General features: G+C 45.3%; 1 protein-coding gene across 1 annotated transcript; it reads right to left on the reverse strand.

The window, feature by feature from the left end:
- Positions 1-38802: 38802 nt before the first annotated feature.
- LOC116957395 (uncharacterized) lies at positions 38803-92248 on the reverse strand. The gene is made up of 9 exons (XM_076055860.1): positions 90633-92248; positions 66788-67099; positions 57943-58281; positions 56322-56690; positions 54522-54890; positions 45237-45302; positions 44579-44659; positions 42383-42450; positions 38803-41290 (listed from the first exon to the last, which is right to left on the reverse strand). The coding sequence occupies exons 1-9, from the start codon at positions 90706-90708 to the stop codon at positions 41138-41140; spliced, it is 1833 nt and encodes a 610-aa protein (XP_075911975.1). The 5' UTR covers positions 90709-92248; the 3' UTR covers positions 38803-41137.
- Positions 92249-137726: the final 45478 nt, after the last annotated feature.

Raw genomic sequence — 137726 nt, forward strand, 5'->3', positions numbered from 1 at the left:
TTAAATAGCTTCTCATACACCTTGTAGGCACTAAGTACAATAAGATTATAACAATATATTTATATACAATTTGATCTATTTGGAACCCTAATATCCAGACAATAATTACCTCTCATAGTATGCTTGTTTATGCCAATATGACTGTATTGTACACAAGTCAATCTTCTGTTATGCACAGGGCCAAGTAAGATTACAATATATATTCTTATTAACTTTGGTGAGTGTTCTGGCAGTCTATAATGTAGACTGTAGCCTGATTCTGAACATTATTGAGTGTACTGGCAGTCTATAATGCAGACTGTAGCCTGATCTTTAAGCTGGTCAGTGTATTGGCAGTCTATAATGTAGACTGTAGCAATGGTTATTAAACTGAGTGAGTGTACTAACCAGACTACAAGAAAAACCTGCATGCATAATGTGCATGAATAATTACGTTGATTACCATATGAATACCCCAACCGGCAATGGATACCCATTGTGATTTATATGCAATAATTAATCCCCCCCCGCTCCCACCTCTTCGCACAAGAGGGCTTATAAGTGACGTCATCACATCTATCCCTCTATTTAAGGAACGAACCAGGAGGATTTCTCCACAAATATGGCTGTCGCCTGATGAAGCTAGTTGTAATTACTGTCAAAACGTCGTACTCAGATTGGAAATATTGTGGACTTGCTCTCCAACACACCGGTCTGCTGTACTAGTAACGAATTGCCATGTTCTTTTTACGTTACAAACACCTTACTAATTCTCTGTCGGGTGGTGGCGGATTTAAAGACACATAATTACGTGATCTAACCCCAAAAAACCTATATTATGTACATACATATTGCCCATAGACTCACCGCTGCCCATAGAGTCAACACTGCCCATAGACTCACCGCTGCCCATAGACTCAACACTACCCATAGACTGAACACTGCCCATAGATTTCGATTTAAAGCTTTCGTGACTGCAAGGATTCATCTTCTTTTGTTCTTTCGGTAAAGTCACGTAGAATGAGAATAAAATAATAAATTGATCAAATAAAATAACACAATAATATTCTCACGGCGTTTCGGCCACAACACAAGCGGCCTTCACCACTGCCCATAGACTCAACACTGCCCATAGACACAACAATACCCATAGACTCAACACTGCCCAAAGACTCAACAGTGCACTTGCGATGAGAACAGTTGTCTACGTACAGTCGGAAAGACGTACATTGTATGTGCGTGCAACCTCCCCATCAACCAACAGCCAACGATGGAGCGAGAGACTTGGGGGGCTGAATAGTTGGCACGTGGTAATTTCTCCTCAGGAGGGATTCAATTAATTATTATTATTATGATTAAACTTCACAAGTCAGTTTAACACGGAGTCTTTCGCGACCAATAGTATCCATTATAGAGGGTTTTTTGGGGTTAGATCGCGTAAATATAAATGTGTCGTTATATCTGGCACTACCAGACACAGCCAAAGCCGTCCTGTGAGACTCAATTGATGATTTATATCCCGGTGAGGTTCTTCAAATCGTGGGGCCGAGTGGTGGAGATGCGGCTCCACGTGTGGCCTTGCGATCTCTCTCCAGGTGGTCGTAGACGATCTCCTTTTGGCGCAGCTCCTCGTACTGAGTCAAACGGAGACATCGCCCCACCCTGGTCAGTGACAGCCGTTAGGACACCTGCCGATTTCAAAACAACTCACAGACAGACACCGCCTTGTTGGGAAAGACACAACTCAGAAGATCCCACTGGGGATTGGTCTTCCACTAAGCTGCTCATGGTCCACCCTCAACCGCATCCACTGCCCAAACCATGGCGGTAGATGCGGGTAGCTGGTGATGCACAAATGGAAATGAAAAACTATCCAGTGGTAGTGGTGTGACTCTGGTCATCCAGAACAGAGACTATACAATGTGTAATGATGCAACTCCCAGATTAACAAATATAAAGAAGACATCAGCGCGATGATTCACTACTCTGCTTGCTCCTGACATCTGAGATTGACCACCTGAATGTGCAATTGTAGTCATTGCTCTGCATCCACATCAGCACCCACACGACAACAAGCAGACGGAGACCCATAAACTCATCACCACACAGAGACCCATAAACTCATCACCACACAGCGACACATAGACTCATCACAACACAGAGACCCATAGACTCATCATAACACAGAGACCCATAAACTCATCACCACACAGAGACCCATAGACTCATCAGCACACAGAGACCCATAGACTCATCACCACACAGAGATCGATAGACTCATCACCACACAGAGACCCATAGACTCATCAGCACACAGGGACCCATAGATTCGTCATCACACAGGGACCCATAGACTCATCACCACACAGAGACCCATAAACTCATCACCACACAGCGACACATAGACTCATCACAACACAGAGACCTATAAACTCATCACCACACAGCGACACATAGACTCATCACAACACAGAGACCCATAAACTCATCACCACACAGCGACACATAGACTCATCACAACACAGAGACCCATAAACTCATCACCACACAGAGTCCCATAAACTCATCACCACACAGAGTCCCATAGCCTCATCACCACACAGAGATCGATAGACTCATCACCACACAGAGACCCATAGACTCATCAGCACACAGAGACCCATAAACTCATCACCACACAGCGACACATAGACTCATCACAACACAGATACCCATAAACTCATCACCACACAGAGACCCATAGACTCATCACCACACAGAGATCGATAGACTCATCACCACACAGAGACCCATAGACTCATCATCACACAGAGACCCATAGACTCGTCATCACACAGAGACCCATAGACGCTGCACGCTAACAGGTCTCCTCCTCTCCCCCTATAAACAATACACCCACACATCACGGGTTACAGGACGGGTGAAAGATCCGGTCTTCTTCCCTACAAATGCCGAGCGCACGTGGACACCTCCTCAACTTCACCATATACACCTTCTAGGGACCGAGTCTTTGAGCTGCAGTGAACCGATGATGATGCCAATGAGACGTTCTCACGATTGATATATGGCTGTTCACAATTGCACCCAATACACAATAAAACCCCAACGTGGTTGCACGATGACGTCACCATATATGGGTTCATCTTCTTTGGCTATTTCGGTAAAGTTACGTAGAATGAGGATAAAATAATAATAATAAGAACCAAAGAAGATGAATCTTTGCAGTCACGAAAGCTTTAAATCGAAAAAAATCATATAGGGGTTGTTGTTGCTTTCCCAGGCCTACTGTAGTCCACGTGGTGCTTGGTCGACAGAAATTGCGGGCACTCAGATCGCATGGTAGCGGTCGTCATTTAAGTTGTTAAAGAGCTTCACGGACCGAATCCAGAGGCCTCCTGGATTATTACAGAGGGTGCAATGACAGCAGCAATGCCACTACGACTGCTGCTACTGCGACTGCTATGAATATTGCTACTACTGCTGCTACCATGACTGCTGCTACTCCTACTACGTGCTGCCTGCTTCACAGTGAACGTTAAAGATTCCCCTGACGTCATTCAGGAAGAGTAGGCAATTGCGTGCCAACGTCAGGGTCCACATTTGGCACGAAAAAATGAAAATGGCACCGCATATTGCCGAGCTGGCATGTGTTATAACATATTGCAAACATTACTTCCTACTGGCAGAGTAATTCCCCAAGTAACTATTCCAAAGAAGAGTCTCCCTGTCTGCAGAGTCCTTCCAGGTTTAATCAAAATTAGCTCGACCTTAACGTCATGTCAAATCGCACTCTTGGTGCGAGTATTTAATCAATTTCTGCACGTCATTTGGCATTCTGTTCATGCTAGAAAACACGCCAAATGTGTGATAGAAACAATTAGAATGACACTTTTCAGATTTTTGGAAGTTCTCACCTCACTGATGCCAACTATTTCCAAATTAACTTTTACAATTTTTGTGACCATCTACACCTATTAAAATAAAGACCTACCTTCATGTTCATGGACGTCTCCAACGTGCTTTTTTTACCATACACTACACTATACACTACAAGGCACACTACTTGATAAACTACAGGACTATATACCGCACCACTCTACTAAATTGAAAACTAATTTCTTTATAACTAATTCGTGTTGTTGTCTTCTGGGTTCTTTCGGTAAAGTCACGTAGAATGAGAATAATACAATAAAACAAAATAAGACAATAACATTCTCACGACGTTTCGGCCACAACACAAGTAGCCTTCCTCAGGTGAAAAAAACAGGACTGTCCGGAAGACAGCGCTTGAGTGAACACTGCCAAGCATGGACAGCGTCTTTTAAGCTGTGTGGGAGGAACAGAGCACCTTGACAAAGGAGTTAACATATAAATTAGCATGTAACTGGGGGATTAGCATGATGTTGTTGTGAGGGATTAGCAGCAGTTTACATATCAACAGTCAACAGTAAATTAGCATGTAACTGGGGGATTAGCATGATGCTAGTATGAGGGATTAACACCACGGAGAACGACGAGCTTGTGTTCAGACGGACGAGTCCATCTATATTCGGAACGGAGGAGATAGATGGACTCGTCCGTCTGTTAACTCCTTTGTGAAGGCGCTCTCTTCCTCCCACACAGCTTAAAAGACGCTGTCCATGCTTGGCAGTGTTCACTCAAGCGCTGTCTTCCGGACAGTCCTGTATCTTCACCTGAGGAAGGCTACTTGTGTTGTGGCCGAAACGTCACGAAATATTTAAATCGATAAATCTTGTTGTTGTGTTTAGTTTGTTGTCCTTCCCCCAAACTTAAGATTTGCGCGCTTGGCTATCTACGGTGCAAAATAAGTTAGTAGTAGTTTAGTACGCATTCAGCATCGAGGAAGAGGCGTCTTATTATCTCGTGATTCTTCAGAGCCCTTAATCGTGAATCTGACGATGTCAGAATTCAAAGTGTCAACCAGACGGTGATTGTGTCATGACAAAGTGTCAAGCTGACTGTGATTGTCTCATCATCACAAAGTGTCAACCAGACTGTAATTGTGTCGTCATCACAAAGTGTCTACGAGACTGGCATTGTGTCGTCATCACAAAGTGGCAACCACTGTGATTGTGTCGTCATCACAAAGTGTCTAACAGCCTACGTGTTAAACAGACCCACCTCGTTTTCAGGAGTAGAGACGTCGTGGGTGGATCTCCGTCCTTTGCCTGCTTCACACAGAACACAATCACAGATTGTACTGGAACCGCAGAGACAAAGATCCCCCCGTGTAGCCTGGACAGACTGTTGGGACAAGTCCTGTTAGTGAACACCTATCGAGGCCGGCAAGACACACGAGGGGGAGGGTGGCCAGCATCACGTCCGGCCGCCTTGGTCTCCCCAGTAGCGATGTTTACATCGTCACTGGTGTGTTGGCCGTGAGCGGGAATCGAACTTGGGTAACCGGTTTCATAGCGCAGCATAGCACTGACCGCTACACATATACACACACCCACATTCAGCCCAGGAATAAAATAACGTGACTCAGACACAATTTCGTCACGTTGCTATTGAAGCGACTGATCGAACTCAACATTTTTTTATTCAGCGCCTTAATTAGGGGAACCAATGCTATCGCTGGGTAAATAATTCCAGTGGCTGCCTCCGAGCAACATCATTCGCACCTCAAGTGCGGTTTGTTTTGTGCCAGTGTTAAAATGAGAAGTTCTATTCCGACGCAAGAGACGTTAAAATAACCCATTCCGAAGCTATCAACAGAAGGTGGGTACAGGATTAACTGCATGTGTGGAAAATGATATGTTGGGCAAACAGGACGAATGATCAGCACGAGACTAAAAGAACACCAGAAAAATATTAAAAACACCATTGGAACCTCCTTTGCCGGTAGAATATGGTAATTGATTTTACCCTTTTATCTGGCATCAAAACTGACACCTTTTTTACAAGGAGTCATGTTTGCACTGACCACAATACCTGCGGTCGGAATGCAAACAAAAAACATAACTCTGATAATGTATGCACTGTGCTTGAAATTGATTGGTCCACACCAGAGACAGCTTTCCTTAGAGCCTAGTCTCACATGGTGTTGGACTAGATGACGCCAAAAGGCGCACAACTCAAAGACAATGCACCATCAGAGTATGAGAGCTCGGGGTAAGCATTTGCACTATTGGAACCTCCTTTACCAGTAGCAAAATATGGTCCAACAATATGGACCAAAAAAAACCACTTATGGATAGTGTGGGATCTTACAGTGCCCGTCACGATACGCGCCCAAGAATTTTGGTTCATTTGTGGCCTGAGCTGCTGTCCTGGTCATGCTTGACGTCAGTGGCACGTGATGTTGAGCCAGGTGCTGGGTCCTAGAAAGTGCATTGGCAAAGGGCTGTTAAGTTATTCCTGAATGTTTATGGCAGGTTCGTGTCAATGAGTGTTAGCGACGGTAGCACGGCCTACGTTACATTTTTCCATCTCCGAATTGTGACGATATCATTTGTCCACTTTGGCACGGTATTCACCAACTTCAAATGTTCTTATGTAATAGGAAAAATACGTAAATGGATGTTGTGAGTGATTTATATTTTATGAATTTACATCAAGTCGGATGAATGTATATTTTGTATCGGTGAATAAATTAAGAACCGTACGTTTGATTTCAGAATTTATTTTCAGCTTTTCGCTCCTTAGCCTCTGACAAAGAAATGTTAACTCCCTCGCCTGGTGTACAGGAGGTCGTGGGTTTGACCCGGACGATGCCTGCTGCTGTATATTTGGAGTCTTGTTGTCTCTTTCTCTTCCACGTGGTCCCGAGGATTTTTTCCTGGTCCTCCGTTTGTTTCCCCTCCACATTTCAAATCAACGTCACACGTTCAGAGTATTTGGCTACTGCTATACATCCCCACGTGATGATAGTGATGATAATAAGCCCAATTTGTTGTGCAGTTTACTTTAAAAAGTAAGTTTAGTTTATCTATCCACTCCTCCTCCCCCCACCCACCTCCTCCTTACCCCCTCCTCCGCCGCTGCCTCCTCTCTTCATCCCCTCACCCCTTCCCATCCTCTTCCCACCCCCCTCCTCTCTTCCGCCCCCCACCCCTTCCCGTCCTCGCCCCACCCCCTTCCTTCCCTCATCCTCCCACCCCCTTCCCTCCGCCACCGAATCCTCCCCTACTCCCCCTACCCCCTCCCCTTCTGCGACCGCCTCCCCTCCTCCCCTCCCACCCCACCCCTTCTTCTACCCCCCTCCTCCCACCCCCTCCGCTCCCATCCCCACCTTTTCATGACATACATCGCCACTGTTCCACTCACGTGTGAAATGGCAAATGAGGAGGGCGATCACCACCGCCGCCACCACCGCCGCCACCACTGCCACCACCACCTCCTGCCGCATCTCCGCCGTGACATGAGCAGCAGCAGCCACGCCGGAGGTCACGTGACATGACGACGTGTTTGTCGTCATTTCTACAACGGCACAGATGCGAAGAATCTCGCCGCGGTCAGGACACCATTCAGGTTGCTCTACTGCGTGAAGCAGCGGGCAGTGCCTGCGGATGTTGAAGCGTGCATACCCCTGTGTCCGGTGACTCCCAGTGGCTCCCAGTGCTCACCCCCACATCGCACCACCGAAAAATACGCAGTGAAGCAGCGGCCGTCCGGGAGTGCCAAAAACATTCTCAACCCCTCAGAACCTTCCGATACGTCGGAGACATAAACCAAACGCCGCCTGTTCAGGCCTAAAATCATGCCCACACCCCCCTTCTGGATCACAGCAGCAGCCTCACTCCACGCACAAATACAAATTAAAGCGAGAGATGGAAGCGAGAGTCAAGGCCTGTGGCCGATTCTAGATTTGAAGCTTTCGTGACTGCAAGGATCCATACTCTTTGGTTCTATTCGGTAAAGTCACGTAGGTAAAAAATAAAACAACAAAAATCACGATGTTTCGGCCACAACTCAAGCGGCCTTCATCAGGTGAAGGGACCAGCCTGTCTCGAAGACTGCGCTTGAGTGACCGATGTCAAAAATCAACATCTCGTACTGGGGGGTCCCACCGTCGAACCTCTCCGGTTTCAAAGTTCCATACCGCCAATGATCGACCATCGACCGAATCAGGACCGGAGGCCGTGTGGCCAATGCGGCCACCCGATGCCACAAATGGCGAATCAAATATTTGGCGGCCTGCAAATGCGCGGCCACCAATCCCAAACCATAGACCAGCATCGTAAACCCTCCACTACGACTGCTGCTGCTGTCGTCTTCACTCCTTTAAAGGAGGAATGGACGAGATCCACTCTGCTTATGAACAGACAACTGAGTGGGTAACATCTAAACATCACATCTTTAATCTGCTGCTATGAATCCATACGAAAGAAGAATTGTGTCTTGTAAATGATGAATTTCGATTAAAACGTACAGAGTGAAGGCTATGGTAACAGAAAACTAGTTGATCCCACGGTTCTTGCACATAATAACCTATTGTCACTTTAAATTACTTTGGTAAAAACATTGAGTGGGGACCTCTGTACTCAAGTATGTCAACACAGGTTAAGAATATGTTTGCATCCTGTTCAATGCACGGTCAGGCTCAAGTGTTGGCACGACGGCCATTCCACGAGTGTTCTGTATGAATCAAGCCTCACGTGTCTCCTGTGCAGCTTATTTTTCTATGTTTACTGTGACCTCAACAAACACCCACCCCACCCCCGCCCCATTTCCCTCACAACCACATCAGACACGTTCGGTGGATTCAGAGAGAGAGATATATCTGCATTTGGAAAATACACACAGGGTTAAGGCCACAGTGGGTCTCAACCGGGGTCTCACTCGGACCACTGGGCAGTTACATGGCAAAGTCGCCAGGTCTGCACGACGAGGAAAGCCGTGAGGGCTAGTACTGTTCAGGTAGAAGTGAAGATGTAATGGAAGGAGGGCAGAGGAAAGAAACATTCTCAAGAGTATTCGATAACTTCTGCCACCAGGTCAGGTGTCACGAGGAGAGAACCCCAGCACAACGAAGATATTGGTGGATGAAATGAAATCAAACAAAATGGAAGAGTCCACAGATGGTGAGTCCCAACCAAGAACATACCTATTGGGAACAGTTCATCACCAGTTTCCCAATTGTTCACACACGATGACGGCAAGACAGAGGACGAGGAGCCTGCCAGGTTGCCGCCCGAGAGCTCATACCTGGTCCTGGCCGCTATGCCTGCCAAGACGTGCTATGACGAGGACTGGAAGGTGTTCGACCCAAAGGCCTTCATCAAAAACCTTCCCCTGCTGTCTGAGGAGCAGCTAGTCCATCAGCCGGCGTGCCCACTCAAGACGCACAGCACCCCAAAATACTTGCTCATCCTCGACCTAGATAAAACCCTGGTGCATTGCAGCCACATTCATCTGTAAGACACAACCCTCATATTCCCTGTTCTATTTAAGTATGGCAACTGCCTGGTGTACATTTGCCTGCATCCATACTACTTTTGGGAGTTTTTGGAGAGGATGTGTAAACATTTAGAGATTATTCTCTTCACTGCATCTATAAAAAGTGTATGCTGACAAACCGCTCAATATTTTGTATCCAGCCAAGAAACCAGTGAGCCACCAGCTATTCAGAGAGCATGGCCTGTACGTACCAGGAAACTACACCAATGACCTCAACATCCTTGGGAGTGACCTCTCCAAGACCATCATCATTAGCAATGCTCCACAAGCGTTTTTCTTACCAGCTGCCCAATGGGATCCCCATTGTTACCCGTGGAGAAATTGTTTTCTCTGAACACGTTTTTCCGGGAAGGCATCTCCTGCCACTCACGCGTCACTACGATGACTCGCTGCAGGCCTTGCAAAAGTGGGAGGATGATGCTGATGATGATAAGACTTCTGTTTCACGATGTGTCCCTACACATCCGACAATTCCACGCACCCACTGTAGGACCGTCGTCCTCTGTCGCCGTGGGTGACACTGTATCTCCCGTGGTCTTGCCTACGAACGACAACAAGAACACGCAAAATGCAATCGCCGCATTACACCACTATACATAACACTATACAATGCTATAGACTACACTATACAGCACACACTACAATACACTACGATATCGTACACTACACAGGACACGATACACTACACTACTAAACACTACACTTTTATACTAAATTGCTAAATAAATTATTTACAAGTGCTTGTTGTTGTGTTTAGATTATTGTCATTTCCCCGCACCTCCGATTAGCATAGTTGGCTATGTACGGTGGTGCCAATGAAGTTCAACATACACACAATACAGTTAAATACACAATAAATACTACATTATACACTACACTATGCACTACGCTACACACTACACTATAGACTGCTATACACTACATTACAATACACTACAATACACTACACTACTACGCACTCCACACTACACTATACACTACACACTACGCTACACACTACACTATACACTGCTATACACTACACTACTATAAACTACACACTACACTCTACAAGTATGTACACAGTGACAGCCACCGTGAACGCGACGTGGACATTTTCGTAACCATCACCCCTCCTTCCTCCTCCTCCTCTCTCTACTCTATCTCCTCTCTGTCTCTCCCAGGATGCTGGTGGGGTGGTCTAAACGACAGTGACTGTGGGCGGCATGCATACTGCCGGTTTCCGACACTTTACACTACACTACTATACATTACACAATACACTATACACGACTATACACAACACTATACACTTGATTGTTTGATTAAGGTAGTCTATCGCATCCTACAATGACTTCCATTACTTCTTGTGGGTTATCTGATGGCTGTATATTCCGATGCGGGATGCACATAGTCTGCCATAGACAGAGCCCACAAAGGCCTGTCCCTTTGAAGTTGGTGCAGCCATGGTCACATGTCTCCTCTGCCGCTTCAACAGGTGACGTTCGGCCCTTTATTCCTCAGCTAACTTCACTCGTTGATGGCAGTGACTGCGCCAGGTTGAATGGTCAGCAGCAACAGCTTCAATGGAGGCAGGGTCTATCCCACAATCTTTTAGTGAGGTTTTCAACTGAACCTTAAGCCGTTTTTTTTGCCCCACCTGCAGAGCGATGGCCCAGTTTTAGCTGTCCGTACTGCATATTTCGCGACAGGCGGTCCTCCGGCATTCGGATTCAATGGCCGAGCCATCTGAGCTGCTGATGTGTGATGGTCACCTCAATGCTCCTGCAGCTGGTTTTCTGTAGAATCATAGAATGTGGAAAACGGTCCTGCCAGGTCACTTTCAAAATGTGTTGGAGGCATTTTCTATTAAAGGAATCACGTTGTTTTAGCTGTCAGCTGTAAACTGTCCACGTTTCATATCCATTGAGGAGTGTAGAAACACATTTCTTGGTATTACTGCAACTTTTGTGTGTAGGTGGATGTTACAGTTGTTGAAAACCCTCCTCCGGAGTCGTCCAAAGGAGGATGAGGTCTGCTTGATCTGGTGCTGGATGTCCTGGTCGATGTTTGAGTCTTCCGAGAGGATGCTTCTTAGGTAATTTAAAGTGTGGAACGATGGCAAGTGGGAAATCTGAGATGGAGAATGCTGGTGGTTCAGGTGGGGGCTCAGATAATCATTGACATATCACCTCTGTTTTTGTGATGTTAACAGATAGCCCCATTCTTCTGTATGCTCTCACAGCTGCCATGAGGGTGGCTTGCAGAGCTTCTGGGGTATGTGCCACAAGAGTGCAATCAACCGCATACTGGAGCTCAAGTACATGTTCAGACATAAGCTTTGTGGCTGATTGAAGCCTCTTGATGTTGAAGAGGTTCCCATTCAACCCGAAGTCCAGGGTCACCCCAATCTACCTTTACATGTCCTTGTGCAGAACTGTTGTGACACATAGGAGGAAGACATTAAATTAGACCGGCACAGGCACACAACCTTGCCTCACATCAGTGCCTACCCCAAAGGGTTCAAACTCCTGACCGCCAAACTGTCACGCTGGTCATCATCCCCTCTTGGAACTAATTTAAGGAAGTTTGCAAACTTCTCAGGGCAGCCATACTGCAGAAGGACCTTCCATAGAAGTTCGTTGTGTGCTGTGTCGAAGGCTTTAGAGAGGTCAACAAAAAGCCTTGAACAGTTCTTGCTTCTAAATTTTGATTTAAAGCTTTCGTGACTGCAGTAATTCATATTCTTAGTTTTTTCGGTAAAGTCACGTTGAAGAGAAACAACAAAATAATAAAATATATATAAAACAATAAAAAAAAATCTCACGACGTATCGACCATAACTCAAACGGTCGTCTTCAGGTGTGTTGGTTCGCATAAATTTATTTTTAAACGGCGCATTTATTTATTTACCATGGAAGTCGAAATAGATGGCAAGATACCTTTTTTGGATGTCCTAATTAAAAAGAGACCTGATGGTTCAATGAGCCACTCTGTCTACAGGAAAGCTACCCATACGGATGCTTATATGAAACCGGATTCCCACCACCATCCATCACAGAAGAATTCTCTCATCAAGACTCTGTATCATAGAGCCCAATGCATATCCGACCAGGAACACATAAGCAGTGAACTCAAGCACGTACACCAAGCTCTTAGGGCTAATGGTTACTCCGACTATACAATCCGCAAAGCTATCACTCAAACCATGAAGAAGAACCCTCTTGAGGAGCCTTTCAAAACCATCACTTTACCCTACATTGCTGGGATCACAAAAAAGATCTCCAAAATCTTGAATAAACACAAGATCCAGGTCCGTTTCAACACATTACATAAAATCCGTGATCTGGTTCCGTCTGTAAAAGATGTGATTCCGGACATACAATACCCTGGTGTCTACAAACTAAGTTGCCTCTGTGGTAGTAGTTACATTGGAGAAACCAAACGCCATGTCTCGGACCGCATTCGTGAACACAAAGCAGACCTTAAACACGGTAGGACCAACACCTCGGCCATGGCAGATCATTGTTCTAATTCAGTAGGCTCACATGCCATTGACTTTTCCAAGACAGAGGTTCTTTGTAAGCCATCTGGCTTCCATGAGAGATTCGTTCATGAGGCTATCCACATATACAAGCACAGAGACAATTTCAACCGAGAAGATGGATTCTATCTTAGCAATCATTGGAAAGATTTGATAAACCATTTCAGGTCTTAATTGATTGTTCACGCTTACAGTGGCTTTCAGACAGCATACATTATAAAAAAAATTCGTCTCCCCCCTCCTCTTTTCAGAATATAGATGGACTAGTCCTGGGTAAACTGCCAAATTGTTGCGCGTGGCGCTAACGTTTTTTATAAATAAATAAATGCGCCGTTTAAAAATAAATGTATGCGAACCAACACACCTGAAGACGACCGTTTGAGTTATGGTCGAAACGTCGTGAGAATTTTTTTTATTGTTTTATATATATTTTATTATTTTGTTGTTTCTCTTCAACGTGACTTTACCGAAAAAACTAAGAATATAGTTCTTGCTTCTGTTCACGGGACTTTTCCTGCATTTGGCGTGCAGTGAAAATCATGTCCACCGTGATTTTGTTCTTTCTGAAACTGCACTGTTACTCTGGTAGCAAATTTTCAGTGAAGGTGTCAATGAATCTGCAGAGCATGTCGTTCATCAGGACTTTGCCAGCAACTTGCAGGGAGGGATATGCCCTTGCTGTTGCCGCAGAGGGATTTGTCCCCCTTATTTTTGTATATAGCGACAATGTTTAGATCCTGCCATTAATGGGAGATGCCCTTTTGCCTCCATATCTCAGAAATGAATAGGCGAACTGTTTCAGGATCTCAGCAGGGAGGGAATCAGATCCAGGGGTGTTGTTGTTCTTAAGTGTCGTGATGGCGGCGCAAACTTCAGAATAGGTCGGTTGGAGATCAAGGCTCTAGATGGTGGGCAGTGTTGGGAGCTCCTCCAGGACTGAGTAGTCAACTGGGTTTGGCTGGCTTAAGAGGACTCCAAAGTGTTCACCCCACCTGTTGGCTATCTTAATGTTGTCCTTTATGAGAGAGGACCCATCTGCACTTCTGAGGGGACAAAGAGAGAAACTTGTTGGGCTGTGGGTGGTCTTCAATGCATCATAAAGTTGTTCATGTTATATTCATCCCTGTAAGATTACATTTCCTGTGCTATGGAGATCCACCACTCATTTTGAAGGTGTCATAGAGCACTCTGCACCTTCCTCCTTTGCTCCTGCTATTGATTTTTTGAATGGCCTCAGAAGTGGGGTTGTTAATTGTTGCTTCATGCGCTCTGTGCACGCTGTCAAGTAAGGTGGAGACATATGTTAAATTGTCGTCGACCCAGTCCTGGTGTTTATTGATGCTGTAGCCGATGGAGTGAGCTGCTGACTCAGTGATTAACTTAAGGAGGACCATTTGTCGGCAATCAAACCCTCTGCACTCAGGAGAGTCTCAATGATCTCTATATGCTGTTCCGTGCCTCTGTTTCCTGAAGTCGAGCACAATGCAGCTAATTTTTGGTGGGCTTATTGAGGCACACGGCTATACGATCCTTCATTCTGAGCTTGGCAAAGATCATCCGATGAGCCATGCAGTACTCTGCTCCTATTATGGCGAGTGTAATGAGGACGTCCCTGACATCAGAGCGTCTGACAATCATATAATCTATGAGGTGCAAGTGCTTCGACCGTGGGTGCATTCAGAAAGTTTTGTAACTGTTTTTTATTTGGAACATGGTATTGGTGATGGTGAGTTATTTTTCAGCATGAAGGCTTAACAGTCTCAATCCATTTATATTAGCATAACCGACGTCATGATGTCCCATCACTTCACTTTATATCTAACAATCTCTCCCCACTCTTGTGCTGAAGTCACCCAATAACAGGATTTTATCATGTTTTGGGACTATGCAGATGGCCTCATCCAGCATCTGGTAGAAGCGGTTATTTGCTTCATCTTATGATGGTAAAGTCTGTGCATAAGCACTGAAGAGAGTGGCATGCTGCTTTTCAATGAGGGGAATGCGGAGAAATGTAAGCCTTTAGCTTCTGCCAGTTGGTGTTTCTGTGAGATTTGGCAGGAGGCAGTTCTTCATGGCAATGCCCACACATGCAGATGTTTCCCTTCTGGCGGGGATCCCTTCCAGAAGAATGTGTAGCCCTCTCCTTCCTCCATGAGCGACCCTTCCCCCAGGAGTCTGGTCTCACTCAGAGCAGCGATGTCGATGTTATGTCACTTCAGCTCTGCTGCAGTCCTTCGTTCTGGCCTGTCGGTGCCATGGCTAGAGTCCAAGGTTCCTTATGTTCCATGTTGCAAGTCGTAAAGGGACATATTTCTTACTCTTTGGTTTTATTCGGTAAAGTCACGTAGATAAAATGAAACAAAAGAAAATAAAATAATTAAATCACGACGTTTCGGAGGCAACACTAGCCTCTGTCTTCAGGTGGAAAAGTCAACGCAGAATATCTGTGTTAGGAGCACAGTTCAGAGACTACCTTGGATTATTTACAGGTTAAGGGAGGGGGGAGGAGTCAGTAAGGGGGCGTGGGTGGGTGGGAGGGCTGGGCTAAGCAGCCTTTTGATAGAATGCTGCGGGTAACACCCACTTCTCAAAACTCACATCAAAGGGCCCCCCGATGTGGGCTCACATCAAAGGGTTCCCCGGTGCGAACTCACATCAAAGGGCTCACATCAAAGGGCCCCTCGATGTGAGCTCACATCAAAGGGCTCCCCGATGCAAGCTCTCTGTGAACGCGATCAAAGGGCACTATGATATGCAACCACTGAGGATTGGCTGTACATAAAATTGAAAGGCAGCTAACGTTTGACTTGATTTAAAACATCTTTCCAGTGATTACTCAATTTGAAACCATCCTCTCGGTTGAAGTTGTGTCTATGTTTGTAAATCTGGATGGCCTCGTGGACAAATCTCTGATAATAGCCTGTAGGTTTGCAGAGCACCTTTGTGTCGGAGAAGACAATATCATGATCACCCACAGCGTTGTAACAATGATCAGCTACAGCAGAAGAATTCGTTCTGCCGTGATTTTGTACTTTTGCCCACTGACAAAGAAATGATCACTGTATAATTTTAATGGTAGATTTATTTAAACAGTGAGAGACAGAACAACAACAAAAAATACGGAAAAACGCATGTTAAAAATGTTCTAAATTGATTTGAATTTTAATGAGGGAAATAAGTATTTGACCCCTCTGCTAAAAATGACTTAGTACTTAGTGGCAAAACCCTTGTTGGCAATTACAGAGATCAGACGTTTCTTGTAGTTGGCCACCAGGTTTGCACACATCTCAGGAGGGATTTTGTCCCACTCCTCTTTGCAGATCTTCTCCAAGTTATTAAGGTTTCGAGGCTGACATTTGGCAACTCGAACCCTCAGCTCCCTCCACAGATTTTCTATGAGATTAAGGTCTGGAGCCTGGTTAGGCCAGTCCAGGACCTTAATGTGCTTCTTCTTGAGCCCCTACTTTGTTGCCTTGGCCGTGTGTTTTGGGTCATTGTCATGCTGGAATACCCATTCGCGACGCATTTTCAATGTCTTGGCTGAGGGAAGGAGGTTCTCACCAAAGATTTGACGGTACATGGCCCCGCCCATCGTCCCTTTGATGCAGTGAAGTTGTCCTGTCCCCTTAGCAGAAAAACACCCCCAAAGCATAATGTTTCCACCTCCATGTTTGACGTTGGGGATGGTGTTCTTGGGGTCAAAGGCAGCATTCCTCCTCCTCCAAACACGGCGAGTTGAGTTGATTCCATTTTGGTATCATCTGACCACAACACTTTCACCCAGTTGTCCTCTGAATCATTCAGATGTTCATTGGCAAACTTCAGACGGGCATGTATATGTGCTTTCTTGAGCAGGGGGACCTTGCGGGCGCTGCAGGATTTCAGTCCTTCACGGCGTAGTGTGTTACCAATTGTTTTCTTGGTGACTATGGTCCCAGCTGCCTTGAGATCATTGACAAGATCCTCCCGTGTAGTTCTGCGCTGATTCCTCATCGTTCTCATGATCATTGCAACTCCACGAGGTGAGATCTTGCATGGAGCCCCAGGCCGAGGGAGATTGACAGGTATTTTGTGTTTCTTCCATTTGCGAATAATCGCACCAACTGTTGTCACCTTCTCACCAAACTACTTGGCAATGGTCGTGTAGCCCATTCCAGCCTTGTGTAGGTCTACAATCTTGTCCCTGACATCCTTGGAGAGCTCTTTGTTCTTGGCCATGGTGGAGAGTTTGGAATGTGATTGATTGATTGCTTCTGTGGACAGGTGTCTTTTATACAGGTAACAAGCTGAGATTAGGAGCACTCCCTTTAAGAGTGTGCTCCTAATCTTAGCTCATTACCTGTATTAAATACACCTGGGAGCCAGAGATCTTTCTGAATGAGAGGGGGTCAAGTACTTATTTCCCTCATTAAAATGCAAATCAATTTATAACATTTTTGACATGCGTTTTTATGGATTTTCTTGTTATTCTGTCTCTCACTGTTCAAATAAACCTACCATTAAAATTATAGACTAATCATTTCTTTGTCAGTGGAAAAAAGTACAACATCAGCAGGGGATCAAATACTTTTTTCCCTCACTGTAGGGGTCTGCCGGGAGCAGGGGCCTGGTTAGGAGCTTCCGGATCATTCAGTCCTGCCCCCGTCACCAAGGACTCCATCGCCAGTAGACTTTCATGGTGCAGGAAATCTTAGATGGAACTTATAAAGAGCAGTAACGGATACATGTGCGCTGAAATTACGTAGAGTAAGATTGGGGATGCGCTTATCCCAACATCACTTCTACGTTCTGGGAGAATTAACTCCAGTGCAAAGGAGAAATTTCAAGATGACCAGCACCTCCCCACGGCTGCAGGGGGCTGCCGGAGCTCCAGTCTATCGGAGAACCGCCTGTCATGCGCCACCAGCACGTTGCTTTTATTTCGGGCTGAGCTCCCCTAGGCTTTGTCTTCCCGGACTTACCCACAAGGCAGTGGGGCAGTGGTTTGCCAATGCCAGGGAATGTCCATATAACCTGGACCTGCACACCGCACCTCTGGGGACCACTGCAGCTCAGAAGAGGACCTTAATTTGTCTGGAAACTTTCCCTAGACCTGTTCGATTAGGGAGACCTACCAAGAGTATAGGACTCCAGGTGACATAGCTCTGAAGGTTATTGTAACACACAAAGCCACCACCATGATAAGATTATGATCCTTCGGTGGGGACTATTCACTACACTACTATACACTACAATATACACTACTATACACTACACCACTATACTAAATTGATAACTAATTTACTTACAACTGCTTGTTGTTGCTTTGTTTGTTGTCCTTCCCCCGCACCTCCAATGAGCATGATTGGCTACGTACGGTAGTGCAAAAAAAAGTTCAACATGCATACATACTGTACATACATACGGAGTCACTTTAATACCTGCCTCTTATTTACACTGCATGTTGTGCACGTTACCACTGCTAGACAAAATAAGACATCATCCTTTAGCTGATAATTCAAATAAATAAATAAACAACCCGTGAATGGCTTTATCAGCCATGAGGATGAGAATCACGCTCACGATTTGTTTGTAACAGCGCACGTCCAAACAGCATGCGGGTAACAGGGGCACCGCGTTAACACTGGCACTGTATTAATACGGGCATCACGTAAACATGGGCACGTTAACAACTCGCCGCCACTGTGACGCTAGGGTCGGGGTTGAACCCACGACCTCCTGCATGCCAGGCGAGGTAGTTAACATATCCTAGCCACCGTGGCACCCATTGTACTTGCAGATAAATGAATTCTCATTAAATTTGCTGATTGTGAGGTTGCGATTATTGTTTTCGCAGACATGGATGATGCAAATGTTCCACATAAGGAGGGAATACTGTACACACTCACAAGACTTGATATCCAATTTAAAAGAAATGCAAAAATCCCCTTTCTATGGGACACACAAAGGTAGCACAGCAAAGTTTTTTTCTCAAGGAAGTATAAAAAAAATTCCAACAAATATTCAAGACAGTCTGTTTATCCGCAGCTCCCAGTGGCTCGACGTGTCGCAGAAGTGCTCACCATCCACCGCTGTCAGAAGCAAATCTCCGATTTTCCGCCAATTCAAGAGATTGAAATATGTATGGACTGCGATTCATTGGATAATCATCCACACAAATAGACCAGCTCCCAAGGATACGTATATATACACCAACTCCCACCTACCGCTTGCACGGCCATCTGTCGTCACTGTAGTTGTCGTTGTTGTGGTGGTTGTTGTGGTTGTGGCTGAAGTGGTCTTGCCTGTGAAACGAAATCATTGCGTGAGGCAAATCCCCGTAGATGACGACGCCAATCTACTTCCGAGGTTACCGACGCAGCCCTCTTCATCCACCCTCGGGTGATGCGCCACGCAGCATTCTTGCGTCGCGGTGACAAGTGGCGCTCTGCCCAAAGCTGGAATTCAGCCAAATGAGGTAACGCGTCTTTTTTCAATTGCGATGGGAGTTGTGCACTCGTCTGTGGCCGCACTGAGATGATCGGCTCGCCGCCCTTGAGAATGCACTTCAAACGCAGCTCAGTCGATGAACGCACGCGCATGTGTGCATTTGTCTATATGCGAGATGAAAAATATCTAATTGGATCGATGTGATCTTAGACAGATTCATATAGCGCCTTAGTGCAAGGCGCTTTGCAACAACTACACAATTAACAGTGGTGGAGATAATAAACAGTTGGGGTTGTTGTTAAAAGTGGTGACATAGTTATGGCGGTGGGAGAGGTTAAGGAGGGGTAGGGGTAGTGATAGGGATTGGGGTAGTGATATGGGTAGGGGTTGTGATAGGGGTAGTAAAAGGGGTAGTGATAGGTGTAGTGACAGGGGTAGTGAAAGGGGTTGTGATAGGTGTAGTGATAGGGGTAGTGAAAGGGGTTGTGATAGGTGTTGTGATCGGGGTAGTGAAAGGGGATGGGGTAGTGATAGGGATAGTGATTGAGCTTGTAAATGTTTCAATGCAGAGACCCCATAGAGTACAGTTGCAGTAATGGAGCATTGTGGATATACGACTATGTTACGTTTGTGCAATTTAGCAGAAGAAGCGAAGCAGAAGTGGTGTTGGTGTGAATAATCGATGTCTGTAATGGCCTCTTTCCGTTTTTGTTTCCCTCTTCGTTTAGAATCAACATCATGCATTTAGATTTGGCTGCGCCTATCAGAATCTCTAGGTAGACTGCAGCAGGAGAAATCCAATGAGCTACGAAGCTCTTCATCACCGATGTTCAGTATCGGCACTGGGTCAGCAAAGTTACAACAGCAAACACAATAGACAAACAACTAATGATAGGAGTGTAACATAGAAAGAACGGTACGTACTATGAATTCCCACGTGATAAGCCACTTCTTTGAGCTGTCATTTGTGATAGCCAGGTTGCTTCTGAAAGAGCGCTACATAGCTCAGTGGGCCATACCCTGGTGAGATAAAAATAGTGAAATAAAATGCCACGTGTTCTCCTCTGGGTAAATGAGAATTCTGCATGTGTGAATCAAAAGTTCACGCAACTCACGTTCGGTGACTTCCAGCGTCACGGTTTCCACGCTGTTCCCGTACACGTATCCGTGAGTCCAAAAATGCCTGCACTCGTAAACTCCGCTATCGCTGGGGCTGACGTCGGTAAGGATGAGCGATGCATCATGAGGTTGCGACCAAGCCAGGCGGGCCCGGCCCCGGTATGCCGCTTGGGTGACAACTCTCTTCGTCCGGTCACGCTTCAGTATTTGCTGTGAGTCAAATCGGGCCTTGATCTTGAACCACATTATTATTTGGAAGATGCAGAGCGGAGAGCGGGCATGGCACGGCAGGGTCACGGTCTCGCCCGCAATCGAGCGGAGTGGAGCAGCCTTCTGGCTCTGAATCTCACAACCTGGGACAGAGACAAAGATTCCCCACGCTCACACAGCTTAAAGGTCGTGATCTGAACGTGGCTTTTTCACTCCAGCGCTGTCCTACCAGACAGTCTCGTCCCTTCACCTGATGAGGGCCGCTTGTGTTGTGGCCGAAACGTCGTGAGAATATTATTGTGTTATTTTATTTTATCAATGTATTATTTTATTCTCATTCTACGTGACTTTACCGAAAGAACCAAAGAAGATGAATCATTGCAGTCACGAAAGCTTTAAATCGATAAAAACCTACTTTATTCGTAAATCACCGTGCATTTTTCAGAATTTAATTTCTACTACTTTGTTTCCATTTTGCCACACTTTACTTGGGGACTCTTAACGATTGGTTTTCTTTTTTATTTAAAGCTTTCATGACTGCAGGGATTCATATTCTTGGTTCTTTCGGTAAAGTCATGTAGAAGGGAAACAATAAATAACAAAAATACAAAACAATAAAATTCTCACGACGTTTCGACTGCAACACAAGCAATCACCATCAAGTGTGAAAACTACAGCAAGAAAATGTTTTCTATGCTTTTAGTTGGCGTGGTACCTCAACGAACCCTCTGACATGGTTAGAAAGGTTGGGGTCTCCTGAACTCTGAACTCTGAGGAGCTCCGCATGTCAGCCGAGCGACATCCTCTACAAATAAAAAATCCTCTGCAACCTCACCCGGACCAGCGTGATGAAGGCTGGAAGCAATATCCTTCAGTAATCAAAATGTGTATTCATACCGGAGGAATCCGATTAACTCTTTGTCGATCCTGACCCTGATGCCTAGCTGTATATTTGGAGTTTTTGTGTGTGTCTCTCTCTCCATGGTTGCATGGATTTTTTCTCCAGGTCTTCCAGTTTTTCCCTCCACATCAACATCACACGTTTCGATTATTTGGCTGTTATACATTTCCACACAATAAGCCACTAAGCTGAGCTGCTCTAATTTGTGGCCAGATCTATTCTGAAAAAAAGCTAATAGTTCCGTGGGCTTCAACTGGTAATATAAAAATTGTTTAGTTTAATAGGTTATAGAATCTCGATTTAAAGCTTTCGTGACTGCAATGATTCATCTTCTTTGGTTCTTTCGGTAAAGTCACGTAGAATGAGAATAAAATAATTAATTGATAAAATAAAATAACACAATAATATTCTCACGACGTTTCGGCCACAACAAAAGCGGCCTTCATCAGGTGAAGGGACGAGACTGTCTGGTAGGACAGCGCTGGAGTGAAAGAGCCACGTTCAGATCACGACCTTTAAGCTGTGTGAGAGGAAACAAAGCGCCTTGACAAAGGAATTAGCATATAATTTAGCATTGAAATGGCTGAGTGATTAGCTTGTGACTGGTCACAGAAATAGCTATGTTAAAAGTTAAAGTATACACATCCGCAGAGGCACCCCTTGACAAAGGAATTAGCATAGAATTTAGCATTGAAATAGCTGAGTGATTAGCTTGTAACTGGTCACAGAAATAGCTACGTTAAAGTCAGAGCATACACATTCACCGAGGCACTTAGTACAAATCAAACAGGAGAATTTAGCATTGAAATAACTAGGCGATTTTAGCATTTAAATAACTGAGTGATTAGCTAGTGAATGGTCACAGAAATGACTATGTTAAAGTCAAGGCCTACACATCTGAGCTATTCACAATACTATATAGTGAACCAATAAAAAACTAAAATATAAATTACCTTAATGCTATCAATAAACTCTATATTCTCCAATCAGCTAAGCTACCAACAATAAGTCGTTATATATCACAATGCTATATGGCGAAAAAATGGGTGGATTCTTACCCTCAACTTTAGCACCACGGATAGCTACGGGCCCCGTTCAGACGGACGAGTTCATCCATGGTCGGAACAGAGGAGGGAGAGAGAGACAGCTGCGAGGCGCTATTATACTCCATGTTGTAAACCATACCATTAACCGTGGTGTGAGAGGTATTAAGAGTCAATGCTGGCGAAAGAGCTGCGGTCTGAAGGTCATTGTAAAATACAATAAATTAAGAACAGAAATGATTTAAAACATCTTTCCAATGGTTACTAAGCCAAAATCCATCTTCTCGGTTGAAATTGTCTCTGTGTTTGTATATGTGAATGGCCTCATGAACGAATCTCTCATGGTAGCCGGTTGGTTTGCAAAGAACCTCCGTCTTGGAGAAGTCAATGTCATGTGAGCCCACTGAATTATAACAGTGATCTGCCACGGCAGAGGAGTTCGTCCTACCGTGTTTCAAGTCTGCTTTATGTTCGCGGATGCGGTCCGAGATATGTCGTTTGGTTTCTCCAATGTAGCTACTACCACAGAGGCACTTTAGTTTGTAAACGCCCGGGTTTACAAACTAAAGTGCCTCTGTGGTAGTAGCTACATTGGAGAAACCAAACGACATATCTCGGACCGCATCCGCGAACATAAAGCAGACTTGAAACACGGTAGGACGAACTCCTCTGCCGTGGCAGATCAGTGTTATAATTCAGTGGGCTCACATGACATTGACTTCTCCAAGACGGAGGTTCTTTGCAAACCAACCGGCTACCATGAGAGATTCGTTCATGAGGCCATTCACATATACAAACACAGAGACAATTTCAACCGAGAAGATGGATTTTGGCTTAGTAACCATTGGAAAGATGTTTTAAATCATTTCTGTTCTTAATTAATTGTATTTTACGATGACCTTCAGACCGCAGCTCTTTCGCCAGCATTGACTCTTAATACCTCTCACACCACGGTTAAAGGTATGGTTTACAACGTGGAGTATAATAGCGCCTCGCAGCTGTCTCTCTCCCCCTCCTGTGTTCCGACCATGGATGAACTCGTCCGTCTGAACGGGGCCCGTAGCTCTCCGTGGTGCTAAAGTTGAGGGTAAGAATCCACCCATTTTTTCGCCATATAGCATTGTGATATATAACGACTTATTGTTGGTAGCTTAGCTGATTGGAGAATATAGAGTTTATTGATAACATTAAGGTAATTTATATTTTAGTTTTTTATTGGTTCACTATATAGTACTGTGAATAGCTCAGATGTGTAGGCCTTGACTTTAACATAGTCATTTCTGTGACCAGTCACTAGCTAATCACTCAGTTGTTTCAATGCTAAAATCGCCTAGTTATTTCAATGCTAAATTCTCCTGTTTGATTTGTACTAAGTGCCTCGGTGAATGTGTATGCTCTGACTTTAACGTAGCTATTTCTGTGACCAGTTACAAGCTAATCACTCAGCTATTTCAATGCTAAATTCTATGCTAATTCCTTTGTCAAGGGGTGCCTCTGCAGATGTGTATACTTTAACTTAGCTATTTCAATGCTAAATTCTATGCTAATTCCTTTATCAAGGGGTGCCTCTGCAGATGTGTATGCTTTAACTTTTAACATAGCTATTTCTGTGACCAGTCACAAGCTAATCACTCAGCCATTTCAATGCTAAATTATATGCTAATTCCTTGTCCTACCAGACAGTCTCGTCCCTTCACCTGATGAAGGCCGCTTGTGTTGTGGCTGAAACGTCGTGAGAATATTATTGTGTTATTTTATTTTATCAATTTATTATTTTATTCTCATTCTACGTGACTTTACCGAAAGAACAAAAGAAGAGGTTATAGAATCGTTTATTCTGCAGTATGAACCCTAAGAGCGAAAAATATATTTTTTCACAGATGTCCAGTAGGGCATGGGGTAATCAGAACGTTACAACAAACAATACAAAAACACAATCGGAGTGGAAAGTATATGATAGGTAAACAAATCACTTAAAATCTTGAAATAAAACTAAACAATTGTTTTTAAATCTTAACAGGTAAAGCCCTCTGAGCTTTTAGCTTCTCTTTCAGAAGTGACCTGGCCACAAATTATACCTCAACCAAGTGGCTTATCATCATCACGTGGACATGTATTCGTATGAATCTATCTCAAGGTGTGATATTGATTCTAAATGTGGAGGAAAAACCCTGAGGAATCGGAGCAAAATTCACGCGACCACGAGGAGAGAGACTCCCAATATAGTGCAGTCGGAAAATAAACAACTACAGAAAATCCTTCGCCATCTGCGTTGGATCGGTTCCTGGAAAATTCCACGGTAGGCCAAACCGCGGTTTGTAAAGTATGGGGGCCTACAGGAAACAGGGGTTAGGAGAACACAGCCATGGCGATAATCATAGATTAACTAAGCTGCCTGTTTAGTGACTAAACACCCAATAAAATAGGGTACTTTACACGAGAAAATAACAAAACATAAATAAGCATTGCATTAACTTTAGGTAACCGTTAATATTAACAATGATGATAACAATAAGATAATGGGGGGAAGGGCTGGTTAGCAGGTCCAGTACATCTTGAATGACGTCACGCAATACAATTATGTCATGCCGTGATTCAATGACGCGTTGCACACGTCACGTGCTTGGCCGTGGATACTCTAATTTTCAGGGCCCAGGTAATAAATTGGTATACAGATGATAAATTGGTAGACAGAGAATAAGTTGGTATACAGATGATACATTGGTATGCAGATAATAGACCATGCCTACATGAAACCGCGGTTGGCAAGTCCACGATTGCCCAGGGAGTCGTGTACATCAAGCCTGTACCTCACAACAACAACGTCGTCATCAACGACCACCACTACCCTCACGCACGTCCATCTCGAGACTCCTTCAATTGACCGCTGGTGGGTTTACGCGAGCGAGAAGTCGGAGGTGAAGGAGGTTTCAGTGGGTGGCTGTGGGGGCAATGTTTTTCACCCGCTGAGAGATGTGGAAAATATTTATTTTTTTATCTGGGTGTAACACCTGGCTATAAAGCGTGAAGTCGCAATGCAATGGCCTCAAATATTAATTGAGCTTTTAAATAAAACATAACCAAAAACACCATACGTCAACACGTTTGGTTTTGTCAACCGACCGCCAAATTAAGGCCTCCCCAGGGCACGCGTGTCGTAGCTTGACAAACTCATCTCTTTAGAAAGGCTTGTTGTGTTTAGTTTGTTGTCTAACATACGTACACTACACTATACACTACAATACACACTGCACTACAATACACACCACATTCTACACTATACACTACTATAAACTACTCTACTATACACTGCACTACACCACGATACTAAATTTAAAATGTATTTCTTTAGAACTGCTCTTGTTGTTGCTGTTGTGTTTAGTTGGTTGTCATTTCCCCGCACCTCCGATTAGCACGGTTGGTTACGTACGGTGGATAGGAGATGTTAACTGCCTCGCCAGATATGCAGGAGGTCGTGGGTTCAATCGCGAACCTGACGATCCTGCTGTATATTTCTAGTTTCTCTCTCCCCGCGGTCGTGTGGATTTTTCCCCAGGTCCTCCGGTTTTTCCCTCCACATTCAGAATCAACGTCACGTGTTTTACAGTATTTGGCTGCTATACATTTCAACAAGATAAGCCACTTCCTTGAGCTGTTATCCTTTGTGAAAGCCAAGTCGCTTCTGAAAAAAAGAGCTACACAGTTTAGTGGAGCCTTACTGGTAACATATAAAAAATAGTTTGCAGTTCAGTTTAGATCCAAAAGTGCATATCTGCACGCGTTTTTTGCACACTTTTCAACTTTTGATCGCAAGATTTTTTGTGTTAAGTGCAGCAGATACCTGCATCAGATATAACATTCGGTCCACATTAACCTCTCGCCCTGCGGTAAACCTGAATGGAAAACTCCCGGAACAACCTTCGTCATAGGGTAGACTAACATAACTAAACTCACCACATTCGTTCGTGTGTGTGGGTGGGAGGCCTGAAAAGTGGGGAGTGGTCGTCTACCACATAGCGCCCTGTGCTTCGAACGTGTCGACCCGGGTCAGATTCCTGCTCATGGCTAACATCAGCAGTGACAATTATCTGAACCGGTCCTGGGGCTCTCCAAAGTCGACTCAGGTTCAAATGAGTATCTGTTGCGGTTTGTAAACATTTCCACTAAGGAGACAAAGGCGGCCGGGCGTGGTGTTGGCCACTCACCCCCTCGTGTTCCGTGCTGGCCTTAAACGGTGCTCGCTTAACAGCACTTGCCCCATACAGTCTGTTACAGGCAATATGGGGGATCTCTGTCTTTGTCTTTGGCCTAAATTTGTTTATACTAAATTAGGCTCTTGCATTCACTATGATAATTTGCATTCCAAAGTGCCTTTCACCTGCAGGTCACAAGGCATTGTACGAAACAAAGATCCCCTGTGTAAACTTAACAGACTGTTGGGGCAAGTGCTGTTTGTAGTGAGTAGCAGCACCGATGAAGACTGGAAGGGCGCACGAGGGGGTTGGTGGTCAGAACAACGCTTGGCCGCATTTGTATCCCCAGTGGCAGTGTTTACTACAAACTGCACCAGGTACTCATTTGAGGCTGAGTCGACCTGGTGGAGGCCCAGAACTGGTTCAGATAATCGTCACTGATGGTGTTGGCCATGGGTGGTTATCAAACTTATCTCTCTGCCGGGTTCGTGGCACAGCACAAAACGCTGTGCCACTGTTCCGCATACAAAACTCACAAACACACACACATACATACACACTCACACATAAACACACAAACACACACATACACACACTCATACACTCTCACTCACATACACACATACACACACACATGCAACAACAACAATAACCGCCATTTGCCACTAAGTGGTGGTGACATGACCACGACGCTTGTGCCAGGCTATGTGCACGCTGAGCCCACGTGTAGTGTCGAACGCCCGCTGGCAGGAGGTCACGGGGCAGACCCAGTTGCCACGGGTTGACTGACAGATGACTGGCTGATGCACCACCTGTGCCCCCTACTGTGCCAACCTGCTGTGCTTTAGCTGCCCGGTGCTCCGCTCGTTCTTGTGAGCATCGCTCCTCCGCCCTCCGTTGTTGTTGGAGGGCGACTGCCTCCAACTGCCCAGTAGCCTCCTTCACGTGCCTCCTCCAAAGAGGCTGATCTTGACACTGCTGGTAGCAGTCATCAGCAAGTCCAATCAGCTCCACATCCTCCTGTACCACATCACTACATATCTTCTCTAGCCCGTGCCGCGCCCGTGTAGCCCCCTCAATCCATCCGAACAAAAGCTGTTTATGTATTTGGTGGCTGTGCATGCGGGCTACATGACCCAGCCAACGCCGCCTTGCCTGCCGGAGGAGCTCACCGATGGGACTTTGTCCAGATCTTTCGAGGGAATGTGAGCTCCTCACACAACCCAGGATAGATTATAGGCAGGCCAGCGTAAATGTTTGTAACCGTCAAAGATGTTCCATTAGGGGGGTCCATGTTTTGCAAGCGTAGAGAAGGGAGGGAATAACCGTGGCCGAGAAGACTTGAAGCTTCCTGCGGAGCGACAGACCAGGTAGCTTCCACACACCATTACGCAACCAATGAAAAAAGATAATGCCGCTCGACTGATTCGGAGTGAGGCCTCTGCTGTCAAACCGGTGCCGGTCATGAGTACACTGCCCAGGTATGGTAAACTCTGCACTCTCTCCACAACTGCCCTATCACCAATTGGGAGTTGTGGGGGTGGAGTGTCCGATGGTACAAAATACCCAGGCAGGTTCTTCGTTTTGGTGGGGCTGATGGTAAATTCCCACCTCTTTAGCAGTAAACTCCAGGTACAGCAGCAGCAATTCCAACTCCTCATCTGAGTAACAATGATCAGATCATCGGCATATGTACAATAGTTGAGCAATAAGGATCCATCCCTTGACCATACTTCCCATTGTATCTGTACCAGATGGAAATTCTTCTAATACAGCTATTGAAGGCTTCACGAACTACGTGGTAAAAATAGATGTTAAATAATGTGTGAGCCAGAGTACATCACTGTCGCACCCCAAAGTGAACAGGGAATGGCTCCGACTGCGGACCACATTTTTTCTCGGGCCCGCTCACCATCATGAAGGTCCTTAATGATTGTGAGCAGCGGGTCAGGGACTCCGAAAGCACGAAAAACAACCCAGAGCCCAGGCCTACTGATGGCATCATAGGCCTTGACCAGGTCAATAAAGCAGAGATGTAGGTCTTGTTGGAATTCCTTACACCTCTGCTGTAGCAGACGGACAGAAAATATGGCATCTGTGCAGGACCGCCCTTTCCTGAAACCACATTTAGGTTCCGCAAGCCTCTCCTCAGCGTGACTGGCAAGGCGATGTTGAACAATCCTAGCCAGGATCTTTCCCGGCACACTGAGTAGTTAGATGCCCATGTAGTTGTTACATTCTGTGCGGTCCCCCTTGTTGAAGAGTGGGACCACCAGGGCATCCTTCCAATTCTGCAGAACCTGTCCAGTGATCCAGACTGTTGTTATTGTCATGTAGGGAAGTCTGTGCAAAAACGCTACCCTCCCTCAGCATATCGCTTGGGAGATCATCTCTTCCCGGTGCTTTTCCTGTTCTCAGGCTCTAGATCACCTTCAATCATTCCTCAACAGATGGCACCTCAGCCAGAAACTCATAGGGGGTGACTTCTTCTGCCAATATGTGAGGCAGCCTCAGCAGAGTCATCCCCACTTTGTCCCACGTTGTTTCCCATGCTGATGGATTTCCCCTACCCCAGGACCTCACAGAAATGCACAGCAAATCTGCAAACCTGTTCCTGGGGGTCAGACATTGGATCACCATTCTTTCCCCTAATGATGGTAATAGGTGAAATGCTGCAGGTTATTTTTTATGGAGTTAAAGAGCGATTTGTGATCACGGGCCAATGAGGCAGACTCCATCTCCTCAGCAACCCGGGACCACCAACCATCCTTGCAGTGCCTCACGGCTCTCTGAACCTCTGAGCGAAGGCTGCGGTAAGCCTCCTCATTCTCTGACGTGGGATGCTGTAGACGATGAGATTGGGGCTGTCGCTTTTTCTCAGCCAGCCTGAACACCACCTCTGTCAGCCAGGGTCCCTGGGGAGGTCTGGACCGTGTACCCAAATAAGCCATTGCAGTTGCATGAGCCACAAGCCTAAACCTCGCCCATTTCCCCTTGACATCAGAAGGATGGAATTCTCGCTTGCAACTTTCATCAGCTAGCTGAGACCATGCCACTATGGGTTTGAATGGGGTCCTGGGTGTACACCCACCATCGGAGTGGAAGAATAGCAGGCGCATCTTACAGATGACAAGTCGATGGTTAGTGGGCAGATCAGCTCTATGGTAGGTCCTAGTGTCAAGGAGATGGGCCCGCATCTGCTCTTCCATCACTATGTAGTCCAGCAGATGTTCTTGCTTGGACCAGGCATGCATGCATGATTTTGTGTAGATGCGCCGATGGCAGAACAGCGTGTTGGTAATTACAAGCCCAAGGGCTGCACAAAAGTCGAGCAGCCTCCTACCGTTGTTATTGAGCTGATCTGACCCATGTCTTCCAATAACTCCAGACCAGGTGCTAGCATCATGATCAACTCGGGCATTAAAGTCACCCAACAAGATGACTCTATCCCGAGGGGCCACTTTAGCCAGCACCTGTGACAAGAGGTCATAGAAGGCATCTGACTCATCCTCCTTGCCTGCATCCCTCCGCGGATGTTCGGTAAGAGCATAAGTAACCACGACCACCACCCCTCATCTCTGGTTGATGGGAAGGCGAGCCCAAAGTAGCCTGGGGCTTACAGCTTCCCACACCTCACCACCACGCTCCCCCGCCCCCTTCATTATTTTGTTCAGAAGAAGAGCCACTCCCTGTTGCTTGGCAGTCTCCTGCCCCGAGTAGAGGACTGTCCACCCCTCATGGTGGCAGGAGCCAGAGCTGGTCCACCGGACCTCCTGAATACCACAGAGATCCAGGCAGTACAAGTCCAGTTTTCAACAGAGGAGTGGCCGCCTCTCCTCTGCAGTGAGCATTCGAACATTCCACATCCGTAGCGGCTTTGTGTTGTTTATGGAGGAGCCCCGAGGGTAAGGATTCAGTCTCCTGGCTCCGTCAAATGGGGTTTGGCCAATAAACTTCATAGACGCCTGTCCCGCCAGGGCCTCCAGCACAATCTTAATACATTTTTGTTACTCATAGGTTAGTGGTAATTAATTGAAGTTAGAGGGGTTACCAGCCCCTCGCACCCATTCAGAGCCCCCATTTGGCCGCTGTCGTGGCTACAAACGCCATGAAGGGAATGGTCAATCTAAATTGGCCCTCCCCCCACGGGTCTGCCCACCACAACGTTGCCGTCCAGCACCACAAGGAGGTAGAGGGTTGTTTTTGCCGGACTCACATGCACACACACAAGCACATACAAGCACACACACATCAAATAATACCCAATACCCGCCATTCCCCACGAAGTGATGGTGACGTCACCACGATGTCCGTGCCAGTCCAGGTGCACTTTGAGGCCCCATGAAGTGTCAAAGGCTCGTTGACAGGAGGTCTCGGGACAGACCCAGGTGCCATAGGTTGGCTGACTGGTACATGCACCAGCTGTACCCCCTACTGTGCCAGCTTGCTGCATTTTATCCGCCCGGCACTCCGCTCATTGTTCCTCTGGAGGGTGACTGCCTCCAACTTCCCAGTAGCGTCCTTCACGAGCCTCCTCCACAGAGGCCGATCTTGACACCGCTGGTACCGGTCATCAGCAAGTCCACTCAGCTCCACATTCTCTTGTACCACATCATTCCATCTCTTCTCTAGCTTGCGCTGCGCCTGTTTAGCACCCTATAACCGACTGAACAAAAACTATATTCTTAGCTCTTTCGGTAAAGTCACGTTAAAGGAAAACAATAAAATAATAAAATATATATAAAACAATAAAAATTCTCACGATGTAGCGTTATGGTCGAAACGTCATCAGAATTTTTATTGTTTTATATATATTTTATTGTTTCCCTTTAACGTGACTTTACCGAAAGAGCTAAGTATATGAATTACTGCAGTCACGAAAGCTTTAAATCAAAATTGAACAAAAACTGTTTAGGCATGCGGTGGCTGGGCATGCGGGCAACATAACCCAGCCAACGCAGCCATTCCTGCCAGAGGAACTCACCAATGGGACTTTGTCAAGATCTTTCAAGGATTTGTGAGGTCCTTAAACAATCCAGTCTGCTTAAACTCAGGATGGATCGTAGGGAGGCCAGCCTAAATGTTTCTAACCAGCGAAGATGTTCCATTAGGGGAGTCCACGTTTCGCATGAATAGAGAAGGGAGGGCATGACCGTGGTCGAGAAGATCCAAAGCTTCGTGCAGAGCATTGGTCCGATCCCGACCCTGAGGACTGCTGTATATTTGCAGTCTGCGTGTTTCTCTCCCCGTGGTGGTCCCATGTATTTTTCTCTGTGTCCTCCGATTTTCCCCTCCACATTTATAATCAACGTCAAACGTTTAGGGTATTTTGGCTGCTATGAAACATTTCAATGTGATGATGATGATGATGAAAAGCCACTTCGTTTGGCTATCATTTGTGATCACCAGGTCACTTCTGAAAAATAACTACATAGCCCTGTGGGCTTTACCTGGGAAAATACACATTATGTTTAGTAGTAGTTTTAGGGAAGTGGACAAGAGGTTTAGCAGCCCATCAGCAGCCGATCCCTTTTAACAGTGAATAATCTTTTAGCGTTGCTACCTTGAAAAGTACAAGTGTCAATGTGTCTGTATATATGTGTCTGTATGTACAGTATGTCTATGTACGTATGTCTATGTGTATGTATGTATGTCTGTATGCATTTACATGTGTATCTATGTATGTGTACGTATGTGTCTCTGTGTATGGGTATCTGTATGTATGGACGTGTGTCTCTGTATGCACGTACATGCGTTTCTATACATCTGTATGTGCGTGTGTCTATGTATCTGTATGTAGTATGTACGTGTCTTTCTGCTGTACGTGCGTGTCTATGTGTCTGTATGCACGTGTCTGTGTCTGCATATGCGTGTCTATGTGTCTGTATGTGCGTGTGTCTATGTGTATGTACGTGCGTGTGTCTATGTGTCTGTGTATGCGTGTGTCTATGTGTATGTGTGTAGCCAGTACCTTGTTGTGCCAGCGTGAGCAGCGGTAGAGCGAACAGCACCAACCAGTCCATCGAGATCCACCACCTCCACAACACAGCCAACCGGCCAAATTCAACACCAATACTGGCCCAAAGGTCCGTGACATTCGCTCGTCTTGCCCAGAATCGGTTGAATTCTAATCATCGCGTTTAATTTATATTGAACGATGGCAGCAATACAAATAAACACCAACGTTTCGTGAGCTCATCTGGCCACGACGAGAGAGCTTCAGGAGTGAGTTCGTGCAGTTCCACTATTAGAAACAGCGCAGAGCACAGAGATAGAGATGACTGTTACCAACACGCTCCACCCAGTCCACGAGAACTTCCGGGCTCAATCAACCACAGAGACCATCAGAGAGGGAGAGTGCAAGTTAGAGAGTGAGGGTCAGAGAGAGAGCGTGCAGGTCAGAGAGGGAGCGTGAGGGTCCGAGAATGAGGGTCAGAGAGTGAGGGTCAGAGAGGGAGGGTCAGAGAGGGAGAGTGAGGGTCAGAGGGAGCGTGCTATGGGGGCATATACGACTGGGCAACGGCCATTGCTAAACCCTGCATGTGTACAGCCTCATGTCGGCAGAATGGGAGCCCCTCCCAGGAAGCACACCTCCCACATATTAACACAAACAAAGAAAAATATTCCCCCATAGCCTCGATAGACTGCAAGTGCTGTTAGTGAGCACCTATGAATACCAGCATGGTGCACGAGGGGGTGGGTGGCCAACACCACGAGGGTTCGCCTTTGTCTCCCCAGCGGCGATGTGTACAAACCACACTAGGTACTCATTTGAGGCTGAGTCGACCAGTGACGGTTCAGATGATCGTCACTGGTGTTGGCCATGAGCAGGAATCGAACTCGGGTCACTGGCTACGGAGCATTTGGTGCCACAGTTGCGAAGCCGCTCCGTCGGAGCCGTGCCTGCAACTGTGATGCCGCATCAGCGAAGCCGTCCTGCCGACGCCGTGGCCGCGACGCCGCCACCTCCGAGCGACGGGACCAACGCTGCTCTTCCCTCACTACCCGCCACATGAACACACACACCCCCACATAGAGCCCCCACATAGAGCCCCCACATGAACACACACACACACCCCCACATAGAGACCCGAGGGGAGGTCACCTGGCCGACAGGTTTTCGCCCAGAAGCCCTCTCATGGGACCTAACATCACGGTTTCCTGCGACCAGGGAATTGGGCGACCTCCCCCGAGGCTAACTCGCACCGCGGCGCCGTGACTTGGGTTGTAATCACGTGGTCACGACGGGGCTGCTGAGCCACCGCGGATAGAAATCACCCAAAACACACACGGGTCAGCAGGCAGGTAGGGGGGTACAGAGTCACGAAAGGCGGGAAAAACAGGGCCGGTCCTCTGATTGGTAGGACAGATGCGCTTGTTTAGAGTCCGGGGAGAGTGACGGGAAATCCGAGTCATCTGATTGGACGGGAGGCCAGTGGATCAGCGGAGATTTATCTTTGATGTAGAGGACAATAAAAGGAGTAGAGAAGGTAGGGAGAGGGAGTTCGTGTTCTACTCAAGCCAGGCTCGGGGCCGTCGACTTCCCAGCCACTCGAACGTCCGTGTGACGAGTCGAAGTGCAGCGAAGATCCGACCCAGCAGCTCCGTACGAATCGAACCGTGAGTACCCGAGAGTGATATATTGAGGCCATTGTGAGATTGTCTTAGGAGAATTATTTGAAAGAGGCGATACAGATCGGATCTTAGACCATCGGGAGATAGATTAGACCTACCCTGCTGACTCAAACTGACTCGGGTAATTTAGCCTCGGACTCGCTGAGAATAAACTGTTGGTGATCAATAAACCTTGTCGAGTGGTTTCTGCGAGGGTGGAATGGATGCATGTTGGTGTGCGTCGTTGTACCCTGTGTTTGTGCGTGAGTGTGTGTTTATCCACGTGTTTGCGCTCGCCCATGTGTGTAGCTCGTGGTTAGCGTGTGCATGTGGTGAGCGGTGGCGGACTCGTACAGGAGCACGTGAGATTACTCATACGCCCTTGTGTTTAACGTGTGCGTGAGGCAAACAGGCGGCTTACACGCGAGATTATTCGTGCGGCCTTTTGTTTAGCATGTGTGTGGGGTGAACGGGCGGCGTACCTGTGAGATTGTTCATACAGACCTTTAAATAAATCTCTGAGACAACCCCCCCAATCGGCTGCACGTGTGCGAGTGACGTCCCTGCCCTCTGACCCCCGACCCCGCGTCCCGCGCGCCCGATTGGTGCGTGGCACGGGAGAGGAGCGACGTCGGATTTCGGGTGAGGGGGTGTGAGTGAGTGTGCGCAGAGATTGTGTAAATTGATCCTAGGTGGCTAAGCGCCAGCCACGAATCATGCCCCGAGGGGCCGCTGCGAAGGGGGGGGGGGAGTCGGTGAGCAGTAACCCTCCCCAGGACACGGAAGAGGGGAGCAGTGGATCCCACGTGAGCGAGGAGCCGGGGGTCAGCCTCCCCGACAAGCACCGTGCACTAACCACTACCCTACCCTGTGTCTTAACTTTTGGGCCACCCTGTCTAACACAATTAACCTATGTGTCTTGACTTTTGGGCCACTATAGTACAGTAGTGTATTGTAGTTTATAGTGTAATGTGTAGTAGCCTTGTGTATAGTGTAGTATTTCGTGGCGTAGTTTATTGTAGTGCAGTGTATAGTAGTGTCATGTGTAGTATATAATGTATTTTGTAGCGTAGTATATAGTGTAGTGTGCAATGTATAGTGTAATGTGCATTTTATAGTATCGTGTATGTTGAACTTCTCGTCGATGATGATGATGATGATGCGGGGGTGGTGGTGCTCTTCTCGGTCCGAGGAACCAGCGGTCTGCTTGCCAGACACAGTCGCCATCGTTAAGACCACCTCAGCAGCTTCCTGGGAAAGACATTGAGGACATACGGAGAGGAGGAGGAGTAAGGAGGGGTGGTGGTTATGAAATGTCCAAGTGGGTTTAACGGTGGCTGTCACCGTGCACATACGTGTATACTGTAATGTACAGTGTGGTGTATAGCAGTGTATAGTTGTGTGATGTGCAGTATATAGTGTAGTGTGTAGCGTAGTGTATCGTGTAGTATGCAGTGCATAGTGTAGTGTGTATTGTATAGTATAGTGTATGTTGAACTTATTTCGCACCCTGCATAGCCAACCGTGATTATCGGAGGTTTTGAGGGAAAGAGAGCAAACTAAACACAACAACAAACAGTTATTATAAAATACTTTAATTTCTTCTGAAAACTGTCAGTCCTCGACTTACAAACACAGTTCCTTCCTCAGAGCTAGGTAAGGCCCACTAGAGCAATATAGCTATTTTTCAGAAGCAACCTCGCCACACATGATAGCCAAATTAAGTGCCTTATCATGTGTAAATGTATAGCAGCCAAATACTCGAAGCACATGTTTGTAAATCTGGAGGGAAAACCGGAGGACCCGGAGAAAAATCCACGTAACCCCAGGGAGAACATTCATAATCTATATATGCTGGCGTCAGGGTCAGGATCGCATCCACGACCTCCTATAAACCAGGCGTGGTAGTTTTCATATCACCACCGCAAAATGTTAACTTTTAAGAACAGCATCACTATAACACTCAACGACTTTTGATCAAATCACCCGGACTTGAAATGCACCCGATCTGGTCGGACCTCCAAAGCCAAGCAGATCTGAGCTGAGACAGTGCCTGTCAGAGGGCCCCCAACAACAGCCGCTCTGATTGAGTACAGGGACTCATCTGCTTTCGAACATTCAGAAATTGGAACACACCTGTCCATATGTCCAGTTGCCTGTTTGAGTCGTGAGTTCAATCGAGGCGCAATAGATGGTGCTAGTGGCATCTACATTTGCAGGACGTGAAGAACCATTGGCATCTACATTTGCAGAACGTGAAGAACCAGTGGCATCTGCAGAACGTGAATAACCAATGACATCTACATATGAAAAACCTGAACGACCAGTGGCATGCATATTAAACACGGATAATGGATTTAGAAGTTGTATAATCTCCTGTAGATGTAGTTCTCCCTGGTTCTTCGAGTTCTGCAGATGTAGATGCCACTGCTTCTTCACCTTCTGCAGATGCCACTGGTTTTTCAGCTTCTGCAGATTTACATACCACTGCTTATTCATATTCTGCAAATGTAGATGCCACTTGTTCTTCCTGTTCTGCATATGTAGATGCCACTGGTTCTTTATGTTCTATATACAGTTCATCTGTAGAAAGAGGATGATCATGGCCAGGAAGAACCGAGGCACAGTGTGCGCGGGTCACATCTATATCTACATCAGCCACACGGAAGAAGACTAATACATTAGCATCAGCCATGATCTATGCACTACTGGCTGATTATCCATACTTCACCACGCTGGTTACGGCCACCACTGACACCATTGGCCTTTGACAAAACACACGGGGCTGCTGCTCTTCATCACGAGATCGGCGAGTTTACAGAACCATGCAGAACTAAAGACAAAAAGTGGTTTATAAAACAATGGCACCTACCATATTGTTAATTATTTTCATCCAGTCTGCAATATTCTACAATGTCAATTTTTGCGTTTCATATGTCTCCACCTGTCACCTGTGTAGTGGTTCACACGAGGGAGGAAGAGATATCTTTGGTGGCAACACGTTTATTTCACAATAAGCCCTAAAACACGAAGGGGTATAACTGTCCCTTCACCAGCTATCCGAGGAAGGCATCTCCCCCGGGCTAGCTAACCCTAGCGAACCCTAGCTAACCTTAGCTAACCCTAGATAACCCTAGCTAACCCGAGCTAACCCTAGCTAACCTTAGCTAACCCTAGCTAACCCTAGCTAACCCTCGCTAACCTTAGCTAACCCTAGCTAACCCGAGCTAACCCTAGCTAACCCTAGCTAACCTTAGCTAACCCTAGCTAACCCTAGCTAACCCTCGCTAACCCTAGCTAACCCTAGCTAACCCTAGCTAACCTGAGCTAACCTTAGCTAACCCTACCTAACCCTAGCTCACACGGGGTGGCTATCCCGGACCGGACCTTGGCTCGGGTCCAGGTCCTGTAGTTGGGCAGGTCTTCTCCGGGTGACGGCTTCCATCATCAGTCTTGCAACAGCCCCTCGACCTGTTCAGGGGTTCGGCTTAGATTGGCAGTCCCGGGGCTTCCTCCGCCCCTAGCCACACCTTCCTTCTCGAGCCTTCGAGAGGGACCTGGTCCTGGTCCCGTGGTCCTCCCAGCCCCCTCCTTGGGCCCCTTGGCCGGTACCTCCGGTCACCAGGCCTCCTGGGTTCACCTGGAGCGCCATGGCTCCAGGTGAACCCCTGCGCCATCCCTGGCACTCTCGCCCCCTAACTGCCAGAGGCTGGCACTGCATGTGGCTGGTGTGAGCGGCGCGCATCGTGCCTCACACAGGGCGGCTTATACCTCATGCAGTGGCTTCCACCGATGCCACTACATGTGTACTTGTAGACACGTATCTCTACATGTCAGAACACGTAATTTTGGATAGCATTCTAATACAAAATACATTATTAGGTGGGGTGTTGAAACCAATCCTCGTCCCATTACCGCCAGATCTTCTCCATCGCTCGCCTTTAACTCAACAGATTTCAAAAACAGAGACAGGGTAGCCGCAGCAGGCAGAGGCAGCACATACTGTAGAGTGGCGCCTTGTGTAGAGCAGAGGGAGCGGGCAGGTGCGGGGATCCAGCCCAAGACTCTAACCTCACCAAGACTGCTGCCAGCTGAAGCTTGAGTGCTGGCCTCCCAGCTGAAATTCAGTGGAGAAGATGCGCCGTGCAGACATGGAATCGGTAGACTGTGTGTGCGTCAGGATTGCATAAGGCCATAGGCGTGAGTGAAGTTCTGATTGTGTACGCCTTATGCGTGTGGCTTTGTGGTTCTATTTCTCTGGCGTGTGTGGCCCCATTTGAGGTGCTACTCACATCTCCCTTTTTGTGTTTGTCATTGTTTGTATTCACTGAATAAAGTAAAACACGTAATCTTACACTCAAAATCAAGTTTAAGGTGAAGTAAGAAATTGGAATACACTGAATCGCGGCTATGACAAAATCGGACATGAGTATAACATGTATTTTTACGTGTAGAAATTTCCTTTTTTACCCAGCTATTTAACACCACAGTCTGATCGACTATATGAACCGAATATAAAAAACACGCAAAAATCAAACATCAATACCGTGTTGTATTATCTGTGAACCGCATATTACAACCAGAATACACTGGGAGCCTTTTAAGATTGACATCTATGGAAGCCTTTAACATTAAAGTCTATAGGTAGTCTATAATATTGGCGTCTATGGAAGCCTTAAATATTTAAGTCTATGGGATCCTTTGCCAATGAAGTCCACGGGAGCCTTTAACATTGAAGTCTGGGAGACCGGATGGTGCTCCCATCACTATGGTGCGTGGGTGGGGATGGGATGGTCGGGAACGGGAGGGAGGGATTTTGGAATCGGAGCTCTGCTCGGTGGGACGTTATCACACCCAAGTTCACATGTCGCTCGCATGTTTATTTTATTTGGCAGTAACGCAATCTGAATGCAGATTCGCATCATCACCCCGCAAATAAATTCTCTCTCATCAAGCCACTAAAACAGTGTCAGATGGTGAAAGTCTGAGGAGCGAGATTAAACATGTTACAGAAGCGCTACGATTAAATGGCTACATTAATGCTTACATTTACAGGGCATTGAATGACAAAGCAAGATCAAACAAAAATACTGCTGAAAGCGATGTTATTAAAACCATTAAAATACCATATATTGCGGAATTAACTGACAAACTAGCCAGAGTTTTGGAAAAAACATAAAATAAGAGCAAGATTTGGCATGGTAGATAAAATTCTAAAACTAGTATCTTGTATTCTTGGTTCTTTTGGTAAAGTCACATAGAAGAGAAACAATAAAATAATAAAAATATAAAACAAGAAATTCTCATGACGTTTCAACTGCAACACAAGCAATCATCATCAGGTGCGAAAACCACAGCAAGAAGATTTTTGGAAAAAGTGGCGTTTTTTAACGTTAGCACCACGGGGAGTGATTTGGCAGTTATTCAGATGGACGAGTCCATCTATGTTCGGAAAAGAGCAGGGGGGAGACGAAAATAATGGATGCGGTCTAAAAGCCACCGTAAGCGTGAACAATCAATTAAGACCCGAAATAGCTTATCAAATCCTTCCAATGATTGCTAAGCCAGAATCCATCTTCTCGGTTGAAATTGTATCTATGTTTGTATATGTGGATAGCCTCATAAACGAATCTCTCATGGTAGCCAGATGGCTTGCAGAGAACCTCTGTCTTGGAGAAGTCAATGTCATGTGAGCCCACTGAATTATAACAGTAATCTGCCACGGCCGAGGTGTTGGTCCTACCGTGTTTAAGGTCTGCTTTGTGTTCACGAATACGGTCCGAGACATGTCGTTTGGTTTCTCCAATGTAACTGCTACCACAGAGGCAACTTAGTTTGTAGATGCCCGGGTACTGTATGTCTGGAACCACATATTTTACAGACGGGAGCAGATCACGGATTTTATCTACTGTGTTGAATCAGACCTTGATATTGTGTTTATTCAGGATTTTTGAGATATTCTTTGTGACCCCCACAATGTAGGGTAAGGTGATGGTTTTGAATGGCTCCTCAAGAGGATCCTTTTTCATGGTTGGAGTGATGGCTTTGCGGATTGTGTAGTCGGAGTAACCATTAGCCTTGAGAGCTTGGTGTGCGTGCTTTAGTTCACTGGCAATGTCTTCCTGGTCGGAGATGCATTGGGCTCTATGGTATAAAGTCTTGATGAGGGAATTCTTCTGGGATGGATGGTGGTCGGAATCCGGTTTTAAGTAAGCATCCGTATGGGTAGCTTTCCTGTAGACAGAGTTGCACATTGAACCATCAGGTTTCCTTTTGATTAGGACATCCAAAAAGCGTAGCTTACCATATTTTTCGACTTCCATGGTAAATCTGATGGCTGGGTGTATGGAATTGATGTCGTCGAGGAATTGGTCTAGAGCAGGCCGGCCATGTGACCAGATGATAAAAGTGTCATCCACGTACCTCTCCCAAAATAGTATAACAGTTGAGTAGATATATTTTTTTTGTTTTAATAGCACGTGGTGTTCCCAGCTGTGTAGGTCTCGTGAGTCCAAATATTTCCCCCCTTCACGTTCCACCCGAACACCCTCCATTCTGCGATTGCCATCGTGTTAGCCGGGGCTCACGCGTGGTTGAGTTGTGATGAAGACAAAAGTTAAAAGGATAGAGACTCGGCCAATGTATGCGGAAGATGTGATGAGTGGAGATGTGGTGAGTCGACACAGAAACGCCGAGAAGTGCGCTAGGAGTGGCCTGTAACGGTGGAGTAGATCACACGCTCCGAATAGTCATCATCGATGATGATGCGGCGGTGGTGGTGATCTTCTCGGTTCATAGAACTGGCGGTTTGCTTGCCGGCCACAGTCACCATCGTGTAGACCACCTCAGCAGCATCCTGGGAGACACAGAGAGGAGAGACGGAGAGGAGGATGAGGAGGGAGAAGGGGAAGTGGTTTTGAAATGTCCACGTAAATTTAACGGCGGCCGTCACTATGTACGTACGTGTATAGTGTAGTGAATAGCAGTGGATAGTATTACTGTGTAGCGTAGTGTATAGTGTAGTGTATAGTGTAGTGTATCGTAGTATAGTGTATAGCAGTTTATAGTGTCTGGTGTAGTGTTTAGTGTAGTATTTAGTGTGTATTGTAGTCTATATTAGTGTAATTTACGTATATTGAACTCCATTCGCATGACCGTGCGGTGCCAACCATGCCAGTCAGAGGTGCGGGGGAAGGACAACAAACTAATAACAAAAAGCAATATATGGAGTGATGCATTTGTATTCCACATACTGTGCACGTTATGCATGCAATGTTCGAATATAGTTTGGGAATAATAAATTTGCTTAGTTCAGTGGTTCCAAACCTTTAGTTCAGCCTTGCACCCATTTGGTTCGCAATTGTAAAAAAGACATGTTTTCATTAACATAGCCACTTCCGTGCCCTCGTCTAGGAGGCCACTCTCCTCTTATCTTACAGTTACATGCTAATTTCTCACATTAGCATCACTAGCCCCGGCCACTTCTTTATCACCCTTGAGCTACACCCATTTCAAACCTTTTAAAAACAGTCTACCTCAGCAGCAGACCATGCTTTCCCACCTAATGATGGACACGTGTTGCGCCCGTAACGTCGTGATTTATTTAATTTTATACCTACGTGACTTTAACGAAATAACCAAAGAGTATGGATTCCTGCAGTCACGAAAGCTTCAAATCAAGATTAAAGGGTTTAATTAAACAAAGTAGTGGTACTTATGTACCCCTTGTCTTAATTTGTGTTTTGATTATTTACTTCTAAAACAATCTGGCCATGTCTCGCACCCACAGAAGCCTAGGTTAAGAAGAAAAAACACTGCTATACATTATTCGGCTGCTTTGGGAGAGTGTTTTTCCTATGAGAGATGGCATTGCCCATTATCACTGAGCCAGTGAGGCCAAGTCATGTCTGTTTCAGGGAAATTAGAATGGTGCGTGCTTTAAACTCACATCTATGTTGGCCTTTGAGCGAGTGTGCTTGGCCAGGCAGTTGGAAGCACAGCCCAGCAGCTTCTTCCCTTTACAGAGAAAACAAAAATAAAAACTGATAGTTTACAGTTTAACACGTCGCAGCCTTTCGCGACCAATATTATCCATGATAGAGGTTTGTTTGGGTTACATTGGGCAAGTATGAGTGTGTCATTAAACCCACCACCACCTGACACAACCAATTATTAAGGGGTTTGTCACGTAAACAAAACAGGTCAATTCGTTATTAGTACAGCACACCAGTTGTGTGTTCGAGAGTAAACCCACGACAACATTTACAATTATAATACCGTGACGTTTCGCCAGTATTTACGTCAACTAATATCATCAGGCAGACAGGCAGAGTTGTGTTATCAGCTACATTGAACTCTACACAGAGTCTTTACACTGAGCCTTCTTGTGGCTGCTAGCCATCGGACAAAGACTATGGTCATCGCATCATCGTGTGGCGCTTTCAGTTGCTATATAGATTACACTATACACTATAGATACACTACACTCTACACTATACTACTATACACTGCTATACACTACACTATGCACTACATTATACACTACTATACACTACACTATGCACTACACTATACACATCTATACACCACTATACACAACACTATACACGACAATATACATTACTATACACTGTACTATACACTCCACTTTTGGTTGGCCAAAAAACAAAGATGGTGGTCACCGCATCTTCGCGCAGCACTTTCAGATGCGCTGCTTCTGCGACCGTCTGGAGTGCTCTTCCTTCCGATACTAGGAAGCCACTGTACACTGCACTATACACGACTATACGCTACACTATACAGTTTCATTTTCAATTTTTCAGTTTCATTTATTTGGTATAGCCCTGTGAGCCATTCGGCTCTTGAATCGGGTGCAACCGCAACAAACAAAAAAAACATGAACAAGAAAACATCGTAAAGTGACTATGTGACTGTGCAAACAGAAATTCCAGGAAAAAACAGCAACATATTCCTGAAAAAGCACCGTGCACGAACGATGTGTGCAAAAATCCCAGTGGGATGCAAGTCAAACAACAACAACCACAAGACAACTTAGATTTAGGCCATCAGTCTAACTCCGTACTACAACAAACAAACGTGGCCAAACAAAAACACTTTTCGAAATCACCAAAAAAAGCCATAAATGCAATGTAACAGTGATCAAAGGGACTGTGACCGAATTTTTAACAATAAACTACATAAATAACATGTAACACCAAACCCTAGAGCCATAGCTGGCTGAATTAGTCACTCCACAACAACAAAAGCATCAGTTGGAGTATTACATTTTTCAATGCACCTTTAAGATCAGCACACTAAATCAAAATACAGATAATACTTTGCAGCGGTCTTCCGGAGCGAAACATTTTATTTTATTTTAGGCCACTGAATAGCAGTGGCAACTAGGGGTGTACAACTCCCCGAGAGTAGTTTCGAGTGAAGATCTCATAGGTAGTGATTCAAGTTGCAGTTTATTGGCAATATCATTCCAGACCCTGGGGGCATCAATAGCAAAGGCCCTTCCTCCAGTTTTTGTACGGCAATAGGGAATGTGAAGCTGGTAAATGAGCGAAGACCTGAGGTCAAATTTGTTCTTTGAAACAGAGAGGAAATCCAGCAGGTAGTCTGCGGATTTTTTTGTAAGTACATACACCACACTACACACTACAAACATACGCATGAACTTTTATATTCCAGGTGGTGGTGATGAGATTGTAAGGGCAGACCTTGCAGATTCGGAGTCAACTTGGCAGCAAATGGGCGCTCACGATGGCTAGGAGATGTTAACTACCTCGCCCTGTTATGCAGGAGGTCGTGGGTTCGATCCCGACCCTGACGATGCCTGCTGCTGTATATTTGGAGTCTGCGTCTCCATCTCTCTGCAGTGGTCGCCTTGATTTTTCTCCGGGTCCTCCGGTTTTTTTTCCCTCCACACTTAGAAACGAGCGTTTAGTGCGTTTGGCTGCTGCTATACATTTTCACGTGATGACGATGATACCAGCCACGTCCTTGAGCAGCTGTCATTTGTGATAACCGGCTCGCATCTGGAAAAAGCTACATAGCTCAGTAGTTGGCCAAACACCTGGTAAAATAAAAAAAAATAGGTTATAATTTACAAGTTTAATTTGTAGGAGTTCAGACTTACGTGCGAAGTACAACAGGACAATCAGCGCCACGCCGGCAGAGACCAGCACCGCAGAGATGATGTGTAAAGTGAGGTCGTGAACTGCAGCGAGAAGACGGACGGATAGACAGACTCACAATAGATACACCGCTAGCCACAGCCTCAACATACAGGGACTCCTCTATATTCCATTTAGGAACTTTAAGAGATACGTACAAACCTGTCCGTATGTCCTGTTGCAGCTGCTCACGATGGTATTGCCTGTTACAAGTTGATTTGTGAAGAGAGCAACTGTGCAGACATCTCTTGGTAAAACATTCAAGAGAGTGGAGAGGAAACACGAGCACCAAAGGGTAGTAACATCTACATCTACAGAACGTGAAGAACCAGTGGCATCTACATCTACAGGAGATTATACATCTCATAAAGCCATTCCACGTGTTGAGTGTACATGTCGTACAACATGTTTGGAATCGACCGGAGTACAGTTTGACTGAGGAACACTTACGAACAGACCTCTGGAACCTAACTCGTTCGTAAGAAGAGGAGTCTCTGTCTAGCTCTTTTTCAGAAGCGACCTGGCCATCACAAACGATAGCTCAACAAAGTGGCTGATATCATCATCCCGTGGGAATGTATTGGACGCGCTGTATCAATTCTGGTCTGTCGGTGTGAATACCTCGAGTGAGACTTCCTCCTCCTCTACTCGGGGTGGCTGAGGCAGCGGCACTTTCAGTGGTCTTGTCTGGGAACAAAACGACACGGACGTGTTAGAGAATGGCGCCAGTGAATGATTCCCCACACACACACACATCACACACACATCCTACACATACACTACATACGCTACACACACCACACACACAGCACACACACACCACACGCAAACACCACACACAAACACACCCACACACAATCAATACACACACACAACACAACTAATTCTCAAGTAATTTCACTGGACCTCCGTTTCCACACTTAAAAGGCGTTGTCTTTGTCGTGCCTCCACTCAAACTCGACTCTGTGCCTCGAGTGAGCTGACTCGAAGTCACGGTTAGAAACTAAAATTCAACTATTATTTTAATTTTACCAGGTAAAGCCCCACTACTGAGTTGCTATGTATCTCTTTTTTAGCAGTGTCCTGGCTATCACAAACGATAGCTCAACGAAGTGGCTGGTATCATCAGCAGCATCACGTGGAAATGTATAGCAGCCAAATACTCTAACCGAGTGATGTTGATTATAAATGTGGATGGAAAAATAAACTGTGACCACCGCCAGAGGGCACTGGCGTTGCAGTTCGAGGTCAAATGCCGCTCAAGCTTAAGGCTTGAACGGTGAACGCGACCAACGTGTGAAGTGAAGATAACAACTAAACATATAATTGTTTTAATCCAAAGATTATGGAATCCTCTTCCCTCAGTCCGTGAGTGACTCTACTGAGTCTGCTTCACTTTGTAAAGTCACCGTCTAAAAAACTCATCGATGTGTACCTGCGGGCTTTCCCTGTAACTTAAGCTTTTTAAAAATCCAATTCTTGTCATCTTATTGGATTGCTCTGCAATCACACTGGTCTACAATTTTTTAGACGTCGTCTGCTTCAGGGATGAAATGTGCTGTTTATTATGGATTTTGATGTACTGAATTCAAATATGACAATTAAAACAACTGATTGGCTACTTCTTCTTCGTGGTTCTTTCGGTAAGGTAACGTAGAAGGGAAATAATAAAATAATGAAAATAAAACATAATAAAATAAAATTCTCACGACGTTTCAGCCACAACACAAGTAGCCATCCTCAGGTGAAGAAACAGAACTCTCGGAAAGACAGCTCTCCAATGAACACTGCTAAGCTTGGCAGCGTATTTCAAGTTGGGTGGGAGGAGCAGAGCGCCTTGACAAAGGAGTTTACATATCAACAGAATAATTTAGCATTGAAGTAGCTGTGTTAATGTGAGAGATTAGCAGAATGTTAAAGTCAGAAAGTAGCATTTAACTGGGGGATTAACATGATGTTAGTGTGAGGAATTAGCATGTAACTGGTCACGGAAGTAGCTATGTTAAAGTTAGAGTTTACATATCAACAGAGGCATTTAGTATATTAAAACTGCAACTACCCAACTATCATACAATAAACCGATGTGAAATAATAAATATAAACTACATCAATATGATCAATGTACTCAATATATTCTCCACTAAGCTGAGCTACTAACAGACGCCAAAAGGCACACAGCTCAAAGACAATGCACTATCAAAGTAATGAGGGCTCGGGGTGAGCATCTACATCATTAGACCTCCTTTGCCAGTACCAAAATGTAATAGCTGTACGCCTTTTGGCGTCATCTGGTCGAGCACCAATTGGGTCGAGGCTCAAAAGAAAGCCGTCCCTTGGTGTGGACCAATCAGTTTCAAGGACAATGCATATATTATCATAGTATGTTTTTTGTTTGCATTTTTACTGCAGGTATTGTGCTTAATGCAGACATGAATCCTAGTAAAAAGGTTTCAGTTTTGTTGCCAGAAAAAAGGGGATAAATCCTATTGTTACATTTTGGTACTGGCAAAGGAGGTCTAATGATGTAGATGCTCACCCCGAGCCCTCATTACTATGATAGTGCATTGTCTTTGAGCAGTACACCTTTTGGCGTCATCTGATCGAGCACCAATTGGGTCGAGGCTCAAAAGAAAGCCGTCCCTTGGTGTGGATCAATCAGTTTCAAGGACAATGAATATATTATCATAGTATGTTTTTTGTTTGCATTTTGACTGCAGGTATTGTGGTTAATGCAGACATGAATCCTCGTAAAAAGATTTCAGTTTTGTTTCCAGAAAAAAGGGGAAAACCCCTATTATTACATTTTGGTACTGGCAAAGGAGGTCTAATGATGTAGAAGGATAACAATAAGTAATTTTACATTACACTTATATGTCGCAAAAATTATTATAATATGCCTCCAACTAATATTTTTATTATAAGCTGCCATAGACAGACCCCAACATTTAATTATACACTGCGTTACTATACACTACCCTATACCTTAGATTATAATAATATTAAACTTGTAATATTACACTATGTATTGTTTTACCAACCCTACTGTATACCACACTGCTGTATATTCACTATACAATTACGATACTATATATTACCAAATTACTTGTATTAAACATTACACCGAAAAGTACTAAGAGATTTGCAGGATGTTAAGGTGAGAAATTAGCATGTAACTGGGAGATTAACATGTTAATGTGAGGAATTAGCATGTAACTGGCCACGGAAGTGACTATGTTAAAGTCAGAGTTTACATATCAATATAGGCATTTATTATATGAACGCTAAAGAACTGCAACTACCCAACTATCATACAATAAACCGATGTGAAAGAACTAAATATAAACTACATCAATATAATAAATGTACTCAATATATTCTCCAATGAATTGAGCTATTAACATTAAGTAACTGGGTATACACTACACTATATAATGACTACCATATAGTGAACCGATACAAAATTAAATATAAACTACATCAATATCATCAATATGCTCAATATACTCTCCAATAAGCTGAGCTACGAACAATAAGTCATTATACATTACACTTCTATGTTGCAAAAATTATTATAAAATGCCTCCAACTAATCTTTTTTCTTACATCTCACGACTATACCCCGTATTATAAACTGCCATAGACAGACCCCAACATTTAATTATACACTGCGTTACTATACACTACCCTATACTTTAGACTATAATAATATTAGACTTGCAATATTGCACTATGTATTATTTTATCAACCCTACTGTATACCACACTGCTGTATATTCACTATACAATTACGAAACTATATATTACCTTATAAATTATATTAAACATTACACTAAATTTTGATTTAAAGCTTTCGTGACTGCAGTAATTCATATTCTTAGCTCTATCGGTAAAGTCACGTTGAAGGGAAACAATAAAATAATAAAATATATGTAAGCCATCTGGCTACCATGAGAGATTCGTTCATGAGGCTATCCACATACACAAGCACAGAGACAATTTCAACCGAGAAGATGGATTCTGGCTTAGCAATCATTGGAAAGATTTGATTAACCATTTCAGGTCTTAATTGATTGTTCACGCTTATAGTGGCTTTCAGACAGCATACATTAATTTTTCGTCTCCCCCCTCCTCTTTTCAGAACATAGATGGACTAGTCCTTCTAAATAAACTGCCAAATCGCTGCGCGTGACGCTAACGTTTTTTTCAGAAAGAAATAAATACACCGTTTAAAAATAAATAAATTTATGCAAACCGACACACCTGATGACGACCATTTGTGTTATGGTCGAAACGTCGTGAGAATTTTTATTGTTTTATATATTTTATTATTTTATTGTATCCCTTCAACGTGACTTTACCGAAAGAGCTAAGAATATAAACATTACACTGTTATACTATTTATTATTATACAATATGCTATAAACCATACCATTGACCGTCGTGTGAAAGGTACTAAGAGGCAATGCCAGCGAATGGCCTGTGGTCTGAAAGTCACCGTAAAACATAATCAATCAAGAACCGAAATGGTTTATCACATCTTTCCAATTATTACTGAGCCAGAATCCATCTTCTCAGTTGAAATTGTCTCTGTGTTTGTATATGTGGATGGCCTCATGAACGAATCTCTCATGGTAGCCGGATGGCTTGCAGAGAACCTCCGTCTTGGAGAAGTCAATGTCATGTGAGCTCACTGAATTATAACAGTGATCTGCCATGGCTGAGGTGTTCGTCCTATCGTGTTTCAGGTCTGCTTTGTGTTCATGGATACGGTCGGAGACATGTCGTTTGGTTTCTCCAATGTAACTGCTACTGTTCCCAAGATATTAAGTGTTTACATTTTACATCTATGTATATTGTGTAGATAGTCGAGTTTTATTTGTAAATTGTAAACCTAGGTCTAATCATGTGTTTATGGTTTCTTTAAATAATAACAAGTCACCTGTCCTGTTCATGTAACACTTAAAAAAATCATCAAAATGGTTATATACATAAAATGTATTATGAAACAAAAGGCAAAAAACTATCGTGTATATGTACGTACATAGTTTAGTCCTTATTCAGTGTCTACTCGGTGCTTCTTGGTTGTCTCTTGTATTCATTAAATAGAGCATCTCTTGTCACTGTCCAGCAAGTCTGCAAGCATTGATTGGGCTCCATTTGCCCTGATAGCGTTTCTCCATTGTTGCAATGTCCTGGTGAAGTCACTCGAAAGTGGACCTTTCGTGCCTTGAGCAGGTTCTCCGCCAATTCCTTGTAGTTGTCTGCCTTGCTGTTTCCGAGAAAATTTGTTGCACGAACTGGAAGGCTTTCCATGCCGTCTTTTCCTTGCCACGCAGTGCACTGCCAAATGCATAATCTCAAAGAAGTTCACGAATCTGAGGACCAACAAAGACACCTTCCTTTATCTTAGCTTCACTTAACCTTGGAAATTTTCCACGGAGGTACTTGAAAGCTGCTTGTGTTTTGTCCATGGCTTTTACAAAGTTCTTCATCAGACCCAGCTTGATGTATAAGGGTGGTAACAAAATCTCCCTTGATTCAACAAATGGTGGATGCTAAACACCTTTCCTCCCAGGCTCCAATAACTGTCAGAGTGGCCAATCTATCTTGATGTAGTGGGAATTTCTCGCACGACTATCCCATTATATTCTTGGTTCTTTCGGTAAAGCTACGTAGAAGGGAAATCATAAAATAAAATTATCATGACGTTTCGGCCACAATGCAAGCAGCCGTCCTCAGGTGAAGAAAAGAGCTGTCGGAAAGACAGCGTCCTAATGAACACTGCTAAGCTTGGCAGCGTATTTTAAGCTGGGTGAGAGGAGGAGAGCGCCTTGACAAAGGAGTTTACATAATGTAAATGCGATTGGTATTACCTTAGAGTCGCGGCATCTCTTCAGAAAGGTGAGATACTCGATTAGCTGAGCCTTCTTATCCCGGAGTTTTTTTAAGGAACTCCACATAACTTTGAGATCCTTCAACAAACAGGCTCAGCTAATCGAGTCTCTCACCTTTCTGAAGAGATGCCGCGACTCTAAGGCAATACCAATCGCATTTACACTAACCTCTGATGCTGTAACTTCTCATAATGCGAAACGAATTCTGTTTAGAACTAGCTTAGCTCTTATCTCAGAGAAAACCCGACTTATGCGCACGGAACTAGATCAGTTAGACAAGACACTCTACAAATCACACTTATCATTGACGGCACCAATGTCCTCATTGGATTTGGATCATGTAGACAATGACTGCTGCTTCAGCTGCGACTATGTCGACCAAATGTAAGGAAAACTTGATTTCCAAATTTAACCTCCTTTCCAACAAGAGACCAGACCCACACACCGAAAAGCTAGACGTTAACAAAGTCGTAATTACTCGCAGTAACAGTTCTATTTCCGATGGTCTGAAATCCGTTTTAGCTAAAGGGCTAAACTTTGCAGTCACACCTAGACACATACCAGTTAATGATATCATTGCCCAAGTAGACGTGGCTCTCAAAGGCCTGGGTCACATCGCTGCAGACGTAGCAAGATCTGAAATTGCTGCAACCCTCAAAAACGCTAAGATGCCAGCTAGCAACATCAGCAAAGATGAGCGTTTTTAATTATCTCAATTAAAAAAGAGGGATGACATTGTCACCCTCTCAGCCAACAAGGGCAATGCCACTGTCATCATGGATAAAATATAATATAACAACAAAATTCAAGAACTACTCAACGATGGCAGCTATACAAAAATAAAAAGAGACCCCACCAACAGCCTCGTTATATAAACCAACAAATCATTTCTGATTCAACCACATTCATTGATCAAACCAAACAGTTATCGTTGAAACCTTCTGCTGCCAGGCCACCAAGATTATATAGCTTATCAAAGATATATTAAGAAGATACACCCCTTCGTCCCATCGTCTCTACTATCAACTCCCCCCTAAAAACTGGCTAGTTTTTTGTCTGAAATCCTGCGGCCTTTCACTGGAAAAAAACACCCTTGCGGTACTAAACTCTATTCACCTGGTAGCAACAATCAAGGGTATTTCCCTGTCCCCAGATGACCTGCTTGTCAGTTTTGATGTGGTTTCCTTATTCACCAAAGTTCCTGTACCTGACACCATCGCAATCATTGAAGACTTGGTTCATCAATGACTGAACACTGAGGTACCCCCCCAACCTGGTTAGACACTGCTTAACCAATACATACTTCACCTGGAATGGAACTTTCTACAAACAAACTGAGGGCACCCCAATGGGCTCCCCCCTATCTCCGGTTGTAGTCAACATTTTCATGGAGAAATTTGAGAATGACGCCATCCAAACTGCCACTCTACGCCCAACCTTATGGAAGAGGTATGTGGATGACACATTTGTCATCTGGCCACATGGCCGGCCTGCTCTAGACCAATTCCTCGACCACATCAATTCCATACACCCAGCCATCAGATTTACCTTGGAAGTCGAAAAAGATGGCAAGCTACCCTTATTGGATGTCCTAATAAAAAAGAGACCTAATTGTTTAATGAGCCATTCTGTCTTTAGGAAAGCTACCAATACGAATGCTTACCTCAAACCGGATTCCCACTACCATCCATCCCAGAAGAATTCCCTCATCAAGACTCTACACCATAGAGCCCAATGCATCTCCAAACAAGAACATGTTACCAGTGAACTCAAGCACGTACACCAAGCTCTCAATGCTAATGGTTACTTCGACTACACAATCTGCAAAGCCATCACTCCAACAATGAAGAAGGATCCTCTTGAGGAGTCATTCAAAACCATCACCTTACCCTACATTGCGGGGGTCACAAAAATATCTCCAAAATCCTGAATAAACACAAGTACCAGGTCCGATTCAACACAGTACATAAATCTGTGAACTGGTCCTGTCTGTAAAAGATGTGATTCCAGACATACAGTACCCTGGCGTCTACAAACTAAGCTGCCTCTGTGGTAGCAGTTACATTGGAGAAACCAAACGGCATGTCTCGGACTGCATCCGTGAACACAAGCAAACCTGAAACACGGTAGTACCAACACCTCAGCCGTGGCAGACCATTGTTATAATTCAGTGGGCTCACATGACATTGACGTCTCCAAGACGGAGGTTCTCTGCAAGTCATCCACATATACAAACACAATTTCAACCAAGAAGATGGATTCTGGCTCAGCAATCATTGGAAGGACGTGATAAACCATTTCGGTTCTTGATTGATTGTGTTCACGTTTACGGTGACTTTCAGATCGCATGGCTGATGAGACAGCTTTGTGGATTGTACGGTCAGAATATCCATTCATCCTGAGAGTTTGGTGTACGTGCTCCAGCTCACTGGCTAGGTGATGCTGGTCGGAAATGCAATGGGCGCTATGGTGTAGTGTTTTGATGAGGGAATTCTTCTGGGCTGGGTGGTGGTGGGATTCAGGCTTTAGATAGACATCCGTGTGGGTGGCTTTCCTGTAGACAGTGTCCCAACGAGCCATTAGGTCTCTTCTCGGTCAAAACATCCAGGAATGGTAGCTTGCCATCCTTTTCCACTTCCATGGTGAATTTGAAAGATGGGTGTATGGAATTGATGTGGTTGAGACATTGGTTCAGTGCTGGCAGGCCATGTGGCCAGATGACGAACGTGTTATCTACGTATCTCTACCACAAGGAAGGACGTAGGGTGGATGTCTGGATGGCATGTCTCAAATTTCTCTATGAAAACATTCGCTACCACTGGCAATAAGGGAGAACCCATTGGGGTACCCTCATTTTATTTGAAGAATGTACCATTCCAGGTGAATTAAGTGTTGGTAAGGCAGTGCCTTACCAAAGTTGGTACATTTGGATTCAGTCCCTGTTGGACCAGTTTTCAATGATTGCAATGGTATCAGGTAAAGGTGCTTAGTGAACAGGGAGACTACATCGAAACTGACAAGTAAATCATCTGGAGACAATCAACAATTTTAAGCATCATTTTCATTCTCAGTCACCCAGCATTAGTAAAATTGGACTACGTTTATTTCCAAAGCATTTTGGCTGCAGACCAGTGCTATTATTCGCTTTCATCACAGTTCTTCATGTTATTGGAATTTCGTGTGTGTAGTCATTGATGTTGTTCATGGCAGCTTTCTGATTCGCTTAGATTGCATCTGCTATACTTGTGAGTGGAGTTGTTATTTTACATACAGCGCTTTGAGATACATCAAATATAAAAGGCGCTTCATAAAATAGAGGTTCTGACTATTATAATTAGGTTGGGGGTTCGATCCCGACCCTGACGATGGCTGCTCTAATATTTGAAGTTGCATGTCTCTCTCTCATCATCATCACGGTGGCTAGGAGATGCTAACTCCCTCGCCTGGTATGCAGGAGGTCATTGGTTCGATTTTCCGAACCTGACGCCTGCTGTATATTTGGAGTTTGCATGTCTCTCTGTCATCATCACAGTGGCTAGGAGATGTTAACTCATTCGCTTGGTATGCAGGAGGTCGTGGGTTCGATCCCAACCCTGATGCCTGGTTTTTAATTGGAGTTTGTGTGCCTCTCTCCCCTTTGTCCCATAGATTTTTCTCTGGTTCCTCTGTTTTTTTTTCCGTCCACATTTAGAATCAACATCACTAGAGTATTTGGAATGCTATATATTTCCACGTGATACTGATGATGATATCAGCCATTTTGTTAGCTATTATTTGTGATCACCAGGTCACTGCTAAAAAAAGTGCTGCATAGCAGCTCAGTAATACTTCACGCCTGAGGGGAAGGGCGCACTCGGGCAGATTCAGATATCGCTCACCGCTGATGTTAGTCCGCCACCTGGAATCAAACTCACGTAGCTGGGTCGGTAGCCTGAGTCTGTTTTGATGACGTTGTACCTCTCCCCCACCCATGGCCAACACCGTGAAACTCACTCTCAAGAATCGTCCTTACCCCGGGGCTTCGGCATCAACTCGTGTTGGACCGCAAGCGTCACGGTCGCTTTGCTGGAATGGATTTTGTTCTCGTGTCCCCATCGATGTTGGCACTCGTAGATTACACTGTCGTTGAGCGTGACGTCGGTGAGGATCAGGGAGGCGTCGTGTGCTCCCAAGGCGGCCAGGTGGACCCTGCCCTTGTACCCAGCTTCCGTGTGGTTATTGCGGGTCTTCATGCTTCTCACAATTGGCAGTTTCTCTGAGGTGACCTTGAACCATGTGATCGTGTCGAGGGCACAGAGCGGAGAGTACGCCTGGCACGGGAGCGTCACCGTCTCCCCAGGAGTGCAGCGAAGTGAATCTCGCGGGGTGTAAACCTCACAGCCTGCGAGGGAGCACAGAGAGACAAAGAGGTAAAACACACACATAGGCACACACACACACACACGGGTACACCAATACCAATACCCGCCATTCGCCACTTTGTGACGGTGATATCACCACGCCGCCTATGCCAGGACAGGTGCACTTTGAGACCACGTGAAGTGTCAAAGGCTCGCTGACAGGAGGTATCGGAACAGACCAAGGCGTCTTGGGTCGGGTGATTGAGATGACCAGCTGTACCTCCGACTGTGCCACCTTGCTGCATTTTAGCTGCTCGGTGCATCGCTCATTGTTTTGAGCATCGCTCCTCTGCCCTCCGTTGTTGCTGGAGGGCAACTGCCTTCAACTGCCCAGCAGCGTCCTTCATGAGCCTCCTCCATAGAGGCCGATCTTGAGAACGCTAGTACCAGTTGTCGGCATGTCCACTCAGCTCCACATCCTCCCATATCGCATCAGCCCATCTCTTCTCCAGCCTGTGCCGCACCCATTTAGGCCCCTCTTATCTGGACAAACAGAAACGGCTTGGGTATACGGGTGTCTAGGCACTGTGAAAATGTGGCAGGGCTCTCCTAAAAGGCAATTGTAATGGGCGCCACGGTGGCTATGAGATGGTATCTACTTCTCCTGGTATGCAGGAAGTCGTGGTTTTGATCCAGATCTTGACGATGCCTGCTGTATATTTGGAGTTTTGAGTGTATCTCTCCCCCGTGGTGGTCGTGTGGAATTTTATCTGGGTTCTCCGGTTTTAGAATCAACGGTCACGTGCTTATAGTATTTGGCTGCTGCTAAAAATGGCCACATAAGCCACTTCGTTGGGCTGCTATCGTTCGTGGCCAGGTAACTTGTGGAAAATAGCTACATAACTCGGTGGGGACCTTACCTGGTAAGATACAAAATTGGTTTAGTTCAAATCGTTTTGTTGTACAATTCAGTGAGGGTTCCCTTGGTAAACAAACTTAATGTTAATACTGTAATTAACCTACAAGTGATCCCATCTCATTGCCCTGCTATCACACTCGTACCACTCATGACTGAGTGATTTCCATTCATTAATTATTTTTTTTAGTAAGAACTCGCCCCCACTAAAGAGGGCATCACAATACTTTACAGTATAAAGTAAACGAAGCTAGTCCTACCTATACAATCAAGGCACACATAAAAATATCAAAAGGAGAGGTCATGCTCAAGGAAACGCTAAAAGGAAGAAAAAATGTATTGCAGAGTTTCCTGAACTGTTCAGTGCTCGGAGCGGATCTAAGAGGCCGGCAGAAGTGAGTTTCAGATCTTAGGCACTGCAATCGACAAGCTGCTACTACTAAAATATAGGTTGAGCTAGCAGACCCTGGCCTGAGATGCACAAGATATGTATCTACCAGATGTCTGGGGGGTCAGACGGGACTGCAGGTACTCAGGTCCAAGGCCATCTTGTTACCTTCATGAACAGCTAGGAACTGTTGGCTCTCAGATCGCAGTTCCCCATCGTCCGAGTCCCACACGGCTGTAACTTTGTAGTATCCAGCGTCATCTGCTGTGAGCGCTTCAATGGAGAGTGAGAAGTTGGAGGAGTTGTCACCGTAGATCCAGGCTCTCCCCCTGTAGTGCGAGTGCACATGCGTCGAGCTGTTGAATGATGCGATCTGGACCTTATATGACGTCCATTTGGCTCTGTCAATGTATGAGGCCTTGGTCCACATGATGGTCTTGAGTGTGCATTTCGGAGGTGTGGTTATGTGAGCCGTAAACAGAACGGAGTCACCCAACGTTTTCGGTTTCTCTTCATTTGTCAAGACGATCCGGCAAGCTGCAACATGCAAAGAGACAACGATTCACATTCACATCTTAAGGTGATTGAATTTTCATGACTGTAACGATTAAACTTACTCCACTTTCTATTTGGTTCTTTCGGTAAAGTCACGTAGGTAGAAAAATAATAGATCACGACGTTTCGATCGCAACACAAGCAATCGTCATCAGGTGGGACAACCAAATCAAGAAAAAACTGCTTATTTTGCAAGTTTAAACTTGGCTTAAACGTCAACTTAACGCTGTCCCTCCAAGTTTCAATGACGAAAATGTCTCACCATCTTCATCTCTGTCCACATATTTATTTTCCTTCTACTGTATACCTTGCAAATGCTATGGTGCACATTGTTATCACCAATTTATTGTAGAACAATCTCTTGTTTACGAGATGAGTGTTCTTGATAACGCCCAATGATTTTGAATGATGTTTTGTGTAAAATTGTAAATATTTTGCTTGCATTCAACGTTCCGGTAGTTTTGGTATCAAACCAAACCAATCTACACAATTGTCCACGTGACTACTTGATTTGACTGCCTCAGTCGGGTGGGGCAGGGATATAGTTAAACATTGCCTGATATTGTACCTACTACATGCTTTAACCCAAACTAAGCGAAATTAAATTGTAATGTTGCTCGTAAAAGCGTACCTCCAAATATATAAATTACGACTTGTTCGTATCTACAATGATGTCCCTGTGAGGTCATAATAAATGGGGGTACCTGGGTGGCGAGATGTTAACTCCCTTGCCTGGTATACAGAAGGTCGTGGGTTCAAATCTCCACCCTGACACCTGCTGTATATTTCGAGTCGGTGTGTAAATCTCGTCGTGGTCATGTGGATTTATTTGGTACCAGTAGAGACATGGGTGATGATGATGATTATGTTAATGGTGGTGGTGAAAAACGGTGGTAGGAGTGGTTCAGCGGTTAGCACTATGCTGCGCTTTGAGTTCGATTACCACTCATGGCCACCAACACCAGTGATAGCGATTATCTGAACTGGTCCTGGGCCTCCGATAGCTCTACTCAGCCTCAATCGATTACCTGGTGTGGTGTGTCAACATCGCCACTGCGGAGGCAAAGACGGGAGGGTGTGCCGCTGGCCACCCACCCCCTCATGTGCCGTGCCAGCCTTCATAGGTACTCGCTAGCAGCACTTTCCCCTAAAGTATATTAATAGCTATACGGGAGATCTTTGTCTTTTCTTGGTGCAGCATACTAGTGACAAATGTTCACGTTATGGGAGTCACCGTGCATGACGCTCAGACGCACTACCGTGACCTCCTCCCGTCCGTCCTCCAACTCCGCATCGCAAGCGTACAGGCCAGCGTCATCATGCCGCGTGGTATTCAGCTCCAGGCTCCACTTCATTCCCTCAACTCCCAGGCGGAAGTGCCAGAGCTTCCCTCTGTGAGGGGGGTACACCACGCCTCCTGCCCCATCCCAAGAGGCGAGCTTCTCGTCCGGGTAGTTCTTGTACCACGTCACGCGTCGCGGTTGCACCGTGGGACTTGAATTGAAGCAGTGCAGTGTGGAGCTGCCTCCATCGACGCCACTGATCGTGAGTACCGGAGAGGTGAACTCCATCTCTGCAGAAGAACCGTGTCGATGAGGATGTCAATCTTATATCGATTTAAATATATAGCACCTTTTTCCAAGACACTATCGAGCAATTATATAATTGTAAATACGATTATAGTGGTTGATTACAATGGAAAACCGTCAATATGCTTCCTGTACCGCTCCACCTGTAACCCTGGAAATCCAATGATACACTTCCTGTATCGAAAAATCTAACTGAAAACTCAGCTCCAGGACTCTCTTCCTGAAAACTTAAATGTAAAATGTAATAAATAACCAGTACTGTACCTTTACAATTAAAATGACCAAGATAACAGACCGCTTATCTGACACAAGTGTATGGTTAGACAAACAATCAGGAGGTAGGCCAAGGCCTCCCATTGGTGTAGAGAGACCTTCACAGGGATTGGTCTGGAGGCAAGATTTAAAGGGATTAGAGGAAATATTTGAAAGATAAAAAGGCAGGAAGCAAGGGTCGACTGTAGAAGGATGGTTGAGAAACGTTGGTAGGGAACGTTCAGGATTGGCCGAAGGGAGTGGGGTGATAGAAGCTTCCAGAGAGGGGCTCGGCAAGATGGGACGTTCTCAAGACCCAGCTCTGGGCATTGTAAGTGCTGTGTCTGAATAAAGGCTCTTAAAAAGTCACGAGTGATGGCGTCACTAAACAATGAACCTCCTCTGAAATCATGTTCTGAGTGCACACCTGTTGACATTTGTAAAACACCCCGAGCAGTTAACCAATTCACCTGAAGACTGAAATATCACCAATAGCTCTCTGCCGTAAACGATCAGATAACATTTTTTTAAAGTATTTCATAAGTTCCCGAGGCATGGCGCATGTGTGCCCACCTGCATAACAACAACAATGTTTTTCAACCTGCTCCTGTGTCTGTGTTTCTTTCTCTGACTCAAAAATATCTGACCACCTTATTACCGCCTATCAATCATTGGCAACTCCAGGCTCAGCAGACTTGTCCAAACCCATGACTATGCTCCCTGCAACACCGCATAAGATGCCCTTTCCCAAGCTTTTACCAGGCGAGGTCGGGCTTCCACGTGGCTGCAGGCCACATCTCTTGTGCCGCGCCTCTATCTCAACGTTCACGCAACCCAGCGTCATGCCTTTCGTGTGCCTCGCATCGCCCCGAAGCGGCAACAGCACAGGCTGAGAGGATGGAGGCCCTTCACACACGGTCCACCCCTCTCTCAATATTAAACTTGAGGCGACCTCGCGGGCACCCTCACCGCCACACTATCCTGCCCCACCTGGTTCCTCCTCCCTCCTGTCACTCTCAATCCAGGCTCCTCCCCTCCTGTCCCTGAGATATCGCCCCTCCAGCAATCCACCGCGCCGAACCGAGGGAGGGGTAGAATGAGGGGGGGGGGGGGTCGTAAGGGCTGCGACAGTAGCGATGGGCGTAGTGATAGGGGTAGAGGTTGTTGTTATAGTGATAGGGGTAGTGATAGGTGTAGAGGCTGGGGTAGGCCTGGTTGTAGATGGATGAGAGAAGAGGTTGTGTAGACACCTAGAAGGATGAGGTGACAAAACACGAGAGGTGGTAACAACTAAATACAAACTTAGAGCATGCAGACAGGGGGAGGTAGAGAAGAGGGGGGTTTGGACCACAATATTATTCGGGTGAGGTGAAAACAATGATGAGATAGAAAAAAAGTACGTGGACATTATGGCAAAATTTGCGAATAATTGTGTTCGTAATGTTGTATATAGGCCCTTTTTCCATCTTAATATTAACAAGTAATTTTCCGATACATATATTTATATTGTTGTTTAAAAAAAAAAAAACCCCAACCCAGGCCCTCAGCATGGTATGTGGAGGTCATGAAAAGCCATTTAGCATGACCTACTGACGTGATTTTGACCGTTACAAACTCCCAGGGTCAATAGAACAGACAGAGTGCAGAGCAGCGAATTGCAAGAGACTGACGTAAACACGAAGCCAGGGTCACTGAGAGTTTGTGCTAGCCACAGACGGCCAAGCAAACAGCCAACCATTTATCCTGCATTACTATTTAAGTAACGTAAAGTTCGAAATTCAACAACGGGAATAGGCTAATTATCGACCCTCATGCTCACTCCAATTGGCAACCAGGCCACAAGCGACACCATTGAACCATCACCCATCTATTAATTCAATATGAAATGTTATTTCCATGTTTAAAAATGTCTATACAACTTGACCCGCAGCATATGACAATCAGAATTTTCCTAAGTCAAAATGAATTCTCTAACCCCCAGATATAAGCGAATAATAAGCAGAGTCAATATAAGGTTAGAGGAAGAAAAAAAAGCGCACAGCAAAACCACAAACGTAAGCCAAAAAGCCTGGAAAACCCAAGGGCATGGAGAGAGAGGCAGATGAATGCCAGCTTGTGAAGCTGACATCGGGATGCTAGACATAAGAGTGGAATGAATCAACCAACTCATTATCGCTGCCACCTGCACTCAACAAGGCTGAAAACGAAGATAACACTCCCTCACCGCAGCTACACAGAGTGACAGAAATTAATGAGGCATTGAATTGGCGGCGTCAGCGGGACAACGGTGCGAGTAGAGAGAGTGGGGGCAAAGGGTGGCGGACCCCGCGCGAGCCGGAATAAGGGGGGGGGAAGAGATGCTTGGAATGCCGGCGTGTCAGCAAAAACCCCAGGCAAAGTTTTAAGAGAAATAAAGGAACCATGTATAATTTCATACATAACATTAATGTTAACGCTTTTCACTGTAAACTATACTCCGCTTACACAACTGTGTTAAACATAAACTACATGACGTAAGCGATGTTAAACCCAGGGTCAGAGAGAGAAAGAGATTCCGGCCGTCTTTGTCTCCCCACAGCGCGGGGTAGGAGTGTGCATACGCTCGGAAAAAACACCTTCCCTTGACATGGGTCAAACACCACAATGGAAAGCTGACACAGACCTTGTGTTACATACAGAGTTATGGCTGCGGCTGGTGCGATACCGACCTGTGATGGAATAATGTTAACTTTAAAAACCTAAACCATTCCTTTGTGCGTCGAGAATTGACATGCAGGGAGCCAAGCTTGCCCTCCCTCTCGCACCGGCAGACAGAGGGACGCCTTCGAAACAATTTGTAACATCTGTTTGTTTTACTTCTTGGTGGTTTTTGGAAAGAGGAGGACAATAGAATATGCCGTAAATGGCGCACACAAGGACACACATATGGACGAACACACATACGGACACATGCTCCAGACCATGACACACCGCTAAATCAAAAGAAGCCCCACCTTGTGGGGAGGAGCCAACAGGAAGGATTTTGGCATAAAAGAGGACACTGCAGCATTGAAAACTCAGTTCGTCCGGAACTCAGCTAAGTTCGCCAGGAGCTCAGTTGAGCCCATCATTGGAGCTCAGCTCAGCTAGGCTCATCAGCTTGCCAACAGCTCATCAGCAAGCGGGCAAGACCCGCTTGGCAGCTCAACGCATCCCTGCAGGAGGCCTCTGCCGACGCGGAGGAGGTCTCTGCCGCCCGCTGGGGTGGCGAGGGTCGCTGTTTAGCGACGAGGCTACGTGGGGCGAGTCAGCATCATCAAAGTAGAATTGCAACAAACGTGCATTGCCAGCGCCGATTGCGCAACCGGGTCAACACTCAACGGCACGACCGTGCACGCTGTAAACGAGCTGTGGGCGCCATCTACCGACCGGTCATCGCAACTACAACAGTGTGTCGGCTCGCCGACCTACATCCGCCGAACTGAATCAATCATCGGAGAGGATAATCGACTGATACGTATGACGCGCCCCGCCCCACCACACGACAATCAGGCGTCTGCTTGACATAAAAATCAACTCCGAACACTGACTATTCAACACAATTATATCAGGGACAAAGACAATCTCAAACGTGAACCATCTGGCCGTGGAGGCATCGCTACAGATCGTGTGATAACAGTCCGTCGTTTATAAGTATATTCATAACTTTCCTCCTTAATATTTTGTATTGTTTGTACTTCTAATCGCATAAATTACCAATAGATTAATCTATCCGAATTAGTTCTGGACACCTTCGCCACGAAGCTACGCACACAGGGAGAATTCGTGTAAACCAGCTTCCTAATCATACAATCTTGTATACGAATTTATTAATCTCCCGGGAGAAGCACGTTCCACCGCACCCCGAGCAATCTCTTAATTATACAATATCGTTGATGAATCTATGAACGTATAATTGTGCCTTTAGGAATGATAATAATTTTTGATTGTCTTTTCGTATGAATACCGTCGCATAATTTTAAGGACTTTATTCATATTTTCCATACGTTCGTGTTACGCTGCATAAGAATTGCCTTGTTAACAACGTGATAAGGATTGCATATGGATCAATGAATGAGCATCTGGGAGTACTGTGTGGCCGATTTCAAAAATAATCATTCATAATAGAATGAAGGTTTTTGGTTCGAATATTATATGCATGTTTTAACTTTCTCTCTCTCCAACGGCTCGTGTCATGTGGGGAAAGGAATCCATGTGCCGTTGTCAAAGTGAAATCATAGAGTCGTTGATGATACTATATTGATACGGTGTTAAAAGTTCCGAGATTGAGAGTCACATACTATATTAGAGTTAAGGTTTAATTAGAAAATAAATTGATTAATGCAGAAGTGGTCGTGTGATTTTTTCCTATATTTTTTAGCATGAGGACTGTATCCTGCGAAGAGATATGAACTTGGGACCTAAAATATAAACACACTAATTCACTCAGTAAACGTTAAAGCGAGAATAATTGCATTACACTGATCGATAATACGAAGTTAGACAACGAAGCCGAGTTGACACTAGCATAACTGCGTACGATTGATTGCATTATCCCGATTGTTAAGCCCACCTCGTCAACGAGGCGGGGCCTGATTATCATAAAGGTTGTCATTAACATAACCACACCCACTCGTATATATTAATACGATTACCTCTCGAATTAGCATAATACATACGCATAATTACACAAATTAACATAATTTCAGATAAATTATGCAGATTGCAAATTTCATTTAATTTTCATTATTTTCATAAAATTTTCATAACCCACATATACAACAGTACCGTACGTAGCCAACTGTGCTTATCGGAGGTGATGATAATTTTGTATCGAGTTGTTGCACCGAGATGATTTCCAACTGATAGTTGAATACATCACAATGAGGACGAAGTCTGGCAAGGAAGGGTTCACTCTACCCCGACATCAGTCACAAGAGGGGGGTTGACAGATTCTAGTGGGTGGGAGTTGATCGGTAGCCCAGCAGTTTGTACACACTCAGAACATGGGACCGATTTTCGGCCCATCACTAGTGTTCTCAAAGCAAATCGGTGAAGTGTGGTCACACAAGACTCAATATTAAGTGTTTAGTTTGTTGTACTCCCCCCCCTCCCCCCGCACCTCCGATTGGCATTGTTGGCTACATACGTTTCTAGAGAAGTTAAACGTTCATATGTAGAGACAGTGCTTGTCTGTTGCGGCTAATGGGGGGAGAATGCGCATTTTTGGCAGATAGAGACATGCATAAGAGTGGGTGAAATTGAGATGTCGGGGGCCGTTTTGATTTCGAAGACGCTGGTGGTGCCTTGCCTCTTGGGGAACGATTTTTTTAGCAGAATGCTTTAAATATTTTGCCGGATCAAGCATGTGTCGAGCAACGATTGTTCTTCTTGGGTTCCCCGTATAGGAACACTGTGGCGAACGTTACAGTTCAGGCCTTGGCAAGGGAATCTATAGAGTTCCGCCAGGCACACAAATATTAGTTCCCTTGCGCTACCACAAATGCCTTCAATTGACTGACCCCGAGGTGGGAGTCCTCGTTACACCATCTAACACAGCAACCCATGGGCTTGCGCTAGTGGGGGCGCAGACAATCTTTCCGGTGAATCAGGAACTGTTTTTGCAAGTCCTGAATGTAGGTCTGGGAACAGCTGTGGTCCAGTCGGGTATGGTGTTGGCTCTCGCGATGGCTGCATGTTGTGAGGTTGTCAACTCCAATGTGGGAGATGTCATAGGCGCGGTGCAACTAAGAGCCAAGTTGGATGGGACATGGGAAGATAAATTGTGTGCGGAGAACCCAAATTTATCCCAGGCGTAACGGAACGAACTGCGATCGTTGCTAAGGGAGTTTTCATAAAAAATTCGTCGGAGAAAATTTGACATTGGGCATACTTCCTTGCTGCAAGACCACATCGATATGGGTGATGCAGCTCCTATTCTGCAGAACTCATATCGGATTAGTCCTGTCGAAAAGGAACATGTACATCAGGTGGTGGAGGAAATGTTGGCGGCGGATATAATTTCACTATCAACCAGCCCTTGGGGAGCCCCTGTGGTGTTGGTCAAGAAATAGGATGGAAGCTTACGGTTTTGCATCGACTTTCGTAAATTAAACAAAGTCTTGGTGGCAGATGCTTGCCCACTGCCACTTATGGTCAATTCTCTGGACGCGTTGTCGGGCACTCGGTTCTTCTCCACGTTGGACCTATTCTCGGAGTTTTGGCAACTTCCCCTGGATGAGTCATCCAAACCGAAAATGGGGTGCTGAACGCCTAAGGGACTGTTCCAATTAATTGTCTTCCGATGGGATTGCATTTGTCATCAGCCACTTTCCAGCGACTTATGAGTTCGTCCTGGCAAGACTGCAGTGGGACTCCTGCCTCGTTTACTTGGATGATATAATTGTGTTTGGCTGCACATTCGAGGAGCATTTGCAGAGGTTGCTGGTAGCCTTCTCCAGGGTACGATCGGCTAATCTCAAATTGAAACCCACTGAAACCATATGTGCATCCCCTATATACAGCTCACTGCCAAGCCCTGTGCGGCCAATGTCTGGTGTGTCCGACAAGCTGGGGTAATCGGCCAAGGAAATTGTGCCTCGCGAAAAATTGGTTGTGCCACCCACTGTTTCCAAGTCTGGGGAATCTCAAGAAGCCGCCATGTGTGATAGACCGCTGGCTAGAACCCGGTCAAATTCCTCCGAAGAGTCCAGAAATGAGTCTACCCCTTCAAGATTTTCGTGCAAGCCCTTGTTGCCGGGAGATGCACATAAATCTGCCCAGAGCGATAGACCGGTGTCAAGGACCCGGTTAAAGTGTTTACGATTACGCTAAGAGGATCTCCCAGGGTCACTGCAGGTTGCTTTTTATCTGTGCGCTTTTTTTTCACCCTATCAAGCCTCGGGCGTTGGGTTATTTATATATGCGGTTCATCTGCCCTAATGTTCGTTGGACATAGGGTTACATTTTTATTCCCTGTTGCTGTACATTGTTAGTATGAGCCGAGACGGCCAATTTTTTTGAGAACGCGGGGGGTGGGGGGGGTGTAATGTAGAGACAGTGCGGGTGCAGGATCAGTAGGTGCCCCAGTGGTCACGAGGGGTAATGACAGGGGGGACATGAACAGAGGGTGAGTTGTGAGAAGGGGGGGACCAGCTGGGAAGTACGGGATAGAGAGTTTGAGAAAAGGGGCATGGCCAGGGGTGGAGTGAGGGCCACGTTGGGAATAAGAGGAGGCGAGAGGCAAGGTTCGAGGCTGCCGTGGGATCAGGGTCGACTGTCTTCACGCCATCGCTGTCTTCGCGTCGTCGCCATGCCTGGCCCAAGTTATCTGTGCGCCATCCCTGGCCCTAGTTATCCGTGTCATCCCTGACCAAGTTACCTGCTTGAAGCATCCTTAATAAGAAGTGAAGAAACCTCTACAGTTCGTGTTGTCCGAGAGTCATTACACATGCATAAGTACATTGCAAGCGATGGTCTACATTCATAATTTACAAGGACCAATTACAGTGATCACATGTATGCAAAGCATGAATTTACGAAGTCAGAGATGGCATGGACATTATTCATCAGTGAAGTCGGGTGGCTGATAAGAACACGTCACGGTAACATATCACAATATGTAAGACGGTTGCCACATTTGTAGAGGTGTGACGGGAGGGGGGACACGCGGTTGTAGGGCAGTGGTTACCGACCACCCTGGGGGGCTGTGGGGGATGCTGGGATCCCTCCCGAGCCCCACTCCTGAGTGAGGAACTGTATAAAAGGTGGGACCCGGGGTGCTGGAGTTCAGTTCGACTCAAGCAAGTTGAACAGCCAGTGAAGAGAGAAGACCGACTAGCTAGGCCCTGGAGCTCCCTTGATCCGCTGTCCTTTTGAGGGCCGGGCAAGGCAAGCCAGGGTGTGCGACACCAGAGCCGCGAGGGCCGATGTCCTTCTAAGGGCCGGACTCGTCTGGCCGGTGGTCGGGACCTGCGCCGAAGCTGGGCCAGGTCAGAGAGTTCGGGAGATAGGGCCAGGTGTGAGGGAACCAGGGAGCTAGCGCGTGTAAAGCTGTAGATACGGGTGAAGAGGCCGTTATCTCTTCAAGTATTAGATTCGATACTGTAACAGAAGTGTTTTTAATAAATACGTGTTGCCTCTAAAGAACAGTCTCCGACGTCATTAAGGCCACTACACATTGAAGGCCTGCGTTTGACATGGGACGTGGCTCCAACTTACCGTTAATCAGAAGCAGCTGCACGGTCCCGGAGTAGATTTTACCTCCGCACGTGATTTGGCATTCATAGTGTCCTTCGTCTTGCGCACTCAAGTAGTAGAATGGGAGGCTCCGGCCGTCGGCTGCGATCCTCTTGCCCCATGGCCCCTGAGTCGCCGTTACAACCTGATCGCTTTTTACCTTCGACCACGTGGCTTTGGCAGAGGCGCAGGCAGAGAGTCCATGCTGTGACCCAAAGCCAGAAGCCGCGGGGCATGGCAGCGTGACGTTGAATTTAGCTCGGGACTTCACTCGGACTCGATCTGTGCTGCTTCCTAATGAGAGGGAGTTGGACAATGTCAGCTTTTAAAAAACTATACAACAATAAATCTTGACTTAAAGCTTTCGTGACTGCAGGAATTTATATTATTTGAGTCTTTCGGTAAAATCACGTAGATACGTGGCTTTACCGAAAGACCCAAAGAATATTCGTTTATTTTATTATTTTTTTAACCTATCTACGTTACCGAAAGACCCAAAGAAGAAACAACAAAACTAAAATAAATTTACCAGGTAAGGCCCCACTACTGAGTTATGTGGTAGCTATGTATCAGAAGGAACCTTTGCTATCACAAATGATATCCCCAATGAAGTGGAATATCACGTGGAAATTATTAGCAGCCAAATACACGTAACCCGTGATGTTCATTATAAATGCTGAGAGGAAAACCAGAGGATCTGGAGAAAAATCCACGCGACCATGGGGGGGGGAGAGACATGCAAATTCCAAATAGACAGGTGTCAGGCTCGGGATCGAACCCGCGACCTCCTGTATACACGGCAAGATGAATCTATCTACGTTACCCTTCTGACAATTACCACCTCCATTGTCATCATCATTTATTATTGTAACAACAATAATCATCATCAGCAGCAGCGTTATCACCATTCTCGCACTCATATCATCGTGAACATCACCATCATCACCACCACCATCAATACCATCAGCATTTCAATAATATTTTGTTCGTACCTGTTTCTCTTCAACGTGAACACTACGCTACTAGTTTCCCCAGCTGTGTGCAGGTTCGGGGACTATGTGGTCGGACGTGAGACCACAATTTGTTGTTGTTCTCCTATAAAGTGTTTAGTAATAGTTAGTGTAAAGCACAGTCTGTGATCAACGCACAGTCTGCAATCAATGCTTAGAGCAGCACGCGGCCAACGGAAGGCTCCTCATGCCGCGTTTAAAAAAAATGGTATTTTTTAATATGATTGCCTCTCAGCATCCTCACCGGAGCTATCCCATATATATCTCCAGTTTATGTTTTGTTCCGTTTGGCAGATCTGTACATCTTGTCTACAGATCTCTCATCTATCAATTGTTTACGTCTCTTGTATTCAAATATCCGATATCTTTCTCGTGCATCTCTCTCGTCTCTTGTGATCTGTATCTATTTGTGTCCGGGTGTACAACCTCTGTCTCTCGTTATAGCTTTCATCTGACTAAACTCTAACGATAGAGATAACAGCTATGTTGTCTCTATCTCGTGTTTAAATATCTTTCAACTCGCTCACTTGAGCCAGATGTCTTCTTTCGTATGGCATGTGAGCAACAGCTGCATAGATGATGTCACAGTTCAATGTTAAGTTCATTCAACCAATCCAAGGCAGCGGTAGATGCTGTAAGGATTGTAGCGATACCGTCATCGTGTGTGGCGCGGGATAGCGCAACTCGTGATCGGTGATTTGATGGTCTGGGCTTTACCACAGTCACAGAATGGCGATTATTTGATTTTCCATTTATGGAACAATGATGACGCACATCTCCCGTGCTGCATCCGAGCGCGGTTCAGTGTGGGGTCCACCGGCTGTTGTGAGAAACTGAATCATGGCTACTACCTCGGTCAGGTCCTCGGCGAAAATCGAGTGCGAGCCTAATGCAACATCGATACAAGACGGACTGCGGAAATCTCCCCTCGCAATTGCTTCCTTCTAAAGCGCAGAGATGCGTGTTCCTACGTGTAAGGTGCTTGCACTTGATTTGTATCCAGTCATCTAAAGCTAGAGAAGGATGCTGCTACTGCATCTAAGCTGTACTTAAAGGGTAACCAACGTAACAGAAGTAAGAAAAAGGTTGCAACATAACAGAAGACAGCCAGATGATGATGATGCAGGCAGTGATGAGAAGGAGACTGGGGCACTATTTGGACACATATACTGGATGTAGTAGAATTGACAAACAACAGGGACATTACAAGTGTTGTTATTGTTGCTGTTTAGAAGAGTGGAAGGGACCAGAAACAGGGGAAGACCTAACAGATATTGGCTTGACGACGACGACGTTATGAGAAGAAATTGGTGCTAGAAAGATGTGGCCACTACTTGAGCCATATTGACATTACAAGGCAGAGAGAGGAAAGTGGAAACAACAAAATACGAAATGTGCAGTGGACACCTAACGACGTATCTGGCCATGGTGATCGTGACGACGATGATACACTACACTATACACTACACTTCTATACACTATGCCATACACTACACTATTATACACTACACTATACTTAACACAATACACGGCAATATAATACACTAAGCTATACACATCAATATACATAACATTATACACTACACTGCTACACACTACATTATACACTGCACTTCTATACATTAATGTTGATTTGAAGTTTTCGTGATTGCAGGAATCCATACTCTTTGGTTCTTTCGGTAAAGTCACGTAGGTAGAAAATAATAATAATAATAATATATCACGACGTTTCGATCGCAACACAAGCCTTCGTCAACAGGAAGAAGAAAGAGGGGGACAGCTGCTGAGGCAGACTATTTTAAAAGGTTCAAAATGGGTGTAGCCCAAGGGTCATAAACGGAATGGGCGGGGCTAGTGATGTTAATGTATAGTGTAGTGTATAGTTTAGCATGCTACACTATATATGCTACACTATACCCTACACCACTATACACTACACTATACAAAATACATTACACTATACAAAATACACTACAATACACTAAACTATACACTACAGGCTATCTTCTCCATGAATCGTGATGATGATGATTATGGATCTGTAACTGTGTACGGTGCAACTTAAGTGTTCCTATAGACGAAAAGCTCACACACTCGCCCAAGCCTCAGTCTCCAGCCAGATGGCGATGCCTCGAAGTGTCTCGCTGCGATATGTGGCTATGCCTTGTAGTGTCTCGCTGCAGTGTCTCGTTTCGCCGGTAATTACTACAACAACAAAAAACAGCGGCATCAACATTTTGCCAGAATTGTAAAGAAGTCTTCAAGCTTACAAATTGGCTGTTCCTGGTGGGTGCGGTGCGTCAACGGCACTTCTATTCGTACGATGTAACCCAACAAAAACATGATTATGAATCGCATTGGTCTCGACGGTCAATCCACTTCTGGATGAAGCTGTTCCCATGTCGACTCCACTTCACCTCTCACGTCCCTGCAATGAAACGATCCACCTAAGAAGCTCCATCTCCCTGGGTGGAATTCCCGACGGGACGAGTCCCGTCACACCCCCTTGGCCTCAGCTCCACGACAAATTTCGCCCCAACATCCGCACGGTACTTTCGCCATCGCTTTGAACGATTCGCCCATCCAATGCCGTCCCCCTCTCTCTGTGTGTCTCTGTCTCTCTCTCTCTGTGTCGTTCTACGCACGCATTCCGGCAGTGCTTATCTGCCATCGTTTCAGTTGTCTCTCTTCTTGGACCTTCCGCTAAATGTTCCGCTTTTCCGCACCTCTCACGTCACACCAGGTGGCACGCGCCGATTGTGATCGCTCTTATCTACGGGCACATTGCGTGCGTGTGTGTGTGCGTGCGCGCGTGTGTGTGTGTGTGCGCTTGTCATCGTCAAGTTCAGCTGCACAGCAAACTGATTCCGACCACACGATTCGGGGGTTAGCGGCGAGCGTTAGCGGCGATTGTCAACACCGCGTCACAGCCATACGTCGTCGAGAAACACGAAATAGTATTTAATGTTGTGACGACTGTCATCTCGCCACGGTGCGCGCTAGGAGATGTTAACTACCTCGCCTGGTATACAGGAGGTCGTGGGTTCGATCCCGACCATGACGCCTGCTGCCGTATATTTGGAGTCTGCGTCTCTCTCACTCCCCGTGGTCGCGTGGAATTTTTCTCCGGGTCCTCCACTTTTTCCCCGCCACATTTAGAATCAACACAACGCGATATGATACGAAATGTTATTTAATGTCGTGACCATTGTCTCTCGAGATCAGTTTACTGTCGCTCCGTGTTGCTGTGTGTGGATTTGGCTCCAGGTAAGAAACAGAATATCGCTCACAGGTTCATCAGCTGAGGTTCGCTCGATATGGGCCCGGCACAGGAGCTATCATTATGGTCACGTTTCAGAACCATAATATTGTATTTAGACTGTAGGAGGAATCCGTTGAGCTATGAAGCTCTTTGTACACATGTCACCACGATCCACCAATAACTCATGTTACGGTGATGACGACTTTTTGTAATAACTGATTATGAGTGTGAACGTGTAAATTCGTGAGTTACAGAGAGAAACAGAAGAATAGCACTTGCAAATATATGTATACATATATTAGTTCAGGAATAGGGGACTTTTGTTGAATAATAGAATACATTTACATTCAGAATCAGAATCTGTCTCTATCCAGGAGGAATCCAATGAGCTGTAAAATTATTTGTCACAGATCTCTGGTAGAGATCAGCGAGTTGCAACAACAACAGCAGTAGACCTAGACCACCCCAAGACATAACGAGGTCCCTCAAATCATAATGGCAAAAATAATTACAACGGAGCTGTGTTACGCGTGGTTTGTTCTCCTGTATGGATGTAAAAAAATAAAGTAATTTTTAGATTGAAAACTAATTTCTTTAGAACTGCTGTTTGTTTTTGCTGGGTTAAATTTTGTGTTCTTCCCCCAGTACCTCTGATTAGCACGGTTGGTTATGTACGGTGAAAAATGAGTTCAACACATGTACACTACACTGTACACTACACTAAACGCTACACTATACACTAAATCAGTTTAACATGTTGGCTTTCGCGACCAGTATCATCCACAATGTGTCGTTAAACCCGCCACCATCCGACACAGCCAATTAGTAAGATATGTCACGTACATAGAACATGGCAATTCGTTACTAGTACAGCACACCGGTGTGTTGGAGAGCAAATCCACACCATTTACGATCTGAGTACGACGTTTCGCCAGTAATTGCAACTAGCATCAGTGTTATCCTCCTGTTTCGTTCCTTAAATAGAGGGGTAGATGTGATGGCGTCACTTGTGAGCTCTTCACGTGCGAAGAGGTGGGAAGGGGGGGCGGTTAATGAATGTATATAAATTACAATGGGTATCCATTGCCGGTTGGGTTATGCATATGTAATCAACGTACATTGTGCATGTATATTGATCTTGTACCTCTTGTAATTTGTGTGCACTAAAATAGCAGTACCTCTTATTGTCCCCATTGACGTATGGTGACCTGTATAGACATGTATTTAAACAATGTATTATTTGATTATTCCGTTCCGAACAGCATTAAGCCTAAGTCAGACTGCAACAAAAAAACACTGATAATCTTGATTTGAAGCTGCAGGAATTTATACTTTTTGGTTCTTTCGGTAACGTCACGTAGATAGAAAAAATAATAGATCACGACGTTTAGATCGCAACATAAGCAAGCGTCTGATAATATAAGCATGGTCTTTGAAACTGATTGGTCCACAAAAGGTGCCTTTTTGGCATCCTCTGGTCGAAGGCTCGAAAGAAAGCTGTCTCTGGTGTGGACCAATCAGTTTCAAAGACAATGCTTATATTATCAGTGTGTTTTTGTTTGCATTCTGACCACAAGTATTGTGGTTAATGCAGACATGATTCCTGTTTTGTTGCCAGAAAAAAGGGGGAAACCTATTCTCATATTTTGGTACTGGCAAAGGAGGTCCCATGAAATATTTTGTATTCCTTTGGTGTTATTTAAGTCTCATCCTGATTATTCGTCCTGTCTGCAAAACATCGCATTCGCCACAAATGCATTTAATCCGGGACACACCTTCTGTTGATCGCTGCGGGAATACATATTTAGTACAGGATATGAGATTATGTATTTTATGTACCGTGCCAAATCTGACTCGCATGTTTTGTTTTTCCAAACATCTGGCTCGTTTATCAGTTACTCCCGCAGTGTACGGTATTTTGATCGTTTTAATTACTTGTTCAATTTCAACTCCCGTGTTATTTCATTTACTTTTGGCATTCAGTGCCCTGTTGCATTGTGCATCATTGAACGCTGTTTTAATGTGTTCAATTTAACTTCTCAGACTGTCACCATCTCTGACACTTTTTTAGCCCGATGTATTAGTGTCTTGATGAGAGAGAATTTTTGTGCGGGGTAATGATTTGACTCTGCATTCAGATAGGCGTCATTATGCGTTTTCTTTCGGTAAATTCCGTGTATTATTTTATCAGTCCAGCCACGCCCAAGGAGAATATCCAGAAATGGGAGAATTCTGTGAACTTCCACGGTGAAATGGATGGACGGGTTTTGCGAGTAAAGATGATTTAGAAATCCGTTAAGTGTATCTTTGCCGTGTTACCAGCCCACCAATGTGTCATCCACAAATCTAAACAAGCAGAGGGTTTTAGTGTGCATGAATCACTGGGAACAAATGAGAGCCCATTGCTACTATATCCTTTTGTTTCTAGAAATCACCTTTCCACAATGAACAGGTGTTCTTTAGACAGTGTTCAAAGAGGCGTGGAATATCGTTGGCTTAACCTCTGTTGATTACACTACTAGAAACCACACTATACACAACACTATGCATTACTATACACTACACTAAACACTACAGTATACAATAAACTACTATGCACTACACACTACACTACTATACAGTATACTTCAATATACACTACACTATACACTACAGGCTACACTATACACTACACTATACACTACACTATACACTACTATACACGATTATACACTACACTATACACTACTATACACTACACTATACACTACACTATACACTACTATACACTACACTATACACTACTATACACTACACTATACACTACTATACACTACACACTACACTACTATATACTTCAATATACACTACACTATACACTACACTCTATCCTACACTATACACTACCAAACACTACTACAGTAAGGGAAAAAAGTATTTGATCCCCTGCTGATTTTGTACGTTTGCCCACTGACAAAGAAATGATCAGTCTATAATTTTAATGGTAGGTTTATTTGAACAGTGAGAGACAGAATAACAACAAAAAAATCCGGAAAAACGCATATCAAAATGTTTATAAATTGACTTGCATTTTAATGAGCGAAATAAGTATTTGATCCCTCTGCAAAACATGACTTAGTACTTGGTGGCAAAACCCTCGTTAGCAATCACAGGGGTCAGACGTTTCTTGTAGTTGGCCACCAGGTTTGCACACATCTCAGGAGGGATTTTGTCCCACTCCTCTTTGCAGATCTTCTCCAAGTCATTAAGATTTCGAGGCTGACGTTTGGCAACTCGAACCTTCTGCTCCCTCCACATTTTCTATGGGATTAAGGTCTGGAGACTGGCTAGGCCACTCCAGGACCTTAAAGTGCTTCTTTTTGAGCCACTCCTTTGTTGCCTTGACCGTGTGTTTTGGGTGATTGTAATGCTGGAATACCCATCCACGACCCATTTTCAATGCCCTGGCTGAGGGAAGGAGGTTTTCACCCAAGATTTGACGGTGCATGGCCCCGTCCAACGTCCCTTTGATGCGGTGAAGTTGTCCTGTCCCCTGAGCAGAAAAACACCCCCAAAAGCATAATGTTTCCACCTCCATGTTTGACGGTGTGGATGGTGTTCTTGGGGTCATAGGCAGCATTCCTCCTTCTTCAAACACGGCGAGTTGAATTGATGTCAAAGAGCTCCATTTTGGTCTTATCTGACCACAACACTTTCACCCAGTTGTCCTCTGAATCATTCAGATGTTCATTGGCAAACTACAGACAGGCATGTATATGTGCTTTCTTGAGCAGGGGGACCTTGCCGGAGCTGCAGGATTTCAGTCCTTCACGGTGTAGTGTGTTACCAATTGTTTTCTTGGTGACTATGGTCCCAGCTGCCTTGAGATCATTGACAAGATCCTCCCGTGTAGTTATGGGCTGATTCCTCACCGTTCTCATGATCATTGCAACTCCACGAGGTGAGATCTTGCATGGAGCCCCAGGCCGAGGGAGATTGACAGTTCTTTTGTGTTTCTTCCATTTGTGAATAATCGCACCAACTGTTGTCACGTTATGTGACCTCCTTTGCCAGTAACAAGATATAGTAATAGGTTTAACCCTTTAAACTGGCAGAAAAACTGACACCTTTATTTAAGGCATCATGTTTGCAATAACCACAACACAAGCAGTCAAAATGCAAACAAAAGAGACAACTCTGATAATAATATGCACTGTCCTTGAATTTGATTGGTCCACACCCGAGACGGCTTTTCTTAGAGACTAGTCTCCACTGGTGTTGGACCAGAAGATGCCAAAAGGCGTACAACTCAAAAACAGCGCACTATCAGAGTATTGAGGGCTCGGGGTGAGCATTTACATTTTGTTTGCATTTTGACTGCTTGTGTTGTGGTTATTGCAAACATGATGCCTTGAATAAAGGTGTCAGTTTTTGTGCCAGTTAAAAGGGTTAAACCTATTACTATATCTTGTTACTGGCAAAGGAGGTCTCATAATGTAAATGCTCACCCCGAGCCCTCAATACTCTGATAGTGCGCTGTTTTTGAGTTGTACGCCTTTTGGCGTCTTCTGGTCCAACACCAGTGGAGACGAGGCTCTAAGAAAAGCCGTCTCGGGTGTGGACCAATCAAATTCAAGGACAGTGCATATTATTATCCGACGACCCCGGCAAATGGTGGCAGCCTTGGTATTATGGGTTGTATGGTTGCGACGATTCAAATTGGGGAAGTGAGCATTACGGGGAATGTCTTGGTTTCTACGGCCTTGGCGGTACCGTGTTTACTGGGCACGGATTTTTTGCAAAGGATGCCGCTTAAAATTTCGATAGAGAAAGGGTGTTTGGAATTGCCATCGGGGAATTTTTTGGGAATGCCTTCTAAGCTCACGGCTGCGAACGCCGTGGTGCAGGCCGTGGTGAGCCGCACCGTTCGCGTTCCGCCAGCGACTCAGATGCTTGTGCCGCTGCGCTTTAAGAAACAGTTGCCATTCGATGAGCAACAGGAGGGTATATTGCTGACGCCCTCAAATGCTGTATCTCGGATGCCCACCTTGGTAGGGGCTTTGACTATTGTACCGGCAAATTGCGACCCTTTCATACAAATTGTAAACGTGGGACACGAACCGGTTGTCATTCGGGAGGGTACCACGTTGGCGCATGCAACGGCAGTGCCGGGTCCGGAGGGGGAGGCGTGTTTGGTAATGGGACAGAGTGAGATGTTGTCGGGTGATGGAGATGATCCGGACTGGTTGCGAGATCTTCATATGCAAAACCCCGAACTAACGCCTGTGCAATGGTCACGTCTTCATGGGTTGCTCGTGGAATTTAAAGATGTGTTCAGTTCAGGTAAATATGACGTGGGTCGTGCGTCATTGTTGCGGCATCACATTGATACTGGGAATGCACCCCCAATCAGATTGAATACCCATTGTGTAAGTCCGCTGGACAAAGATTGTATTCGGCGAGCCGTTGATGAGATGTTAGAACAGGAGATCATTTCTCCTTCATCCAGCCCGTGGGGAGCTCCTATTGTACTCGTTAAAAAGCGCAATGGGGCCATGCGATTTTGTATTGACTACCGAAAACTGAACAAGATTTCTGTGGCGGAAGCGTATCCACTCCCACGTATTGATGATTCGCTAGACGCCCTGTCCGGCGCGAAAAATTTTTCGACCCTCGATCTGTTGTGGGGCTTTTGGCAATTGCCCCTGGATGAAGAGTCTAAACCTAAAACCGCTTTTCGAACACCACAAGGGTTTTGATTTAAAGCTTTCGTGACTGCAGTAATTCATATTCTTAGTTTTTTCGGTAAAGTCACGTTGAAGAGAAACAACAAAATAACAAAATATATATAAAACAATAAAAAATTCTCACGACGTTTCGACCATAACTCAAACGGTCATCATCAGGTGTGTCGGTTTGTTGTTTCTCTTCAACGTGACTTTACCGAAAAAACTAAGAATACCACAAGGGTTGTTCCAATTCAATGTACTCCCGATGGGGCTCCACTCTGCGCCGGCCACCTTCCAACGATTGATGGAACTCGTGTTGTCAGGACTGCAGTGGGAGTCGTGCTCAATATATCTGGACGACATCATTTTTTTCAGGTAAGGATTTTGACGAACATTTGCAACAGTTGCGCGCCGTTTTTGGCCGAGTGCGGCACGCTGGATTGAAATTTAATCCCCAAAAATGCCATTTGTTAAGGACGTCGGTTAAATATTTGGGGCACGTTGTTAGCGCGTCTGGGGTGGCCACTGATCCAGAGAAGACGAGTTGCGTGCGAACGTGGCCAGTACCGAAAACGGTAGGGGAGGTGCGTAGCTTCGTGGGCTTCGCGTCGTATTACCGACAATTTGTTAAGGATTTTGCCACAATTGCAAGGCCGTTGCACACGCTCACCAGTAAGGGTGTAAAATTTCAGTGGGGAGATGTGGTACAACGATCGTTTGAAGCGCTGCGGGCCGCGTTGGCGGACGCACCGCCCCTTGGATACCCGGATTTTACGAAAACCTTTATTCTTGACACAGATGCCAGTGATACGGGCATAGGCGCGGTTTTGTCGCAAATGGTTGACGGTGTTGAAAAAGTTGTGGCATATGGCAGCCTGGTGTTGTCCCCGGCTGAACAGAAGTATTGTGTAACACGCAGGGAGTTGCTGGCCATCGTGCACTTTGTTCGACTGTACCGACCGTATTTGTACGGCAGAGATTTTTTGATTCGCACTGATCACTCGGCACTACAGTACTCGTTGCGAGTTGACCAGCTGTCAGGACAGATGGCCCGTTGGCTCGAGACCCTCCAGGAGTACTCTTTCACGATCCAGCATAGAAAGGGAATGCGTCATGTTAACGCTGACGCCTTGTCAAGATTGCCGCGACCGACTGTCGGTGTGCGGAGGGCTCACTGCGTTGCGGTCCGCCGCTGCAGGACGTTCCGTCAATGGTCGCTGCAGCGGATTCAGAAGTGATTCCTGCGGTGGGATCGTGTTTGTTGGGGTTGACGTTAGGTCAGTGGAAACGGTTGCAGGTGGATGACTCCTCCCTGACCAGGATGAGGCTTCGTGCCTCTCACTCAAGGGGATCAAAAGATCGCCCCTTTCTAAAACTTGTCGATGGTCTCCTCTTTCGCTGGGATGTTGAAGGACAGAAGTTTTGTATTGTTGTTCCGATTGCATTGCGCGGAAAACTCATTAGTGATGCTCATGACAAATTGATGCATTTGGGGGAGAAGAAGACCGCGTTGACCTTCGGGAAAGATTTCTATTGGCCGGGGATGTATAACGATGTTCCATTGATTTGTAAAAACATGCCATGAATGTGCGCGGAGGAAGGCGCCGGCGCGACCCTATCATGTACCGTTGCAATCGATACAGGTTTCGCGTGTCAACGAAATTGTCGCCCTAGATATATTGGGTCCGTTTCCCATCACCCCTGCTCATCGGGGTGGAGCACCTTACTCGCTGGCCTATGGCATGGCCACTGGTGGACCAATCCGCGGCGTCGATCGCAGAGGCTTTCTTGCAGGGATATGTTTTCGATAAGGGCATCCCGGAGCATTTGCTCACTGATCAGGTCAGAAATTTTTTGTCACGATTGATTAAGGAGGTGTATGATTCATTAGGGACCAAAAAGATTCGAACGTCCCCGTACCACCCGCAAACTGACGGGATGGTCGAGCGCCTACATAGGACGCCGACGTCTATGCTTTGCCACCAGGTTAATGCTTCACAGGATTGGGACCTGGATGTTGCGGCGACGCTGGCCGCTTATAAACTGGCCCCGCATGCCTCGACGGGGTACTCACCGTTTTATTTGATGTATGGGCGCGAAACCGGAAGCGCCGGCCTTGGTCAAATTGGGTATACAGAAACAAGGGAAGTCATCGACGGTGCCTGCTCCTATGCAGGTGGCATTGGACCATCTTCGAGAGGCTCGGGAGGCCTCGTTGGGTAACACGGCGCGATGACAAGCTGCCAACGAATGGTTGTATGGTACGCAGCGGCCCCGAGAGCTGTGGTGTGTTGGAGACAAAGCGTGGTTACATTGCCCCATGGTACCGGTGGGAACGTCTCCATAGTTCCATCGGCCCTGGCAGGGGCCCGTTGAGGTTGTTGAGGTTCTCCAAGACCAAAGTGTACGAATTCGATTTGGTCGTCGGATATGGTATGTTTTTCCCGTCGCGCCTTAAGAAGTTTGTATTGCCGTATGACGCGTCATCTCCCATCCCAGAGCGGCCTGTATTGGATGTGTCCGACGAGCCTGTGAGGAGGTCGCATGTGTACGTCCTCAGAAATCTGCCTCCCGTGTGCCTGCAGGACCATCCCTATTGACTCGACGAGGGGGTTCTGGCAGGTTTGCTGGCCGGACGCCGGTTGACCGGCCGCAACCTCGAAATGCTGTCCGGCCCGAGCATGGACGAAGGACGGTCCCGCCAGCAGAGGGTCGCTGGGACAGGGACGGGTGTACATCGAGGACCAGAAGCAGCTCTCACTTAACAGAGGAGCGTGGCCCGCCCTTGCCCCACAGTGTCCCGTGTAGGGGAAATGGGCCGGCAGCTGGAACTCGCTCCCGAGGACGGACCTTCCATTGACTTTGCGTGTTGCAGTTCTTGTACAAAGTTGTTGTGTTGTTTCGTTGTTATGTCCGCGGTACTCCACTACTCCGAATTCGAAGTATCGTCGTAGCCAGGGCGGCTAGATTTTTTTTATCCTGGCGGGGGGGGGGGTGATGTAGTGGAGTATGAAGGTGTGTTGTGGAAACTGCATGATTGCATGATCACAAGGACATTGTGGGTTATCTGGGGTCAGCCTGTGGAGAAGGCGAAAACAGTGTGGGTCGTGTTAGGACAGCCAGGTGCAAAGGCTGGGATGATGAGGTAACGGTTGGGCCAATTAAGCCAGAGGATCAGCAACGGCGGTAATTGGCTGTGGCTGTTGTCAAGGGCGAGGAGGCGTCGAGATGTCTGGAGAAAGGCAGGTGTTTGAGGACGCGAAGCGTGCAGAGGCACGCAGGCTAATTAATTAGTGATAATGAGAATGGGGATAAATTGGGGGAGACACACAAAGAGCGGGGAGTTGGAGTTGGGAGCTGCACAAGGAAGACGTGGAGTTAGAAACAGAGTAGAAACAGAGTTTGCAAACGGAGTTTGGAGACGGAGTTTGGAGACGGAGTTTGGAGACGGAGTTTGGAGACGGAGTTTGGAGACGGAGTTTGGAGACGGAGTTGGAACAGAGTGTGAAGCAAGACGAAGTCGTTAGCAGTGGAGTGAGCATAGCGATAGCGAAGCTGAAGCAAGACGAAGTAGTTAGCAGTGGAGTGAGCATAGTGATAGTGGAGCTGAAAACGCTGTGTGCGGAGTGTGCGAAGTCGCTGTGTGCGAAGACGCTGTGTGCGGAGGAGCTGAGGAGAATAGCCAGCAGTGGAGAGAGCGTAGTGATAGCGGAGCTGAAGACGCTGTGTGCGGAGTTGCTGAACGGGGAGTCGCTGAGTGCGAAGCAAGTTAAGTGATAGTGGGGAGACAAAGGTGGTGAGCGAGACGAGCGGAGCACGGTGAGCGAGCCGTCGTGATCAGGATACTGTGGAGTGTGGAAGACATGTTGAATGTTGTAAATTAAGCGGTGTTCGAAGAAAGACAGAAGTTGTCCGCGTAAAGTCGAACACTACACAAACATGATGCCTTGAATAAAGGTGTCAGTTTTTGTGCCAGTTAAAAGGGTTAAACCTAATACTATATGTTGTCACCTTCTCACCAAGCTGCTTGGCAATGGTCTTGTACCCCATTGCAGCCTTGTGTAGGTCTACAATCTTGTCCCTGACATCCTTGGAGAGCTCTTTGGTCTTGGCCATGGTGGAGAGTTTAGAATCTGATTGATTGATTGATTCCGTGGACAGGTGTCTTTTATATAGGTAACAAGATGAGATTAGGAGCATTCCCTTTAAGAGTGTGCTCCTAATCTCAGCTCGTTATCTGTATAAAAGACACCTGGGAGCCAGAAATATTTCTGATTGAGAGGGAGTCAAATACATATTTCCTCATTAAAATGCAAATTAATTTATAACATTTTGACATGCCTTTTTCTGGATGTTGTTGTTGTTATTCTGACTCTCACTGTTCAAATAAACCTACCATTAAAATTATAGACTGATCATTTCTTTGTCAGTGAGCAAACGTACAAAATCAGCAGGGGATCAAATACAATTTTTCCCTCACTGTATACACTACACTATAGACTACACTACTATATACTTCAATATACACTACACTATACACTACACTATATGCTATACACTACTATACACTACACTATACACATCACTATACACTACACACTACACTACTATATACTTCAATATACACTACACTATACACTACAATATATGCTACACTATACACTATTATACACTATACACTACACTATACACTACTATACACTACACTATACACTACACTATACACTACACTATACACTACACTATACACTACTATACACTAAAATACACTACACTACACACTAGACTACTATATACTTCAATATACACTACACTATATGCTACACTCTACACTACTATTGTTGTGTATATAGGTGTTATGAAAATTGATGAAAATAATGAAAATTAAATGAAATTTGCATAATTTATCCGAAATTATGTTAATTTGTGTAATTATGCGCATAAATTATGATGATTCAAGAGATAATCGTATTAATTTATGCGAGTGGGCGTGGTTAGGATAATGCAGGTCGTTATGGATTATCAGGTCGAGCCTCGGTGACTAGGATTGTGTTATGAATTTGAATGACGCAATTAATCGTATGCAGTGACGCAGGCGTTGTGAACGTGAATGAGAGAGAGTCGATTCGACTCTGCTCTTTAATTCCGTATTATCGATAAGGATACGATTACTCTCGATTGATCATTACGAATTATGTGTGTTATGGATTATGTGTGGTGATAGTGTGCTTATGATAGGTTCCCAGGATTCAGATCTCATACGCAGAACAATATTATGCAGAATTTCAGGAAGAATCACACACAAACCTTCTGCTTTAATCAATTTTATTTCTAGCTAACTTAAATTTTTGGATAATATGAAAACTCAATCTCGGGATTTTGGAATTTCAACACAGCATTAACATGATACCATCACGATTGCGTTGTTTCACCTCGATAGCGGCACCTGTGGTTAATTCCCGACGCGTAACGCAATCGATCGGTTGTTGAGAGAGAGATTAAAAACATGCGAACTATTCTATCAAAACCTTAACCTTATAATATGCAAACTCGTATTCTTGAATGATTACACAACACGGCACTCGGTCTTTGATTCGTATCGAATCCTTAACACATTCTGATATGCGAAATTATTATGCTTGAAATCGTCAGCACAGTACCACGGCGATGTTCGTTCATTGATTCATCAACGATTATGCAATTAAAGCGTTCGACTGAAATAATTCTGATTGCCTCATCAACGTAACTCAATAGCTGGCGATGTTTTTCGTTATCAGCTAATAGTTGACGCAGTTATCATGAGTCTTGTATGTTTAATGGGAGGGTTGTTGATTTCTTGTGTTGAGCAAACGCCTAGGTTGATTTCCTTGTCAAAAAAAATGTTTGTTCGTTGTGTAGCGGTGGGGCAGTGAGGAGGGAGTGTGGGGGAGGGGCATACGAACGACTGCCAGTTTCTGTCCACCGCTGGCTGGATGAGTCAGCACGACGCTCGCCGTCGTCGCGCCGATGGGTGTTGAGTGCGGGGCCGCTTCCCTCTCAGCCCTGGTGACGCGAAGTTGCGCGCTGTAGCACGCTAGTGGCACGCTGTTGGCACGCGCTGGTGCTGGTGCTGGTGGCACGCTGGTGGCGCGCTGTTGGCACGCGCTGGTGCTGATGCTGGTGCTGATGGCACGCTGGTGGCGCGCGCTCCCTCTCCTTGAACATGCGCGAACGCGCCCGTGCTGGTTTGCTGATAGCAGTTTCTCTCCACTGCTGGCTGAGCTGCTGCACGCTCTTGCTTGGCGTTGCTGGCCGCGCTCTTTCTCCTTGAAGATGCGCGAACGCGCCCGTGCTGATTCGCTGACAGCAGTTTCCTCCACTGCTGGATGAGCTGCGCCGGTGCGCGCTCTTTCCGCTGCTGTAGTATCTGACGCTGCGCTCGCGGGCGACAGGTCAAGTTTTTCTTCTGCTGAGTGAGCCGAGTCGCACGCGCTCTCTTTGTTGAGGTTGTTGGCGGCTCTCTGACAGCAGGTTTCCTCCACTGCTGTATGACTCAAGTCGCACGCGCTTGGTCACTGGTTTGCTGAAGTTGTTGGTGGCTGCTCGTGCTTTTCCGCTGCTGGTTGAGCCACGTTGCACGTGCTTTCTTTGTGGAGATGCTCGAGCGCTCTCAGCGCTGATTCGCTGATACTTTGTTGGCGGCTGGCCAAGCTTTTTCTTCAGTTGAGTGAGTTGAGTCGCACGTGCTCTCTCTGTTGAAGTGCGCGAACGCGCCCGTGCTGGTTCGCTGACAGCAGGTTTCCTCCACTGCTGTATGACTCACTTTTGTTGATACATCGCGACTCAGCGATCCTCGCTACTCAGCGAGGCTCGGAGCCAGCCGCTCCATGCGACTGCTGGTCCTGTGGACGTCTTGACTCGCTGATCTGTCTTGACTCTTGACTTAACTTCACTGACTTTTGAAAATGCGGCTGACCGTTATATTCAAAGACAATTCTCTCTGCGCAGAGGAAAAGGGGGGGGGGGGGGGGGGGTCTGTGTGTGTGAGTTCGTGTGTGTGTGTACAGATGGCTCCTGCGATAACGATCTGTTTGCCCTGGCGTGAAATTCCTCTCTCGAGCTCTTCGGGAGAGACAAATGTGGTCGGGGTTGCTTGGGATATTGTTTAAACTCTTTCGTAAGTTTGCCCGTTCGCCTCATTCCTTCTCGATAACCTTTGATGTGACTCGGTATTTTGTCTCCAAGCTTTGTTTTAACAGTAAAAGTATTAAAGGTGAAAATCATTTGATAGCGAATTAATTATTGGATAATAATTCACTGATGTATCTGGTGGCCTGGTCTTGATTGGAGTGAGCGCGAGGACCGCTAACTTTAGCTTATTCTTGTTATTGCATTTTAAATTTGAACCGTTGTTTTAATGACAAAGGAAAAAAATATATATGGTTTAACCCGTGGGCGTCCTCGTTTCTGGCTTGCGGAGGGCTTCCCTCTGCGTGACCTCCCTTAGGGCACATCAAACTCTTGTTCATCTGGAGATCTTCGCAGAGAGCTGCTAACATCCTCGCCTCGAGAGTTTTATTATTTATTGATTTATTAATGGCCTGTTTATGACCGACATCTGGTTTTTCGTGTGCCTGGCTTACGGGTTTTATTGATTATTTTTTTTCGTTTGTTAAAAAAGAAATATGATATATATAACGGCAAATATTATTGTTAATATCAATTTTGGAAAAGGCTCATATACAACACTATACACTATACACCACACTACACTATACACCACACTACACTATACACTACACTATACACTACACTATACACTACCATACACTACACCATACACTACACTATATGCTGCACTATACACTACACACTACACTATACACTACACTATTCATTACACTATACACACTGCTATACACACTACTATACACTACATTATACAATACACTATAAACTACATTATACACTACTAAACACTACATTATACTACTATACACTACAATATACTACTATTCACAACACTACACTATACACTACTATACACTCTACTATACACGACACTATACACTACATTATAAACTACTATACACTACACTATACACTACACTATACACTACATTGTACACTACTATACACTACACAATACACTACTATACACTACACTATACATTACTATACACTACACTATACACTACTATACACTACACTACACTGTACACTACACTACACTATACACTACACTATAGACTACTCACTACTATACACTGCACTATACCCTACACTATATGCTGCACTATACACTACACTATACACTACTCGCTACTATACACTACACTATACACTACACTACACTTTACACTACACTACACTATACACTACACTTTACACTACACTACACTATGCACTACACTACTATACACTACTATACACTACTATACACCACTACACACTACACTGTACACTACACTATGCACTACACACTACACTATACACTACACTATACACTACTATACACTACACTACTATACACTACACTATACACTATTATGCACTACACTATACACTACACTATACATTACTATACACTACTATGCACCACTACACACTACACTATACACTACACTATGCACTACACACTACACTATACACTACACTACACACTACACTATACACTACACTATACACTACTATACACTACACTATACACTACACTACACTATACACTACACTATACATTACTATACACTTTACTCTACACTAAGTTCAAAATACGTACACTACACTATACACTACACTACAATACACACAAAATACAAAATTTTGACTTAAAACTTTCGTGACTGCAGCAATTGATATTCTTGGTTCTTTAAGTAAAGTCACTATACGCTACATTATACACTACTATACACTACACTATACACTACATTATACACTACTATACACTACACAATACACTACTATACACTACACTATACACTACACTATACGCTACTATACACTACACTGTACACTACACTATACACTACACTATACACTACACTATAGACTACTCACTACTATACACTGCACTATACACTACACTATACACTACTCACTACTATACACTACACTATACACTACACTACACTTTACACTACACTACACTATACACTACACTACTATACACTACTATACACTACTATACACTAATATACACTATACTATACACTACTATACACCACTACAAACTACACTATACACTACACTATGCACTACACACCACACTATAGACTACACTACACTATACACTACACTATACACTACTATATACTACACTACTATACACTACACTACTATACACTACACTACACACTACACTATACACTATTATACACTACACTATACACTACACTATACATTACTATACACTACTATGCACCACTACACACTACACTATACACTACACTATGCACTACACACTACACTATACACTACACTACACACTACACACTATACTATACACTACACTATACACTACTATACACTACACTATACACTATTATACACTACACTATACACTACACTATACACTACACTATACATTACTATACACTTTACTCTACACTAAGTTCAAAATACGTACACTACACTATACACTACACTACAATGCACACAAAATACAACATTTTGACTTAAAACTTTCGTGACTGCAGCAATTGATATTCTTGGTTCTTTAAGTAAAGTCACGTATATAGAAAACAATAAAACTAAATTAAAAATAAAATAAAAATTGTAATTAAAATAAAAATGTGATCACAAATAAGAAATGTATTTAGAATTTTATTTTATCATTTTAATTTTCTTTTCTATCTACGTGACTTTACTGAAAGAACCAAGAATATACTACATACTACACTATATCATACACCAAGGCTGTATCCATGGAGATAACATTGTGGGGGACCAAATCTTCCAGGGGGTCTGGGGGTCCCAACCCAGAAAAATATCTAAATTTGAAAACTAATTTCCTGCCTCAAATATTAAAAAAAATAACTAACACATGGGATGGACTTTTTATTTATTTTTTACAATAATGTCTAATAGTGTTACTGTATTACATTGCTCTGTTTTTCTTTTCTTTTTTACCGTTTCTTGTTTCATTGTATGTTATTTATGAGATTAGGGATTAATAAAGTACAGCCATAACCACAATCATATAAACATAAATCTACGCATTGATTTATATGAAGACAAGTCCAGATATTGTGGCCAAGGTTTAGCAAATTGTTGTTTTTATTTACATAGCATAGCAATATTTTTCATATAAATATATTGGGGGGGGGACATTTTGAGCAAATTTGAATATTGGGAGGGATGTGTCCCCCCCCCAATATATATTATAATTATAGCCTTGCACTAAACTACCCTATATACTACACTATACACTACAATTGGAAACATTACACTACACGACTATACACTACACTAGACACCACAATACACACTACACCATACACGACACTACTATGCACTACACTACTATGCACTACACTGTACACTACAATATGCATAGTTCAACATACCTACATACGTACAAAGCTGGACAATTACAAAAAAACCTACAAAGGCAAACGAGAAGCAATCAGAAATGCGACGTTAACCGAGGAGGAGGAGGGTGTACCACATTTCACGGGCAGGCGTGATGCGTTACATTTATGTGCTAGGCAGGTGGACAGCTCGGTAATGACTCCGAATAATTGAAGGAAGGCAAAATAGATTTGCTGGATGTGTAATGACAAGACAAGTGACTGAATATCAGAATAATATATTTATACTGGAGGAGGAATCCGAAAGGCTATGAAGCTCTTAACTCACAGATGTCCAGTAGGGGCACCGGGTAGTTAGAATGTTACAACAGCAACAAACACAAAACTCACAAACACGATCGGAGTGCAAAGTACAGGAAAGGAAAAAAACATCACTTTAATAACTATACATTATCCGTCTTTTTCCAACATTATCTGGCCGATCCCAGGCCGATCAGGCAAAACCGCTCCGAAGTCTCCAGTCTGGCGATCGTCACCACCATGTGCATAAAACAAAGTAGCTGCGGTTGATTTCAGTGTTGACATATATACAGTACCCTATATACTACACACAACTTACACAGAGGATAGGTCTAGTGTTAGAGATAAAGGGTAGGGCTAGTGTTAGAGATAGAGGGTAGGGCTAGAGTAAGAGAGAGAGAGAGGGTAGGGCTAGAGTTAGAGATAGAGGGTAGGGCTAATGTTAGAGATAGAGGGTAGGGCACGTTTTGATTTAAAGCGTTCGTGACTGCAGGGATTCATATTCTTGGTTCTTTCGGTAAAGTCACGTAGAAGGGAAACAATAAAATAATAAAACTAGTGTTAGAGATAGAGGGTAGGGCTAGTGTTAGAGATATAGAGTAGGGCGAGTGTTAGAGATAAAGGGTAGGGCTAGTGATAGAGATAGAGGGTAGTGCTAGAGTTAGAGATAGAGGGTAGGGCTGGTGTTAGAGATAGATGGAAAGACTAGTTTTAAAGATAGAGGGTAGGGTGAGTGTTCGAGAGATGGGGTAGTGCTTGAGTTAGAGATAGAAGGTTTTCAAGTGTTAGAGATATTGTATAGTGTAGGGATAGTTTTAGATATATAGGATAGGGCAAGTGTTAGTAATAGAGTGTAGTGCTAGTGTTAGAGAGAGAGGGTATTTCTAGTGTTATAGATTGAGCCTAGGGCTAGTGTTAGAGGAAGAGGCTAGGGCTAGTGTAAGAGATAGTGTAGGGCTAATGTTAGAGATAGAGTGTGTTTCTAGTGTTAGAGATAGAGGGTAGGGCTAGTGTTAGAGATAGAGGGTAGGTCTAGAGTTAGAGATAGAGGGTATGGCTACTGATAGAGATAGAGGGTAGGGCTACTGTTAGAGATAGAGGGTAGGGCTAGAGTTAGAGATAGAGGGTAGGGCTAGTGTTAGAGATCGAGGGTAGTGCTAGTTTTAGCGATAGGGGGTAGGGCTAGTGTTAGAGATAGATGCAAGGACTAGTGTTAGAGGTAGAAGGTATGGCTAGAGTTAGAGATATAGGGTAGGTCTAGTGGTAGAGATAGATGGAAGGGCTAGTGTTAGAGATAGAGGGTATGGCTACTGTTAGAGATAGAGGGTAGGGCTACTGTTAGAGATAGAGGGTAGGTCTAGAGTGAGAGATAGAGGGTAGGGCTAGTGTTAGAGATAGAGGGTACGTCTAGTGTTAGAGATACAGTGTAGGGCTAGTGTTAGAGATAGAGGGTAGGGCTACTGTTAGAGATAGAGGGTATGGCTAGTGTGAGAGATAGAGGGTATGGCTACTGTTAGAGATATAGGGTAGGGCTAATTTTAGAGATACAGGGTAGGGCTAGAGTTAGAGATAGAGGGTAGGGCTAGTGTTAGAGATACAGGGTAGGGCTAGTGTTAGAGATAGGGGGCAGCACTAGAGTTAGAGTTAGAGGGTAGGGCACGTTTTGATTTAACGCGTTCGTGACTGCAGGGATTCATATTCTTGGTTCTTTCGGTAAAGTCACGTAGAAGGGAAACAATATAATAATAAAACTAGTGTTAGAGATAGAGGGTAGGGCAAGTGTTAGAGATATAGAGTAGGGCGAGTGTTAGAGATAGAGGGTAGGGCTAGTGTTAGAGATAGATGGAAAGGCTAGTGTTAGATATAGAGGGTAGGGTGAGTGTTAGAGAGATGGGGTAGTGCTTGAGTTAGAGATAGAGGGTTTTCAAGTGTTAGAGATATTGTATAGTGTAGGGATAGTTTTAGATATATAGGATAGGGCTAGTGTTAGTAATAGAGTGTAGTGCTAGTGTTAGAGAGAGAGTATAGGGCGATTGTTAGAAATAGAGTGTATTTCTAGTGTTTGAGTTTGGGAGTTGTGGTAGTGTTAGAGAAACAGGGTATTTATAGTTATAGAGACAGACGATATTTATACTGTTATAGATAGAGGGTAGGGCTAGTGTAACAAATAGAGGGTACTTCTTTCGTTAGAGATCGAGGGCATGGGTAGTGTTTGAGATATCGGGTAGGGCTAGTGTTAGAGCGAGAGGGTATTTATAGTGTCAGAGATAGAGTATGGTTCTTGTGTTTAGAGATAGAGGGTATTTATAGTTTTAGAGACAGAGGGCATTTCTATTGTTATAGATAGAGGGTATGGATAGTATTAGAGAAAAAGGCGAAGGCTAGTTTAAGAGATATAGGCAAGGGCTAGTGTTCTAAATAGTGATTGAGAGTAGGGCTAGTGTTGTAGCTAGAGTGTTGGGCTAGTATTAGACAGAGAGGGCATGGATACATTTAGAGATAGATTTGGGCGAGTGTATTTGATATAGGGTAGTTCTAGTCTTAGAGATATCGGGTAGTGCTATTGTTAGATCTAGAGGGTATTTATAGTGTTAGAGATTGAGGGTAGTGCTAGTGTTATACATTGAGGATAGGGTTAGAGTTAGAGATAGAGGGTAGGGCGAGTGTTAGAGATATAGGGAAGGTCTAGTATTAGAGGTCGAGATTGAGGCCAGGGCTAGTGTTAGAGATAGAGAAAGAGGGCATGGTTACTTTTCGATTTAAAGCTTTCGTGACTGCAAGGATTCATCTTCTTTGGTTCTTTCGGTAAAGTCACGTAGAATGAGAATAAAATAATAAATTGATAAAATAAAATAACACAATAATATTCTCACGACGTTTCGGCCACAACACAAGGGGCCTTCATCAGGTGAAGGGACGAGACTGTCTGGTAGGACAGAGACGGCACGGCTACTTCTAGAGATAGAGGGTAGGGCTAATTTTACATATTGAAGGCAAAGCAAGTGATAGAGATAGAGGGTAGGGCTTGTGCCCCCTCACCTGCGCTGGAGATCACCGTCACCACACTCAAGCAGACCATTCCAAGCAGCAGGGCTGGGCGTGCTGGAGCCATCATACAAACCTCCTGCAAACTCGTAAGTATTGGGCCGTGGAGCGGCCTAGAAAGGGGTTGAGTTGGGGCTGATCACTCCCTACTCACTGAGCTCCGGAAACAAGTTTGCTTGTTTTCTAAAGCAGAGTTTGTCGATCCTGCTTTTCCGGAGCTGCACGCAGCTCATTCTGTGGTTGCTTCGTGATACGTTATTTGGGAGTGCCACGGTAGCTAGGAGCTGTTAATCACCTTGCCTCGTATACAGGAATCGTGGGTTCGATCCTGACCCTGGCGCCTGCTCTTTGTTTGGAGTCTGCATCTTTCTCTCCCGGTGGTCGCGTGGATTTTTCTCCGGATCCTTCGCTTTTTCCCTCCACATTTAGGATCAACATCACACGTTTTACATTAATTGGCCACTGTTATTTATTTCCACGTGATAAAGATATTATCGACTTCTTTGAGCTATCATTTGTGATAGACAGGTCGCTGCTGATAAAGAGCTACGTATCTCAGTAGTGGGCCTTACCTTGTAATATAAGAAATAGTTATTAGTTCTGTTTATTTATTAACGACTTACCCTATCGTGTTTACTGTATTGCGGGGCTTTTACGTCTAAGTGTACCTGAAGGTGGGATGGAGCTCGCTCGCTGAGTCTGAGGTGCTGACAAAATTCACAAGATAATGCAATTATTATTATTATTCTTGCTGCGTTGGCTGTCGTTGTAACTTTGCAGTCCCCTTGCCCCGTACTGGACATTTGTGATGTCTAAATATCTGCATAGCTCATCGGATGCCTCCTGCTGCAGTCTAAATAAGCATTCTGATTCCCATCCTGTTGTTTATGATCAGAATTACATTGAGGGAGCGAAACGTGTGGATTTTAAAACATGTAGTCGCATGGCATACACAACTTAGACCAGAGGACGCCAAAAGGATACAGCCTTTTGGCGTCCTCTGGTCTAACACCGTTTGAGACGAGGCTCGAAAGAAAGCTGTCTCTGGTGTGGACCAATCCTGTTTCAAAGACAATGCACATATATTATCAGTGTGTTTTTTGTTTGCATTCTGACCACAAGTATTGTGGTTAATGCAGACATGATTCCTTGTAAAAGGTTTCAGTTTGGTGTTTTAACATCTTAACATCTGTTTTGTTGCCAGAAAAAGAGGGAAAATCTATTATCATATTTTGGTACTGGCAAAGGATGTCCCATGAAAGTATTACCTGTTATCATAATTATGAAACAAGAATAAGAATAATAATAGGTTTCATCCTTTGTGTAATTAGGAGGATGCAGGGTTTTTACGTCTGAGTGGACCTGGAGGTGAGATGGAGCTCGCTCCCTTTTATCGGAGGTGGTGATGAATTCACGAAGCAAGGCAATGATCGTGTTGGCTGTTATTGTAACTTTTCTGAGCCCGTGCCCCGGTACTGAGCATCTGTGAAAGAGCTTCATAGCTCATCTGATTCACCCTGTTGCAGCCAATATAAACATTCTGATTCTGATTCTGTTTTGACAGCAATTGCATTCAGAGACAGAAACGCGTGGATTCAAGAACACACAGTGCAATTACATAGAAAAAAATATGTGGAGTGTAATAGAGCTGGCTGGTGGACAGCAGCGGCAGCTGTGGTGGAGAGACAGTAAACAGGGTGATCACGAACTGGGTCAAGGGTCACGGAGGACCCCATCTGGAGGCCCCTGGAACCTGCTAGCGGGTTCGAGAAGGGAGGCGCGGTCAGGACGGAGCCAGGCCGCGCTGGTAGCATGAAAGGAGCCGAGAGTGGGAGCTCGAGGCTGCCGGTTCTGGGAGTGGACCCGTCTCGTCATTGCTGTCGTCTCGTCACCGTCGTCGCTAATCATCTCCGCTAGATTTTGTGCTATGAAGGAGAGCAGTTGGCTATCTCAGTCAATGCCGTCAGTGTTAGATGGCTCGTGTCGTGTACAGGCTAGCTGAGCTACTGTGGAGTGGGTGCAGACGAGACCGTGAAAGTTGTTTACAACGAAAGCGACACTACATATCTCTTAATGATTATTAACAATAATTTAAGGCTTCTTTACCTTTCTGGCAATAAACAGGAGTTGTGTTAAGATTATCGAACACCAAATAGATGCCCAGCATTACAAGGAATCTAGTACTGCATTGACCGCACACGAACTTGTAGCAAAACATGCAAACGAACACGCTCTGATAATAATGATAATAATCTACTTGCCTTGTCTTTGAAAATAATTGGCCTACACCAGAGACAACAGCCTTCTTCATAGCCTAGTATCACTAACAGTGTTATACCAGAGAACGACACAAAGTGAACAATACACATGACAATTCACGTGTAGTGGGTACAGATTGAGACCGAGTCTTCTCTGGAGGCAACACGTTTATTTATGACAATAATAAAGGTAACACAAGGTCCCTGAGACAAAGGGGTAATGGCCCCCTTCACCCGGTACGCTCGTGAGGTATAGCCACCAGGCTAGTGTCCCCTGATCACTGGGACCTCTCTCTATATCACAGCCCTCCAGTTCGGAGGGGACCTAGGGGAGGCTAGCCTGACCCGACCCAGCCGAGGTCCTCGGATCCCGACCACTGGTTCACTCGGTCCCGGCCCTGACAAGGACTTCGGGTCCGGGGGTTCCCAGGGTCCTATTCTGGGCTGGCTCTTCAGTCGTCTGCTTGACGACGACTGGCAAACCCGTTCAGAGGTCCGACTTATATACAGCTCCCAGGATCACTCCGCCTCTGGCCACGCCTACTCTCTAGAACCTTCTTGAGGGACCTGGACTATTGCGTAATCTCCCAGCCCCCATTGGGGGCCTGGGGTGTGTACCTCAGGTTCCCAACCACCCTCTGGCCTAACGGCGTGACTCAGTACAGGCCGGACTTGCTGCTGCCCCCTGTTGACCCTTGACTGGCACTACACTAGGTCAGTAGTGGTGACGGCGTATAACGCTAACAATACCCACTACACACGTAATAGAACACTTACAGCTCGGGTCGAGCAGTTAAATCTAATGGACCTTTTTGCCAGAGTCTGAAATGATTAAAAATAAGAATATGTTTTAATCATGTATGGCAAAGTAAAGGAAGTTTTATGATGTTCAAACACCAAACAGATATATTTTGCAAGTCATTAAGTACTGCATTAACCACACAAACTTGATAGCCAAATCCGAACAATTCCCAGTCCACGCAGGTGTTGAATAGTTTAGGTGGTGGGGGTCTAAAAAACACACCTCTGCCTCATCTGGACATTTGCCGGGAAACAGTCAGAGGTTCCTCCAGCTCGCCCCCCACAATCCATTTAACAGCACTCTGGTGACTGAGCACAGGGCGGAGATTGAACCAACAAATTGCCTCCTCTTGTTTCACGGAGTCGCAGGAAAACCTACAGGGTCTCCCAGTGCACTGAGTAGAAGGCCTTCTGCAGGCCAATGATGGCCACGAGGAGCACCTGCCCATAGTCCGGATAGTCCCAAAGGGTCCAGGATCTGGTCTGTCCGTTGATCTCTTCCATGTGAATCCGGCCCTGTTCTGTATCCTGTGCTCTATAAGATAGTGTCTGTGGACTCTTGACAGGAGGGTGTTGGCTGAGTACCTTGCCACAACTCCCAAGAGAACAGTGCCAAAGCGATCATGGTGATCGCTGCAGCAGCTTCATCTCACTTTCCCTTCCAGATGGGAACAATCATCCCCAATCTCCAGTCGGAGGGGACAGAGCCCAATCTCCACGCTGCAAAACAATCACAAAGTGGAGCCGCTTTTAGAAAATGTTTCCCATCGGGTGAGGCTGGAACATTTGGCCGCATGCCCAGCCCTCCGTATGCCCAAGCAGCTTTGTTTGGATGGATAGAGGGGGCTAAATGGGCTTGGCACGGGCTGGAGAAGATATGGAGGGATGGGGTATTGGAGGATGTAGAGCTGAGTGGACTTGCCGATGACTGGTACCAGCAGTGTCAAGATTTGTCTTTTTGGAGGAGGCACGCAGTTGGAAGCAGATAACACGCAGCAAGTTTGCACAGTAGCGGGCACAGGTGGTGCATCGGCCATTCATCTCAGTCAGTCAACCCATGCAACCTGGGTCTGTCCCGTGGCCACCTGCCAGCAGCGAGCCTTCGAAAGTTCACGTAGCCTCAAAGTACACCTAGCCTAGCACAAGCACCGCGTTGACGTCACCACCACTGGAGTGCCAAATGGCGGTTGTTAGGTTTATATAGCGTACTAGCGGGAAGTACCTGGCATTGCCCAGGCGAAAAGGACAGACACACACATAGACCTACACACACTTAGAAACATTGACCCACACACACAAAGACATCGACTTACACACACACACACACACATATGGACTCACACACAAAGAAATGGACTTACACACTCACATGGAGCCACACACACACATCGACTCTTACACACACACATGGACCCTCGCACACACACATCGACTCACAAACACACACATCGAATGACACACGCAGACACATCGACTCACACACATATGCACGTACACACACACACACACAAATGAATGGACTAACACACTCAAATGGAGCCACACACACACATCGACTCACACACACATCGACTCACACACACATCGACTCACACACACATGAATATACACACATACAAAGAAATGTACTTACACACTCACATGGAACCACACACGACTCACACACACACAGACACATTGACTTACACGCACATCGATGCAGACACGCACATTGACTCACACGCACACATGTACTTAGGCACACACGTAAATATAAACAAATGAATTAATTTTATTGTAAAATCTCCGTTGTCTATGCACACACAAACCACGCACACACATTGACTAACACACACACATCGACTGACACACACACATATCGACTCACGCACACACACATGGACTCTCACACACACATTGACTCACACACACACACAGACACATCGACTCACACACACACACATATCGACGCAGACACACATTATTATTTAAAATTGAAGTAACCTAATTGTTAAATATTAGTTGTGTACACACACACCACGCACACACATGACTAACACACACAGCGACTGACACACAGAGATATCAACTCATGCACACACACATCGAGTCGCACACACATCGACTGATACACACACACACATGGATGTAGACACACACATATGGTGGCAGACACGCACATGGACTGACACGCACACAAGGACTTAGACACAATTAAATAAATATAAATATTGACCAAGTAAATTTCGAAATATTAGTTGTCAGCACACAAAATTATGAATGTAATTTTTGCAAGGTGATTATTTAAAAAGCAGGTTTCTATCAACGGTAGTTGAAACAATAAGATTATTATTAATGACCAAAGAATTTTAAAAATATTAGTTGTGAGCACACCAAAAACATTGTTTTCATATTTTCAAGGTGATTATTAAAACAATAGGTTTCTAAGTGCGTGAGTTTAGTGAAAGAAGCAAGGAAGATAAATCTTAGTTTGCTGCACACAAACAGTATTAATGTAATATTATCAAGGTGGTTATAGGAAAAAAATGGTTTCTATGAAGGTGAGTTGACAAATAAAGAATAATAATGAGCAAGTATTTTTTTAAAAGATTAGTTAATGTAATATTAGCAAGGTGATTATTAAAACACTGGGTTTCTATCATGGTGAGGTTAGGGAAAGAAGCAGGCAAATTGTACTTTACATTGCCATGGTGAGGCCTAGTCCCGTGCAGAGCCCCTGGCCTCGCCTAGAGTGCGCAGCCAGCTGAGGTGTCACCTTCGCAGGCTGTGGGCTGCGCCGCTCCACCTGGCTGCGCTACAATAATACTATTTAAGCGCTATAATATTAATATCTAGGGGCTCTATAGTAGTAACAGGACACATTGGGGTGGGGTGGGGAGAAGAGGACATAACAGTGTTAAGAAATAACCTCAGCGTTTTGTGCGTTTTTGTTGCATGTTTAACGCGAATGAAAATGTTGTGCCGATCATGTGGGCGTTGCTAGGGGCAACCCCTGTCAGCAGTGCAAAGTCTAATTTTATAAATTATTTAGGTAAAGGCAGGTAGGTAGAAAATAATAGATCACGACGTTTCGATCGCAACACAAGTGATCGTCATCAGGTGAGACAATTACAGCAGAAAAACTGCTGAAGCAGGCGAGAGAGCTGCCGTGACAAGGGGCTATGTAGGTAGGGTACGTGGGCGGGGCTAGAGATAGAAGAGATAGGGGGCGGGGCAGCAAGATCGGTGGTGGCGGGAGACCTCGCCAGGGGGAGAGAGAGGGAGAGCTTATAATACTAAAGAGTGCGACTTACCTTGTAGAGTGTGCAGGCGAATAAACAAGGCCGCACACCTCCAACGATGGAGCGTGTGGGTTGCTAGGGGCTAACCGTGATGAGCGTTGTGCACATGCGCAGCTTGCTGTGTTGTCCCGCCCCGAGCGGCGAATGGAAATAAATCAATAATAGCTCATCTAAACAATGAATTTAAACGTAATCGCTAAAAAAACGCTATTTAAACTAATTTAAAGGTGACGAACGGGAAAACGAATTAGCGCTTGCCCACCGCGGGGCTTACGGCATGGTACCTGGCGATTGTTTTTTTACATAAACCCCACCATTTGAGAGCCAAATCCCTCGCAAACGTGCAAACGCAGACAGACAGACACACAAAAAATGACTTTTATAGGTAAGAAGATTGCGTGTGTGTGTTTACTATCGTGTGTGCCATGTGTTCATGTACATGCGGGTTTATGTAGTGTGTGGTGTGCGTGCGTTTGGGAGCGGTGACATAGCGGTTAGCGATACGCTGTGCTACGAACCTGGTGACTGGAGTTCGATTCCCGCTCACGGCCAACACAACAGGTCCTGGGCCTTCCCTAGGTTAACTCAACCTCAAATAAGTAGCTGATGTGGTGTGTAAACATCGCCACTGGGGAGATAAAGGCGGCCGGGCGAGGTATTGGCCACCCCCCTCCCCCACCCCCCGTGTGCCTTTCCGGCCTTCATAGGTCCTTATTGCTAACATCAGTTGTTTCTACATTCAGTAATGCTATACAGTACGGGGGATCTTTGTTTTTGCACATAAGTAGGGAGCGGTGTCGCAGGGTGGGACATCACGCTTGCCCTCTGAACTCGGGAAACCCAAGTTAAAATTTTGTAACCACGGCTAACGTCGTGGGTGAGTTATGAGTCAACCGGCACTTGCATCCTTTGTCCCTGCACATTCCAACCTCACCAACCCGTACGGACCAGCGTGGGGAAGTATGGTCAAGTTACCCCTCGCATGCCTGCGCACACAGCGTAGCACACACGCAAGGCCCTCGTTGTTCGCAAATAATTCGCATGCGGTTCATTTTTTCTCTCTCTCTCACTCTTATCGCCGTGCAGCACCGTGACCACAAAACCCACATCACGGCCTCCCTCACTCCACCGGTTCGTGCCAGTGACAGAGTCGAGTTCTTTTTATAAGTCTTTGCGGTCGACCTCTTAATGTTATGTTTTGTTTTCCGACACTTTCAGCAAAAAGTCAGCCAATCAGATGGCGACCGAAGCCTGCAGAGAGATTAACGTCTAGCCGAAAGCATGGCCCGATGCGACGGTGTGATTGCTTGGAGTGAGAGCCTAAATGAGTGGTGCTTTTTAACCTGGGGTGCAGCACGCACCCCCTGTGCTGCCCTTTCTGTGGGTGCCAGACGTTGCCAGAATTTTCTTAAGAAGGCAAATCATTAAAATAGAAATTAAGCATGGGCACTTAACCACAGCAAGAAAAATTTGAAAAAAGTGGCGGTTTTTTTTTACGTTAGCACCACTTTTTTTCTAATTTTTCTTGCTGTGATTTTCACACCTGATGATGATTGCTTGTGTTGCAGTCGAAACGTAGTGAGAATTTTTACGTTTTATATTTTTATTATTTTATTGTTTCCCTTCTATACAACTACTTTGTTTCCTCAAACCCTATGTATGTGTAGTGTAAGAGTGCCGACTGGTGGACCGCAGTGGCAACTGTGGTGGACAAACAGTACTCGCGCTGGTGAGGGCGTGCACGGTGTGTTGGCAGAGAGGAGGAACTCGGGTAAGGGTCACAAAGGACCCCATTTGGAGGCCCCTGGAATATGCGAGCAGGTTCAAGAAAGGAGGCGAGGTCAGGACAGAGCCAGGCTGTGCGAGGTCAGGGCAGAGCCTAGAGTGGGAGCTCGAGGCTGCTGGTGTGGGAGTGGACTCGTCGTTGTCGTCTCGTCCTTGCTGTCATCTCGTCGCCATCGTCACTAAACGTCTCTGCTAGATATTGTGCTGCAAAGGATAGTAGTTGGCTATTTCAGTCATCGTCGTCAGTGTTAGATGGCTAATGATATGTACAGGATATGCTGAGCTAATGTGGAGAGTGTGCAGATGAGACCGTGAAAGTTGTTAATAAACAAAGTGCCTCCTAGAAACTCTGAAACGTTGCCATTAGAACTGGTATCAGAAGTGGTGGGAAAATTTTAATAGACGTTAGTATATAGTAGAAATGTCGAAGTAATCAAGAAAGAGGAACCCACCCATAGTGTCATCAGAGGACGAGGACAGCGAGATGGTCATCCCTCCACAAACCCCAGGACCCGGGACCCCGGTTACAAACCCCATGAGCTTCAGGAGTGGCGACTGTGGATCACCTGTAGAGGGGCAGCAAACCGCCATACAACGACCACAGGAGATTTGTGCAGTGGAAGCGGGGGGAGGCCGAGACGCCTCTCGCTTTTCATAGAGCTCTGCGGCTTTTGGGCAAGAGGCGTATCCCCAAATGGCGCTCGACTCTTTCACAGCAGAAAAGCTGCTGTCATTGGTGCAGGAGTTGGGGATCGTCCCGACCACCACGGTGGATGACAAATTGACGTCCTTGAATGTGCCGCTGTGTGTTCAGCCCCACAGAAACATGCAGCAATGGCCCAAGGTGGCGACTGGGATGGGAGATGCCGAGGAGCAGAGGCCCACCTGCCGGAAAGTGGAGATGGCGGCTGCAGTGTGCGGCTATGGGCCACACGGGAAGGGCCGCCAAAGAAGGCCGATGGGATGGTGTTGGTGAGAAGGGCGGCTGCTTCTACCATGGGGTCTCACGGCCACCTGCTTCAGGTGTGGTCGGCTGGGCCACGTCAAAAGACAGTGCCACGGTGATAATTCAACATCGGTCGTGCCAGAGACCGCCTCCACCCTGTCTGCTTCTGCTCCTCAAGCCCCACAGGATCCGACCGATCTGATGCCGGAATATATTCCGAGGTAGCCATGTTCAAGGAATTTGAAGTTGTAGCCAAGTCAAGTTCTGCTATTTTAATCCAAGGAGGGGCCGCGCCTTTTAGGCGTTTTTTTGCTGTTCCTCGGAGCCCCCAAGAAGTACAAGATTCTTCCCAAGGCAGGGGACCGGTGTCAAGGACTTGGTTTACGTGAGCAATGTCCGGTTAAAGTGGTCTCTCCCTTGTACTGTCTAATTTGGGAAAAATGACGTGTAAAGGCTAATGGGGATTGAGATGGGGTTGTGTGGTGCTGTGTGTTTGTTTGGTTGTCGTTGTCGTTGATGGGGTTTTTCTTTGTCTGCGCCGCACGCCAAGTGTCACAGCGTTTGTGTTGTCGGATTAACAGGGGGGGGGGGGGGGCGTTGCGAATGTGCTGTGTGGTTGTGTGTGCGCCGACGTGGTCAGTGGGAGCAGGTGTTGGATTGTTGATGCGCGGGGAGTATGGCGACTATGGTTTAGGATTAATTGGGTTTTTTTTGCGTTTGATGGTTTTTGACGACATTCCTCGGTTGTGGGAGTTGCTACTCTCCCTGTCCACCCAGTTATGTTGCAGTCTATCATCCGGGATGGCCGGTTTTATAAAAAAAAAGGAAGGTTTGGGGGTGATGTAGTGTAATAATGCCGGCTGGTGGACAGCCTCGGCAACTGTGGTAGACAGACAGTACACACGCCGGTGAGGGTGTAGACGGTGTGTGGGCAGAGGGGAGGAACCGGGGTAAGGGTCACGAAGGACCCCATCTGGAGGCCTCTAGAACCTGCTAGTGGGAGTGTAAAAGGAGCCTAGAGCGGGGCTCAGGGCTGCCGGTTCTTGGAGTGGAATCGTCTTGTCGTTGCTGTCGTATAACTAGATATTGTGCTGCTGGAAGTTGTTGGCTATCTCATTCGGCACCATCAGTGTTAGACGGCTAGTGTTATGTACAGGCTAGGCCGAGCTACTGTGGAGAGTGTGTGGACGAGTCTGTGAATGTTATTAATAAGGAAAGTGCCTCCTAGAAACTCTGTCTCTGAATCGTTGACACTCCATATTTATTAAGATTATAGATTATTTAACGATCAAAATCCACAAGGGTGCAGGGCTGGAGTAAACGTTAAGAACCACTGGCCTAAATTAAGATGTTTAAGGTTCCAAGAGAATTCTGGTACAGGTCTGGTCGAAGGTGTGGGTGTTTAGTGCCCAGGTGTTACCCGTCCGTGCACTGCTAACCCGACAGAGACCCGAGTTCAATTCCTGCTCACGGTCACCAACATCAGTGACGATTATCTGAACCGGTCCTGGGCCTCCCCAGCGTCGACTCAGCCTCAAATGAGTTACCTGGTGGGTGATGTGTAAACGTCACCACAAGGTAGACAAAGGCTGTCGGGTCTGTTGCTGGCGACCCACCCCCTTCATTTGCTATGCTGATCTTCATAGGTGCTGCTCGCTAACAGCACTGGCCCCAACAGTCTATTTAAGAAATACGGGGGATCTTTGTTTTTTTTGTGTTACCTATCCTGCTCTACAGAGCAGAGACATGCAGACTAAAACTAAACAAATTTTATTTTACCAGATAAGGTCCCACTGAGTTTCATAGCCCTTATTCAGAAGCAACTTGGCAATAACAAATGATAGCTCACTGAAATTCCTGATATTATCATCATCATGAGGGAAAATTATAGAAGCAGCCAAATAATGTTAAACGCGTGATTTTGATTCAAAAATGTGGAGGGGAAAAACTGAAGGACTCTGACAAAAATCTTCCCGACTGTGAAGGGAGAGAGAGAGACACACAAACTCCAAATATACAGCAGAAGGCATCGCCAGTGTCGGGATCGAACCCACAACCTCCTTCAAATATTATCAGAGCATGTTTGCATATATTATCATAGCATGTTTTATTGCATTTTCACCACAAGTACGTGTGTGGTTAATACCGACTTGATTCCTTGCAAATGGTATCTATTTGTTGTTCGAACATCTTAACACCTGTGTTATTGCCAGAAAGAGTTAAAAGCTATTATTGTTTTCATAGTTAACTGCTCCTAACCACCGTAGCATCAGGGTTGGGATCGAACCCACAGCCTCCTGCATACCAGGTGAGGTTGTTAACATCTCCTATCCACCGTGGCTTTAGCGTCGGGAACGAACTCACGACCTCCTGCATACCAGGCGAGGCAGTTAACATCTAGCCACCATAGCATCAGGATCGGGATTCACCCCAAGACCTCTTTGCATACAGGTCGAGGTAGTTAACATATCATAGGCACCGCGGCATGGTCCTCTGCACAGAATACTGGGGGTTTCTGATTTTGTTTCAAGCCATTGATGACTTCTGGAGGTTAGGCTGAGACTTCCCCCCTCCTCCTCGTCGTTTATGTGGGACCACCACAGCCGTAGCTGTGTATATAGGGACTCCTCTACTTACGAACACTCGACTTACGAACTTTCATAGCTACAAACAAACCTGTCTGTATATTCAGTTGCCCATTCGGACCGAGAGTCGTAAGTTCAACCGCCGCGTAATAGATGGCAATGGTGGCATCTACATCTGCAAAACATGAAGAGCAAGTGGCATCTACATCTGCAGGAGATTATACAACTTTTAAAGCAATTCCCCGTGTTTAATGTGCAAGTCGTAGAACATGTTTGGAATCGACAGGAGTAAAGTTGGACTTAGGAATTAATCGACTTATGAACATACCTCTGGAACCTAACTCGTTCGTAATTAGAGGAGTCCTTTTACAGGTACTCCTTGACAGACGCAATAGATGCATTCCTGAAAAAAGTGCGCGAATCTCAAAGTTACCTATGTCAAAAGCTATTTTCTCATAAGATATAACTGTAAAGGAGGGGGTTAGGGGATTTCACTCACACTCACAGACATAATCGCCTATATTATCCTAGCCTACATCAATACAATTACATAGACACAATACGTGCATGGAGAATGAGTGGTGGAGGGAGAGAGAGAAAGAGCAGAGACCTTAAAACCACTTTTATTGCTGCCAGCAGCAATAACACTGGAGCCGATTTCGATGTGAAGTCAGATGGAAGATACAGCTTCTCTCTCAGGTGAAGGGCGGGGTTGAAGTCATCATTGCCTCCTTTTACCAGCCGAGCAGCGTTACCGTGTAACTCGCCGGGAATTTCTAGCGATCGTGTACTTTGTGCAGCAATATTGAGCCCACTTGTGTAGTGTCAACGATTCAGAGACAGAGTTTCTAGGAGGCACCTTCTTTATTAAACAACTTCCACGGTCTAATACTCACACTCTCCACAGTTACTTAGCCTAGCCTGTACACACCACTAACTGTCAAACACTGACGGAGCTGACCGAGATAGCCAACAACTTCCAACAGCACAATCTCTAGTGAAGATTGCAGCGACGATGGCGACGAGACGACAGCAACGACGAGATAAGTCCACTTCCAGAACCGGCAACCCTGAGCCCCCACTCTCGGCTCCTTTTATACTGCCAGCACGCCCTGGCTCTGCCCTGACCACGCCTCCCTTCTCGAACCCACTAGCAGGTTCCAGGTGCCTCTAGATGGGGTCCTTCGTGGCCCTTACCCTAGTTCTTCTACTCTGCCAACACACCCGTGCTCACGCTCGACTGCAGGGAGGAATCTGATGAGCTATAAAGCGCTTTATCACAGATGTCCAGTAGGGGCGGGTAAGAACGTTACAACAACAAAACCATGATAGGAGTGCAAAGTACAAGAAAGGTAAACAAATCACCCAAACACATTCAATTAAAACTAAACCATCCCCATCCTACCAGGCAAAGCCCACTGAGGTATTAACTTTTTTTTCAGAAGCGACCTGGCAACGAATGATAGTTCAACAAAGTATCTCCTTCATTTGGACATTTATACCACCAAAATAATTTAAATAATCTCAATGCATGCTTCTAAATGTGGGAAAAATAATCGGAGGACCATGGAAAAAAAATCCACGTGACCACGGGGAGAACATGCAAACTCCAAATATAAAGACGTCAGGGTCGGGATCAAACCTCCGACTTCAGACGAGGTAGTAAACAATTCACCACCATGGTGTCCCTTAAATAAAGTATATGAGTTCAAATTGCATCATCAATTCCCAATCTTCGGAAAGGCAGGGAAACAGCAAAAACAGTACCAAACCACACCAAGCCAACACACAGTCTCTCAATAAAAGTTGTTCATAACAAAAATAGCTCCCAATACATTTTGAAAGGATTACATTTCCAAATCACATTTGCAAATATAGCTTCAAAATATTTTGAAAAAGGAAGATTTCTGATGTTAAGGGAGGAAACAACGTTGTTTGTGCTGCAATGGCTTTGTCACTTATTCCAATTCTTGTTCTTGGGATAGGCTGTGCAAGATGGCGCCGATGATGGCAGCCTCGGCCGGTTGGTGCGCCCTGTTTTGTCCAGTTTTGTCTTGTTTTGTCTTGAGAGGGGCTTGCTGTTCAACACACTCGTGCTGGTGAGAGAGGCCTGCTGTTCATCACACCCGTGCTGGTGAGAGAGGCCTGCTGTTTTGGGGCCTGCTGTTCATCACACCCGTGCTGGTGAGAGAGGCCTGCTGTTCAGTACACCCGTGTTGAGGGGCCTGCTGTTCAGCACACCCTTGCTGGTGAGAGAGGCCTGCTGTTCAACACACCCGTGCTGGTGAGAGGGGCCTGCTTTTCAGCACACCCTTGCTGGTGAGAGAGGCCTGCTGTTCAACACACCCGTGCTGGTGAGAGGGGCCTGCTTTTCAGCACACCCGTGCTGGTGAGAGAGGCCTGCTGTTCAACACACCCGTGCTGGTGAGAGGGGCCTGCTTTTCAGCACACCCGTGCTGGTGAGAGGGGCCTGCTGTTCAGCACACCCGTGCTGGTGAGAGAGGCCTGCTGTTCAGCTCACACGTGTTGAGGGGCCTGCTGTTCAGCACACCCGTGCTGGTGAGAGGGGCCTGCTGTTCATCACATCCGTGTTGGTGAGAGGGGCCTGCTGTTCAGCACACCGGTGCTGGTGAGAGAGGCCTGCTGTTCAGCACACCCGTGTTGAGGGGCCTGCTGTTCAGCACACCCGTGCTGGTGAGAGGGGCCTGCTGTTGAGGGGCCTACTGTTCAGCACACCCGTGTTGGTGAGAGAGGCCTGCTGTTCAGCACACCCGTGTTGAGGGGCCTACTGTTCAGCACACCCGTGCTGGTGAGAGGGGCCTGCTGTTCAACAGACCCGTGCTGGTGAGAGGGGCCTACTGTTCAGCACACCCGTGCTGGTGAGAGGGGCCTGCTGTTCAACACACCCGTGCTGGTGAGAGGGGCCTGCTGTTCAACACACCCGTGCTGGTGAGAGGGGCCTGCTGTTCAACACACCCATGCTGGTGAGAGGGGCCTGCTGTTCATCACACCCGTGCTGGTGAGAGAGGCCTACTATTCATCACACCCGTGCTGGTGTGAGGGGCGTGCTGTTCATCACCCCCGTGTTGGTGAGAGGGGCCTGCTGTTCACTTCCATGCTGGTGAGAGAGGCCTACTGTTCATCACACCCGTGTTGGTGAGAGGGGCCTGCTGTTCACCACTCCCATGCTGGTGAGAGGGGCCTACTGTTCAACACACCAGTGCTGGTGAGGGAGTCCTGCTGTTCAGCACACCCGTGCTGGTGCGTAGATGGCGCTGATGATGGTAGCCTCAGCCGGTCGGTGCGCCCTGTTTTGTCTTGTTTTGTCTGTCAATTCAGTGTTTTGCCAAGATTTTCGGAGTTCTCTAACAAGAGACGAACTTTTAAATATCAGGGAAACAACTCCTGTGGATTTAATTCCTACTTTTCTGCTTCCAGCGGCAGAATTAGTAGGCATTCTAGTCAATGCCGCGCTAGGCTTTGCTCAAGCAACGAAACGCCGCCCAAGGGGTAAACGGTCGGGGGCTCTAGTACGGCTACGCAGACGCGGGATCCGAACAGTGCTTCCGAGCTTTTTCCTCTCCAACGTACGTTCACTGTACAACAAAATGGATGAACTTCAGCTACTGATGGTAAAAAACAAAGACTTTCTTTCAGCTTCTGCATTGTGCTTCACGGAAACATGGCTGTGTGATTTGATTCCGGACACTTCGCTACAACTAGCAGGATTCCATCTTGTAAGATCGGATCGTGACATAGCACTCTCCGGCAAGACGAAAGGCGGTGGTATTTGTTTTTACATTAACAGTGGCTGGTGTGTAGATGTCACAGTGATTCTGCAACATTGTTCTCCACTCCTTGAATCAATTTTTATAACCTGTAAACCGTTTTACTCGCCTCGCGAGTTCGCGTCGCTCATTTTGGTCGGAGTTTATTTGCCGCCTTGTCCTCAGGTTAAAGAGGCCCAACGCATGCTCGCCGATCAGATTCTGAGTGTGGAGCGAGCAAATCCAGATTCGTTGGTTATCGTACTTGGCGACTTTAACAAAGGTAATCTCAGCCACGAACTCCCCAAATACATACAATTCATTAAATGCCCAACCAGAGAAGGGAACACTCTGGATCACTGTTACACTACAGTCAGTAGAGCCTACCACGCCGTCCCCCGAGCAGCACTAGGACACTCTGACCATGCCATGGTCCACCTGATTCCTGCATACAGGCAGAAACTAAAACTCTGTAAACCTGCTGTGAGGACATCTAAACAGTGGACCAGTGAGGCTGTGGAAGATTTGCGGGCGTGCTTAGACTGTACTGACTGGGATATGTTCACGACTGCTACCAATAGTCTAGATGAACTCACAGAGGCTGTGACGTCCTACATCAGCTTCTGTGAGGACTGCTGTATCCCAACACGTACCAGGGTGAACTTTAACAACAATAAGCCCTGGTTCTCAGCAAAGCTCAGAAGGTTGAGGTTGGAGAAGGAGGAAGCGTTTAGGAGTGGAGATAGAGACAGATTCAAGGAGTCGAAGAACAGGTTTAGCAAAGCGGTGAGAGAGGCTAAACGACTGTACTCAGAGAGACTAAAACACCAGTTCTCTACAAACGACGCTGCTTCTGTCTGGAGAGGGCTCAGGCAGATCACCAACTACAAACCCAGAGCCCCCCACACCACTAACGACTCCCGCCTAGCCAACGACCTGAACGAGTTCTACTGTAGATTTGAAAGACAATTGGACTGTCCTGAACCACCCCTTCCAACCCAAGAGGCCCCATCCCCCACCAATACTACAGAGACGACTATCTCCTTTCAGGAGGGAGAAGTTAATAGACTTTTCAAGAGGCAGAATCCACGCAAAGCAGCCGGGCCGGACTCTGTCTCTCCAGCCACCCTCAGGCACTGCGCTGACCAGCTGTCTCCGGTGTTCACCAACATCTTTAACACCTCCCTGGAGACATGCCATGTACCAGCCTGTCTCAAGTCCTCCACCATCATCCCTGTGCCCAAAAAGCTAAGGCCAACAGGACTAAATGATTACAGACCGGTCGCCCTTACATCTGTGGTAATGAAGTCTTTTGAGCGCCTGGTCCTGGCACACCTCAAAGCCATCACAGACCCTCTCCTGGACCCCCTTCAGTTTGCCTACAGAGCCAACAGGTCTGTGGACGATGCAGTTAACATGGCCCTCCACTTCACCCTACAGCATCTGGACGCCCCAGCATCCTACGCCAGGATCCTGTTTGTGGACTTCAGCTCTGCCTTCAACACCATCATCCCTGCCCTGCTTCAGGACAAGCTCTTCCAGCTGAACGTGCCATACACCACCTGTAAATGGATCACAGACTTCCTGTCTGACAGGAAGCAGTGCGTTAAGCTGGGAACACAAGTCTCTGGCTCCAGGTCCATCAGCACCGGAACTCCTCAGGGCTGCGTCCTTTCCCCTCTGCTCTTCTCCCTGTATACCAACAGCTGCACCTCCAATCATCTGTCCGTCAAACTATTGAAGTTTGCGGATGACACCACCCTCATTGGGCTGATCTCTGGTGGGGATGAGTCTGACTATAGGTGGGAAGCTGACAATCTGGTGACCTGGTGTAGCCAGAACAACTTAGAGCTAAATGCTCTAAAGACAGTTGAGATGGTTGTGGACTTCAGGAAGAATACAGCACCACTCACCCCCATCACCCTGTTAGACTCCCCAGTAAAAATTGTAGAGTCCTTCCGCTTCCTGGGCACTATTCTCTCCCGGGACCTCAAGTGGGAATTGAACATCAGCTCCCTCACCAAGAAAGCTCAACAGAGGATGTACTTTCTACGGCAGCTGAAGAAATTCAACCTGCCAAAGACAATGATGGTGCAATTCTATACAGCGATCATTGAATCCATCCTCACCTCCTCCATAACCGTCTGGTACGCTGCTGCCACTGCCAAGGACAAGAGCAGACTGCAGCGTATCATCCACACTGCTGAGAAGGTAATTGCCTGCAATCTACCGACCCTCGAGGACCTGCACACGACAAGGTCTATGAGGCGAGCGAGGAAGATTATGGCCGATTTCTCCCACCCTGGCCACTCTCTGTTTCAGCTACTCCCCTCCGGCAGAAGGCTTCGGTCCATCAGGACCAAAACCTCACGCCATAAAAACAGTTTCTTCCCATCTGCTGCTGGCCTGTTAAACAAGGCCAAGGGCTAACACTGTTTTTAACATTTGATCTACATAACGACACGTTGCTGATATTAACTATGTTTCCCTATTTGTATTTTTAAATTATATCTTAAAGCTATTTTATATTCGATATTTATTTAATTTTATATACTTCAGCCCCTTAGTGTTAGACTTTTAACCCTTATTATAGTAAGACTTGTTTAAAACTTATTTAAGATTTTAGATTCCTATATGTTGAATGTATGCACCATCCTGCCAAAGTAAATTCCGTGTCGGTGTGAACTTACATGGCGAATAAAACCCTTTCTGATTCTGATTCTGATTCTAGTTAAAAGGCAATTAGATTCACGTCTTAGATTTCTTGGATTTGACAATGGGGTTAATGAATTAGCTTAGTATAGCACGTAATTACCAATAAGGATTTCATAGATGAACAGGACCCAATGTAGATATGTTTTTGCATCAAGTGATGAGAGATTGGATTTTAAGTAAAGGTCACAATGGTGGGTCCCTATGGTACATACCATACAAATCGAAGAGCAGAATGATAGAGTGTGTTTAGTCCGTTTAGTAATTCATTAGGAGCTGATCTGTAAGGATCATCACCGTAGTCAAACAGTGGTAGAATGATAGCTTTAACAATTTGTAAGCATAATCGAATGGGAAAACAATGTTTGTTTCTGTTCAAAAAGTGATTTTAAAAATGTATTTGGGATATACGTTTTGAATCAACTAGTAAACCCAAATATTTGCAGCACTCCATTTGTTCGTTGATGTTGTTTCTGATATCAATAAATAGGTGAGATTCCAATTGATGTGTTTAAATTAATGGGTGGAAAAAGGTGTTGAAATATTGATTGGGCTGTTTACAAAAATCTGGATGGAGACAAAAATCTCGGATGCGTGGAAAGAGAGTACATTGGTTCCCATCTTTAAAGGAAAAGGTGATGCACAACAATGTGGGAACCGCAGAGGAATAGCATTAATGAGTCACACCATGGAACTCTGAGAAAGGATCCTAGAAAGGAGAGTGAGGAAGCTGGTGGATATTGGCGAGAGTCAGTTTGGATTCAGACAGGGAAAGTCAACAATGGATGCAATCGTTGCACTGAGAGTATTTATGGAGAAGTTCAGAAAGAAGAAACGGGACCTGCATATGTGTTTTTTTATTGAATGAGAGAAAGCGTATGACAGGGTGGCTAGAGAGCTCATCTGGTGGCGTATGAGAAGAAGAGGTATTCCTATGTCCAGCTCATCCGGGATATGTTTGAAGGAGGCAAAATGCATGTGCGACGCAGCTGTGGAGTGTCAGAAAGATTTCAAGTCAAAGCACAAAAAGGTTCCGCCCTGAGCCCCTTCCTGTTCATCCTGGTGCTGGACACACTTACAAGAGGGAACCCCCCTGGTGTATGCTGTTTGCAGACGACAGTGTGCTATGCAGTGAAAGCAGAGTGGTAGTAAAATATGATATGACGATCTGGGTGCAAAATATTGAAGGGGATGGGTTGAGGATCATTCAGACAAAGACTGAGTATGTAGTGGGAAATTTCAGTGGAAATAATGCAGAAGGAAGATTGAAAATTGGAAGTGACCAGTGATTGAAGACGAACAAGTTTAAGTACCTGGGTGTAACGATGAGTGCTGATGGATCACTAGAAGGAGAGATGAGAAGAAGAACAATGGCTGGATGGCTGAAATGGCGTGCAATGAGAGGGTCCTAGTTTGATTGAAGGGAAAGGTGTACAAGACGATGGCGAGGCCGGTGCTGTTGTATGGGGCTGAGTGCTGTGGCACAAGAAAGAGGGAGGACCAAGTCACAAAGATAAGGATATTTGATGAAGGCCACTTGTGTTGTGGCCGAAACGTCGTGATTTTTGTTGTTTTATTTTTTACCTACGTGACTTTACCGAATAGAACCAAAGAGTATAAGGATGTTGCGATGGATGTTGGGTTTAACAATCACGTAAAAGGGTGAGAATTTAATAAGTGAGAGGAAGACTCAAAGTGATAGAAATCACAGAGAAGATGAGAGAGAAAATGCTGGTGTGGTTCGGTCATGTGGAGAGACAACAGGAACATTTTGTGGGTCAGAATGTGCCAGTGATGCAATTGGAAGGAAAGAGATCAAGAGGAAGGCAGAAGAAGAGGTGGGGCGATGTGGTGCGATCGGACAAGGGGGCTTGAGGAGCGGAAAAATAGATATCGTACAGGACAGGGCAGTGTGGAGGGTGGTAAGAAGAGCAGACCCCGCATGAGTGGGACGCATGTGTGGAAGAAGACGAGTTAATTAGTTATTTAAGTGTTTTTTTCCAATATTTCAGTAACTGGTGAAAGAATAGAGATTGGGCCTATAATTATTACGGTCTTCTTTGGAGCCATTGTATATACTGGACGAATAAAAGCGGATTTACACTCTAGCTGAAATGTACCTTCAATCCAATACCAGTATTTTTTTGAATAATATTTAGCTTTTCTTTGTTTTAAACTGAGGTGAACGTTTGCGGGAGAAGTATTGTATGGTTTTTTTCATGAATTTTGCAGAGTTTGGTGAAAGGAAAAAAATGTATCGTGTCTTACATGGCGAGTACATCTATGTCTTATTGTTGTATAGTCAATCCAATCAGATAGGTTATTTGATGTTTTTGCTTTATTCCAGGCTATGCCTCTAGTTTTCATCTATTCAGAAATGTTCGAATCAAACCAAGATGGACAATCACACTTTATCCTAAACTAATCAACAATATTAACATGAATAGTTTTACAATGTATCTTGTAATAGAGTGCTGTCTTCATGGCATTTTGTTACACGTAGCGAGGCATGGCTATGAGTCATTCTTAAGCTATGGGTGACCGGTGGAGAACTTATGAAACGAATAATATCATCAAATTCTAGTGTATTGTTAATCGGAGGCAAAAAATTACATAATATGGGAGGTGCCATTGTTTGAGAAAGTATAAGTGTGTGTGGCGTGTTACGGACGAGGTGACAGTGACAGTAAGTTTGATGGGTTGAGTGACAATGGGGTAGAAACCCAGAGCAGAGTCAGCGGGTGGGAGGTGAGGAGCAGTCCGCTCCACCTGTTCCAGACGACCCAGCAGCAGCGCCACAAACACCAGCTAGGGGAGGACCTCTCAAGCAGGAGCCTATCTTGAAGGTCATCGCCACTGCACGGGGACTTCATAGAGCGAACTACCAGTGGCTGACAGTCGAGCAGTTGGGGTCGTTAGCCCACCCGTAGATGGTAGAGGCGGAAGAGCGCGGTGCTGGAGACACTTGGATTGGAATTCGGTTCGTGCTTCTCTTTGAGGGGTGGCCCTGCTTGGTGATACTCGGCTCCCTGGAACCGGTGATACAGAGCACCACTCTGCGTCGACGAATACCATGGCAGTGATACCAAGGGGTTCAGCATAATAGGTCACACAGTACACTACACACCGCACCACACACACTAAATAGCACCACACACTGCAATATTTATTGCACACGACTGTACTAAATTACATTATTCTTTACCCATCACTACCCCACTATACAGTATACTACAGCAGTGAACCCATGCTTTTCATTAAACGGCACAAATGAACATGCACACAAACACACACGAAAAACAATAGACACACTCATCACTACGAACACAAGACTATGTTAAATAACTAAGAGGAAAACGGATGAAAAAACTATAAAAAACTGGTAAGAACTCAGATTTTTTTTCTAATAAACCAAAAATAACCGTTGGGTTAAATGAAGGATAAGTCAAATAACAAAGACATTTCCACAAACGCAGGCATGCATTAACACTTTCACTTAAAACAGGAGAAAACATTGTAAACGTATAACACGTGTAATGAGACTACTTCCGAAACACAACCTGTAGAGGGTTCTTATTTATTTCTCGATACATTCAGGAGAGGGTCACAGAATAACAAGCGCTAAGTTACTTCTAGCTTAGCCACCCATACATCCACATTGGCGATGTACAACTATATAGCTGACTGACTATATAGTGACGACGGTGATGAAGACTGCATAGCTGGCCGGCTACGCAACGATGACGACGATGAAGAGATGGCAGCGATGACAGCAACGACAGCCAGGAACCGACCCCCACAACAGAAACGAACCTCGGTTTGCCTCTCCCTTACTGTGTATCCCTCCAGCGTGGCCAAGCCCCACCCCTGGCCATACCCCACTTCTGGGACTCTCTCCCTGGTTCCAGGAGCTTCCAGATCCATCACCTCCTTGACCCTTGGCCGAGTTACGTCCCCCGTTTTGTTGCTTATATGTGTGCAGTTCTATAACGCGCCCATACCTGTAGTTAGCTCCTATTGTCAACAAATGGCACCCTGTAACTACATCATCCCCCCCCCCCCCTTATGTTTAAAAGATAGCCATCCAAGGCTAACACGAACAACAATTATACATCTTCTTTGGTTCTTTCGGTAAAGTCACGTAGAATGAGAATAAAATAATAAATTGATAAAATAAAATAACACAATAATATTCTCACGACGTTTCGGGCCACAACACAAGCGGCCTTCATCAGGTAAAGGGACGAGACTGTCTGGTAGGACAGCGCTGGAGTGTGTCCTACCAGACAGTCTCGTCCCTTCACCTGATGAAGGCCGCTTGTGTTGTGGCCGAAACGTCGTGAGAATATTATTATTTTATTTTATCAATTTATTATTTTATTATCATTCTACGTGACTTTACCGAAAGAACCAAAGAAGATGAATCATTGCAGTCACGAAAGCTTTACATCGAAACAATTATACAATATAGGACAGAACAAATCCGCAATCAAAAAGGACGACAAAAAATCCTAACATCCATCATAATTTAATGAGCAACTTCCGCGACACGTCGTGTAGAGGGTACTTCTTCTTTTATTCATATACAGGAACAACACAGGCCAACTTTATCTCTAACTCTGAGTACAAGACCGCAAGTTAGCGTCTCTACGGGCAGCACACACACAGCCGATCACTCGGTGTGGTTCCACCATCATGGAATTCGCAGGAAATCTTCCACGTGGCCGGGCGACAGAGAGAGAGATGACGGCGAGCAGCGACACAGTCCGGACCCAAGACTCCACACACCAACCCCGAGTCCCTCCTCCGCCCCTGCTCATTTCACCGCAGACGCGGCTAGGCTCCACCTCTGGCCACGCCCTATTGTGGAACCTTTGAGCGGGTTCCCGGAGCATCCCAGCCAGCCCCGCCCATTAACTTTGGCCCAAATACCTCTCCTTTTCGGATAGGATGCTTTTTAGTGTCTGTACCCGTGCTTCCCTTTTCTCACCAGCAATTGTCATTATGTCATTACAATAACGGTAAGGGAGAGAGAGAGAGGGAGAGAGAAAAATGCACCCCAATCAGTGCAGATGAGTGGCTATGTGTCCATCTCAATCAGTACAGGTCAGTGACTCTGTGTCCATCCCAATCAGTGCAGATGAGTGAATGTGTCCATCCCAATCAGTACAGGTGAGTGAGTGTGCAGGTGAGTATACCATCAACAACAACAAACACAACTTACAGGCTCCAAAAGAGACCCACATACTTACATAGAAACCTACAAACTCACTTCAAGGCTCACATAGAGACCCACAGACTGACATTGAGACTCACAGACTCAGAGACCCACAAACTCATATAGAGACCCACAGACTTAAATAGAGACCGACACTTACATAGAGGCCCACAGACTCACACAGAGACCCACAGACTCACATAGGGACTCAAAGACTAAAACAAAGACTAACATTATCACATATAAACCCACAGCCTCACACAGATACCTACAGACTCACATTGAGACCCACAGACTCACATTGAAACCCACATACTCACATAATGAACCACATCTCACGTAGAAACCTAAAACATCACATCGAGAACCAAAGACTCACATAAAAACTTACAGACACATAGAAACCCACAGACTCACATCGCGACTCACATACTAACACAGAGACCGACATACTCACATTGCGACTCAGACTCACACAGAGACCCACAGACACATGTAAAGATGCACCTAGACTCACACAGTGACGCACAGACTAATATAGACTCACAGACTCACATAGAAACCCATAAATGCACAGAGGCCGACACACTTATATAGATAGCCACATACTTACATAGAGACCCACATACTCACGTAGAGACACACACACTTAGAGACTCACAGACTCACATATAGACTCACATAGAGACCTACAGCCTCACATATAAACCCAAAGGCACTTATAGAGACACACATGCTAACATAGAGACCCTCAGACTCACATAGAGAACCACAAACTCACATAGAAACCCATAGACTCACATAAAAACCCACAAACTCGCTTTGAGACTCACATAAAGACCAACAGACTCACATAGAAATCCACAGACTTACATAGAGAACCACATACTCACGTAGAGATCCATAAACTCGCTTAGAGACTCAAAGACTCACTTAGAGACACGTAAAGACCCACATACTTATGTAGCGACATGAAATGGGTCACTAGGTAGCATAGCGCTAGTTGCCGTCAGAGAAAGGGGATCTGCAGTTGCAGCAGCCCTGTCTGACAGCAGGTCACGTGATAAGCCAGAGAGAGGGATGTAGGGGAATGGTTACAGTGTGGGCACGTGAGGGAAGTCCGGGAACCCACTAGTAGGTTCTAGAAGGGGGGCGTGGCCAGGGCGGAGCGAGGCCACGCTGGAAGGATAAAAGGGGATCCCGAGTGAAGGTTCAGGGCTGTTGCCTGGAGTGGGATCCCATCGTGCTGCGGGAGTCTTTGTCGCCGTCTACGGCTACACCTTCTCGGCGTCATCAGTCAGGGAGTCTGCCAGCTGTCCTTACTGGGAGCTGTAGTTATCTCTTGTGAACTGTGAAGGCTGTTAATAAATAGAGTGCCTCCTACTCCTAGTGTCTCTGAGTGCATCACTACACTTATATAGAGACCCAAATACTCACATAGAGACCCACAGACTCACACAGAGACAAACAGACTCACATAGAGAACCACAGACTCAAATAGAGACTCACAAACTCGCATAGAGACCCACAGACTCACACAGAGACAAACAGACTAGTGTAATGACACTTATACTCATATAGGGACCCATATACTCACTTAGAGACTCACTGATTTACATAGTGACCCACGAACAAAATTTGAGTGGCTTTCGGCTTGCCTAACATTTTGAGAGGTTTTTGCAAAACTTAGAAGATTCAAACAGGTCGTCTTTCTCATCCGTACAAACGCTGCCACTACAGCCATCACCACCACTGTCACCATCGTTACAATCAGCAGCATCACCACTATAACCATCACCACCACTATCACCATCACCACTCTAACCATCAACACCACTGTCACCATCACCACTACAACCATTGCCACCACTGTCACCACCCCCATCATCACAACCAACACCATCACCACAAGAACCATCACCACCACTGCCACCATTATCACCATCACAATCAGCATCACCACTTCCACACCATCATACACAGACAAAGATCCCCCGTGTAGCATTAACAAACTATTGGGGCAAGTGCTGTTAGTGAGCACCTCCTATGAAGGCCGGCCCATCACACGAGGGGGTGGGTGGCCAGCGCCACTCCCGACCGCCTTTGTCTCCCCAGTGGCGATGTTTACTACACACCGCTACAGCAGGTGGTCATTTGAGGCTGAGTCGACCTATCGGAGGCTCAGGATCGGTTCAGATAATCGCTATCACTGGTTTTAGTGGCTGTGAGAGGGAATCGAACCTGGGTCGCCGAGTTCGTAGTGTAGCGCAATGCTAACCACTGCGCCACCGTTCCCCACAGCTACAGCCACCACTGCCATCATCATCACCATCACAATAACGCTATCACCATCACCGCTACCACTCAAATCTTCAGCACAACTTCTACCATTGTCATTACAATCACCACCACTACAACCACCACCACTACAACCATCAGCGCGACCACCACTACCACCATGGAAACCTCCAGCACCACCATCATCATCACCATCACAATTAGCACCACCACTACTACAACCATCATCACTTTCACCACAAAAACAATCACCACCACTGCCACCACCATTATCATCACAATCAGCACCACCACTACTACCACTACCGCTACAACATACAACCACCCCAGAAACCATTACCACCACTGGCAGCACCATCACCATCACAGTCCCACTGGCAACATCACCAAAAGTAACCGCCACTCCTACAGCGGCACATTGATGCACATTCTCAAGTGGGCGTGGTAACGAAGAGTGGCGGCCATTGACTGCGGAAGTTGGCAGCATTGCTCAATTTTAATTCACGGGGTCCACGTGCACGCGGCTGCTGCAACTTGCAGAGGAAATTGCCCCACGGAGTTTCGCAACTGGAGGCTCTCAGAGGAAGGAGAAGCGAGCTTCTAAGAAGTGCGATGGTGTGGTGCCACCACCCACACCACGCGGGAGAGAGATGAGGAAATGTGGGAGCAGATGGCCTCTGATGTACCGCGTAGTGTATAGTGTAGTGTATAGTAGTATATAGTAGTGTAGTATATCTTCTATATACATAAAAGGGAAATTTGTGAATGTGTGTCTGTTAGAAATGTTTAGCATACTTCCCGACATGCAACAAACTTGAAATTTAGCATGTGAGTAGCTTCCAGACTGTACACATTGCAAAAAATAGAAAAATATTTCTTTGTATTATTTGCGGGGAGGCGCAATAATGCATATATTTTCCATGGCAAGTGAGCGGTGACGTTACATCTGTGATGTCACCCACATGCGGCAGCGTCACGCAGTGTGCCTGCTGACGTCACACATCCCCCCCCAAAACCCTCTGCGTAGGCCGTGTATTAATCCAAGACAAGAATCCAAGTCCCGGGCGAAGCCGGGGAGTAAAGCTAGTAGTAGTATATAGTAGTGTAATGTATAGTACTATATAGTAGTGTAGTGTATACTAGTGTATAGTAGTGTAGTGTATAGTACTATATACTAGTGTAGTGTATAGTACTATATAGTAGTGTAGTGTATACTAGTGTATAGTACTATATACTAGTGTAGTGTATAGTACTATATAGTAGTGTAGTGTATAGTACTATATACTAGTGTAGTGCATAGTAGTACATAGTAGTCTATAGCAGTATATATTAGCATAGTGTATAGTAGTATATAGAGTAGTAGTGTAGTATATTGTAGTGTAGTAGTATTGTAGTGTAGTACATAGTAGTGTAGTGTATCTATATATAAAAGGGAAACTTGTTTCCCTTTTATATATCGCTGTGACATCACATCTGCCATGTGACCCGCATTTGGAAGCGTAACGGAGTGTGCCTGCTGATGTCACCCCCCCTCCCCAACCCTGCGCAGATAAAGTGAAATACAAATGTGTTGCAGGTCTAAGGCATCCTTCGCGAAGCATTGCTTTATTATTTGAGTCGTTTACTGCCATACGCACCCTGAAAGTTGTGTGTGTCTGAAGAAAGTGCATGTATCTATGGACGCGCGCGCGTGTGTGTGTGGGGGGAGCGGGAGTATAGTGGTTAGCGCTACGCTGCGCTACGAACCCGGTGACCCGAGTTTCATTCCTGCTCACGGCCACCGCTGGTGACGATTATTTGAACCGGTCCTGGGCCTCCCCGAGGTCGACTCAGCCTCAAACGAGTAACTGGTGTGATGTGAACATCGCCACTGGGGAGACTAAGGCGGCCGGGCGTGGTGCTGGCCACCCACCCCCTTGTGTGCTGTGCCGGCCTTCATAGGTGCTCGCTAACAGCACTTGCCCCCTACAGTCTCACAGGCTACACGGGGGATCTTTGTCTTTATCCTGTGTGTGTGTGTGGGGGGGGGGGGCAGCGACTGCCTAGCGATTCGCGCACTGCGCTACAAACCCGGCGACCCCAGTTCGATTCCCACTCATGGCCACCACCCGTGACAATAATTTTAACTGGTCCTGGGCCTCCCCTAGGTCGACTCAGCCTCAAACGAGTAACTGGTGCGGTGTGTGAACATCGCCACTGGGGGGACAAAGGCGGCCGGGCGTGGTGAATCCAAGTCCCAGGCGAAGCCGGGTAGTAAAGCTAGTAGTCGTATATAGTAGTTAAGTGTATAATAGTATATAGTAGTGTATATTATTATATAATAGTGTAGTGTATAGTAATATATAATAGTGAACTGTATAGTAGTATATAGTAGCTTAGTATATAGTAGTGTAGAGGAGAGAAATACGTGGTGCGCACAGTTGCGCAGGTCCAATTGAGGGCAAACAGGTGTGCGTGTTGCAACATGGAGTTTGCTAAGGCAAACCGTCAGTAATTAAGGAGACAAGCAGGTGCAACTGAGGGCAAACAGGTGTGCGTGTTGCAACATGGAGTTTGCTCAGGCAAACCGTCAGTAATTAAGAAGACAAGCAGGTGCAACTGAGGGCAAACAGGTGTGCGTGTTGCAACATGGAGTTTGCTCAGGCAAACCGTCAGTAATTAAGGAGACAAGCGGGTGCAACTGAGGTCGAATAGATGCTACGCTGTGGCCAGAGGTTGGCGCCTAGAATACGGGAGATGGGGAGTGATAATAAGGGATTAAGGTTACAACTGGCGCCAGCCTGGCGGGAGCTGGAGGGGAAGCACGTTGAGGACTCGGAATTGGCAGGGGGATATAAGGGGGTGTGCGTGAGCGGAGAGGGGGTTGCTGCCGGGAACCAAGAGTAAAGACGTCTCGCCGCTGCCGCTACAGCTGTCAACGGGACCTCAACTCTCATGCCTCCACCGGGCAGGTGTTGGTTGAACCCCCCCACACGTGACAGACGGGTGAGCGGGTCAGAGGGAGCGTAGGTGAGGGCAGCGGTGGAGATGCAAAGTTGCTGTGTGCGAAGTCGCTGAGTGCGGAGCTGCTGTGTGCGAAGTCGCTGAGTGCGGAGCTGCTGTGTGCAGAGTCGCTGAGTGCGGAGCTGCTGTGTACAGAGACGCCGAGTGCGAGCACGCTGTGTGCAGAGTCGATGGGTGCGAAGCTGCTTTTTAAAGAGTCGTTGAGAGCAGAGCTGCTGAGTGCAGAATAAGTGAGGTGCAGAATAGATAAAAGTGGTGAGAAGTTGAGTATATGTGACCTACAGATATAGGAGTGCCTATAACTGGCGCAAGAGCAGGTGAAAAAAGTGTAAGTAGGTGACTTGTTACAACGTATTCTTGGTTCATACTCTTTGGTTTTATTCGGTAAAGTCACGTAGATAAAATTAAATAAAATAATTAAATCATGACGTTTCGGAGGCAACACAAGCTTCCGTCTTCAGGTGGAAAAGTCAACGCAGAATATCTGTGTTAGGAGCACAGTTCAGAGACGACCTTGGATTATATACAGGTTAAGGGAGTGGGGAGGAGTCAGTAAGGGAGCGTGGGTGGGTGGGAGGGCTGGGCTAAGCAGCCTTTTGATAGAATGCTGCGGGTAACACCCACTTCTCAAAGCTCACAACAAAGGGCCCCCCGATGTGGGCTCACAACAAAGGGTCCCCCAGTACGAGCTCACAACAAAGGGCCCTCGATGTGAGATCACATCAAAGGGCTCCCAGATGCGAGCTCTCTGTGAACGTGATCAAAGGGCACTATGATATACAACTGAGGAATGGCTGCACAAAAAATTGAAAGGCAGCTAACGTTTGACTTGATTCAAAACATTTTTCTAGTGATTACTCAATGTGAAACCATCCTCTCGGTTGAAGTTGTGTCTATGTTTGTAAATCTGGATGGCCTCGTGGACAAATCTCTGATAATAGCCTGTAGGTTTGCAGATCACCTTGGTGTCGGAGAAGACAATGCCATGATCACCCACAGTGTTGTAACAATGATCAGCTACGGCAGAATAATTCGTTCTGCCGTGTTTCAAATCTGATTTGTGCTCGTGGATTCGGTCAGAGATATGTCGTTTCGTCTCCCCGATATAACAGTCCACGCAGGTACAACTCAATTTGTAAACACTGGGGTACTGTAGGTCAGGAATCACATCCTTTACTGACGGGATCAGACCGTGGATTTTGTGCACTGTGTTGAACCGGACCTGGATCTTGTGTTTGTTTAGAATTTTGGATTTTTTTTTTTAGTAACGCCTGATATGTATGGTAACGTGATGATTTTGATCGTCACGATCAAAATCATCACGATTTTGATTCTTGGTTCTTTCAGTAAAGTCACGTAAAAGTTAAACAATAAAATAATAAATATATAAAACAATAAAATTATCACGACGTTTCGACTGAAACACAAGCAAGCATCATCAGGTGTGAAAACCAAAGCAAGAAAATTGTAAATAGTGGCGTTTTTTTCTTGACGTTAGCACCACGGAGAGTGATTTGGCAGTTATTCAGATGGACGAGTCCATCTATGTTCGGAAAAGGGGAGGGGGGAAACGAAAATAACGGATGCGGTCTGAAAGCCACCGTAAGCGTGAACAATCATCTTCTTTGTTTCTTTCAGTAAAGTCACGTAGAATGAGAATAAAATAATAAAATAACACAATCAAATTCTCACGACGTTTCGGCCACAACGCAAGCGGCCGTCTTCAGGTGAAAGGAACAGACCTGTCGGGACGACAGAGCTTCAATGAACGATATTAAGATTCGTAGTGACTTTTAAGCTGGTTGGGAGAAGTGAGGCACCTTGACAAAGGGGTTTACATATCAAACAGGAGAATTTAGCATTGAAATAACTGAGGGATTAGCTTGTGACTGGTCACAGAAATGGCTATGTTAAAGTCAAAACCTACACATCCACAGAGTCAACTAGTAATTTAGCATTGAAATAGCTAAGGGATTAGCTTGTGCAAATAGCTGAGGGATTAGCTTGTGACTGGTCACAGAAATGGCTATGTTAAAGTCAAAACCTACACATCCACAGAGTCAACTAGTAATTTAGCATTGAAATAGCTAAGGGATTAGCTTGTGACTGGTCACAAAAATAGATGTTAAAGTAAAGGCCTACACATCCACAGAGCTTCAATGAACGCTGTTAAGATTCGTAGCGACTTTAAGCTGGTTGGGAGAAGTGAGGCACCTTGACAAAGGGGTTTACATATCAAACAGGAGAATTTAGCATTGAAATAACTGAGGGATTAGCTTGTGACTGGTCACAGAAATGGCTATGTTAAAGTCAAAACCTACACATCCACAGAGTCAACTAGTAATTTAGCATTGAAATAGCTAAGGGATTAGCTTGTGCAAATAGCTGAGGGATTAGCTTGTGACTGGTCACAGAAATGGCTATGTTAAAGTCAAAACCTACACATCCACAGAGTCAACTAGTAATTTAGCATTGAAATAGCTAAGGGATTAGCTTGTGACTGGTCACAAAAATAGATGTTAAAGTAAAGGCCTACACATCCACAGAGCTTCAATGAACGCTGTTAAGATTCGTAGCGACTTTAAGCTGGTTGGGAGAAGTGAGGCACCTTGACAAGGGGGGTTTACATATCAAATAGCTGAGGGATTAGCTTGTGACTGGTCATGGAAATGGCTATGTTAAAGTCAAAACCTACACATCCACAGAGACAACTAGTAATTTAGCATTGAAATAGCTAAGGGATTAGCTTGTGACTGGTCACAAAAATAGATGTTAAAGTAAAGGCCTACACATCCACAGAGCTTCAATGAACGCTGTTAAGATTCGTAGCGACTTTAAGCTGGTTGGGAGAAGTGAGGCACCTTGACAAGGGGGGTTTACATATCAAATAGCTGAGTTATTAGCTTGTGACTGGTCATGGAAATGGCTATGTTAAAGTCAAAACCTACACATCCACAGAGACAACTAGTAATTTAGCATTGAAATAGCTAAGGGATTAGCTTGTGACTGGTCACAGAAATAGATGTTAAAGTAAAGGCCTACACATCCACAGAGCTTCAATGAACGCTGTTAAGATTCGTAGTGACTTTAAGCTGGTTGGGAGAAGTGAGGCTTTTGACAAAAGGGGGTTTGCATATCAAATATAATGTTAATTTTTTCCCCATGCTAATCAGAGCTGCAGGGGGAAGGACAGCAAACTAAAATAACAACAAGCATCAGTTCTAAAAATAAGTTTGTCATTTGAGGTAATGATCAAACGAATCATTCAGAGTACAAAAATTAACAAGCTAATTCTCCTCGGCGACTTCAATGCTAGAGTTGGGAGAGACCACCAAATGTTGAACGGCTTAATTGGTAAAGAGGAAGTTGGAAACTTCAATGGTCACCTTTTTACAACCTGCCCTGAGCACGACTTGACAATCACCAACACCCTATTTCGGCAGAAGAATAGCTTTAAGACCTCCTGGTGCTACCCTCGATCACACCAATGGCATTTACTGGACTACGTGATTGTCAAGAATCTTCACAACAAAGATGTCCACATCACTCGTGTAATGATCAATGCAGACGATTGTTGGACTGGCCAAAGACTAATTCGATGAGTTATGACTCTCAAACTAAACCACAAACACATCTACCGACCAATACTATAAAGCAAAAAACCCAATGTAACCAGACTAAAAAAACCCAGCAGTTCAGGCCCGACTGAAAGAACAACTAGCTCAAAGACTCAGCACCAACCAGGCTTCAGGAAATGTTCATGAGTATTGGACACAACTGAAGACGGCAGTTATAACCAGCTGTGAAAACACAATTGACTACACAAGAAGGAAAAACTGTAACTGATTTGATGACAACGACCAGGAAAACACAGACCCCATTGACAAGAAGCAGAAAGCATTCATCGCCTGGCAACAACACGAACAATCTAAACTTTAAAAAACACGTATATAAGGAAGTGCAAAGTAAAATCCGGCAACTTAAGAACAACTGGTTCAGAAATAAAGCAATATAAATACAACATCTTGCAGATTACAATAACCCACGTTCATTTTTGAAAGAAACCAAAGTCTTTTTGGACCATCAAAACTGGGCCTCGCACCACCCCAGTCTAAAGATGGCATAGAAATCTTCAAAGACAAAAATGCAATCATCTTCCACTGCCTGGAACACTTCAGCAACGCTATTGCCGGGTTTTGAAAATTTAATGAAAATAATAAAAATTTAATGAAATTAAAAAATACGTTTGTCCAAAATGATGTTAATTAATGTAATTATGCACATAAATTATGCTAATTGGGGATGTGCGATCGTATTGAGTCATGCACTTGCATGCGATTATGCTAATGAAAGCAGGTATGATAATTAGGCCCTGCCTCGCTGATGAGGGTAGTATTATCAATCGGGATCATACAATTAATTGTATGAAGTGATGCAAGTGTGATATAATTATGCTAGATTAAGCTCGGCTTCGTTGTCTAGGGTCGTATTATCGATCGGGATAATACAATTATTCTCGCTAAAGATTTGCTGATTATGTCTTAGTGTTTTATGTCAGGTCTCCAAATTCAAATCTCACCACAGGATACAGTTCTTATAATTAAGATTATTATGCATGAACTTAGGAAGGCACCACGCAGACACTTCTTGTGTTAAGAAATTTTAATTTCTAAACAAAACCTTAACACTCTAATATGCGAACTCTTATGCTTGGAATTGTCAACACAGTACTCCTGAGATGTTCCCCTCATTGATCCATACATTTAACCCTCAATGATTACGTTTGTTAACTGGGTAACAGAACAATCAATCATTCCTCAGAGTACGCGAGAATACACGACGATAGGAACGAAAAGTCCTTAAAAATTCATGCAACGATATTCATACGAGGGGCAATAAAGAAACATGTCCCCAAGGCAAGAGGAGTTATCAATTAATTCATTGGCAAGATTATGCAATTAACAAAAACGAATGACTAAAATACTTCTACAATCGTATTCATGTAACTCGATAGGCAGCAATGTTCTTCACAATCAGTTGATATTTAACGCACCACCTTGGAATGGCAACCCTTCTTGAAACACAAAGATAACTTTTTGGAACAATCTTATTTGTCCCGATATGCGTGTTATGTGTGTCTTCTTTGCCACTTGGTTAATTCTTTGCGTAAAGCAGACGCCGAGGTTGGGCATCCCTTGTATCAAAAATGTGTTTGTTCCCTGCGGAGCGGTGGGGGTGTGGGGGTGTGTGTATCATACAGACAGCTTGGCACTCCCTCTTTCACACGGGCGGCCACAGTTTCTGTCCACAGCTGGATGGAAGAGTCGGCACGACGCTCACCGTCGGTGCGCGATGATCCCGTCGTCAGATAGCGCCCGCAACTTGTCCGCTGGCAGCTGGTACCCTGGCTTGGTGACGCAAGCCAGGGTACCAGCCACGGCGCTCTCGCCGGCGCTCTCCTCTTCCTCACGGGCGGCCGGTCAGGCTCTTTCCCCTGCTGGATGAGCCGAGTCGGCACAACGCTTGTCCGCTGGCAGCTGACACCCTTCGCTCGGTGGCGCTGGTGGCGCTGCTGCGCGCTCTCTCCGGCTCCGTGCTCCTTGGCGATGCTTGATTGCGCGTGCAGCTCGTTCGCTGGTGGCAGTCACCCTTGCTCGGTGGAGCTGATTCTCTGAGATGCTGGCTTGGTCGATGCTTGGCGCTTTCCGCTCTTTCTCCGGGTCGATTGCTTGTTGTCGCTCGGCACTCTTTCTCTGTCATTTCTCTTGCTCTCTCCTTGATCCTGCAGCTGCCAGCTTCACACGGACACCCGCCCCTTACTTCAGGGCTGCGCTTTTTCGTTGCTCAACTTTCGTGCTCTTCACCCTTCTTCCAGGAGGGCTCTTGCTTTGAGCTGCTTATCGCTTGGCTTGATCACAAACTCTCAAAACTTGCAAATTGTATTTGCACACCTCTTAACACAACTCTGATAGCGTAGTACAATACAGCTTATCGCAATCCTCGATTCTGCAAGCGACTCAAAACATCAGGATGAATGTAGAATACAACTTTCATCGGTACTCTGTCGGTCCATGCCGAACTCAGCACCTAACATCACCTCGCCCCTCTTCTCTGCGAGACACAGCCCCCATTGCTAATGTCGAGGCCATGCCCTAGAGCCTGCTCGACGCAGTCCTCTCTGTCGTTCGCAGCACTCCCTTTGCAGAGCTCTATGTCTGCTTAAAAGTGAAACTCTCCCTCCTCTCTCCGCGTCTCTTGCGAGAGAGAAAAAAAAACAGATGCCCTCTGTCACTGTCCTCCTCCCGTGGCAGCAGCGGCCTGGCTGCCCCCCCCCCCCCCCTTTTTGACCTTTCACTGACTGTTTTACCATCACATTTTATGTTTGTTTGCATTCCCCACCCATCCCTTCATGGTGTCTGCTAAAAGGGAGGGGAGGCACTCTCCCTTCATACGTATTTTATGGCTACCATGTGTTTGTGTCAATTGTTGGAAGACAAAGGCGGCCGGGCAGGCTCTGATTCCATGGAATACATATTATCTGGTCTTGTGTATTCGACCTATTTTCTTGTATCTCTTTTGAGTTACCCTAGGTTTAATCTCTTGTGATTATTATTTGGTTTAGGTTTAACCAAGATTCGTAACTGAGATTTTCAAACACGGAGAACAATGCCTACTAGAACACCTGCACTCCCTCATACCCAGGATCTGGAATGATGAAGACCTTCCCAACTAACTGAAAATGCAATCTTTGTCACCATCTTAAAAAAGGTGACAAGTCAGACTGTGACAACTACAAAGGAATCTCTCTTCTTGCCACCACTGGCTTAATACTAGCGAGAATCCTACTAAACAAACTTCTACCCCTTGCTGAAAAACTATCTTCCTGATTCGCAGAGTGGCTTTCGACCTGGCAGGGAAACCTCAGACCTGATCTTCTCAGCCTGTCAACTCCAAGAGAAGTGCCAGGAGCAGAGACTACCCTTGTATATGGCCTTCTTCGATTTGACTAAAGCTTTCAATTCTTCAATTCTGTTAATCGTGAAGTACTATGGAGAATCCTTCTAAGATAGGGCTGCCCAACAAAGTTTGTTAATGCCCTCCATCTTTTGCACGACAGCATGAAGGCTGTCGTCCTCTTGGGTGGTGAAATCTCAGAGCTAACAGACGTAAGGATCGGTGTGAAGCAAGGCTGCGTATTTCACCAACACTTATCTCCATCTTTGTCGTGGGAATGCTTCGTCTGAAAGATAAACAGACTTCCCAGAGGCATTAATATCACATATAGGTAAGATGGGAACATATTCAACGTTAACCATTTCAGTGCTGGCTGTCGCCTGATGAAGCTAGTTGTAATTACTGGCGAAACGTCGTACTCAGTTTGTAAATGTTGTGACTTGGCTCTCCAACACAACGGTGTGCTGTACTAGTGACGGATTGGCATGCTCTGTTTACGTGACTATCCTTACTAGTTGGCTGTGTTGGGTGGTGGCGGATTTTAACGACACATTTATATATTTACCCGATCTAACCCAAAAAAACCTCTATTATGAATGCAATACTAGAAACGTTCCTAGTTTCACATTCTTAGGCAGCCATCTCTCTAGTAATGCCTTCATTTATCATGAAATCTAACATCGGATTGCCCAAACAAGTGCTGCCTTTGGCAAACTTAAGTACAGGGTCTTTGAAGACCACGACACCACCAAGACCAAAGTAGCTGTGTATAATGCTGTGATCATTCCGACCCTCTTTTATGGTGCAGAAACCTGGACCACCTATCGCAAATACAAACAATCCCTCTAATTGTTTCATCAACGCTGCTTCAGGAAAATTATATAGATCACTTGGGAAGAAAGATAAACTAACATCAGTGTCCTGGAGTGATCCAAATCATCCAGTAAAGAGGCCATCATCATGAAGTACCAATGCAGATGGGCAGGTCACCTTGTGAGGATGAATGACTCGGGGCTTCCTAAGCAAATCTTCTATTCCCATCTCAGGGATGGATCACGTGCCCCTGGAGGTAAAAGGAAGCATTTCCGTGACAGCCTTAAAATGCACCTTAAGCAAAGCCACAAAGATCCAAACAACTAGGAAATCTATGCTCTTGATAGACCATCATAGAGGGCCAAAATCAACAATGGAACTCAGCACTTTGAAGCCGAACTAAGAGAGTTGATAGCCAGGAAAATAGCACGCTGCAAAGCACATACACCCGAGACAGAGACAACAAGTCGGAGCTCCGGGATGGGCCATCCGTGCCCCCACTGTGTCAAGATCTGCAGGTCAGGGATTGGCCTGTTCAGCCATCTCCAGGCCCACGGCCAGCCAGGCCCACCTCACAACATGGACAAGTGACACCTGATGTTGATAAGCAGCCAATTCGTCGAGCTATCATTTGTGGTCGCCAAGTCGTTTCTGAAAAAGAGCTATGTAAACGTAAAACATAGTTTAGTTTTGTTTAATGTGGAGCATTTTGAGATTCATAGCAAATCTTGGAAATCCTAAACGAGGGCAGATCTGACATCGCTTGTGAACTTGCTTATTATCGTTGTTATCTTCAGCGAATATTCATTAAAATAAATGAATGACGTCACATAAATTAATGACGTCACATAAATTAATGACATCACATTAATTAATACAAATTGAGTGGCAAACATAACAAAGTAATAATTTGTTGTTGTCTAACTTCATTACCTACGTGACTTTACCGAATAGAACCAAAGAGTATGGATCCTTGCAGCTACGAAAGCTTCAAATCTAGAATTCAAATCTAGAATATATAACAATTTTCATCGAATCAATGTTGGGGTGATTTGGTACAAACGTCCAGCCACCCATCTGTTTGATGTAAGGCTTTGCGAGGATAATCAAATTTTAGGCAAATATTTATAATATCCTCTTATAAATGCACCTCACACCCGGAGATCCCAAGACTCTCTCTCTGTCCCTCCTTCTTCCTGTGCCCGATCTCGTTTCCGATATTTCTCCCTCCTTGCACCCCTCCACTAGAATCAACTTTCCCATGTACATTGAGCAGCACTGCTACCCATAGACTCAGCACTGCTCCATAGACTCAGCACTGCACATAGACTCAGCTCTGCTCCATAGGCTCAACACTGCTCCATAGACTCAGCACTGCCCCATAGACTCAGCACTGCTACCCATAGACTCAGCACTGCTCCATAGACTCAGCACTGCACATAGACTCAGCACTGCTCCATAGACTCAGCACTGCACATAGACTCAGCACTGCTCCCTAGGCTCAACACTGCTCCATAGACTCGGCACTGCCCAAATACTCAACACTATTCATAATACAGGTTTTTGGGTTAGATCGCTAAAATATATATGCGTCGTAACCCTCGACCACCCGACACAGCCAGTAAGGATTGTCACATAAACAACCCTCCAATTATCTTCTTTGGTTCTTTCGGTAAAGTCAAGTAGAATGAGAATAAAATAATAAAATAAAACAATACAATTCTCACCACGTTTAGGCCACAACACAAGTGGCCTTCTTCAGGTGAAAAGAACAAGCTTTAAATCGAAACCCTCCAATTAGTTACTGCTTCAGCCCACGGATGTGTTGAAGAGGAAATCCACAACATTTACAATTTGAATACAACGTGTCGCTGGTAATTTCATCAAGCATCAATGGGCGGTTTGCCAGAATAGTAAATCAATCCACCTGCTTCCCGTCTTAAACAGAGAAAGATGACATCATCACTGAACCCATCAGGTGCAGAAATCAGAGGCCGAGGAAGGGGGGGGGGGGTGGAATTATATGATAGATTAGTAATCAGTTAATTAGCATGTGTTTTCTCTGTAATAAATTGTAGTTGTAAGATGTATTAATAGTACGCTTTCAGGCCGCACTAAGCCTGTAGCTGTCAGAGCGGTTAAAATTATTTGCATTTCTCTCACTTTCAATAGATCCTCGAATTATTCTCGTCCAGTTATAATTATATTTACATAACAATTCAACGTTATCAAAAGCAATTGATTGTAGTTGTTGGCAAGCATGTTCTGCAACTCCCGACAGTTGTGTTTGTGTATTTATATTTTCTTTGGTGTTCTTTTAGTCTTATGCGAATGTTACATCCTGCCTGTCCAATATAGCATCTGCTGCGTAAGCGATTAATCTGATACACACCTTATGTTGATAACTTAAGCAATTAATCTTTAGTACAAGATATTAGTTTTTTTAATCTCTACCAGTGTACCGTGCCAAATTTTACTCTGATTTTTTTGTTTTTTTCAAGTCAGCTACTCTCGAAATATATGGTATTTTAATGTTTATAACCTGATCGCTTTCAGCAGTATTGCTGTTCGATCTTGGTTTGGCATTCAATGATTTGTTAATGTGAGCATTATTGTTGCCTTTTCATCGTAGCGCTTTAACATGTTTAATCCTTCTCCTCAGACTTTAATCATCTGACACTGTTTTAGCCCGAAGTATGAACGTCTTGATGATAGAGGATTTCTGTGCAGGGTGATGATGCGAATCTGCATTCAGATTGGCATCAGTGTGCATTTCCTTTCGGTAAATGCCGTGTGTTATTTTACCATTTAGGCCGCATCTGAGCAAAATATCCAGGAATGGGAGGGTGTTATTCACCTCCATTTTCATGGTGAACTGGATGGCCAGGTTTTGTGAATTGAGATGATTTAGAAATTCAATAAGTGTATCATTACCATGTGGCCAGACAACCAAAGTGTTTCCATATATATCAACCAAAAAACTTTTTAATGTAGTTGAAACAAGTGCTCTTGAATTTCGATTTAAAGCTTTCGTGACTGCAAGGATTCATCTTCTTTGGTTATTTCGGTAAAGTCACGTAGAATAAGAATAAAATAATAAATTGATAAAATAAAATAACACAATAATATTCTCACGACGTTTCGGCCACAACACATGAAGGCCGCTTGTGTTGTGGCCGAAACGTCGTGAGAATATTATTGTGTTATTTTATTTTATCAATTTATTATTTTATTCTCATTCTACGTGACTTTACCGAAAGAACCAAAGAAGACAAGTGCTCTTGCTTTAAAGTGTTCCATGTACAGATTCGCAATAGCAGGAGACAAAGGAGAGCCCATTGCTGCTCCTTCAGTTTGTTAATTTACAGTAATTCGGCAACATATTTGTTGGATCAGTTGATATGACAGGAGGGCAGACCTAACCTGAGGAGTTCAACATTACTTCTGTTGAACGTTCCCAGATATAAAACGAGCTTTTTTGGTGGCTGCCCCTAGTCTGTGGAACAAAATTGCCACAAACTTGGTCTGCAGTCATTGCCGTCATCAGTCACTTCGAATCACAAATTTCAAGTGAATCCCAGCCCAGCTGCCAATGTATAAAAAGTTAGACGAGTTACAATTATGAATTGCTTGTAAGCGACTAATTCACATATGTTGCTTACACTGTTTTTCTTTTAATGGATGCTGTGTTTTTTCATTCCTAAATAAAAATCCCGTCGTGCTTTATGACATATCTGCATTACAATTAATATGGCAAATTTTAATTAGTATGTTTTTGAGATACAGCGTGCTATTTGATCATCTATATTTAACTTATTATTAATTTTAAAAAGGATCATTTTATGTTGTGATTATGATTTGCTATCCATTTTTTCATTTCGCATATCTGTTATGTTTTATTTACTGTGGCTTATGCATATGCCTGAGAAGCGGTGTTGTTTTTATGTTGATGAAACCTTCTTGACTCACAGTGTATATCAAATAAACTAACGAACGAACGTCTGGCAGAAAACTCCCCAATTTTATTGTGGGAGGAGCTGCGGGAGTATGATATACCGGTGCCACTTTTGTGCACTATCCATTCCCTCTGTTCCCAGAGTGAGCGCTGTGTCTGTATTCTTGGTGTTAAATCAAAGTCGTTCACTGTGGGTGTTGGACTCCACCAAGGGTGCATCTTGTCTCCACTCCTGTTTGTTCATTAATTGCATAGACCAAATATCAAGGCGCAGCCGATGTATAGAGAGTATCCAGTACGGGGGCATAGTTGTGACGTCACTGCTTTTTGCAGATGACGTTGTCCTCTTTGCCTCGTCAGTCTGTGATCTCCAGCGTGCACTTGAACGGTTTGATGCCGAGTACGGGACTGGGATGAGGAATAGCACCTCCAAATCTGGGTCATGGTTCACTCTCGGGAGACGGTGCTTTGTCCTCTCCAGGTGAGGGGGTAACAGCTGTCCTTAGTGGAGGAGTTTAACTACCTCGGGGTCTATTTGAGTGATGGTGAGCAGGAGCGGGAGATCAGCCAGTGGATCGGTGTGGCGCCCGCAATGCTGCGGGCACTGTACCGTTCCATGGTAGTGAACCTGGAGCTGAGTTCTTAAACGATGCTCTCGGTTTACAGGTCGATGTACATTCCCACCCTCGCTTATGGTCATGAGCTTTAGATTATGATCGAAAGAATAAGAGCACGGGTACAAGCGGCTGAAATGAGGTTTCTCCGCATGGTTGTTGGGCTCACTCTCAGTGATCAGGTGAGGAGCTCGGTAATTCAGGAAAGCCTCAGAGTCGATCCGCTGCTCCTCCTGATCGAGAGGAGCCAGTTGAGGTGGTTTTTGGCACCTGGTAAGGATGCCCCCTGATAAGACTTCCCCTGCAACTCCACTAGACATGTCCCACTAGGCGATGACCCCGGGGCCAGCCCAGGACACGCTGGCAGGAATGTCGCTCGGCTGGCCTGGGAACGCCTGGGAATTCCCCAGGAAGAACTAGAATCTGTAGCTAGCAAAAGGGAGGTATTGACCACCCTTCTCACCATGCTGCTGCTGCGACCGTCACCAGGACAAGCGGATTGAGAAACGAATGAATAAACTGACAGAGAAATAAGCCTGAAAATGCAATTAGTAGATTTTGACTTAAAACTTTCGTGACTGCAGGAATTCATATTATATGGTTATTTCGGTAAAGGCACGTATATATAAACAATATAATAACAATAAAATATTAAAAATAATAATAAAGTGGAAAATTTTGAGACGGACGCCATCCAGGCATCCACTCTACACCTGTCCTTGTGGAAGAGGTATATGGATGACACGTTTGTCACCTGGCCACATGGCCGACCAGCTCTGGAACAATTCCTCAACCACATCAATTCCATACACCCAGCAATGAATTTCACAATGGAGGTAGAAAAGGAATGCATGCTACCCTTCTTGGATGTCTTAATCAAAAAGAGACCAGATGGCTCAATGAGACAGGAAAGTAACCCGTACTGACGCCTACCTAAAACCTGATTCCGACCACCATCCATCCCAGAAGAATTCCCTCATCAAAACGCTACACCATAGAGCTCAATGTATCTCCGGCCACGAACACCTGACCAGTGAACTCAAACACGTACACCAGGCTCTCAATGCAAATGGATATTCTGACGACACAATCTGCAAAGCCATCACCCCAACCGTGAGGAAGGAGCCATCTGAAGATCCAATCAAAACCATTACCTTACATAGCAGGGATAACCAAAAAGATTTCCAAAATCTTGAACAAACACAATATCCAGGTCTGATTTAATACAGTGCATAAAATTTGTGACCTGATCCCATCTGTGAAGGGCAAGATTCCTAATATGCAAAATCCCGGCGTCTACAAACTAAACTGTACCTGCAGCAGCAGTTACATTGGGGAAACCAAACGACATGTCCTTGACCGTGTTCGTGAACATAAGGCAGATCTGAAACACGGCAGGATCAATACTTCTGCGATGGCTGATCATTACTTTAATGTGGCTGGCTCACTTGAAATTGATTTCTCTAAGACGATGGTACTTTGCAAGCCTACTGGTTATCAACAAAGATTCGTTCACGAAGCCATCCATATATATAGACACAGACACAATTTCAACCGAGACGATGGTTTTAAACTCAGCCATCATTGGAAAGATGTCATCAACCACTTTGGGTCATGACTTAATTTGTGTTTTTTTGTCAACCTCCACTGTCAGCAGTGTGGATGTGTGGAGCGAGGTGCAATGCTTTGATTGGTGTAGACCTACTGCCGGTGTCTGAGCCGTCTCCTACATTAACATTTGCTGCCCCGCCCCTATCTCTAAACCTTTATAAACAGCTCTCTGATTGGTGTAGACCTACTGCCGGTGTCTGAGCCTTCTACATTAACATTAGCTGCCCCGCCCATCTCTAAACCTTTATAAACAGCTCTCTGATTGGTGTAGACCTACTGCCGGTGTCGGAGATCTTCTGCCATGAATAGCAGTTACATTGGGGAAACTAAGCGACATGTCTCTTACCGGGTTCGTGAACATAAGGCAGATCTGAAACATGGTAGGGCTAATACCTCAGCCATGGCTGATCATTATTTTAACGTGGTGGGCACAGATTAAATTGATTTTGCCAAGACGAAGATACTTTGCAAACCCACTGGCTATCAGCAAAGATTCATTCATAAAGCCATCCAGATATATAAACACAGACACAATTTCAACCGAGAAGATGGGTACAAACTGAAACAATCATTGGAAGGCAGTTATTAACCAGTTTAGGTCATAACTGGCTATGATTTTCCTATCCTACCTACATATTTTAGCAGTTATGTTCGACTCCCTGAGTTACATTCACTAACACAGCCAACCTTTAAGTGTGTTAGTATATGGCGGTTTGCCACTGCATCGTCCAGGCCCTAGCCGAGCTTGGCCCCAGAGCTTACATTTACAAGCAAATTTCTCTCTCCTACTTACTCCTACTCGCTCCTACATTAACATTAGCCGTCCCGCCCATCTCCAAACCTTTATAAACAGCCTGCCTCAGCGGATTTTCCTCTTTTTCACCTGAAGACGATTGCTTGTGTTGTAATCGAAACGTCGTGATTTATATTTTGTTATTTTTTTCTATCTACGTGACTTTACCAAAAGACCCAAAGAATATGAATTACATATTGTTATTCTTGGAAATGTTCATTATAAGTCACGTTCTTTAACTGACAAAAATGTTGCTCCGGTTAATCCGAAATCCACATGATCGACGCCACAGTACAGCAGTTGCAATATTTTTACAACAGTAGGCAGAGTCTGATTGATGTTGATTGGCAAGGCTCTACTATCACTTAGTGGGCTGAGTTTGATGTTGATTGGCTGTGGCTCTGCTATCGTCCACTTAGTGGGGCAAGTCTTCTGCTGGACGGGAGCAGGAACATTTTATCGCTGAGCACGCCCATCATCGATCGGTCACTTGTTCGTTTTGGCATAGAGATCCGTGGGAAATAGTTATATTTTTGGATTATTTACGATTTTGAAATATTCGCGCCCATCCTCCCCATCATTAGCACGGATAATTGAGAGTCAAGTATATATAAATGAACGAGGTGATTTAAGACCGAGGCCCCCTTGCTAATCGGAGGTGCGGGGGGGAGGGGAGACAACAAACTAAACTCATCAACAAGCAGTTCTAAAGAAATGAGTTGATCAATTTCGATTATTTCAAAGTGCATCATAGCTCCCAGTGACTTCCTAGTAGCGAAAGGAAGAGCGTTCCAGTCTGCCACGGAAGCGCATCTGAACTCACGCACGCGATGCGGTGACCGCCATTGTTCGATGGGCTAGCCCAAAAATCGTCACTGCTGCTGCGAGGATGACCGGAGTTCGCATTTGCTTGAAAAAAAAAATGCAAGAGTAATAACATACACGGTATATATGTTGAACTTCTCTCACACTGTACGTAGCCAACCACCATAATCGAAGGTCTGGGGTGGGGGACCACAAACTAAAAACAAAAAGCAGTTCTAAAGAAATTAATTTTCAATCTTCACCACTCTTGACCTGGGTCGACAAAAAATTATATTTCATCCAATCTTAACAATCACACATTGCAACAATCGCACTGTACTTGAGTCACGGTACAATTATACAATTGCAATGCGATATTTCAGGCTGTGGGTCTGTGTCCGAATCGAATTGGTCTCTGCACCAGTCAATCGGTCTCGATGTGGGTCTATGGTATCTCTGTGAGAGTTTATGGGTCTCTGTGTGAGCCTGGGGGTCTCTGTGTGCGTCTTTGTGTAGAGAGTATATGGGTCTCTGTGTGAGTCTATGGGCCTCTGTGTGGAGAGTAGATCTCTGTGTGAGTCTATGAGTCTCTGTGTGAGTCTGTGGATCTCTGTGTGGAGAGTCTCTGCGTCTCTGTGTGATGAGTTCATGGGTCTCCGGATGAGTGTGTGTCGATGGAGCGGTGATGTAGCTGTAAACACTAGGCTGTACTCTAAACCCAGTGACCCCGGGTGCATACTGTTGTATATAGGCCTCTTTTCCATCTTAATATTAACAATAAATTTTTCGATACATATAGATACATATTTCTATTGTTTTTTTCATTTTAATAATGAATAAAAACAGTCCGAAGAACCCTCAGCAACAGCATGTGCAGGTCAGGGACGTGCCAGGGAATTAAATAAATAATAACTGCCAGGGTCAGAGGTCACAGACCAAGTGCTGAAGCAAGCAGACGAAAACCAGAACTGACTCCAAGGTTGACACTCCCTCACCACAGTGACGAAAATGAATGAGGCCTTGAATTGGCGGCGTCAGCAAAAGAGCCTGACAACAACGGGCGGGCAGAGAAAATGAGGGCAAAGGTTGGCGGACACCGTGCGAGCAGGAATAAGGGCGGGGGCTTGGAATGTCGGCGTGTCAGAAAAAACCCTAGCCAGTTTTAAGTAAAAATTCACAATACATTATTTCCTACATAACATTCATGTTGGCGCTATTCACCGTGAAATATACTAAGCTTACACAAACATAAACTGCATGACTTGGGCGATGTTAAACCCAGGGTCGGAGAGGAAGGGAGATCCCGGCCGCCTTTGTCTCCCCGCAGCGCGGGGTAGGAGTGTGGTATACGCTCGGGAAACCTTCCCTTGACATAAAGTCAAATTCCACAACGGAAGCTAACACAGACCTTGGGTTACATACAGAATCATAACTGTGAAACTGTGAGGGATAAATGTTCATACTCTTTGGGTCTATTCGGTAAAGTCACGTAGGTAAAAAAATAAAACAACAAAAATCACGACGTTTCGACCACAACACAAGTGGCCTTCATCAGGTGAAGGGACCAACCTCTCCAGAGGACAGCGTTGGAGTGAAAAAAGTCAAGCGCAGGTCACCTCCTTTAAGCTGTGAGTGGGTAAGCAGAAAAGACGCCTTGACAAAGGAATTAGCATAAAATGTAAAGCTGTGCAAGCTCGCAAATAGCATCAAAAATACATTAGCACAAACGTGAGAGTTTGGGATGCCACTAATTGAATGAACATACTGTACCATTAAAAATTCCTTTAACGTTTGGTTCGATTTGGAACATCTTTCCAATGGTTGCTTAATTTGAAGCCATCTTCTCGGTTGAAATTGTGTCTGTGTTTGTAGATCTGAATTGCCTCGTGAACAAATCTCTGATAAAAACCCGTGGGTTTGCAAAGAACCTTGGTATCGGAGAAAATTATATCGTGATCACCCACAGCGTTGTAACAATGATCAGCTACGGCAGAAGAATTCGTTTTGCCGTGTTTCAAATCTGATTTGTGCTCACGAATTCGGTCAGAGACATGTCGCTTTGTCTCCCCGATATAGCAATCACCGCAGGTACAACTCAATTTGTAAACCCCGGGGTACTGTAAGTCAGGAATGACATCCTTCACGGATGGGATCAGATCACGAATTTTGTGTACTGTATTGAACCAGACCTGGATCTTGTGTTTGTTTAGAATTTTGGAAATCTTTTTAGTAACGCCTGCTATATATGGTAGTGTGATGGTTTTGATCGGAGTATCTAGTGGTTGTTTCTGTATGGAGGGAGAAACAGCTTGGCGGATGGTACAGTCAGAGTATCCATTCCTTTTGAGGGACAGGTGTACATGTTTTAATTCACTGGTCAGGTGGTGTTGGTCCGAAATGCAATGAGCCCTATGGTATAAAGTTTTGATGAGATAATTATTTTGGGCTGGGTGGTGGGAATTAGGTTTCAAGTAGGAATCTGTGTGGGTGGGTTTCCTGTAGACAGAATGCCCCAAAGATCCATCAGGTCTCCTCTCAAACAGAACATCTAAGAATGGTAGCTTGCCATATTTCTCCACTTCCATGGTGAATTTGATGGCGGGATGTCTGGAATTGATGTGGTGTAGGAAAAGGTTCAGAGCTGGGAGGCCATGTGGCCAAATGACGAAAGTGTCATCCACATATCTCTTGGCATCCCAAACTCTCACGTTGGTGCTAATATATTTTTTATGCTATTTGCGAGCTTACACAGCTTTACATTTTATGCTAATTCCTTTGTCAAGGCATTTTTTCTGTTTACCCACTCACAGCTTAAAGGAGGCGACCTGCGCTTGACTTTTTTTCACTCCAACGCTGTCCTCTGGAGCGGTTGGTCCCTTCACCTGATGAA

This window comes from Petromyzon marinus, chromosome 73, assembly GCF_048934315.1.
Source record: "Petromyzon marinus isolate PM22_M1 ecotype Great Lakes invasive population chromosome 73, UKy_Petmar_22M1.pri1.0, whole genome shotgun sequence".
Classification (NCBI taxonomy): Eukaryota; Metazoa; Chordata; class Hyperoartia; order Petromyzontiformes; family Petromyzontidae; genus Petromyzon; species Petromyzon marinus.

What these genes read in the sequence shown, in the direction of transcription:
- LOC116957395 (XM_076055860.1), bottom strand. Translation starts at nt 90,708, where the DNA reads ATGATGGCTCCAGCACGCCCAGCCCTGCTGCTTGGAATGGTCTGCTTG. An exon ending in GCAGCTGCTTCTGATTAACG is followed by an intron (nt 58,282 to 66,787) that starts GTAAGTTGGAGC and finishes GTTCTTCTGCAG; the next exon opens with AGATGGAGTTCACCTCTCCG. An exon ending in AGGAGGAAGTCTCACTCGAG is followed by an intron (nt 44,660 to 45,236) that starts GTATTCACACCG and finishes TTCTCGCTGCAG; the next exon opens with TTCACGACCTCACTTTACAC.